Source organism: Leuresthes tenuis, unplaced genomic scaffold, assembly GCF_036924035.1.
Source record: "Leuresthes tenuis unplaced genomic scaffold, fLeuTen1.0.hap1 SCAF_4, whole genome shotgun sequence".
Taxonomy (NCBI): domain Eukaryota; kingdom Metazoa; phylum Chordata; class Actinopteri; order Atheriniformes; family Atherinopsidae; genus Leuresthes; species Leuresthes tenuis.
Window position 1 is genome coordinate 26,473,767 of NW_027325358.1, and position 102,004 is coordinate 26,575,770.

The 102,004-nt window shown below is 40.2% G+C and overlaps 2 protein-coding genes across 4 annotated transcripts; one reads left to right on the forward strand and one right to left on the reverse strand.

Moving 5' to 3' along the window:
* Positions 1-1,307: 1,307 nt before the first annotated feature.
* On the reverse strand, positions 1,308-65,678 carry ntn1a (netrin 1a). 2 transcript variants are annotated; one of them, XM_072383458.1, is made up of 6 exons: positions 64,633-65,678; positions 25,441-25,629; positions 17,122-17,271; positions 15,261-15,314; positions 7,158-7,232; positions 1,308-2,304 (listed from the first exon to the last, which is right to left on the reverse strand). In XM_072383458.1, the coding sequence occupies exons 1-6, from the start codon at positions 65,654-65,656 to the stop codon at positions 1,976-1,978; spliced, it is 1,821 nt and encodes a 606-aa protein (XP_072239559.1). In that variant the 5' UTR covers positions 65,657-65,678; the 3' UTR covers positions 1,308-1,975. The 2 variants fall into 2 exon arrangements, with proteins under 2 accessions (XP_072239559.1, XP_072239560.1); XM_072383459.1 differs by lacking the exon at positions 17,122-17,271.
* Positions 65,679-68,935: 3,257 nt separating this feature from the next.
* Positions 68,936-95,214, forward strand: pik3r5 (phosphoinositide-3-kinase, regulatory subunit 5). Of its 2 annotated transcripts, none has more exons than XM_072383460.1 (18): positions 68,936-69,180; positions 77,669-77,784; positions 84,222-84,337; positions 84,444-84,512; positions 85,673-85,811; positions 86,392-86,461; positions 86,939-87,113; positions 87,236-87,404; positions 87,526-87,594; positions 87,699-88,591; positions 89,580-89,705; positions 89,874-90,005; positions 90,197-90,290; positions 90,766-90,842; positions 92,289-92,382; positions 92,629-92,723; positions 93,176-93,291; positions 93,772-95,214. In XM_072383460.1, exons 2-18 carry the CDS (start codon positions 77,685-77,687, stop codon positions 93,920-93,922), a joined length of 2,685 nt encoding a protein of 894 aa, XP_072239561.1. In that variant the 5' UTR covers positions 68,936-69,180; positions 77,669-77,684; the 3' UTR covers positions 93,923-95,214. The 2 variants fall into 2 exon arrangements, with proteins under 2 accessions (XP_072239561.1, XP_072239562.1); XM_072383461.1 differs by having other exon boundaries at positions 92,629-92,711.
* The last annotated feature ends 6,790 nt before the right edge of the window (positions 95,215-102,004 follow it).

The window sequence follows — 102,004 nt, forward strand, 5'->3', positions numbered from 1 at the left end:
GGTTCCTTCTTATTTACTATCATTTTGGAGGCATTTCAGTTGATTAGTGAATCCCTGGAAAATGAGTTTGCTAAGTGTTTTTTTTTTGTTTTTTTGTAAAACTACTAGAATATCAGTTGATCTCTGTTTTTATTTGTTGAGTCAGAAACATGTTTCATCCCGTATTGTGAAGAAATCGCCATCTTTGTGACAAATCTGATACTACTTTGGGCTTTTTTTCCAAACCCGAGCCGTGTTTTTACCATCCGCTCCGAGAAGAATTCCAAACTGAACAGCACAAAAAATAAACCGGCAACGTGGTTCGAGTCAGGCATGCAATTCGCTCCATTTCTCCGTGGGCAAGTGCTGAGGTGAAGAGAATTAACGTGGCAGGTCAATGGCAGACTGCAGCTCCTAACTGGCCGCACAGTGTCCTTTTTAGTGCATGTACATTCATGCACTATATTTGCAGACTCCAAAGATATTTATCTGCGGTCTTATAATACTGTAGGAAGTATCTCAGTTAGCACAAGCCCATGTGAGGTGGAGTTCAAGAGCGAATTTATGTAGTACCTCTTTTTAAGGTCCAGTAAGCTTAAATTATTTGCACTAGAAGGATTTATTTCTGTGCCACAAGGTCCAAAAATAATCTTTTCGTTATTTCTATTCTTGCTGCTTTCAACAATCCTGCACGTATTACTTTAGAATTATCAGCATGTTCCATATATAGGAGCACCCTTTCAGATACAGTGGTTGGTACTAGTTATTGTTAGTAAAAGGCAGAGGTCAGTGAAAAGTATTTGTCTTCTTTATTCAAACCATTTTGAGTTTTTTTTTTAATTAAATTTTTTTCTATGAGCAGGTATCAATGAAGTCACGTCTTGGAGATAAAACATATAAACATCTGCGCTGTTGCACTTGTGAAATACTAAATGCGCTTTTTTTTTTCTTTTCTTCCTGTATCCTCTGAGAACACGTAGCACACGCACGTGCACACAGGCACTTTTACCTGCAAACTGCTTGAGATTTTCTGAATATCAACATACGCGCGAGAATGGCCTCTGATTCTCAAGTTGCTTGTTGAAAGTTTAGTTTTTTTTTCCGATATAAAGACAAAATAAATCACAGTAAGTACTGAAAGTGAAATCAGTGATTTGAAATGCACCCTTCCCCCTCAAAAAAAAAAAAATCTAAGTAAATACCATAAGCAGCACCTTAGTCAACTGAACATTTCTGTCTCAAATGAGACGCATTCATAGGCAGGTTTTTGTGGATAATTAACCAGCACATTTTAACAGAAAAATAAGGGGGAGTATACAAAATATATGTTCCATTTGCTCTTCTTCTGCCAATTACATATTTCCAATTAGTAAAAGACCTGATGGATAAAGGAAAAAATGCACAGGTCAAGTACCTTACTGACAGCCAGATGGATGCATTTCTGTGGATTAGCAACATCTCTTTAAGCATAAATCTCAGGAAACTAAATACAACTGCATGGGACAGATAAGTGAGGACTTTTTATGAAACCAGGTGGCTTCTTGGCAAAACAAACAAAATGAAAACATGCAGAGGCAACATTGCAACTGTAATTAAGTGGCTTTTTTTTTTCTTTTTCAGTTTTTGCAACCAGCATAGAATGTCCGTAAAATTTTGAACAATCAATATAGTGATTTCATACTGGTAGAAAGAAAACAAACACAAAACAATGTTATATACTGGTAATAGGTGCAAATTCGGCAAATCCACAAGAGAGACGAATCTCAAAGTAAAATAAACCACAAAACCAAATCTGCGAGGTGAGCTCCTTCAACAAAAGTTCACTAGAAAAAAACAAATCATCCTAAATAATTCTCTTCATGCTTCTACACAAAAAAGCAGCGACATAAACGGTCTCCTCTGTCCTCTGTCTCTCACCTCTTTTTTTTTTCTTTAATCCCAAATAACCTGCTCCATATCACTCGTGGACTCCTCTCCCTCTCCTCCAACTTTCCACTTATGGCTTCTTGCACTTGCCTTTCTTCTCACGCTGCTGGAACTTTCTGAGCCTGCGTGCCCACGTGTCCCTCCACTGGATAACCAGACTGCCCTTGTCAGCCACCACTCCACTCTGGCCGGGGGAGTCCTCGTCGTTCCCCAGCAGCAGATACTTCTTCCCAGGCTTGATCTTGGGACACTTGCAGGCCACATCTTTGGCGCGGACCCACAAAAACTGGTCCCCGCGGCGGATGCGGCTCTCGCCTTGCTTGTAGACAGAGATGATGTTGACGGTAAATTTCCACCACTCGCCGGCTTTGTCTGCCTTCAGGATGTGCACCTGGACGGCTGTAATGTGGCAACAAAGAAGTGAAACATTATTTGATGTACTTTTCTCATACATGTAATACAGTTGTGGTCAGATTTTAGAAATGTTCTTGCTTTCTAATCTCCTTTTGCACAGGGTAGGCCTATACCGAGCTATCTTCTTTACGAGGAAAAGAGAGAACACTTAAAGCAATGCACTGTCTGTCCAATTATTTTAGCCAATCGTGCATAACTTTAAGTTATTTTCATACATTTAACTGGGATTTATGGCATGCCAGTAAATATGAGTAGACAGCTATTCCCTTGTTTATTTCAGCTCCATCCTTAGTCATGATTTACTGGGCTGTCTGGGTTCATATATACGCTGCCTGAAAAAACATGGTGAGAACACACACGTTTAGGTTATCAAAGATACATTTTGGGTTGTTCATCCTCTAAACTTTGTCATTTTGCCTGTTAACATCTGCTGTCACGACTATGTACTCTGGTGTAGCTGTAGTCACGTTTTATCTTTCCAAAGTCCCAGTGAAACAACTGGCATGCTTTTACCTGATTTTGAATAATCTTTCCATACCAGTAAAAGATTATCCTGGCTGTCTGAATCAAAGGTTTCGCTTTTCTACTCCACAGACTGTCTGATTAATATGTCAGTAGACATTTACTGTTGCATCTGAAAAGATGATATTTCTCCTGTGCATTTTTCTGATGTGACTAAAGACCTGTCACAATGGAAGAAAAGGGGCTTTTGTGTTTACATCATCAGCGCACACTCTGTCTTCATCAACAACCACTCTAATCACACATGTTACAGTATGCTGACAGACTCTGAGAAGACAGGATGGTGACCTCAGTCAGATCATCAAGCAATGAAATACAAAACTGTATATGGTATTTGTTTTCATTAAAAAAGACAAATATTGTACAGATTAAACAGAAAATTAATGAATTAGGAAAGATTGTGCTAAATGCAGACAGCTCATCATTTTTGGCAGCAGGTTTTTATCAGCTGAGACTATGTATGGGATGTACCCAGTAAATGAAAAAGGAGAGGTAAATGGCAAAATCATGGAATACTTGGACAAAAAGAAACCTCTCAACTATGAAAAGTAAAAACATTCCTAATATCTCAACACATTTTGGTTTTTATCTTTTACTCTTGGTCTATGGTCCTGCAATCATATACAGCTCCACATGCACTTTGTCCATTACCACTGGCACAGCAGGGTGATTTGTAATGTGATTAGGAGGCAGGGTAGAGCTATTAAAGACGTTAGCTGGATAGACACTCATGAGAAGTGAACTGATGTGATCCTCAGAGCGCGAATATCCTCTCATGGATCCTCGTATGTATCAATATGTATTATATTGACCAAATCATGATAAATCTCCTGTACTTATGGTGCAGCATTTTAAAGGAACCATCTTGTAAAAGGGTCACTGGTTTCACCTTCAGGATCGAGCTAATGGAGGGGAACATTTTGCCAGTATTTAGAAGAAATCCAGTTTTCAGTGCAGGTTTTTCAGTTTATATTTAATATTATATATTAATATTTTATATTCAAATTTAATCGTTTAAATCGATTAAGTTTGCTTGCTGCTTAAACCTTTTTTTACACTAAATATAGTACGTTCTGACTTTATGATCGAATCAGACCATTTCCTTATTTTTGACAGAACCATGGACGTTAGCTTGAACCAGCAAGGGAGGTAGTAATGTGTCCATCTTGTGTGCTTACAAACATCAAGACAGCATTGCTGAACTCGCCCCTCTAACTGAGCTGTCATCACTCTGTGGATTCCGCAACGTCAGCTTGATGTGTGCAAGGACACAGCGATGCAGTGCTGAGCCTCCTCTGGTATGCGTGAATTACAAGGAGCAAGGCGTTAACAAAGACACCTTTTCCTCACCTTTAAAGTGCAACCGATTTGTGAAAGAGATTAATTGCGCTGATAGTGCAAGGGTAGATAGGATAGAGAATCAGGTTAACTCAGAAGCTAGCAGAGTGAACTCTCAGGTCACAGCAGAAATAAGGCCAAGTCAGAAGCCAAGAAACCAACCAGAAGCTCACTTGCTCCAGCCAAGACTTTGCTCCAGGAGTGCTGAACTAGCCAGGAGCTAGCAGCCTGCATTACAATTAAGCTTGAGGCCCAGCCAAGACTTCATGGCCAGCTCTCACTAAATCCAGCACTTCAAGAGTGAGCAAGCCACTAGCCGGCTGACCAAATGACGAAACATTTCGCTTGGCTTTGCTTCTGCTGTGAGCCAATAATCCCAGAAACTGGAATACACGTGGGGGTAGGGGCGAAACATTTTCAAGGTCTTTTTAAGCTCTTGGCTAGTCTTATTCTCCCAGAGTAAGGCTAGTCTTTTAATTTCTTCTTTTTTTGTCTGGGGTTTATTAAACATACGGTCATAACACATTCGATTCACTGATGTATGGCTGAATTACACCAACAGATTAATAAGCAGAAACAGGGAAGGCTTGTATCAACTGCCGGTCAGTGGAGATGTGGGCAAAGCCAGATTAGCATGATTACAGATCCCCATTCACAGAATCGAGATGAAGAGGAAGAGTCATATCCCAAGCAATTTTAAAGACATAAGAGGTTCTTTTCTTGGTAAAAATTTGAAATGTACAATGTGGAGGTAGGCAGGCAGATGAGTTCTTATAGGATTTATAACTGCCGGAGTGGGAACTGGGTTGTAGTGTATACTTGATGTGACATGGAGGTTGTGAAAGGATAATTCCCCCTCTTCCAACTGTGTGTATTGTCCTTAGATCATTTAACAGATAACAGATCGTTTTCATAAGAGCTGTATTTATGCCGTTGTGTCATAATGGCAGTAGACTGAACTACTATGACCTGATAGTGACCCCTGCAACTCCTTGCATCCACCAGCTGCCGACGTGTGCTGCTCTGTTTGTGTTTGGTCAACAATCACCATGCACACTGAAATGCCCAGGACTTTGCTGAGATGAGATTTTTCCATCCCTCCCTATGCCCTGCTCTCGCTTTTGATTCTTTATAAGTGTCTGTATAAGAACCCCAGAAGCTTGTGGCATCGTTTCCTGGCGCAGCATGGAGCCCTGCTCCCTGCTGATCTTTTCAAAACATTCCAAAGCAATGCCTTTCTTGAGCCAAATTCTGGGGATTTATGCTGTATTTGACTTTTTGATAAGCTTTGCTAATTTATGGTAAATCCTGCACAGGGTTCTTGTTCAGTTGAGTCTTGAATATGTTATTACAGACTGTATGGATATGCACTGTTAATTTTCCAACAAAAAGCCCCTAGTGAGAGCAATGCAAGAACAAAGTGGATTACACAGAGGATGATGTAGCACTTAGAACTAATGGTGGACACATGGATGAAATAAAATGATCCAATTATTTAAATAGAAAAATAACTTTGTGTTAGAATGGAGAAATTGTCTTACTGTGTGTATCAGCTGTACACCATCATAATGAGACCGTGGAAAAGAACCCTCCTTACTGTGCTTTTATTACATTACAGTGATGCTCACAGTTTGTGCTGTCTACTGTTTCAGGAGCTCACTCTGTTCAGTCATATTAATACGGCAAAAGATATCCTGCATCTGCTCAAAAATATTTGAGCTATATCTTTTTGTCTTGATATTGCTTGATATTATCTCATCTGTCAGTACCAGCATACCCTCTACACTCCACACTCACAGCACATACCAAATCAGCTTGGAGGCTCTCCCGAATTCACATTTTTGCCTTGGGATATGTACATGGATAAGGGCACTCAGTCTAGTGTTGAATGAAGGTTTTTAACAACACATCCTGATGCCTCTTTTTACTCACATCATCACACCCTGCTGCTATCATGGAGGTTTATATAGCTGTTAACATTTATGTCCTGTTGATAAAATTATCACTGTTTTTTTTTTAATCTGTTAAAAATCTGTTTTTAGATTTAAGATAGAATGTGTCTTTCTGTAAAAATTTCCTGCCCTATAGCTGACATTTTTCCGCAGGGACTGGAACGTATTGCAGAGACCACGCTTTTCTCATGACATCAACGACAAGGTAGAAGAGTTGGAAGAGGAGGTGTCTATAAGCTGACCCCTTAACTCCTCCAAATCCCTGCAGAACAAAGCCTGGACCTGTCTGTCAAGCTGCCGAGGTATGCTTCAGGATGCCCCTGCTTGGTTGACCAGCTCTGTAGTCTGACTTCAATCAGGGGAGGGGACACAGGGGCGGGAAGAGGGGAGAGGTCATACGACTTATCCACACCTTCAATGGCGTGGCAGACGGATGGTCGCAGGAATGCAGCGAGAGACGCGCTGGTTGAGGGGGAAGTGGGCTGCCATAATGAGGATCTCTTAGAGAGAAACCCACTGTCTGTCTCACTGACTTTGCTTTATCCGCTGGGATCTTAAATGCCTCCACAAAGATCACCTGCCCCCCTGCGCACACACACACACACACACACACCTCTGTCTAATTCTATATCCTGCCTTTTCCCTCAAGCTCCCTTTCTGTCTTCCTGTTTGTGTTTTCCTCTTTTCTTCCTTGAAGATCTGTTGTCTTTTGTTTGATCCTTTGTCTCTCCCCTGAGAAAGTTGGAGTAAGACTCAACTAAAATGCGTCCCCTGTAAACTATAGGGAGTTGCTCTGGATGTATGGGATGGAAGGTATCTTAAGTCTTAGAATAAATTTACGTGTATCACAAAAAAGTTTTTTTTGTTGTTTTGTTTTTTCAGAGCATTTTGGTTGTGAAAAAAAAGTTTCACATGGATTCTTCTTCTTCTATTTCTCCCAGCATACTGACAAACTCGTTTGTATGCTGAGGTAATGTGGGTTTCTTCCATTACATCGAATGGCCAGTGTGTGGTCTGTTGACTCACCATAATCTTTCTTGCAGTACTTCTTCATGTTGATTTTCAGTTTGCCTTTTGACGCCTTGCAGTAAGAGTCGCAGTCTGCAAGAATGGAGGAGAAAAGGTCAGGAGGTTACTGGGAAAAAGAATCGCCACAGTGAGCCTTATGGTTTTTTAAATCAAGGTGTGAGGTTGTCTTGTGAATTAAAAATGTGATTATTCCTTAGGAATTCATTGTGGAATAATCTCTTTCTCAAAGCGTTTTGAAAACATGAAAAAGAAAAAAATTCACGGCTTTTGTCAGAATTGCTGGTTTTATTTTGTTCCAAGTGCTTAATCAAAAGACGTTTTGGTTAACGCAATAATTAAATCAGAAATATAATTTCTACTCTAAATGAGAAAATGCAAATGATTTTTCATTCATACTATTATCTGTGTCTAATTCCTGGGCTTCTTGTTCTATATTAATAAATTAACATTTAAATGTTCAATTTCTTTTAAAGCTCCACATCTTTTCACATTTAACACAAGTTAGCAGTCTGTCACAAACAGAAAAAGTGACAAAACCCAAGAAGAAAAAAAAGCCTTTATTCAAAGAATATTCAAAGAAAACAGGCTACACTTATAAAAGGTAAGTTGGGGGAAAAAACTATATGAGAGTTGTGAGTTGAATTTAAATGTATTGAAATGATCAGAAATTTCAATGAAACAAACATATATTTCAAAATCTGTGAATCGTAAATCTGTGTGTATATATATATATTCATAGATATATATATTTGTATAGTGAAACAGAAAAAGATCATGTATGTTTTTATTCATTTTTAGTAAGAGAAGAGGAAAGAAGCATGAACAAAACAAAATCTGCTGTAAGCACCTGCCACTTACGATCACAACTAAAACTTCCTGTAAAACAATAAGTGGTTTGGCTTTCTGCTTTAACCGTGTTATGTAACATGACTGGTGCAGCACCACTGCCGGAATAATTGTGTGTTTGTCGGTCGTGGTGGAAGATACCACAGCGTCGCCCAACTACAGCGTCACCCAGTGAGATGGGCAGCAGACGGCGGCAGCAGCAGTGACTACAGACAACTATAAATTACTGTTTCTTATTGTCAGACTGTGGGAATGAAAGACCACCCCACACCCATCACACCCCCCCACTTCTGTGCAAATCTCACCTCGTTCGTCACCTCACTGCCCTGACCCCCTGGTTTAAAAAAAAAAAAAAGAAGGAAAAAAAAAATAGGATCACATCAAGACCCTACAGAAGACCATGTGAGGATTTTGCATTTATTTCAGAGTGGATGGGGGGGTGGTTATTCAGCTATTTGAGGGATTGGAAGGTGGGGGAGTGACGGGGGTCAATGCCACACAAAGGAAGGTCAGGAAGGGAAAATTAACCATCCATAAAGCGTCGGGCAGAGGACCCTTAGGAGGGGAGGGAGAGGGGTATGTCCACTCTGGGACCGCGAACAAATAAATACCTCACGCAGGCAGAGAGCTTACCCAAATCGACTCACAGCTCTGTGCTGCGGGGAGGCTGTCAAACACATGGCTCTGTGTGTACTGGGCAAGTGAGTGGTTCGAGTTTGTCATCTGGATAACAATCTTAAAAGAAAGCATATTTGGGAGAGACATCTGGAGAAAGTGCTCAGGAGAGCAAAGAGCCTTGATCAAAATTTGTATATTTAGTGAGGGTTTGGGAAGTGTGTAACCTGCCGGTTGCAAATAAAGAAAAGATGACTCTCATACTCTGAGCACGATACGTGGACTGAAATTGAAGTCTGTATTGAAGATAAGCACATACACAAGAGACGTAGTTCCTCGAAGTTAGGTATACTTCAGTGACTCAGCACAGTCTTGAAACTGTGTTCCGTATCTCTGCGTATGTACCATATCTGTATTCAAGATGTGTGAGCACATCTATTGCAAACAACAGCTGACCTTGCTCCATGCCTAAATAAATATGCTAGTTTCCACCTCTCTAGTTTATGATTGTACACTGATGGAGACAATTTATCCCGTCATCCACTTTTCTGGCCCCAACAATCAAGAAACCTCACAGATTCATTGATGACCTCATACAGCTTAATGAGGCTGCTATCCACTTACAGTGAGGGACACAATAATGTGATGTTAGGCCATATTAGAGGGGGAAAAAAATCCAATTTTCTTTTACAACAGAGAAAAAAAAGTTCAGCTGGCTTTATTAATTTTACAGTTACTTTCTGGGAGTTGTAATAAGTGTAGTAACAAAGGAGAAAGAATTGGATGGATTACAAGTTGTAGTATGGTGATGGGATGGATGAAGAAGGATTGGAGCTTTCAGATAACCTGAATATGACCAAACATCAATGATGTGAGCAGATCTTTCGTCCCCTTTATACTGAATTTCAACTAGGTTGCCTGGGGAACGCCTCAACAAGAAAAAATGCACTAAAAGAAGGGAAGGAGGTGGGAGAATGGATACTGGTGCAGCGCAAAGGGGTGGAGAGGATGACAACAAAAAAAGAAGAAGAAGAAGATGAGGGAAAGTTAACAGCAGGGTGGGATGTGGACAAGGTTATGTAAAACCTCCAAATCAGCAAAATCCCCAAAGCTGGTAGCCTTACATTCTAGTGAGAAGGGGCACAATGCTGGTGCTAGTAAATAGAGTAAGAAACAAAAATAGGCAAAGCAAATGAACAGAGGAGTCTATATGAGCTGGACCTGATTACCATGTAAATGATCGAAATGGGGGCTGAGGAAAGGAACCTTTGTTTTCTCATAACCCCCCCTTGATGCCATCATGATACTTCCCTTTGATAGCCTTTCGTTCCCCATTAGTGTACCCCTGAGACACAGCTCCGGGCCCCGCTGAGAGCACCCCGAGATCCCCATTTAGGGCCAGGCAGTCCCCTACCGTGAGGACAAATGTTCCCTTTGTGCGTGCGTTACAAGCAGGAGAAGTGGAAGCAGCCTTGTCGTACTGAGCAAAAATGTGCTTTGCGTGTTCAGAGTAGATGTAGTTACTACAGCGCTTTGTGTCCTGCCTTTCAGAGCACTGGCAAGTTTGTAACTGAGAGGTGGACCTTTGCCCCCTCTATCAAAGTACCCTACGGCCCTTTAAACTAATCGTTTTCACTGATGCTGCTTCGAGGCAGTTTATAATACGGGATAGCTCTAAGTGCGTGAGCCAACACTTTACAGTGCTGCAGACAGAAGCAACACCAACACTGTCATCACAGTCAACAACCGACATTATGTGGCCTAACTTCAAGGTTCTTTTTTGGACACTAGATGCCTGAAATTAAATGCTTCATCAGTTTGTTAAAGTGACGGCATTCAGTCATGCAAACAGGTCACTTCTTTGTTATTGTTCTCCACATCTTCATTCTGACAAACAATGACACATATGTTGCCAGGACAATTCATAAAAAGCTGACGCTGTGTGAGTGCGCTGTGGTTGCCGAGAACACACCAGCAGGGGATTAGAGCAGCTAAAAATATCACTTTTCTAAATGAAAAGGTGCTGTAATGAAGGACTCTGACTTGCAAAGGTTTTATTTCACATAATGTAACAAAGTTAAAGTTAAAAATTTCCATCATATCTTCTGTTTTCACCGTCTCTAAACATTTGCTGTCAGCTCTGTGGTTTGTTTTTCTTAAGAGAAGAAAGGCTGCACCATGACCACAAGTAAAACCTAAGTGTGGCGGACCACTTCCTGACCATTCCATGTACCAAGCAATCATCACTGTTAGTTTTACATATGTCATGCCATGATCTGCAATAGGAGTAGTGAATGCAAGATTATTAAATTCTGAATTTCTTAGTTGTGTTTCGGAAACCCAAGTCATTTGCTGTAGATGGTTAAAGATAATCATATATATGTATATATATATATACATACATATATATGAAAAGTTTTTGTCAGTCTAATTTTAAAAACTACAACCACTGAATTAAAAAAAAAATGAATGCATGCCTAGTGACTCTAAATATAAGATACAAAGTGAGAACATGGCCAGGGAGGCAGGGCAGTATCAGCAGTACAGAAGTGGTGAATTAAGGAGGTGTAAATGATGGTCCCGGGAGGAGGGCTTTCTCTTTCAAACAGACTGATTGAGAAACAAATTGTGGCAAATAAAGCATGTAATTAGATTATAGAGCCCAGTGTGCTGCCCTGCAGTGCTCTCCTCTGCTCCTCACTGGGCTGCTCACATTAGAGCTGAGGTTGGATCCCGTCCAGCAACGACAGAAAGAGAAAAGAGGACAGAAAAAGAAGCCCCCTCCTCCCTCTTTTCTCACTGTATTATCACAGAGTAAAAGGTGGTTTGTTTACAGCAGGCAACAGGCTGCGAAGAGGCTGCTCCTCTTTCTTGACCTGATTTGAGATTATACTTTGGGGTGGCGAGCAATCAGTCCTGATGAGGTACATGGGTCATATTCTTTTACGGTAATTCAAGAGTATTGGATAACGCCTGTTGATTATCAAGATTAAACACATAGGGAGAAAATACCCTGCCAGAAGGATTTTAAGAAAAAAAATAAATAATGACAATTTAGCAATGTGTTCTTCCATTTTTGTCTGTGCTTATTGCATATCATGTCTGATAGTATTTTTCTCTACAACTTTAACACAACTTAGTGGTGTAATGACATCCCACATCAAAGAGTCGAAGAAACAGAAAGCACAGGGTGTGTGAAGCAAGACTCATGTCCTAAAAATCCAAGGAGGGGTCCGTTACAGATCCTGATTGCTTCCAGCCTTAGACACAACCCAGTTATCCATGAACACCATCATCATCATTCCAATTCTCCAACTCCTCATCATTATTAGTTAGTTTCACATCCTGTCTATTCTGACAGGCCCGAGCGGCCACCGCAGGTCATCAGCGGTTAATCTCCTCCACATTTTGTTGCTATGCAGACGTCTCTGTCATGACCCGTGGGAGTGGCGACTCACACCATCCATGACCTACCACCACAATGTGTGTTTTGTCTGGGCCACACCATCGGCGCTATTCTCCATGCATTCCAGCCCTCCGTGTGGTCGACAAGAGGAGAGCCCTGCTGCAGGAGACAAATTAATATCCACTCCATCTTCCCCCATAACCTCCTTTCACCCTCTCCGCCAGATCTCCCTCCACCAGCCCAACAGTCCCACTCCCCCACCTCAAGCGAGGCGCAACAAGACACCTGCCTCACAGCTGTTAGCCTCAGACTTTCCTTTCCATTTTTTCCATAGTTTTGTCTTCTTAAAATCTCTGTTTCATCCATCATTTCCTCAGTGTCTCTCAGTGCCAGCTCATCACTGCACTTCTTAATGTTTTACGACTTCTTTGTCTTGTTCTCTCCACATCCTTGGCGCTGTTTCATTCCACAGTGTACATAAATAGCGCTTCCTATCCCCTGTTCCCTGCTCAGAGAATGTGAGCAAAGGGTTCCTCCCTCCACAACACTTTTCTATTCTATTCTATTTCTGTAACGTCTCCAACAAAGATCGTACTTTTTCTATCACCTAAAATAGTGCTACTATAGTACTTTTAGCACAGGAAACTAACATAAGCACCTAGATCCCTAAACTAAGCTAGCAAAACCAAACTAGCCTATTAGCTTGCTAGTTTTAATGTCAAAGTTTTAATGTTATTATTATTATTTTTTAATTTCCTAATGCTAATTTTCATAGTTTTTAACACTGTTGTTCTGAGGTAACTTCACCTCTTAAATCACATCAATAGTAACAGTAATTAGTAATAACCTTTAAGATACATATGTAAACAGTTAAGCAAACTCTTGTTTTTAGTTTGGAATTCAAATGAGTCACACAAACTGATGGGTAATCTTGCTATTGAACCCACTGTGAAGTAATGAACTGTTATTCAGTTCTTTTTTGCACAGTTCACAGTGTGCTCCCTAAAACATCTTTCACTTATATTGTAAATGTGTTTATGTAAAATTCTTTGCAGAGCCTATAATAAAAATCTAATGTTGTCCACTTCTTTGAATTATTTATGGCTCGGTTGTGTTTTTCTTGTAAATTCATTATGCATGCTAAAAGCCTTTTTATCAATAGTATCTAACATTGCTTTTGTTAAAAACAACTTTAATACTCCACACACTCATACCACATATGTTTTCAATCATAAACTAGGTGATATCATAGCTTTTGGAATACCAGGATAAGCAGAGGTGGATTTGTTAATAGACTTTCTGAAGAGGCTATGGGGAAAGGACCCTTGATTATGCAGAATGTCCAACAGGGTGCTGCACCTTACAGTCGACATTACTTCTGTCTCTAAACAATGGCTAAACAGACTCATGCTTACTATGTATAAGAGATTCTCAGAACTCAGAACAGCATGATTAGATTACCTGCAGCATCATAGCCCAAATCAATCAATTAGTATTTGTTCAGTGAAACAGTGCAACAAATGGATCACAGAAATAGTTTTAGCCTTAAACTAGATTTTAATTACAGGTAAAGATTATAGTTTATATATAAAGACAACAAAAAAACTGTAAAATAAAAAAAAAAGTTTACGTAATAAAATTCTTCTCTGACTTTACCGTTACTCCCTTACTGATGTGAAAAATCTCTACTGCACCCCAAAACTAGACAGATTCCTGATGAGAGGGGCCCAGAGAAACCCCACATATTCCAGCTCCGCACCACCCACAGTGTTATTTGAAGACAAAGCGTGAAACAGAGGGAGACGAAGGAGGTCGAAAAGAGTGAAAAGAGACTTAAAGAGAAAAGAAAAGCGGTGGAGGAGGGTTGGAGACTGGCAATATCCCGACTGTGCTGTCAGTCAAGGCTGTGCAGGGAACTTTCGGGACCTCAGAGGGCCTAACAACAGCTGCAGGACACACTGGCACACACTCACGCATAACACGTATGTTTGGCCTCCTGCAACTTCACAGGGGAGACAGGAAGCACAGTACGAGCCAGATGACTCAACTTTTTCCATTGAGATATTTAGAAGAAAAAAAAAATTGGAAACTTCTCTGAGGTTTCTTTTCAGGTAAAGCAATTTGGTAAACAAAAACCATAAATCTCTTACTTGTTTTCCATAAATACACAAATTTCCCTTCATTTTCACAAAATACACAAAGAAGACTAAGTCCAACAAAATTCAACAAACATAAGCAGAAATTCTACTGATTAATAAGCTTACATTCCACTCCACAAATACAGAATCTCTAAGTGGAAGCAATGTTCTGGGCCCTAAATCTACCCCTATAATAGATAATTAGTTACATTTGCTATAATTCATCTCATCATTATTCAAAAAGAAATATCTTATGAATCTTGTAGTGATTGCCTCTTCCAAGGAGATTTTGTGGTGGGTATATTTTATCTGCATAAAATAAAAAAAATTTGAACTGATTGGGGCATGGCACATTTTAGAAAAGATTAACTTTTGATGTCGATCTGGGTCTGGATCCAGATCAAAAACGTTTTTAATCAGCCAAGGCAGAGGTATGTGTTCTTGGACCCCTCTGGTTCTCTAATGCAGTTAGACTGCTGCCATAGTATCTAATGTATTGCGGTAAATCGCGGTGCCACATTCCCTCAGTAAATAAATGTTAAACCCACAAATGCATGTGATGTGCAAATGAGAAAAGTTGTGGTATCTTTTGCTAAATTACAAGACTTAGGTCCATATATCAGTCCCTCACAGCGCTCAAGAAAGCAGACTGGAAACGATTCAGTCTAAAAAGATGAAATATCATCAAATCAAACAAACTGAAAGGTCCAAGTCCCATACATTATACCAACACCCCACTGTGCCACAGTTAGCCTGATTAATTGTGAAAGTGCGAGAGATTAAAGGAGGTATATCCCAGAGTTGCTGCTAATGCATTTAATATTTATGAACCCCCTAATAAGGAAGGGAAAGACTAGTGGGATCCAATTTATCCTGCAGTCTGTTTTTACACGAGTGGAAAAATATTGCAATGAGGGGTGGAACTGAAGTGGTGAAAAAATCCCATATCCATTAATTTACATTTCCACAACATTCTTAACATATTTCCCTAAAGGATGAACGTTCTCACTATATATAGCTGTGTGGATGTGTGGCAGCTTCAAGATGAATGCAAACAGAAGAAACATTCGATGTTTGGTTCTCAGCTGTACTCACCTGATGGCTCCTCTGTGCTGCTAGATGGAGTTGTAGGAGGAGAAACTGGGATCTCTACTCCAAGAGACAACAAGAAACACAAAGAAAGATCAGTTTCATTGATGTGCGCATCTTTACTTGTGTACATCTAAACATGTGTACATCTATAAAAGGTCACGTCTATTTGTCTTAGTGTGCATATATGTTTGTACAATATGCGGATGTGATGTGTGTGTGTTGGTGTTGAAAGTATAAGCTGTTCATAATTCTGATTTCATTTTTCAACAGACAAGATGTTTGTCATTATTTTCAATCGTTCTACTGAACAATAAGTCTAAAATTTACTCAATATATTATCTACAGGGAGCCCCTAAATAATTTTCTATCCTCCTAATGACTGCTTGACATGTATAAAATATTAAATCCTAATGACAATGAACTGTGTCTCTGTAACTCAGGGGTTGAACAGGGACCTTTGTTGTCTATTATCTTTTCTTTACAGCAATCGTATACAGAGAAATCCATGGCAACGTCATTGCAACCGTTTATATAAAGTGGGGATAGAAGTTACAAGAAAATTACAGTTTAAGCTTCTGTGAAGTTCAAAAGGGAAGGCAAACTTTCCACTTTCATTAATCTTCTGTTAACATTTTATTTTAGTCCTCCTGAATATTCTTTTGCAAATTCATGAAAAACCTCCTCTGACACTGGTCGGGTTTCAGTTGCCGAGTTTGATTCACATTCAGAAGATGAGAATAAGAAAGGGTGAATGGAAGATGTAAAAATCGTAAAAAGTTCCACTAATGCACAAAAATTTTTATTGATAGGTCTTTGGTGCTTGCTCTTCCCAGAATTCTCTGCACCCTAATTTTATCACGTTTTACCTGCTGGCTCCTTCACTTCCTACTCGCTTTAATCCAGAATTCCAAGCAACTAACATTTAAAAGTTGAGTGGACATTTCAGCCTCCATCCGTGTGTCCCACTGCAACCACAACAGAACTGCTGAAGATTTTGGACGTCCAAAGACTTGATTCTCTCAGCCCTCCTTCGTTCTCTGCTGTACTCAAAGGTGGGCAGAAAGTTGACTCACTCCAAAAGGAGCGGGATGGCAACAGAAGATGTAACACACGCAAGATGGCTTTTTAGCTCATCAAAAAGCAGGGGTTAGACAAAGGGGACAATAGTCCAAACCACAGAGAAGTATCAAAGAAACATGCAGAGACACATGGAGGTAAGAGATGTGCGAGAAGTGGTGGTTTTGTGCATGAGGGGGGGAAGAAAGAATCAAGTCTTTTGATCATGTAAAATAGGATTTTCATAGCTGGGACTGAGGAAACCTGCCTCCAACATTCAACTTTTTTACGCGCATATGAGACTCTGCGGAATGATGTTGCTCACCATTGTTGACCATTTGATGACAGGCAAACAATTGCTGCCAAAAAAACTGGCGCCGAAAGCCCTGAGGTGCTGATGGTGTTGTTGATCAGCTACCCTCTATGAGTATTCAGCTGTCATGCCATATTCAAATGATGAGCCTGATTCTCATAATTGCCTTGTGTAGATTTATGGCTGACATCATTGGAAAGATAAGCAAACTCAAAGGTATAACAGAGCTATAACTAACAGAGGGATGTAAAAAATTACAAGCAATATTGTTGCAGTGACAACTATGTGTTTAACACATCATTTTGGACCCCAGTATATGGCGGGAGAACCAATAGTTGGTCATGACGAGCACTTGTCTGAAGAAAAAAATGTCACGGTTTGCAGGAGTGTATGTTGGGTTAGTGTTGGTTTTACTGAGTGTGTTGCATATGTGTATGGGGTCAGGCAAGACTGCCCTTCAGTTAGGCAGACATGGTAAAGACTGGTTCCACGTACTTATGCAGGGGGCAATGGGCGAGCGGCTCTGCTGGTAGCCTTTAGCACAGCGGTTGCACGTGATACCAGTCACGCCGTCTTTACAGGGACATTGTCCTGTGGTTTGGTTACAGGTTTTGCCAGCAGCACCCACGGGATGGCAATCACATGCTGTGAGGAAACAGAGGAAGAAAGAGAGGCACAGTGAGTGGTGTCACACGCACACACACCCAAACACACACATGTGGGGAGATACAAACATACACTGAAGAGAGTGTAGGTGGATACACAGCAGCAGTGTGGCAACAATAATAGAGTGGTGAGAGACAGGTGGTGGCGTGCACACAGAGAAAAAAACAATACAACGCTTGTTCTGAAGCAGCTTCATGAGCGAAAGAGCAACATGTCTACCAACATTTGGGTGCAGGTTTTAGTAAAACCTACCAGTCTTTGAGTGGTTGAGCCTCCGAATGGGGTTAGGGTTATGGACTGTTTGAGATTGGCATGTATTTTAGTTTTTGGAGCCCAGTGGGACTGTGGTTGGTATGTGTGAGGTAAAGAGAAAGGCTTGTGCATGTTTAGCAAATGATAAAATAATGGAGGATAATCCTAATGGCCTGTTTCTGATTAATGTCAGGCTTTGAACATGAGCCCAAAAATGTCTTTCACACTTCCTCTGAAACTGGGGGGTCTATCAAACACATGTGCCTCAGGAATGTAATAATTTTTCAATTGCTCACACTTACCCAAATGCTTAATCTATTTCACAGCCAAAGCTGCCAAGTTAAAAATAAGTGTTGAATAATACTTGTCTAAAAGTTGTCTCTTTTCTTCTTTTTTGGGAAATAAATTATTCTTAGTCTTAGTCTAACTCAATGTCTGTAATGTAAATTCACAGCACAGCAGAGTTGTAAATCTGTCAGCAACCTAAAAAGCCAAACAGCAAACACGCTCCTAGTCACCCTGTAGATGCTTTTTTTTTCTGTTTATTTCCCGGAAAGCCTGTGATGGTCCAACTTTCAGCCATACGGTCTGTTCATCCACTGCCCCCAACCCCATCAGATTTTCTTCTGTGTTGTGTCACATGTCATTCTGAAAGCCTTCAAAGGCACAGCTAAATTAACGTGTTTTTTTTTTTGGGGGGGGGGGGGGGGGGTTTCCCTGTTTTTCGCTTTCAACCACAAGACTGTTCAGCCCACATACTGAATTACGGCTTCAAAAACGATGTGTACATTCCATCCCATTGTATTTGTTTATTGTGTTTATTATGTTTTTTTTTTTCCAAAAATAAATTGTGTAATCTGACTGAGAGTTTCAGTCATATAATTGCTTCTGCATGATTTCAATAAACAAAAACTGTGGTGTCAGTTAGAATGCAGCGTGTTCTTTGTCTTTAACTCCACTTTAACCCAAAGAGGTGATACGACTGTAATTTGATCAGGCTGTCGAAGAGACAAGCTTACGGGGAGATCGACATTACAGCGAGCCTCAGGGAAAAGAGATATTCTGACAAGTGAGGTCCTACAACCTAACTCCATCCTCCTGATGAAGATTTGTTGAACTGACTGTTCCAACAGTCCACCTCCTCTCTATCAAACTCTTTCTTTTTTTATCTCTATTGCCTGTTTCCTGTGTTTCAGCTTCTGTTGCTGCGCTTATCAGCCCTCGCTGTGTGTGTGTGTGTGTTTGTGCTGTTCTTATCAGACTCAGAAAGCCTCCCTAAGAGTGTGTGCCTACTAGTACTTACATAAAACCAATCTGTCACTGCTTTCTTTGCATTTAGTTAAAGGAACAGCACACACACACCAAGCCACAGTCATCCTCTCAGGATGCCCACTAAACAGCGTGGAGGAGGTTGAGCACGTCTTCAACCTGTAAATTTAGGTGGATGTCAGAGGAGTTTGAGGCACGGAGGGGGAGGGAGTTTGTGGTTAAAGCTTCAGAGAACTCAGATTATGTTTTTAAGAGCATGTGCCTTCAACTGTGGAGCACAGCCTCCAGCCTGCCAGTAAATCAAGGTGCAGCGCACATGGTATACAGGTGGGGAACACTCCTCTTCCTCCTCTTTCTTCACATTCGGTCCCCCTCATTGACTCAGAACCTAACTGACTTGCTGTCCTGTTGGATGACAAATTGGTTGACTCTCTGGCTGGATGACACACCTGTTGACTTAAGGACTGACTCACTCCAGAGGTGTGAGAGGTGTCCACTTAAACGGTTAAGTGGCTCTGTGCTGTGCTTCATGGCTACTCCAGATGGCTCAGGGAGATATACGGGGACCAGAGAGCAAGAGGCCCTCTCTGTCTCAACACTTCCAGCAAGAAAAACTGTGGGATGATTATGATAAGAAGCTGGTTTGTGCCCACAGTGGAACCTGACACAAATCTGTGTTACCCATTGTGCATTTCCAACTAAAAAAGCTCTTGCTGTCAGGAGTTGCATATAAAAGCATGAAAAATGCTGTCATTTAATAGAAAGATGATAGGGAGGAGAGGGAGATGAAAATGTTTCCAAGGGCAGGCAGTCGGGTATGAGATTGCACAATGTGAGAATTTTGAACTCTGCCTATCGTTTACCATAAAACTGGTGTTTGAAGTCTGAACTCCGCTCCTTCTTTTGGTCTGTGCCAGTAAGAATAATTTGTTGGCCCTGGAGTGCAGCCAATCTACCCAAGTCTGTGTTCTATTATAATTAGATTTCTGTTCCCGCTCAAGTATCTTTGGGTTGCATGGAAAAAAAAAGGATCTGTGTTACTGTACTATACATAAACAGCTCTTGAAATGACACATTTGCCAAACGGATAGTGTTTTCTTTTGATAAGAATGATGAGCTACAAGATTCTTGTTGGCCACTGAGAGAGCTTGAAATATTGGACAAGAGCTTTTCTTGTTAGTAATGTTTACGAGGCACAACACGTTACGTGTGTTCTCTTAATTGAAAACATGTCGATACAGCACAGCACACACACTCCCACTGAAAATTAAAAGCTGAAAGTGAAGTTATGAGAGACAATAGTTTTCAAATGCCAAGTAAAATAACATTATTGTGTTCATCGAAAATAAAAAAGTATCTACATCAATCAAAGACGTGCTGAGGAGAGGGGAGGAGGGTTACAGTATGCTATTGAAACAGACCATCTCTCAATCAAACCCTAATTGTCATCTGTATGCAAAGTATGTTCCTCATCATCTGACTGAACGTTATAATTAAATGACTGTTGGTGTTTGAATTTGAAGGCTGCGAAAATTTGAATTCAGTCCATGAGTCACAGAACCAACGCCAACCTGATCAAGCTACATGTAGATGTTATTAACTTTGGACAGTCCTCTGAGAAGGACTAATCAAGACTAGGGCTCATTGTTTGATGTAGACTCCTAATTGCCAGGACCGTAGTCGACATATCCACAGAGATTCTTGGGAAAATCCCCAACTTTTTAACTTTTAAAATCAAGATAAGGCTGACTTTTGAATCAGTACCAGAGAAACAAACAGCTGATTACACTTTCCATCGGCTTGTTAGTGTTGAAGGACAGGTGTGACCTCGATTATAAGCCAGAGGTGTTCAAAGACCACACAAGGTGGGGTATCTCTTGGTGATTTCAAATCCGATAATCATCTTTTTCACCCAAACTTTGTTATTTCTGTGTCAAATACCCCCGGTATGTTTAAGTCAGAGGTGCCAAACAGTCAAAGATACAAACAAGAGCTGACTGAAAAGTGCTACGGGTTTATACTCTTACTCAATGACGGGTGAAGTTATAACTTTTGGCGTGTAAATGTAGCCACCGGGCTGGGCTCACTCTGCAGCGGATAAGCCTCTGCTCTCTTTTGCTCGTAATGGCCTCCGATGGAAATGAGCTGCTTTCTGAGAGGGATTGGGTTACACATATAAAAGCAAACTGTTGTGCTCCTCGACATGCCCGCGCTCCTGCAGCCCTCACTGGCTTCCAAAACGCAGCACGGCAAAGGGCTCGCTCTTTCTGAGTTCAATAAATAACCAAACCTCTTAATTGCTGTCACTTAGGTGCAGCGCCCACGCTGCTTGAGGGGCGGACAGAAATTAGTTCTGCGGTTTGGGTTTCATTGAGTTATCTTGAGTTATGGTGTGGTTAAACTGGGAGAATTTGGCAGCGCAGGACTTTGTCAGCACATAAAGGTGCCTGACGCAGGGAAAAAGCAGTGTGTGGTAACTTTGTTCATAAGCAAAGAGACCATGTAACACAGTGACACACATCTTTAAATTCTTCATCAGTAACTTTCCAGATATAGTTTGCAAAAAATGTTTTAACTGGCAAAGGAAGCCGTCCATGCTCCGTATCATTTGTCAGCTTGGGGTAATTACCACAGATCCTTTATTATAAGTCTATTTTGATGTAACTGAATACCTCAGTAGAACTTGGACAGTGTTTTCTTATAATTACACAGAGCTGAGAGAGGTGGGAGGTGCATACACTCTGGCAAATTTCACGGATTAAATTGAACAAAACCGTTTGGGTGAGCCGACAATTTTTTAAACAATGATGAAATCTGTTTATACTTGCCTTCGGTGAGAGGACGCAGTGAACGTGCAGGAGTCGAGGAGAAATAAATCTCCAGTCTGGGTGAGATGATTTAACTATTACTGGGATGGGAACTCTGACGTAATGAGTGTATGAACCACACTCCAGGTACGAACCTACGGGGACTATCTTTATCTGAGCACAAAAAACAACATTCCAGGTCAAATCAGAGAATTATGTTGAGATTCTACAAGAAGCTGATTTAACGGTGCTGTACTTGTCATGAACTAAGTGTATGGCACTGAGATGGTTCATGGTGGTGCTGATGTTCAGTTAGCATTTGACAATAATGTTTATCACAATAAACAGCAACTGATAAGATTTTTTTTGTTTACTAAATGTTTTTGTAATCTTTTCAGTGGCTGTGAATCCTTGAGAGACTGAGAGCAAAGAATGCCATTAGAGAAAAAAAAGTAGTCATCAAAATTAGTATTGATTGCCTCCTCTGTTTAAATGTTTCAGCTTTAGAAATAAGGAAAATGTTCACATTACTTCCACCATAAATGCAAATCCCATCATATATGCAAACCCCCAGATCCAGTTCCAGTAAAAAAAAAAAACGTAAATCTTACAGTCCGTGGTCATCATTGTCTGACTCTCCTCTTCATGAGGCTTCAGATATTTTCAACAGGAGACAGATCTGGAATCCTGGGAATAGATGTCACCTTGATGTAGCGTATGTCTCTCCAAAATTTTAACATACCACTCTGGATCAATGGCATCTTCACACACATATGCAGGCACCCCCTTACCATCCCAAAGGTGAGCTTTTGCACCTTTCAGTGATAACAACCTGGATGTTTTTTCTCATCTCAGCTGAAACCTGGCCAGCTGACTCATCTGACCACAGAACACGCGTCCACTGTCTTTCTGTCCATCCTAGATGAGCTTGTGCTTCTGGTGTTTCTGCACAGAGTTAATATCTGGCTTACTTCTTGTGTGATACAGTTTCAGGTTACATTTCTAAATGTAGCAGCAGACTGTGTTGAGTGAAAATGCCTTTCCAACGTACTCCTGAGTCAATAGTCACAGAGGCATGACAGTTTCTTATGCAGTGTTGGCTGAAGACTTGAAGGTCAGGTGCATTTAACAGTGGTTTCATTAATTGGCCTTTACACACTGATAATTCCACAGATTCACTGAATTTTTTTCAGCTAATTGATGATTCTCTGACCAAATTTGGCACAAACCATCCTTCCTGAAAAAGGCTAATCAGTTGGCGGATGCTCCTTTTATACCCAATCCTGGCACCCGTGCCTGTCATCAATTAATCTGATGATTGTAAATTCTTCCAGAATGATGTTACTTGTTTATTTTATTAACTTTTGTCTTTCTTTGTCTCTCTTCCAACAATTTTTTTCTTTGGTATGTTGCGGCATAAAGTTCTGTTTATGTTGTATAGATATAAAGAAGTTTGACAGTGAAGACATTAAAAATCCTTTCTTTGGATTTGTGTCTGCCTACAAAGGTTGATACGAATGAACAAACACAGGTTTAAGTTTTACTGCATTTCTAAAAATAAGGCACCTGAGTCGCTGTAGTTATCAAAAACTTAAAAGGATACACAAAGGCAGCCCCTCGGATAAAAAATCACGTAGTATACATCACTTTACTCCAGATGCCAGAGGTTCATACCAGGTGCATTTTTCACAGCTTTTGACTTGCTGTTTTGACTTCACGTCATGAGTCATTCATCCAAATTCTCCTAACATCAACTCAGTCAACAGAGTCGAGTGAGAGCACATTTCCATGTCAGGTTTTTTTTTAGGCAGATGTGGTTAAAGCATTTTCATTGTAACACGAACTGAGGTTTCCATTCTTGTTCCGTGGTGTTAATTTGGTCTGTCAGCTTCAGACTTGGAAATAAAACAAAGCCATAAATGAGCACTGTACACTTTCTTTCTTTTTCATATAGAAATGTTGCCTGTTTCCCTGTATGGCTTCTCATTTCTGTGGCTTTAAAAAGAATGAGAAACTCACCAGTGCAGCTGATACAAATTTCATTAAAATCTAAATGAATATGATACAAAGTGAAATATGCCAGGATTTTGCTAGATTATTGTATTTTTAGTGAGCTGGATATCTTAAAGATTTATCATATGTTCATAGATTTATTATTACTTAGGTGCTTGATGAAATGCACAGCAAGACCACAAAGAATTTCAAATTTGAGGAATAAACCCCTACAAATGTTACTGATGAGATGCTGAAAGAATCAAGCCTTAGGCACATGAGAAGGGATGTAAAAAAAAAAAAAGAGGTTAAATCTCTACAACAAGCACGCCTGCACAGCAGAGAATGGGGGTTAACACTACACAACGTCTCGTCATGATGAATGTGTGTTTGCATTCCTGGCCACCAGGAGAATGGGCCCAAAGCCATGGAAGGTGTTAAAGTCACTTTGGGAAAATGGCTTGTTTGTGACTGGGGGGGGGGAATCTGTCCAGAGATGTGTTATCAAATCAGATTCATGCAGAGAAAAAAGTGTGCTCGATATGGTTACTGTATGTGAGGAATTTAGAGAGTTTGAGTGCAACACGTGTGCTGTTCTCTTTCTTTAGTTTGATAAATGTTCTCGTCACAGAGGCATGAAGCATGTCAGCATGGAAAAATGCAGTTTTTTTGCAAAGGAAAAAGATGAAAATCAAAAACTAAACATTGACAGGGAGGACAGATAATTTCCATCAGAGGCATGAGTTGGATTAGTGATGAGTACAGCTGAATAAAACACATCCTGACAAACTATTCTGTCATCTAAACAAACACCACATTCTTCATCTTGTTTTATAGATGTTTTAAGGCACGATGTCTGTCAAACTGACTGATGGGTCAGTTTATTTATTTACTTCCTGCTGAATGATAAAAGAAAAGTCAGGCTCAACCTGTCAACAGGCAGCTAATATTTCTTCATAGACTGCCTTTAGAGGTGACTGTTCAGAAATCCTCAAACAGGTATGCGTGTTTTTCTGTGTTCTGTCTGTACAGAGCTGTTCTGTGGTGTCTCTTTGCTTGTTTGCACAGGGATTGGACTCCTGTTATCATTCCCTGCAGCTCTAAGAGAGGTGAGAAAACATTCTCTCCCTCTTTTCAGTCACCCTTACCTCTTCCTCCTCCACCACCTCTTTTTCTTTGACCCTTATTAGCTACGGTGAGGGCTGATAGCAGGCGATTCATCGAGCGGTGAGTAGTGAGCACACCTGCGTAGGGGTGTGTTCCTCTCTTCCTCCTCCTCCCCATTATTCCTCCATCCCATCTTTCATGCTCTTGCCACCCTTCCAATCCTGACTCTTTCTTTGTTTCCCCCCTTTTCTTCTCTCTCCGTCTTCCAGCCCTTCCACCGATCTACCCGGGATCTCATTCGTCTTTGACCCGCACCGGGGATCACTTCGCAGCTTAGCTCTGTTTGTTTTGCTTGTCCTGTCATCCCCTCACCCCACCTCAAACTAAGCCAAACAACTCAGTGCCAAGAAGGGAACACCCAGCCTGACCCCGCCCAAAACACCCCGACCTCCACAATCCCAGAAGACCCCAAACTCATCTCTGCTGACAGAGGGGGGTGAGGGTGAGAATGGCTCAGGAATGTAACCCCCCTCCCAAAAAAACTTCCACTAATTTTCCAAACTATTTCATTTTAGATTGGAATATTTATCATTCTGCATTGTCTTAAATATCCAGCAATTACAAGTACTTTTGTAACATTTTGAAAAGCAGTTGTGTTACTGGCCTGATTTCTATGAGAGCATACACTGCTCACTGAAATGGACAAGAGCGAGCTCTGTACCTTTGCAGGCTTTCCTGTGTGAGATGGGTTTTGACAGGTCTCTGTAGTAGCCCTCCTTGCAGTAATGGCAGTGACGGCCCGCTGTATTGTGCCGACAGTTGAGGCAGACTCCTCCACTCTTTCTCCCCGACAGTTTGTAGAGCTCCATGTTGAAACGGCACCGTCTGGCATGAAGGTTACAGTTGCAGGCTGTTGAGGAAACACAGCAGGGCGCATACATGTTATAAGCGGTTTTGCAAATTTGTTTTGAGTTTGCACTGAAATTAATAGATTTCAAACAGGACTTGTCAGTAAAACTGTTTTTTTTTTTTGCTAAGGGTTGGTAAGGCTCCCTTCAGACCAGCTTTTTTTTTTCTTAAACGAAATCCTGAAATCATTTTATTTTGAGAATCAGCGATTATTTTTTTCTTCATCACTTTATTTACTCCTATTGAAAGCAAAAAGAGGAGAATCATTTTTAACTGTTGTTTTTCTTGAATGGGACCCTGTATGTAGAATGTAAAATAAACCAGAAATGTTTTGTTCACAGGAGAGCATTGAAAAATTTGAATTTGATGGCAGCAACTTGTCACAAAATAATTAGGACAGGGGCAGCAAAAGACTGGAAAATGAGGCGATACTAAAAAGAAACAGCTGGAGAAATATGCTGCAGCTAATTAGGTTTTTTCAAAACAAATCAGTGACATGATTGGGTATAAAACAGCACCTCAGAGAGGCAGAGTCTCTCAGAAGAAAAGATGGCAATGGTGCATCTGTAGAAAACTGCATCTACAAACCATGGAGAAAGGGCGCACAACAAGGTAGGACCGCAACTGTGACTATGTCATGGAAATCAGTGCACGGGCTCAGGAACACTTCCAGAAATCACTGCCTGTGAACGCAGTTCACCATACCATCCACAAACACAGGTTAAAGCTCCAGCGTGCAAAGAAGAAAAATAAGAAAAAGGACTGATCCAGGACCCTTTCCCAAAGGTCTCCTTAATTCCCAGATGTTTATGGACTGATGTTAAAAGAAAACGGAATGTCATGGACCTTACAAAACCTTTTTGAGACATGTTGCTGCCATCAAACTCAATTTTTCTGGGTTTTTTTTTCATGAAACTTTAAAATCTTTACTTTCAGTATTTGAGGTGTTTTCTATGTTATTTTGTGAATAAAATCTTGGTTTATGAATCATTGAATTATCTTTTTGAACATTCCACACAGTGTGACAGCTTCTTTTGAAATCGGGATTGTATTGTTACAGTTTAATCACTTATGGCCAAAATGTTCTTGCTTTGGAGCGGCTTCAATAGGAGAGTTGAGCTCTAATTGATTCTTGAAAATCACCCCAAAACACAGTCACCTGCTTTAACCCTTAAGTAAAAAATCTTACCTACAGACAAATGAGTTTTAAAAGCTAACAGGTGTGAAAATTCATAGAAATTAATTGATTTCTCATTGATGTCAGTGGAGGCAACGTGCACACTTGATTAGTTATTTCCCCAAACAAAAGACACAAAATAAATGTACATATAAGACTGCAGCCTGTGTGTGGACTTTATACAGTCTACTATCTTGTATTCAGTCTAGAAAATATCCTTTTTTTAAAAAAAGCAGAAAATACTCAGGAGAATTCAAGGTGAGCAAGTTTTTTGCTGGCTTGTAATGCAGATACTTCCAAATATTTCCACAAGGTATTGATATGAACACAAAACACTCATTGGATAAGTTAGGAGCTTATTTTGCCATCCTTGACATGCTTTGAACATGACATTACAATTCCACAGCACACCCTTTGCACCTCTATTGATTTCCATTTGTGAGGACGCCTCTCACATAAAGGATCTCCTGCTGTGTAGTCTAAGTCCAGACCTAAATCTCTACTCAGTCTTTGGTGTTTGTGTGTTAAAATAACTTAAGATTCAGCTTTGGTTATATTTAAAACATTTCTATTGTGGAATGAATCATTATTGATATTTATTTATGCTTGAATTTAGCCTGCAGAGGAGCCACAGGATGTAGTGTGTGATACCTACTACTGTTCAGACAAAACCTATGGCAATAATAATGCAGCCCAGCAGGTTTGTGATGTATGGCATAATGAGATGCAGAAAAGATGGGATCTAGAGCAGTTAAAAAAGCATAAATGAATAATAAAAAAAAAAGATTGATTAGAAAAATGGAGAACTATGTCTTTTAGGGTTGCCTCTCGTGTTACAGTTTTGATGAACATTTCCTAGTACATCAGAAATTAGACCTTAGTTATTAAAAACTGTTGTTTTCCCAATGTTTTGTTTGCATTTACATGACTGAAATATGTCTTCAGAGCCATGATAGAGCAGATTCCGAGGAAACGCTAATGAGTTTAATTATCTCTGAAATTGAGGTCAAAGGCTTTATCTTCTTCTTAACTCTTTCTTTACCTCTCTCCTCCCTCTTTTTTTTTCCTTTCCTCAAAGTCCTCTCCTGCTCTCCAGAGTACAGACTGTACTAAACAGAAAGCGAAGGCCTGGTCCTACCATTCCTACATTCCCTTCAAATCCCTGTGAGCGTGTGCGAGATGCCTCTCTTCCACTTGTTTACTGGTGAGTACAGTTGCCAGAGCTGAGTTTAATTAGCCGGCTGATGTTTATTCATGACTTTTTGGCAGCGGAGAGCAGCAGACGTGCCTAACTTCATTAGGGCCAGCCGTCCAAGACACCGATCCCCCTGCCACTAGCACCACAGACACATTCATGCATTATTAACAGCAGAACTTCTGATACAGTTTGTGGCTCTACTATGTGTGGTTACACACTGTGTGCTATGAGTTTACTTATAAATAGGGTTATCTGGGTCTTACTGCTGCTGTTCCCTGGTTGGTTCATCCTCCCTTGTTTTTCAGCTCCACCTCTTCACACAACTCTATCATCATAATGGAAGAAGTCTGAGGGCTCCCTCAGCATGCTTCAAACTGTGATAGTGCATGTGTTTACTTTCTGTACATTTCTGACTGTTTTTTTCTTTTCTGAATATGTGTGCCTGTTTTTAACCCCTGAGACTCCTTATTTCCACTCCAAGGAGCTAATTACAATATCTAAAATGTACATACAGTCAACACACACACAGAAGCTCTGTGTCTTGTCAGTAGTGACTTGACCTGACTGTCTTTCTTGTAGGATAGCGGGAGTTTAATTAATGGTGCTACTCTGCTTGTCGTTCCTCTCTGGCTTAGACAAATGTATGTAAAACTTGCAATATTTGTATGTGTATGCAATATTTACAAATCTATAAACAAGATTTTTTTTTTATGCCTTGAGAGGACACGATCATAACACTCTGCTATGAATAAACCTAAAATTAAACTGATATCATAACTCCTGCCTTCTGTGGTCTCACCTGCCTGGATTTACAACTATCTTTGTGACAAATCTGATGTTTTATTGTTGTCTTAAGCTAGGAGGTGACTCATATTGTTCAGCATTTCAGACACCGGTGCTTCCTGGCTCCACTGGAAACCCCCTCAAGCCAAATGATAGCCTCAACCTGATACTGTGCCCCGATGCATACGACCTCAGAGGGGCTGAGGGATAAAAGTGCATAAAACTTCCTTTTACTCATAGATATTTTGTGACAATATTGCCTCTCATTCTTGCCACGGAAGCGCCTATGATATCACAATGGGTTAAATTATTCCCTGTTTAGACAGCCCTCAAGTGATTTGAGTCTCTGCTGACTATCAATCCATCCTGGGAAAGCCATGGGGCAGGCTCAGTCTTTTCAGAGACTCACGCTTTAGGTCGCAGTTGGTGAAAGCTATCTTTGAGCATGCCTGCAGGTAACAGGGATCATTGTAGAGAGGTGTAAGGTGGGTGGAAGATAAGTGCACAGCCCTGAGACCTGCACACATGTCTCTGTTACACTACAAAGATAGTTTCACACCCTGTTTGAACGGCGAGTGCTGCTGCACTGGAGTCCCTCCCTGGAGGGCATGTTGGTTATAGTAGAAACAGCACATAAGCTAGTTCTGAAGGTGTGAAACTGAAGTTCACATTGTCTTTCAACATATTATGTCTCATGATGGCGACAAGTGAGAATCACTTTATCTAAACTCAGTGACACAGGAAGTGATGAAAGCTTGTTCACAAACAAAGCCTGTAGAATATCTCTCAGCTTTGACAAAAAAAGAAATTGAAAAGGAGAGACGCTAAAAAGATTGTTACAGTTGTTCAATCATTCCTATAGCACAGACTGTTTCCTTCTATGGGTTTCTATTGGAAAAAAAAAAAAATTCATGGAAAAGCAAAACTTCTTCATATAAAAAACGAGGATGGGATTCCTCAACCTAGGGATGCATTCCTGCAACCCCTGAAAGGCTAAAAACTTAAATGTAAAAACAGAGAAGAGCATTCACGGCCCGATCTAATGAAAAATTGTGCAACAGCTATGTTGGTTTACAATTTAAACGACGTTCAGTGTTTAACCATGAAGTGATATGTCACTCCGTTCGGCATTTAGAGGCGTGTAGACACTAATATAACTTTTGCTTATATGGGCAAAGTGGAGTGAAGGTGAAGATTTGATGTAATCCTTTGGCTTCCTTAACAGGGCTATTTTTTATGAACTGGTAATATATGAATACAATCATAATGAATTCAATTGAATTGGACAGTAATTGAATTTATAACAAACTTCTTTATTTAGTGTTTCGAAGTGCCTTAAGATGAGATAGATGCTGTGAACTGGTGCACAACAGAGCTGAACTGAATTAAAAGTTTAATCAATAATTGTTTGTGTATTAGTGGAATGATGTTCCATTCAATGACAAATGGAAAAATCCAAATTTCCAACAACTGAGAAAAAAAATTGAAAGAATGCCAATTAAAAGTCAGATTCCATAGTTGGAATATAATATGTTCGACAAAGTACTGCTTGATATATCTCATTATAGACTAACTTCTTTCTGAAGTTAAGTGCAAAATATAACTGCTGAAGAGATAGCCAGGATTGTGTTATTTCAGGATTTTTGAGTTGGTTGTGACTCCAGATGCATAAATCCATGCTTCCAAGCACAAAAAGGGTGATTATTTTTTATATGTCCTCTTTAATTATAATTCATGAGCATGGATGTTCTAAAAGGCAATAAAACAAGTTCACAATAAACACTTCAGAAATTGCTTCCGGATGGCAAATGTCAAACACTGCCATTGCTGCACAGACATGCACATTATGTTTTGTAAATGTGATGTTATTCAGTTTCAGTAGCTTTGTAGATGATAAGAATTGTTTTTTTTTTATCATCAGCGTCTTCAAAGATGTTCTTTGCTTCGCTTGTTCTGCTTTCAATCAATTCAACTGCATCAGTCTGCACAGAGAGTCTCTGATTGACTGTTACTGCCCCCAGGGAATCTGTACGAGGTGGGAAGTGACACCTTCAAAATGAAGGTAACTAACTAGCTGGAACTATTTCAGATAACAAAAAGCTCCGTTTAAATCTTGCAGGGATTTTTTTTTTCAAATCTCAAGCTGCAGCATTCAACAGGAAACTTATTTGTTTATGGGTTGTTGCCGCTTCCTGCACATCCTCAGAAACACGGGCCTCCTCACAGTGTCTGACTGTGTTTTGGAAAGTTGGCTAATTAGTTTCTTTAAGTGTTTCCCAGCCTCCATCAACTGACCTCAGTCTGTAGCAGAGCAGAGGCAACCTAATTAGAGAGAAAATTCAGCTGCAGGGCTGGAGGTTGAGGTTAAGCTCATCGTACTTACGATAAGCCTGGTAATTGAGCGATGTTGGTCGGAGGCTTAATTTGTTGTAAAGAGACACTCAAGCAAGTGATCTCTGCCACTTTCGCTCAAAATCTACAGGCTGGATTGGTTGTAGCTGCTGTAACCACAAATATAAAGACAAATGATTCCTCGCACGCAAAATTTCGCTTTCAGTCTATTGAAAGGTGTGCGGAGGTCCCATGTTCAAACAGAAGAGTCATATTTCCAGAGCTTTCAGAGGATGTGAGCCTCCCTGCTGCCGTCACCTGCCCTGCTCACCCAAACAGGACAGCAACCCAAAACCAATGCCTGTGAGCAGGAGGTCAGTCACAGGCAAGATTTTACCGGGGCCCTGTTATTCTGAGCCCCGCTTTCAAACAAACACCAAAGGGAGTCCCCATATGAACAGTTTACTTTTAATCCCATAGTTGGCCAGAAAAATAATCAGATTAACTTCTAAACCTCCCTCAGTGAGAAGTGATAAATATTGAGTGTCTTTGGCCCATCACACTTTTTGAGGCTGATAATGTTTCAGGTCAAGGTTTACGTAATTAAAAAGCACCTTTAAAGTGTTTCACACACAATATTAAAATGCACTATGACATTTATATAAAATGAAAACTTGACCTCGGTTAGACCTGAACTCTTGCCCTGCAGAATAAAAAGCTTGGAAGGAAAGACTTCAATCTCATTGGAACATTCATATCTATCGATAGATAGATAGATAGATAGATAGATAGATAGATAGATAGATAGATAGATAGATAGATAGATAGATAGATAGATAGATAGATAGATATATTTAGATACATTTATCTCTATACAAATACATCTATCTATATATATATATATATAATTGAGTAGTTTAATCCGTAAAAATGCATCATATTTTATAAATTCATTATATATTTCTGTAAGAAAAATCTATATTTGTGAAATACTGTAACTAACAGCTATTGGAAATTTACAAAAAAAAAAGTACAAAATTCCTCTCTAAATTGTAAAGATGAAATTTGGATTTCCATCAGAAGGAATTACTCAATTAAATGTTGGAAAGGTTTAAAGGTTAAAAGTGGCAAAAGAGTTAAAAGTGATAATCAACTGACTACAAACAGAAAGCTGCCAGAAGATAATTCCTGAGAGATGAAAGAAGAAGACACATTGTGATTAAAAAGAAAAAAGAAACAATGCTGCAAATTATCCCATAATGTATGTATTCTCCAGTGCAGACAACCCACACAATCATCCTGTGGCCAAAATTATTTCCTTGTTGATATTTTCTCAGGAGTAATTAAAAGACACGTTGACAGGTTAGTCTGACAGCGCCCTGTGTTGGAAAGTCACGATGAGCCATCTCTGACAACCACTGTTTCTTCCAAAACATTAGAACAATTTCACTTCTCTTAGGAGAAAAAAAATACAATAATAATCCCTTCATAATAATGGAAAACCAAAACAACGATTTAATATGATTTATTTGACGTGTTCATTCTGGAATCAAAATGTATTTAATTTTACCCTGAGATACATATCACTTTACAAATCTTTCTTAATTGCTGCAATTATTGAAATTGTATCCTGTCTCCAGGCTCTGCAGCTACTGTTTATTTAGCCTCTTATAAATGAGGGAAATACTCTCCATCATATTGTGTTTGTTGATTCACTAACATGACAAAGGAAGGAAAAACTGCAAACTGCTGATATTTATTGAGTCGAGATGACAGATGCACTGTGCAGGAAGGTCTTTTCAGATTTTATAATTGCATTAGATATATGATAGTTATCATTTGAAATGTTGCCACATAAAAAAGAAAATCCCTTATAACTGTAAATTCTTCATGTAATCAGATCCTCATCCTAAAATGCTGCCAAACATGGCCACAGCTTGCTGTCGGCAATAACCATAAAAATAAATTCCTCATAAAGCTTTTAAATAAGAGGAATACTGGCAATGTGATGGATGTGTGAAGTATGTGGGTGAATTGAGGGTTTTGGGTGTGTGGATCTGTCTGTGTAGTGAGAGGCACCCTGGGAATGCCTTAAAACTCTGGGGTGAAAGAGCTGGGGCGAGTGGGAAGAGTGGGGCGCCCACTGCAGAGATTATATCAGGCTAATGTAATTCCTTTATTACAGCCAATTAGCCACAGCACTTCAGCACCCTGGGAGCCCTCTGGCCTTGTTCACAAACTGGATTTCCAGCACCCCATAAGAAAGCCATGTTTTCGCTATTTTCTAATCAAACTCCTCATCTTTGTACCAAAGGTGAAAACGAGTGGGAGAATCTATAGATCCCAGGAGAGAAAGAGGGGAAAAAATGAGGGAAAGAGGAGAAGGACAGAGATTAATCTGCTGCTGCTTGGAGGCCTGACTTGAGGAGACTTGGCTAATTGAGATCAAGTCTTACAGAATATTCATCAGTCCAGCAGGATTATGAAAGGCAGATTAAATATGCAGCCAGGACTGATTTCCAGTGGATGCATTCCATTTGCTGTCACTCATTACTAACTCTCACTCATCAGACCCCCCCTCTTTTTAGTGAGTCCAGTTGCTCATTTATTTCTCCCTTCTTTATTTCATAATTCAACATTCTGATGTTTTCTCAAATTCGGGCAAAATTTGCAATTCCCAGAGCAAGCGGGTAGAGCCTACAGTGCATGTTCTGTCAGTGGGTGATAAAATGTAGCTTGATTACCCAGCTGACGCAACTAAAGAGCTGTGAGAACTGCCTCGCTGCAGTGCAGGCAGGGATCCCTCATGAAGCTTTTAGCTTGAGAGTGAAGGTTAATGTTAAGCTGTGGATTTATATTAAATACCTGCAGAGAAGGGTCCTCATCCGAACCTCCCCTGAGCACCAATCAGCACACAAAAAAATGGTGTGAAGAGATTCTATCAGTATATCAAATAACAAGGAAACTGAAATTTTGTTTTACAAATGAAAAATAAATTTAAAAAAACTGAAGAACTTTAATTTAATTTATAAGTGAGCAGCAATCAGACTTATTTATTTTCATGTCATTCAACTGACTATATTGACACAATTGATCTTGTACTGTAAAGCAATTCCTGCTCTATGCAATTTAAGATTTCTTTGATTTGCAGTGGCACATCATACAAATTAGAAGTGAATTTTAAAATGTATTACTATCTTTAAATAGGTTTTTACAGATTTTTTTCTTTCTTGCGCTGTTATTCATTTTCTTCAACTTCATAGGGGTTTTATTGAAAAGCACTGACATACAAAAGCAGCATACTCGGATACATTTGAACTAAAACAAATAGAAACTTAATTTTCAAAGTTATAACATTTTCTACAATAAAAACATAAATCTGTAATCTGTTTGAAATTCTGTTTAACAGACACAAGTTCAAAGAAATGATTTTCGCTGTCTTCACTGACCAACTTCATTGTATTTATAATATATCAAATTAAGACACAACACAGTAAAATGAATAAATAATTAAAAAAAATAGGAGAGAGGCAAAGAATGTTTCATTACAGCCTTCTGGAAGATTCCAAAGTCATCAGATTAACTGGTGACAAACACTGACCTATGGCTCTGCGCGCCAAAGATGAGAAAGACCATCCAGGCTGTCATCAGGAAAAGGTGCAAAAGCCAGAGTATGTGACAGATTAAGAGAGCTTCAGTGTTCATGGCATGGGTATTATGCTTGTGTGTGAAGCTGCCAGTGATACAGAGTGATGTATTGGAATTTTTAAGAAACAAAAGCTACCATCAAGATGAAATTTTTCTGGGAAGTAAGTGGCTATTTCAATTGGACAACGTAAAACCTAATTCTGCACATCTTACAACAGCATGGCTTCATAGACACAGAGTGGGTGTGCTTGACTGGCCTGCCAGCAGTCCAGTTCTGTCTCTGACTGTAAGAAAATCAAGAAGAGGATCACGGACTGTTGAGCAGCTGAAAGCAGAATGAACGGATTCCTCCAGTCATCAATATCCTTAGTTCACAAATGATTAAAAAGAGTAAAACAATGGTAAACATGTGTCTATCTCAATTTTTTTGAGCATCAAATTTGTTTGTATTTTCTGAATACTAGCTGGTCACTGACACTGAAAATATTTTCTTTTTTGGGGGAATTAGGTTTGCTGTATCAAAGTGCAATTTTTCTGTCTTTAAACTCAACCAATATGATCAGAAAGCAGTACATTGCACGTGTGTACATGGAGCTTTTCACTTTGGAGCAGCCTCCAGCAGCAGAGCAGCCCGCTTCATGTTGAGCTAAATGGCCCATATATTCACTCTACGTCTGCATGTGGGGGCTAATAAGGCCTTTCCTTTTTCAAGAGTCTAACTAACCACACAGAGCCACAACAACAAAGAAAGGCCTAATGGCCTCCAATTTCCCGCATTAGTGCCCATTTAATGGCTGACCTGCCCTCTCGTTAGGCAGCGCAGCATGGGAGCACTTCTCAGCCTGGATGTGTGTGCACACACTCTCCCTCTCTCTCTGTCTCTCACACACACACACACACACACTTTCAGCTCTCCAAAGCCACATTGCCTCAGGCCCCTGCAACACTTCCACCCCACGCTGAGACTGCATAATAGACCAGTTTGTAAAAGGGCTGCCCTGTGATCAGTGGTGCATCCATTTGCTGAGTAATCAAGGGTCTTTTGTCTGAGTGGTGAGTGTAGAGCAAGAAAGTGTGTGTGCATGTGTGAGCGAGAGCGTGGACGCTTGCACGAGGTAGATTCTCTTCCCGAGTCTGTCTCTATTTATGCGTCCATCGCCGTTAACGTGTGTATCTCCGTGTGACTGTTTGTGTGAGTAATTCCAAGATAAAGTGGCTGCCTGGAAAATATCTCCTTCGGTTCATGTTTATGGAAAAACACCAGCTGACATACAGTGCGAGAATAAAGGGGGCCTGGCCTGAGCCACGGAGCGGCTGACGAGAGTGCGTTGTGTGTATGTCAGCTATGCCATAAAAATGCCATGGGTGGAGGATGACATTGGCAGGTCCTATTCAGCACTATAGCACTGAAAGGCCCTTTAGGATGAATAAAGATTCTTTGGCCTGTCAGGTCTCCATAGCTCCCCACTGAACAATACCCACTAAGAGCAGCTGTCTTAATAGGCGGAGGGACTGACAGTTTTAGGAGTGACGCGATACTAAGAGCAGCATCAACACAAACTGAGTCCAAACAACCGTCTGCTGTGTGATAATAATCTCAACTGTTTCCCCGAGAGTTTGAGCTGCGAATGCTTTCCTGTATGTTTCCTTGACACTTCAGTCTTTAAGGAACCTGAGCTGACAGTGTTGGCAGAGCCATATCACCTCCATATTCAGGAGCCTCATGTGTGAACGGATGTTGTGGCACGCTGCAAAAAGATTTTTCCTGAGCGTGAAGATAATTGGAACTAACTGGATTTACATTTCCTGCATCAGGAAGACCCAAAAATCTCTGTGCTCACTTTACTGTAAAAGAGCTGTTGAGTTTTTAGGGAAGGGCCTCAAGTGGGAACTGTGTATAAATGTATTGTGTTTGACTGATGGAGCAAAGTTTCTTTTTGGATCTAAAGATGGGCGACCAAAATAAGTGCCTTAAGTTTCTTTCTGCCATTAGTGTCAGATCTGACAATCACAATGTGAACTATTTAAGTCTTTGTTCCTCTTCAAGCTTTAGCTGTAAATCAGCTGTGCAATGGTTTGCAACCTCCTTGCCACTTCGCTGTCAAAGACAAGTCTGCTCTCTGTTGTATTACATCCAGCCATTACCTTCCTCTGTCTCCTCTGCTACAAGCATCACACATCCACAATCTCTATTCGGGCTTTGGCAGAAAGGATATGCATCTGAAACAGGTGAGGCAGATCTCCAAATCTCTCCAAAACAAGGACTCTCCCTTCTCTTGTCAAACATCACCTCCAGTCTGTTTACTTTGTGAGTTTGGTTTCTATGGGATTCGCAGATCCATAATGTTTTGGGTTCACATAACTCCTGGCAGATTGTCTTGTGCGTTGCTGGCCCTGAGGCTGACAGGGACGGGCTGGTGCTGTCAGAGTGAGACAATGAGGCAGGGCTCACACAAGGCTAACTCATGCTGCTCCTCCATAACTGTGGTTCCCGCTAATCCCTCCGCCTCTGCAATTAAGGCCATCACTCTGCTCCAACAAAGTTAGCTAAAAGATTTTGAATCCAAGGTATTAAAACAGAACGCAGTTTGCTAACGCTGACTGGCAGCTGTGAGCTGAGAAAATAAACAGTGTTTAGAAGATTAGATGAGTTAGTCTGGGCCTTTAGACAAAAGGGCATTTCTTTCCCTGGGATTCTGAGACATGAGGATGGAATACTTGGTACATCTTTGTCAGTACTTACAGTTGCTCCTCTCCTCCTCCTTTTTTTTTTCTTTTCCAAACATATTTTACACCTACAGTTTGTGAAGAAGAGCTCCAAGGCAAGTGGGCGTTCACTACCTTTCTGTGGTAAGTGTTCCCATGATGTATTGACTCAGCCTCGAGGATAAACAGATGAATTGGATTAGGGATAAGATAAAAAGGCTCTTTTGGATTTCTTTCTAACAAACGGTTAAAAACTTTCAGGGAATTATCACCACAAGTGGTTTTCTAGATATAGAAAATCGCTTGTAAAGTTCATTATTGACCCTGTCTTGAACACTAATTAAAACAAACACCACAACAGTAGTGGCTCCAGATATTTCATGTGATTACTTTAAGGAGTTGTAGAGTGCTGGATTTATAGTTGCTTAAAAATGTGTTTGATTTATGCCAACATGCACAGGAGGTTCTTAAAATATTTAGAATACTGAAAAATTCAGTCATTTGTATCTATCTATCTGTCTATCTCTAAATCGATCTGTTGATCACATGAGAATAAACAGCTACTGACTCACTGACATTGATTTTCTAAAATCACTTTTTGTGTTCTTTTCCAAGAAGCTATGGATATATACTGTGTAAGTAAATTTTAGCCCAGAATCTCTCCAACTCTGTCACATTACACTTTGTGAGAATCATGCAGGGGTTTTCACGGACTCTGATGTTAATGTTATATATTTTTTAACATTGGATGTCAGCTATTGGTAATCCCTTTCCCAGACTTCATAGCTGCTAACAGCAGTCAGCAGCCTGCTAACACCAGACATGTTTATTTTGAACTTATATGTATTTATGTTGATTCATGTATATTTTCCTAAATTCAAATAAATCATCTCTATTTGTATCTTATGCCAAACCATGTTTTCCCCATGATCTTTTGTACATGTTGCCTGCATGCTTGCATGGTGAATGCATATGAATAACACCACAGACATCCATCCATCCATTTTCTATACCGTCAATCCGTTAATCGGGTAGCGGGTGGGCTGGAGCCTATCCCAGCAGTCACACCACAGACATACAGATTTCAAATCTATCTTTATAGATACATTTCATATAATATACTTATGCACTTTAAGTTAAGGTTAAGATCAATGTAGCGTCTTAGTCAGTTAGCTAGATGAGGCTTAAAAAGCAAAAACTATACAGTGACAACACTGAATGACTGATTGTGATATTTTTACACCATTTTATGACACCAAACTGCTTAAAGCTTCCGAGTGTCAATCATTTCTAAAGGCTGAAAAAAAAGGGCTGTCACAATATCTGACTGCTACACAATTATTGTTGCCAACACATTATTGACATGGAACTATTCAATATCACATTTATCATTAATAGCAGTATATCACCCCAAGGAAATAATGTATTCTCTGGCATTGGACCTCTACAGTGGACCAAACAGAAACAAAAACCATGATCACAGATACACACTTGATAGGAACTTAATTAAGGTTATTTTTCAAAAATGTGACCAAGAAAAGCTGGAAGAAAAACTTTGACTATTCTTGTCAAGTTCCCATCACAAAACTACCTCTCCTCCGAGCTACACCACGACTCTTCTCTTCCTCTTGCTTCCTCTCTCCTCTGGGGAAATTGAGGCATTCCCTGCTGCAGATGTCATTAGTGAGAGGCACTCTGACAAGTGTCTCCATAAAGTTTATAAGTCATGAAAATACCTTCAGTTGAGCAGTCAAACAGGGGAGAGGAGAGGAAATATAAGTTGATGTAGTGACAAAGGGGAGTGGAGGGGAGGAGAGATGGAATGTATAAGAAATAAATCTTATCCAAACACTTCTCTCCTCCTGCTCCCCATTCCTCTCATCACTTCGTGTCTGTCTCTCTTGCTGAACCTCACAATGAATTTAAGTTCCACTACTTGGCTGCCTGACCTCTTTCACAACCTGCCAGTTACTAACATTTAGCACTGTAAGAAGGCAGGTCTGACTCAAGACCAGGTTGCAACAAAAAACAAAACTGTCTGAACAGCCCTGATAACTGCAAGCACAAATATGTATGCTAGTTAGTATAGTTACTAAATCCACTGAAATTCCTCTTCTTTTGAATGATACATTTCTCTGAAGAGCACATGATGAATACTTGCCATCTGAACTCACATGGAACCAGTAACTAAATCCAGAAATGATTTCACTATAAAGCTGATATGGGAAAAACTGTACTAAGAATCTACAATTACAGCTGACAGAAAATTGAATTGTTCACTGCAAGAATGCCGTGAGAAAAAGTATGCCCTCACAAACCGTGAACCTGTCATAGTGTCCAAAAACTCTTAGCCAAGATGAATTAGAAGTTAGGGTCTCTAATCATCTTGGCACTTAGTGCATGTCTTTACTGTGTCTGGACTTAAAATAAGACTTTACGCAGACAGCAGGATGATAAGAGAAGCACAGCTGAAGAGTTCTACGTGTGTCCCTTTGGATGAGTGTGTATGTGTGGAATTTTGAGTTCTTGCCACCACGCAGAGCACAGCCTCCTATTCAAAGGAGGGAGAGAGCAGGAAGCCACTGAAAGCCAGCTCCTACTTCTGTGACACATTTATTGTCATCAGCTCGCATCCATCTTCGGAACAGCACACTCTTAAACTTTAACCTGAATTCCTTAACATCCTGCTCTCTTTTTTTAACCCCTCACTGTGTACCTTAGAGCGAAGGAAAAACTAATTTGCTGCTGTAGCAGTCAGTGTTTTCTTTACCCATATTCTGGGCTTGGTCCACAGTGGGTCACAAATGGACTGTGACGCCAACAGCTAGAGCTGCCTTTTGCCAAAACTCAAGCATTTTTCTTGAAGGAGGCAGCAGAGAGTGGGGCTGAATGTGAAGAGATGAGCTTAAAGAAAATGGATTTTAAAGTTTGGATTAAAAATACAGAATCAACATGGACATAATGGAGAAGGAAAGTCTGACAAGATGAATTTAAAGTTACCTGGACTCCCTACAATGTGTTTAATACAAATATGATCTCTTTATGAAACTATGAAACTAAATGAGTGCATAAATTCATGGGGGCAAGAAGGCCACATTATGTTGAACATTTCAAAGAGAAAAAGAACATCAGTGTGAGAAGAGAGTGTGCATGCATATGCATCAATTTTATGGCACATGTTGTCTTTGGGCTCCGAAAAGAAATCAGATCTATGCTTGAAACTCAGCTATCGTGACCGATAATAATGCAAGAACATCAGGAATATGATGATATAAATATAAATCAAACGCAGTTGCTAATATTTTCCAGAGTAGCTCACACTCATTATAGATTCTCGAAGACATGCTCTCAAGTTTAAGCCCCTTAAATTATTCATGTGCAGCCAAAGTGATGTGGATATCAGTTGTATTTACAGTTAAATTTCAGTCAATATGAACGATATGAAGTAGGTGAAGGGCAAGTTAAACTGGTTGTATTAATGGATGGAAAAATGTTGAAAAACTAGAAAAATATTATTTAAAAAATATTATTGTTATTTTCTTTTCATTATAGTATTTAATAATATATATATAGATATATGTATTTGTATAGAGATAAATGTATCTTTCTATATATATATCTTTCTATATATATAGATAGATAGATAGATAGATAGATAGATAGATAGATAGATAGATAGATAGATAGATAGATAGATAGATAGATAGATAGATAGATAGATAGATAGATAGATAGATAGATAGATAGATAGATAGATAGATAGATAGATAGATAGATAGATAGATAGATTTCTTTGCTTTATGTTAAACAACTCTGGATCAGCGTGGAAAGGATCACTTTGGATGCATAATAAAAGCCCAACTAACAACAGGTACGTTCTCTATCCAAAATTTATTTAAAGGGGATTTTAATTGTAAAAGTATGTAATAGTTTGTTTGCCTGTTAGCAACTTAAATTGTTCAACTTATAGACACGGTCTCCTTTCACGAGCCACCACAAAAGTTCAATTTTTTCAAAGTATTCTAAGCCAGTTCTAAAGGGGAAAAAAATTAACAGCAGTGTTTTGCACACTCGTTTTCAGTCACTGGCATCTGGAAACGACACATGCACCGCTCCAGATTATATGTTATGTTTTTATTTTATGTGATTGCTTTATGGCATTTAAATAAGGCATTAGGCAAAGAAAAAATATGACAGAGCGTACCAATAACAATGAGAATATGGAAAAAAAGGCCTGCCTCTAGGCCAGATACCCTAAACTGTTGAAGTAAATAAAGGCATCAGCCTCTTTTTGAGGAAACACTATAATTTGTTTAGTTAAAGTAAAGCAGAAATTAATCTATGTTTTGAGTTTGTCACATCACGGACAAAGGTAATTTATTAACCACCCAGCCCAGTAACTCAAGCGCTTGCACATATAGACCAAAACAATCATAGAATGAGATGGTTAACTTGACCCCTCACTCCACTGAGCATAAATCTGATTCTCTGAGCTGGAAGTTGGCTTCTAAACTGGTGTTTTGCCAGCTCTGCGGTGGTGCTGCATTTCAGCTTCACTCTTCAGAAACTTTATACAGTTTCTCTTGTTCTCATTATTCCTTTTCAATCTAATTAGACAGCCCAAGCTCTGTAAATTTTGGCATCCAAGAACACAATTACTGTGATGAAGGCAGAAAAGTTAGCTAGCTAGTTGCTAGTCTGAGGCTAATGCATCATAACAAATCTGTTTAAACATTCCAGTGACGGTAAGGTCGCTTTTTTGTTCGCCTTACATTCTAAACGCCTTTGCGTAATTTAATTTTATGAACTTTTTAGAATTTTATTTCATGCAATGATTTTAGATCTGTTCTAATACTCCTAAAGAAATTGACAAAATAATAACTTCACAATTCAGTAAGAGTTACTTGTCTTGAAATATGTTTTAAGCTACTACTCTCGAACACATATCATTTCCACTTGAGTCTCTGAATTTGGTCATGTACTGACTGATTTTGAAAAATTGCGAGCACCTTTATTTTCATACCAACCATAACATCAATAATAAAAGATGAATATTGTCAGTCAGCTATGTGTCTTAATATACATGATCTCACATGTACAAAGATATCTTCTAAAGTGAAAAAACTCCTTTCAGAAAATGTAATTTCTCTTTTTCTTTTACATGTCCTTAGGTAGATCAAATACCAAACTGGAAGAATCACCCAATGAAAACATCAACTGCCAAAAACCTTGCTCCTAGGGAACCACAATTTCAAAACAGCGTCACCTGGGACAGAGCTATTTAAAGGTTTTAAGTAAGTGACCTAAAATGTTGTGTGAATAAGAAAGGAAGACAAAGAAAGCATACCAAATGCTACGATCTCTTAACAATACTATGACCGTTTTTACAATCCAATTAAAAAAGGAATGTACTGCAATCTGGCAGCATCTAGAGGAGACAGGGCTCTGCATATTCAAGTGCTGTGGCAGCTGGTTTGGTACATGCCGATTGTTTCTGACACTGATGGTGCAAAGATATTTTTACTGTACTGGCTCCAGAACCACAGTCATTGAAACCCTCAGCTGTGGCATCATACCTACTGTTCAGTGAGAAACAGACCCTGGTGCGTTCGAGCAAGCATATGTGGTGGTGCACACACATATTTACTTACACTCACTGCTCTAATTGCAATAATGGAACAGTAGCCATTCAAAGTCTTTTCTTGGGCAGTTTTGTTCCCCAGCAAAACTTGCAGCATTTCAGGTCTTCCGTAACTAAATGTGACACCTCTGGCTCAGGCAGGAAGGATACATTTGGGAAGTGGAGATGGAGAAAAAGAGACCTCTGATCCAGAAACCCAAAACCTCATTGTAATTAAGTCATCGGTAGAAGGCAATTAGTGAGGGACTGGTCTTTGCCAGAACAAGCAAACGAATGACACACACAGAGTAAACTCAGAGTTTCGCAATGATAGCAACAGTTTTTCTGGGCCAACAATCTGGCGATATTAAATGGTTGCAATAGTGAACACACATTAAAAGAAAAAGAATGTTTCGTTTTGTTTAAAAATACATTTTTTTAAAAATCAAAAGATTTTTCAGAGACGAAAGATTGTGTTGCCTGTGTAACGGGGAGGCGAATGGCCTGCGGATTTATTAATGCTATCACTCACCCAGACAACCTGCTCTCTCTTTAAACTCAACTTTTGGCATTACTTTTCAAGACCTCAATACAAGACCTTTGACATTGCAACTGATATCGTAAAATGTAGTTTTTTTGTTGGTAAAGTCACAGCCGTGGGTTGGGTTGCCAAGGCAACCACAAAATGGAGGACATGCTTGTTGCTGAAGGGAAAAGTGTGTCTTCTATTTATCTTTGATATTCTCAAAGGATGTATTTTAACCCAAACAATCATAATTTCCTACACCTTATCAAGAGGTTTTTATGGTTAGAGACTACAAAGTAGCAATCGAAAAAACGAACCAAAATACAACAAAATTACATAATAGTGACACTCCCTTGCATGGCATAAAATCCAGACATGGAGCTCAAACTTGTGTCTCATTTAAGAGGAACATTTGTTCAGACCAGGATAGCATTAAAATAGGAACTTCAACAGTCTACACTCTGAGCATCTTTTGGTCCAACTGATTAATACTGCACACCGGCTACGTTTACATGCACAGCAATATTCTAATGTTAACCTGACTAAGATCTTATTTTGAAAAAGATACCGCCATGTAAACAGCATTTTCAGATTAACTTAACCCAAATAAGGTCATATTTAGAGTAAACAATAATAGAATAGGCAATATGAAGTATGAAGATCTTTCTCCCATTATCTACAGACATGTACACACCTTAATCACAATATTATTCTAACAGGTGTTTTGATGTCTGGCGACACACACTGTTTTACAGTGTATGCTCCAGAGTTGCCAGGTCCACGCTTTATGAGCAACTTGGGCTCGTTTTTCAAGAGCGCCTTTATATTGGATAGATTGGATTGCTGGTTTCTTTCACAAGATCTGACAACGCCAGCTCTGGGGGAGTTCAGGAAGGCTATGATAAAAGAAGACGCTTTTGGGATGAGGGAGAAACAAGAGTTAGCTAATGGTATAACAATGAAGGATTTGGATGGGTGCAAATATTTTATTAACGTAGTAGAATGTAATGTAGGTGTAATACATAAATTGGAGTATGCGTTGTCACATGTCAATTTGGATGGATTATTATACTATCTGCAACATATTTAATATCAGAATCTGAATATTTTCTTTTTTATATTTAGGTCATTGGTCAGATTAATCTTGCCCATGCACAAATAGGGAGGATAACTGAATGATTATTTACACAGTCTGGGAAAAAAGTGCTGAGCGGGCAGAATGAGCAGAAGAGAAGGAACTAGTGTCAGGATGACAAATTGGAAACACATTCCTCCTTGACACACATTCACAAAACAAAATGACAGCAAATTATAGTCAAGAGTAATGAAAATAATCAAAAATAGAAACTGGAGAGACCATTTAATATTTCAGAACATTTAGTATGTTAGTGCACATTCTGTGCACATTCAGGCCCCTCCTTGCCCGACATAACAAATTTTGAATATGTTGAATAGCAACAAGTCAGTGATTTTGAATCTCACTTTTTCTACAGTGTCCACATGTCGGGTATATGGTACAATTAATGTTCATTTGGAGGAGGCAGGTTTCAATATGCTGTCAGTATAATTGCAATCACCACAAGATTTTTTCTCCCTGAAGATTTAAGTCTAAAGACCATTGTAAAAAGCTTTACACTGAGATGTTCAGTAAGTGCTTGTGAAATTGTGTCAACAGTGATATTACCCCCAATGTGTTGTTGATCCTGTAGATACTTCCTCTCTATTTGCTCTGGCAGGACGTCAACTCTTACTTACAAGATAATTGTGTGGCTCGGTGGGCCAGGAAAATTCATGATAATTATTAAATAGCCCACTTAAACTTAATCTAATTAAAATGGCTTGAGAAAATACTTTGACCTGAAAGTGCAGGTTTTTGACTTGGCATAAAACAGCTGATTAATGAAGCCGTGAAAACTAAACAGAAGACTGTTTGAAGACATTTAATACAGATCAACTTGATCATACCATGATTTACATTCATAGTATGATCAATGAACACATTTCTAACTTGCCTATTGTGCTGTAATCAAGATTGTGTAAAACAAAATCCGCAGACTCGCAAGATAGGTGTCATTTCCAAAGAGGTCACTGGCCATGGCAGCAGCCTGAACACTAGCCACTGTTATCCTCTCCCTAAATCTAACTAGTCTGATCTTTTTTCTTTCTATCTCTGTTTATAATGGCCTCACTCTTTATTTTCTCACTGACCTTGTTTGTTATTAGGACTCTCGGATAATTAAATTTACCTCCCACTGTTAAAGAAACCTCTCATAGAAATTCAATCCCGTCTTTCTTTCTAAAAGTGAAAACCTGCTGCTCAGAGCTCTTTCACAATGAAACAGTGGAAGTCATGGGAGGCAGAGCATGCCAGAGGTTTTAATGAAGAACTGTCAAAGTGTTTTTTCTTCTCTTGTAAAAATCTTTTTTGATAGGACTAAGATACAAAATGAAAAGCATAACAAATTTCCAGTTGGTTAACCATTACCTGTTTATCAGTCTGAATCTGGAAGTCCAACAGGACCCTAGCTCTACCTCCACCACCTTTGGAGGTATCTCCTATTTTGACTTTGAGACCAGATGTTACTGTCCACTATTCCCATCATTTGATTATGGCATTCCATGTATGCCATACCTGCCAGCATCTTACACCCTGCTACTATCTGCTGGACTGTCTCAGAGGCTTCTATGCACAGCCTGCACCTGGGGTCCTGTCTGGTATAGTAGACCCTGACCTGTATTGCTCCTGTGCTCTGGGCCTGTTCTTGAGCTGCTATAATTAGTGCCTCTGTACTGTCTTTCAGACCAGCCTTTTCTAGCCACTGACAGGCCTTTTCAATATCAGCCTTTTCAATATCAGGCTTATCCTTCCGTTCTAGTTCCTCCTCTCCCCTACCCCAGGTTTCAGCTGCCTGAGACACTCATTTCACAGTTCATCATTGAGGGTCTTCTTCCTGATGTATTCCTGGTTCTTTGTTGTTTCATCCTGGATAGTGGCTGTGATGCTCATTAGCCCCCGCCTCCCTCTTTTACCGCAGTGTATCACAGACTGCTGGACTTCAGGTGAAACCCTCCATGCATTCTGAGGAGCTTTCTAATCTTGACATCAGCGGTTTTCTATATCCTCCTTAGGCCAGGTTGTCATACCAGCAGGGCATCTGATGGCAGGACATACGTGTTGATGGCTCAAACTTTCTTGTTCCATTCAGCTGACTTATCAGGACCTGCCTCACTCTTTATAAGTACTTAGTTATGACTGACTTCCTTGCAGCCTCTTTGTGGTTGCCATTTGCCTGTGGAATCCCAACGTATTTGTAGCTTTCCCAAATGTTTGCTATAGTGCCATCTGGTAGTTCAGCCCCTTCAGTTGTGATTATCTTGCCTCTCTTAGGTATAATTCGGCCATATATATCTATCTGAACGATGTCTCGATGTCCTTGCCGTATATTCTGGTCAGGTGTATCAGTGAGTCGATGTCTCGCTCAGTCTTGGCATACAGCTCGATGTCCAAGTTGAGGAGGTGGCTGATGGTTGCTCCACTTCAGGACCAGTATTCATAGCCACTCTCCATAATGATGTGGCTGAGGGGGTTCAGGCCTGTGCAGAACAGCAGCGGGCACAGAGCATCTCCTTGGTAGATATGGTAGATATCGCACCTGATGACTGACTGAATTAGATTTGTGTTAAAAAATATTTCAGAGCAAGAGAATTTTGCCATTCTGCATTCACTTATGCATTTCAGTCAGTCTGTTATGCCGGTGGACTGAAAAAAACAGCGTTTACTGAGGAATAATCAGCTGTACAGGCAGTTTCCCCATGGATAGATGGACAATGACACCTCTTCTATTCATAAATGTCTTCAGTCAGGCATCTCACAAACAATATAGTTAAGAGTCGCAGAGTTAGGTCAATAAAAAGGCCACTTAGACATTTCTCTCAAACACCACACACCTCAAATCTTCCCAAGAAATGGCAGGTACATCATAAATCTAAGGCTTCCGAGACAAGAGTAAACATCACTAGAGTAAACATCCTCACTTTGCTCTCTTTTTCCCCCTTTAATTTTTAAGATGATATTATGTACATGTGACATTATTGTGGTTATCAACTTGTGTTTCCCTGTTCCAACAGGTATCCTTTGAATGGTGTTACGGTGTTTGTTGTCCCCTCTTTTCTGTCTTCTCAAACCCCAGCTGTTTGAGGCAGATGGCCACCCTTCCTGAGCCTGGTTCTGCCAGAGGTTTCTTCCTGTTAAAAGGGAGTCGTTCCTTTCCACAGTCGCCTCAGGCACGCTCAGGACGGGAGATTGGACTGAAGACAACTTTCGGTGCAATCTGTTGGTTTCCTTAGCTAGCATATTATTTTTTTAATTGGCTCTATATGAATTAACTGGATTATGATTACAATGAATTGAATTCCAATTGGGTTGAATTGGACTATATTATTTAAGTGCCTTGAGATGACAATTATTGTAATTTGGCGCTATATAAATAAAATTGAATTGAATTGAATCACTAGGGAACAAAGTCCACACTGCAATTATGATTCCCCGCTAAACATAACCGGTGAACACAATAATAAAAAATTAAAAAGAGAATGCGGAGAGAAAATGATGTATTTAACAGTGACAGGAACAGAGACTGTGCTGCTGGCGATAAAATTTCTGAAATTGGAAAGATGAGGCAGAGGAAGACCATTCTCCATCGATTCCTCTGTCCATCTGCCTTTTAACGTCACCCCAGGCCTTTCTATCTCTCCTGGGAGATGGCACAATATCTTCCACTGGCTATTCCTCCTGTTCCAACTCAACTTGTCCTGGCTGTGCAAGGGAGAACAAAAAAAGATAAAATTTTAATTTCTTTTTTTTTCAAGTGGACATCTGATGTCTATAGAGACTTGCTACATAATCATTTAAGATCTGTACGTGTCTCTAGAGCCAAGACAGCAAGAGGCAGACAGAAATAGTGAGATTGAGGCCACATTTTTCTCCTTGAGTCAAACATATCCAGGATTTAGCTTCAGAAAAAAAAAACAAAGGGGCCCCCTTGTGGAAATTAATTTTTACCACGTACAATCATCTCATAACACAAATATTACCATTAATGACTCAATTTCCTTATAATTTCCTTATCAACCGTATAATTAGGCCCATTTGTTTGCTTTGTCATTCTCCAGTGATATGGGCCCTTTGTTATTAGAAGCACTGAGGGGACTCACACAGAAACCTGATGACTTAGTCAGCTGGGGGAGGGGCCCCTACAGCGGCTGAGTAACCGCCTGCCACCAACACATCCCACATTACCGCTATTCTTACTCTGCAACCGCAAAGCTCAGCAGCAGTGGAAGCTATTTAAACAGCACATGCTGGGAGCACACTCAGTCAAGAGCCTCTTTCTGTCTTTATGCATTTCCCCCTCTCTTTTTCTTTTACTCACACAAGGGCACCCCTAAAGTCTCTCTTTCTCTCTTCTGTCTCCATAATGGGCCTCACGGAAGAGCTAAATCAGCTGAGGCCAGTGCTTTCAAGGCTTCCCTCTGCTTTCAGTTGGACACTAACCTTAATTAATTGACTCTATTGTCCCAGAGGCAGCAGGGCCAGCATGTGGAGAAAAAAGTGTAGAGAAAAGGAGGCAAGACCATAAAATAGTCAAGCAAAATTCAAGCAAACAAGCTTAAAAAGAGGTGATTTAGGATTCTAAGCCACATGTGAAACTGAATTTTTTGATAAATGTGCAGACATTTTGGCCTGGACTTTTTCCAAGTTGGACATAGTTGCTATTCATACATCTTCCCAGCAGCTGATTTGGTGCTGTAGATGCACTCTCACAGCTCGAAATGCAAGGGTAAGGAAAGGTTAAGGTGATTGGCTGTCGCACAGAAGACAGGATATAATGCAAAATGAATGCTGTGGAACTCTTTTTTTCTCTCATCATGTCCAGCGTGGTTGATAAGGCTCCTTGATGGGTGTTTTTATGTTTATGTCAATATCACATGTATTTAAAGTGAGTGGGGTAGAAAAGAGTATGCTCTTTACAACATGTACACTCAAAGCAATTGCTCTGTAAGATTAACTGTTACAATAATATATTTTTTTCTGTCAGGGATCTTCCAGATATTTAATTTTTGTTTACTCAAAAAATTACCTTTTTTGGGTTAAAAAATATTTCAGAGCAAGTGTCACTTATGCATTTCAGTCAGTCTGTTATGCCGGTGGACTGAGAAAAAAACAGCGTTTACTGAGGAATAATCAGCTGGAAAATCTCCAAAAGTCTGGAATGAATGCTGTGGACATTAGCCTTCTAACATGACACTCTACCAGTGCATTTTAGCAAATTTTACAAGGGAGTGCATGTGTGAAAATGGCTTTAGTGTAACAGTAAAAGCCGACATATGTGCAGCTGTCACAAACAGCGAGTGTATCACAAAATCTTACTTGTGTAGTGCAGGATATTTTCACAGATTAATATTGTCTCAAATGGAAGTTCCAAAGTTACGTGCTTACTGGAAATGACGACTGAAAAACTTTTTTGCAGTTCTGTTGTGCTAGCTTCTGCTTCATGTGAACATTTACACACTTCTTGAACATCTAACCACACACCTAATTCTGCAAGCTGGCAAGTAAATACACAAAGAACAAACAATGCCACAAAAGATCTAACCTCAGTGCCTTAAGAAAAACAACTTCTGTTAGTTATCTGGCTACTGTTAGCATTGCCATCTGTGCTATCCTCTTACAGCGGGATAATGGTGGTCATTCGCCCTTTGCTATGAAGCCAAGATTGCTAGCATTGAGAATGAGACAGATACAGCTATTCACCCATATAAGCGAGTAATATCCATATCTCTTCTCTAGAGTGACTAGAGTTAAAATTTCTATGTTGGAGCTAAATCAGAAAGTGTTCCCTTACCCTAGTAACTTTCTAAACCCTAGTCAAGTTTTTAAAATTTTTTCACTTATAATTCTATTTAACTTTTTGTCTATATACATATAAATATATATATTTTTATATAAGTAATATATTGGAGTTTCTACTAGCTTAATGAAAAATATATCATTGCTTTTTACTACAAAATCGGATCATTAGCATGTGAAAGACAGAGAAGAGAGAGAGTCTGAGACAGAAAGAAAGAAAAGAAGAGAAAGTGTGGACTCACAGCCCCTCACCCCACTTTGTCCCTTATCTGTAAGAGCTAATGTGTGATGGATTAACCTGGGATCACCCCTGGCAAATTGAGATGACCCTTAAAACTTTCCCCCAAGCACCCTCTCAAAAACTCTGCATTCCACTTAACACAACCAAACAAATGGACACATGTATAAGTTGTGCTGGGTGTTATTTTCTGTCAAGAAAAACCTCAACGTTGTAAATGTACAGGCCTGTGATATGATGAATTTTCTCCAAACCTAAAACTCTGCACCTGTAATGAGGATGTGGGATTATTTTTTGGAAAACAGGTGTTTTCCTTCCTGCTTTTTCAGCAAACATTGCACTGCAAAAATGATGTCATACTGCAAAATATGATTAAAGATGACAAGCAACGGCCTCGTCAACTTTGACTTGTAAACCATGCACATCAAGAGAACACACTGCATGCACAATTGTAAATCTTTCTACTTTGTGCTGACCTCTGCTGACTGTGATCTCTTTGTGCAACCATGTCAACCTACTGCATTCAACAGCAGCTTTATTTACCAGCTTGTTGTACACCGGCTACTATCCTTAAAGAACAAGATACTAAAGTTGTTGCATGAGTTGTTGCTGGACACATTACTGTCAGTGAAACAGACATTTATAGGCAAGCACACACCAAAACACATATACGCACACAACGATGATTTAAAGGCATCCATGAAAACCAAGTGCTGCAAACCTCTGGTGACCTGCTCGCTGCCATGAACACACATACACACACACACACACACACACACACACACACACACACACACACAGAGATACACACCGCCTGCGCCATGACTTATATGGGAAAGACAAAAACATAGTTGATAAATCACTGTCAGCTAGTCACCAACAACACACATAACACACACACGCTCACACCAGAGGAGCTAAAGGGAAGGTTTTTCTTTTTTTCTGGCAGCATGTGCGCATGTTTGACGCACAATGAAATTGTTTAACTCTGCTTGATCTGTCACAGGTGCTTTCTCAAACTGTGTGTGTGTGTGCCTGTGTGTGTGGAAAAAGAATGGAGGAAAAAAAAAAGGTGGGATATATGTGATTCTGTGAAAAAAAACAATTGTTATCCACATATGTTCAATTTTTCTATTTACTATTCTATGTAATATCTTTAACTGGCTACCAAACCCTTTAAACATCATCGACACAACTGTCCAAAAGTCCTGAGCGACCCCTCATTTCTTAATATTTGCTTCCAACAAGCCAGACTTTTTTGTTATATTTTAAAGTGGTTTTGAGCAATAGTTCTCTGAGGTTTTCTTTTGAAGTCTCTTTCATTTTCACTCATTTTCAGTCCAGTTCCTTTTACCTGGCTATCTGCAGAAGAATGTATTGTTGTAAAGACACTTAATCCTGACATATCATTCATGAAAGCATAAAAAAGTCACCAAAGTCAGATGAATCAGTGTCTTGTCTACACTTAACAAACAGCTTAGCAAAGAACCTTTTTAAAATTGTGTCTTTGGGTATTTTTACTAGCAACATGTTGCAAAGACCTAATTAGTTACAACTACTTTAGTTGCAAAAGGAATTTTTGTGATGTTTGAGAAAAAGGCCAAAGACAACACAGTTTGGCAAACACGAAACATTTTTGTACTAACAAGGTTCTACAGAGATATTAGTCCAAAACTTGGAATATCTTGGCATTATGTGCAGTTTGTCCTTAAGACTAGTTGGGGAAACTGGCCAAGTGAAGGACAAAAGAAGAATCTACAGCAGAAGAAAAATATCTGAAAGCGATGTCCTTAAGTAATAGCAAAAAAATCAACAAAGACCTTACACAGGACCTGACAGATGCATCTGGACCTTCAGTTGATCCATCTGCTGTTCGCTGAAGCCTCATCAGAAATGGTCTCCATGGAAGGGTGGCTGTCAAGAAGCCATTTTTCAGGCATGCCAAATTACATGAGAACTGGACCGAAAATCAGTGGCAACAGGTTTTATGAAGTGATGAATCCTCCCCAGAGCCTGGAGCTTGACATAATTGAAACAGTGTGGGATCACCTTGACAGAGAGTGGAACAAAAGGCAGCTAACATCCAAAAAAGGGCTTTGGAATGGCTTCAAAAAGCCTGGAGAACTATTTCTGAAGAATTCCTGAAGAAATTACAAAAAACAAAGCTTGCTTATGAGGGTTCAGGCTGTGTTGAGGAATAAACGTGGTCAAACTGAATATGGATGTTCATGCTAATTAGGATTTTACACACTCTGTTACTTCTCTTCTTTTCTGTAATTTATTCATGTTTGCACATGTTTCACTAAATTCCTACATCTATTTCCACCTTTCTTAGCAGTCTTCTACAGACTTCTACATGGTGCAGTACATCTATGTTACAAACTCTGACTAAAGAGTTCACAACATAGTTAACCACCCCACACACATTGCTCCTCAAGTTCCAGCTGGTTACAGTTCACTCAGATGAAGACAGCACAGAAACAGTGGGGGGCGCTCTAATCGGCCCAACAGCCTGCTGCATGGAGGTGTAACTTCATCGAGCCATTAATCATCTGTAGCTGTGAGTCTTAAGGACCTGTGCTCTGAGCTCACTGTGCTCATGCTCGTGCTTGGTGGTCCTGTCGGCGAGCAGTGCGAATGTTGCCAGAGAAGTTTTTGCCAGGACTTTCACCTTGAATCGAATGCTGAGCTGCTGCATGTACAAAAGACTCCTTCTCTTTTATTTCTCTCTCTTTCACACACACACACACACACACACAACAGAGTATCTTTTTTTTCTCCTTCCATTGTTGTTGATGCTGTTACAACCCTATCAGCTACAAGGAGATTTGGAGGTGCTGTAACAAACTGTGCCAGGGCTTTCATTTTTAAGTGTGAGCAGATTTGGGTAATTGCAGTGTAATGTAACAACACATGCTACACTAGCTTCAGTACTTGTTGCGATGTGTTTCTTTCTATCTGGAAGGACAAAGAAGAAAGCAATATGTGAGGATTTTCTATCTAACACCCAAACCAGGGCACAGCGCAGGAGATTAATGTTTTTTCCTTTTGTTTTCCACACCTTCTCTTAAAATCACTTCCCTTTATTGCTTTCTTTTTTTCTTACACTCGCAGTTCACATTATATATATGTTTGCTCTGGGGGCACACTCGCACCCCTTTCTTGGTAACCTGCTGCCACACAGAGGTGCTGAGGTCATCAGCCCTGATCTTCACCAGCATCACTCGGGATCAGGTCTCACATAAACACACCCTCCCTGCCGTTAACTCAGAAAAGCTGCCAATGCCTTCACATGCAGACACTCTATTTCTCTATCACAGACAAAGTTTCATTGCACTGTTTACTTTTCCCCTTGTAAGTCTTGTTAACAAGAAAGACCACTCCGCTCAATATATTGAAGCAATGAATCAGGATTGCGCTTACACCGTGTTTCAGGCTGATGACTGGATGACTGTGTGACGTCAGCCTGTGCACAGTCTTGAGCTTGAAAGGGATATTCAGATATTCTATAGATAGTGTCTATTTAAAGGTTTTTTTTCATCATCATCTTTTTTTTCCTTTTTTTTTTACTCTATTGTTATCTTTATTTGAAGTTGTTCATGGCCTCTTGGGGCTACCAGCCATTACTCAGTGTGTCTCTTCAGGTCTGAAGATGTCATGTCCAGCCAAACTGTGAGCTGTTAAAATGTACTGTGAGTATTGTAGGCACCAGGTTCTGATAAAAGATACAACAGAAACAAGATGAAGAAACTAAGTGGAATAGAAAAGTTTATAAAGTACTGTGCAAAAATCTTAAGCTACCCCTCAGTAATTCATAGTTTGCTCCAAACAGGCTTGACCTTTGGAATTTAGTGTAGTCTTGATCAATAGTTGTTCAGGCTTTCTGAAAGTCTTTCAAAGTTTTTATTTGGACATTGGCTACTTTTTCACTCTTTTCAGTCCAGCTCTTCTACTGACAAATTACTTTTTGTTTTTTTTAAGCCACTTAGCACTGACTTATGAATCATTCAAGCATTAAAAAGGAGCATAACTCAAGAGATGAACTAGTGTTTTGTCTTCACATAACAAATAGCTTAGCAAAGAACCAGTTTTACTTTGTGTCTTTTGGCACTTTGTTACTAGCAGCCTGTCACAAAGACAAATTTGTTCCCAATTCTTTAGTTACATTGACAGAGAAAGCCAAAAATATCACAGTTTAACAGACATAAATTTGTATTTCTGTACCAAGAAGGTGATTCCCAAAGAGTTATTAGTTTAAAACTTGGCATATTTCAGCATAGTGTATAATGTGGCTTTAAAACAATTTGAGCAACTTAAACAAGCGTAGGACAACAAAAGATGTGGCTGGCCAAAAAGGTGAACAAAATCGGATGTCCTTAAGAAATAGGAAGAAATCCAGCAAAGACCTGACACAGGACCTGAGAGATACATCTGGACCTTCAGTTGCTCCATCTACTGTTCACTGAAGCCTCATCAGAAATGGTCTCCATGGAAGGGAGACTGTCAAGAAGCCATTCTTAAGGAAGGGAAACAGGGAGAAAAGGCTGAGCTATGCCAAATGACACAAGAACTGGACTAGAAATCAGTGGCAGTAGGTTTTATGGAGTGATGAATCCTCCCCAGAGGCCAGACCTCAACATTATTAAAGCAGTGTGGGATCATCTCGACAGAGAATGGAACAAAAGACAGCCGAGATCCAGAGAAAGTCTTTGAGATGTCCTTCAAGAAGCCTGCAGAACTATTCCTGAAGACTACTTAAAAAAATGACAAAATAAAGAAATAAATCTATCGAAGAGGGTTCCCGCTGAAGATTGATCAAACTAGTAACTAGAGTTTCAAGCTTGTTAAAATTGCACATCTCTCTTTTTGCCATATATACTCTGTCCAGTTGCCTTTGCATGTTTCTACACATTGTTTCACCTATTTCCAACTTTCTTCTAGGATGAAAATGAGGGGCTGCTAATGACTTCTGCACAATACAGTATCTGCGTTTCTGCTGTCCTTCGTTTGACTATAAGAAATGAAACAGCTACAGCCAAATAAACAGCTGATTGCCAACGTGTCCGTGAGGAATTACAGACGATATCTCAATTTTCCAAACAGTTTCTCTGGGAACTCAATGTGATATCGGCTGTGTAGGAAGGTGGAGTGTTATTTTTCCTTCTTGCCTTATTAGAAGCAATGAGTAAAATTGTGTGGGAACATTTCCAGGCAGACAATGTCCTGCTTGATTAGTGTCTGTCGCCTCTGTGTTACAGCATTTATCCAGTGGTGTCAATCACAATACATAGGAGAGACAAGCTTGGTGTGATTCATCCAGCTCACGAGCAAAGCACCGGAGTGTCTTCTGTCTTATGTGTGAACACAGGCTCATTTTGTCTGGGTACGTTTTAATTACCCCTAATCATTTGGTTCCCTCAAACTAAACCTTTCCATTGCACACAGACTCCCCCCTCTCACTCTCTCTTTTTCAAACACACTGACACACACACACGCGCTTCAGCTGCAACTCATGCCAAACCCACAATACACACAGATCCTCCCTTGGCTAAGACAAGCTTTCACTACGGCATCAAGTCACCAATTAATTCATTAACAGACGTCTCCACAGGCGCTGAGAAGCTGCTCTCATCCAGGACAGAATTACTGTTTGCATAAACACCCACTGGCACACAACGCAGACTAAGAGACAACGCTCCGGTAACAAATCCACTGTGTAACTGCAACTCGTAATGTTAGAGAAGAAACACGCAGGCAAACACAAGAATATAAACAGGTAAAAGGCAGGCAACAAAGGCAGGTATCAACAGAGACCGAGAGGAGCATCTTGTGTCTGTCTGTCACTCGGAGCAAACATTGTCAGCAACCCGCTGAAGATTGTGTGTGTTCTTTGAGTGTAAGGCTACCTTCTTTTCTTTAATTCAACAACTAAAAGCACTTTTACAGATGTTTGGGAGGCGTCCTAGTCATGTTTGAACACTCTTTTGGTAAATGTGTAGTGCATTTAACTTTTTGCACCGAAGGCGACCTGCCATGATCGAGTTCCAGTGAAAATAATGAAACAGCTGTTATTGACAGCTGTACAGAAAGCCTACTTCATGCTTGTGCTTTCAAAAACATTCATCTGATGGCTGAAACTCTTTAGTGAGCATGTGCAGGATGTCCAGGTCTCTTTTAAGAGAATAACTGACAGCATTGAGAACATAGTGCAGAAGAGTGTGTGTATGTGTGAGTTACAGCTTGTGTTGAGTGAGAGGAGTGCTGTTTTCTCCCACAGATATGCAGCAGTGATAATTCTGATCATAATGAATAATCTGATGATAATGATAATGACGACTAAGTTCCTGGCTTGATTGGATGTTGTTATAAAGCAGCCACAGTCCACCGTAAGTCCAAGATCCACTGAGGGTGACGAGAGGAAGTGAGTGCAGGCCCGAAGCCAACAGAGTAATGCAATATGGCTATTGTTCAGAGGCAATATGGCTTTTTACCAAACTGGTTTTAGAAAACAAGACTGAGGCCACATTTCTCGTACGAGCAGTGAGACCTGCGTGCACATGTGCACAGAGACACTGGCTGGAAATGCGGGCTCACACTTCAAGCAGGATCTGTGTTGAATTATGTGCTGTAGCCAGAGCAATGAAACACAACTACAGCCACAGATCTGCTCATTTTGCCCAAAGGACACTGAACTGAGCAACAGATACACAGGCTGCAAAACGTCTCAATGGATTGTTGCCTGTTCTGACAATCAAAAGCATTCCATCATCTCAAGCAGTGTGACCTGAGCCTCGTCAAAGGCGGAGAAAAAAATCTTTTGTAATGAAAATAACCATTTTCCACTTGACTAATATCAGACAACATGCAGAAAACTCTGGAAAAACACAGATGCAGATGTAAGTGCAGATGTATAGTGGCAGCCTTTCTTGCGTTTCTCTCCCAGCACAAATACACACACAAACACACATTCTATCAGAGTTTTTATATATAAACTAATTTCCACCCTTCAAAGGGCTGTCAGAATTTATTATCTGTGCAAAACTGGAACTCCATCAAAATTGAACGGCTTCTTGAATAGACCGCATGACAAGCAACAACAAGCTCCAAAATTCCAGCTCCAAAGGGCTGCTGCCAAGCTCTGACATTAATAGCTTCAAGATCTCCCATGCTTTGACATACTCAACAGTATCTACATTATTTGTCACAGTTATGGCTCCCATTTGACGCAAAATGATTGTTGGTAGGAATGATCTCACTCCTGGCTTTTGTGTTGTCCCTGGATGCAGAAATGCACAAAGTAGTAGTTTAACATGTAACAGTTTTTTACTCTTATTTCATACTGATACTTTGATATCCTTCTGAGGACAAAATGTAGGAATTTCACTTTAATGGGGTTTTCTTTCCTTTTTCCTTTGTTTTTATGTGGGATTATGTGAATTACATATGAGTCAGTGCCATCCCTGCACTAGGAAGTGGTCAGCGTGCTCTTGGTTTGGAAAATCATGGAGTAATTCACTTTTTGCATCATACAGTTTTTTACTTGCTAACTATAACTGTATCTCAACTAAAGGTTGTTTGTGTTGCTCTGCATCACTGCATGCGAGGCAGCTGTGCTATGTTTTCTATAGCTGACCAACTGAGTCTGCCAGGAGCTGTGTCAGATTTGTTGGAATGCTTGCTGCTGGACATGAATTTTTTGCATTGACTTAAAAGATGCTGTTCCTGCTTTTCCAGGCTTTTCACTTATTTTTACTGTCTCATGGTTGTTATTTTAGGATCAGACTTCTGGACTTTTGAGTCCCAGCTGATCAGCAGCAAGATATGTTGGGCAGCCACCTTGCATGCAATGACGTAGACCAACACAGACGTTCTTCGGTCGAGAAACTGTCTGATGCAGAAGTGAAAAAGTCCCAGCATAAAGTGTTTGTTCAAGTTGTTTTCTATGGAGAAAATGTACTTTTCGGCAGCCCTGGTGTGAGTATGTCTCAACTCCCTAATTTTCCAAACCTAAAGAATTCTGATTGGATTGATCCCTTTAAATCCAAAATAGATTTTTTTTTAAATCTATGTGACCTTGTTGACTATTGATCCAAAAGCTCAAGCCTTGAACCAGGCACAGAATTTACCTCCTATCATGAGGCAAGGCGTTCGGTCTATTTTCAGTTCATTTTATAAGGTGAAAATCATCCCTTAAACCTATTTGTGGTTTGAAAGAACCATCTGAAATCATCTAACAACAGATAGGACACTGCATGTCCACCTACAACCATTTTTTTTAAAACACTCTATTATCAAATTAAAAACTTAAAGATTTATCAATAGATCTAATGATAGATGCGTTTTCTATTGTTTGTTTATACAATTCTTATAGTTTGGGACTCCAACACTGTGACAACACTTAACAGCTGTGATTATTGACCCAGGGTAAAAGTTCACACATTCAAGTCCTTAGATTTTAGATGCAGCTCGCTTTTAAATGCCTCACATAGTTTCCCAGTAAAATTAGCCAAGAGCTGTTTGACAAGCCTCTCAACCTTATGGTCCCACACACGCACACACACACACATACACTTCCAGTTGACAGCAAGACTATTGGTACCATGTGGGCCATTCAACACACATTTGCAGACCTATGCTGCAGGAGGGTTTTCATTATTACTACCCTTCCACTGCATATGAGTGTGTCTGTGTGGATCCCTTCAGGCTGCCTTTTTTTGGTGTTTAGTTACAGCACTTGATATACCGTACCATCAGCCTTGCTTACAATATACGCTGGCTTGGCGACCGTGTTTCTGTCTGCTTTAGAGATACAGCAGGTCTCTGAATCTAAAACAGAAGGCTGAGCCAGTTGCCTGGACCATGCGCAACTTATTTCTGCGCTAGTTTACAAAACCAGTCATAAACACTGATAAGAAGTCATGGAAAGAGGTTCTTGAAGCAAGAGAGAGGCCATTCCCCCCTATTTGAACTTACAGCTGAAGACCTGAAGATGTGTGCATGTGATTGTGTGTGTGCAAGGCCACAGGAGGTGAGCGAAGGAGCGAAGGCGAGGAATAGTCAGACGGTGCAAAGTGCAAAGCTGCTCAGTCAGTTTATTCCCAGCTTTGTTTGCTGTGACTGAGTCTAACAATGCATCCTGCCGCAACCTTTGAAGATGAAGGATGCCGCTTCATAAAAGTGCACAACAGTGAGCTAAACATCAACCAGGCCTTCAGTGTGAAAGGTACCAAACAAACAAAACAGCAAGGAAACATCTGAAGAAAGCTGGGTACAACATGTCCGTTGTCCAAATGTCAGACTTATTTTCTTATATAAAAACTTATGGAACTGTACATAAATTTCCACAGAGAAACCTGTAAGGAAGAAATACAGCATCTTCACCTGCAACCGTGTCTCCATTAAGAGAAATCACCAGTGCGTGATGTTTGATCACTTCAGATAAAAGTTATCAACACCTGATAGAGAACACATAACCTGCCCTCAATCAAAAGCATCTGGATACAAATGTCTTTATTTAGGTCACAATTCCTATTTCTGAACTATGGTGGAATCTGTGCTGAATTTCAACTTGAACTGGTGTGGAAAATGGACAAATCACCATTTTGACTTTTTTTTTTCAAATAAATCACTGCCTGTACCGTCACTGGAAAGTGCCTCGGCTATCACAAACCCAGTTGTTGCTCTGGAAAGATCTTAAACCTCATTAAGATTTGGGCATCCATCCATGAAAATAATAAAACATAAAATACCTCAGAAAAGGATGGAAGCAGCTGTTTTTAAGCATTAACATGTGTGTGCTTGAACCTAAGGAAACCTTTTTAGCTCTTTTTGTTTTTACTCAAGTAAAGTGTAAAAACAAGTCAAATATATATATATATATATATATATTTTCCCCTCTTCCAGTGGCTGAGGCTTAATAACTCAGTTATTTTTACGGATGTCAAATCAACTGCGCTAACCCCTCTGCATGGCTTATTTGCTTCTGTCAGTCAGATGCCACAAAACAGCACCTGGGAACAATTGACTGTACTTTCTGCAGTTTAGAGTCCAATAAAAGCGAGAAAAAAGAAGCAGTAGATATGTTAAGATTGTGCAGATGATATTCAGATAAAGGAAAGGCTATAATTATCCAATCAGTATATAGGATTGGATGTCTCTCTTACTTTTCAAATTTCTGTTTTTGTCGAGTTCACTATTGTGTGGCAGTTTCAAGTTGACTTTCTAACAGTAATCGCTGAAAATGTTTTGGTTACTTTCCAGCCACTATGACAGAAAACAGCAGTTCGTACAGTTTGCTGCACCTCGTTGGAGAGTTTGTATGAAGCCCGAGAGGCACACAGAGAGCCTGCAGACACTACGCAGGGCTCAGAAAAGCCACTACGAATGCATGGCTTTCATTAAACAAATGAAAAAAAACAAAAGGTATGTTTTTACTTACAGTTAATATTTTCCTGCACTGTAATAAGATAGAGATTGATGAGACAGTAATGCTTAATATGACATATTTCATATTTAAAGTTTCATTACTTATGAGCAGTTTTATCGTAATCTGCCTAACCTGGCACCAACCCTTGCCCCACCCTTGGCTCTTGGTTTGAAAAGGGCTCATCGTGTGCAAAAACACATATGGGAAATTACAGAAATAAGATTGGGAGGAAATCTACAGCCAACTGAGAGAATCTCCTCCATGTCAAAACTATGAGGGGAAAAAAACATAATATCGTTGTGCAAATAAGACTTTACGGTTTGGAATAGAAGAAAACGTTTTTTTCCCCTCAAAACACCCATTACATTGCAGTTGGAATGGCCTTTAAAAAAAAAAAAAGAGAGACATTCGTCAGACTTCTCGGCTGAACCCAACAGGTCATGGCTGTATCATTCTCCAGCCTGTTTTTTCTCACTGTGTGAGTGAGAGTGAGTTACACTCTCACACATTTTCTTCAGCACAGCGTTCATTCTCTCGCTTACGTCCATCTCTTTCATTTTCACTCCTGTCGCCTCGCTCCATCCTCAGCCCCTCCCCTCTGCCCTGCTGCAGTGTGCGGTGCAGTGCTGGTCCCCTCATTCTACATGCCTTCAAGCAGCCTTTCTGGTCTTCCTTAATTATTCAAGATACCCCCTCGTAATTATATATTTTTTTCTTTCAACCAAAAACACCAAGTTTAGTGCAGAAATATCCCATTTAAAGTTGATCTACATTGAAAGAAATATTCCTCTAAGGTCTCTGGCTGCAGATTCTGATAAAAAGCTAAAACACTGTCACCTCTCTTGGCTTGGAGAGCTGAGAAGGATTTCTGTGAAAAAACTCCACATTTAGCCGGCAGAGCTTAGAGAAGTGTTCCGACAGCGACAGGACCGTATGGCACGGGCATAATTTTTCCGCAGCCTCACTTAACACCTCTAAAGTGAGACTGAAACAGGCCTCTGATGGTGTTGCTTGTTGAACGCATTGCATTAGAAGCATTTCCTTTGCTGCAGAGTCAATAAGCCAAATGGATCGTGATGCACACAGAAGAGCACATGAGTAACCTTTAAGATCCCAATGAAAGCAATCAGCAAAGTGCACTAAAACAGAGGCAGACCTGCATGTTTGAAAGTGCTTTGTAGGACTCTTTTTTTCTGCATTTGGTAGAAAATCAAGTGTCAGGGTATGTTGGGCTCACCGCAGATTTGCACATCACCAGCCCTTTCACTAAACACAGATGCACTTTTCCTATAAACGCATCCTGTTGAAAGGCCAGTGACAGTCTCAACTGTCAGATGTCAGTGTGATCACTAAATTTCTCCCACAAAATAAACCCCTCCATCTTTCCACACCATTATTCCCTGCACCTATAGAGGCGCGATTTCTTCAAAACCTTTCTGTTACTTTGCAGAAAACGTGAAGGATGCAGTAAGTGACAGGCTTTTGGGGCTCAGATAAGGTAAAAAAATAATAATTGTAATTTGATTTTTCAGTGAATGCAATGGCTCACTCAAGGCTCATGTGATTGTTTTTACAGAAGATTATGTTTATGTGAACAGCTGTAAAAGCTCCACATAAATACTTCAACCAGGCTGTGAAATATTTGGATAATCTTAGTGCTAGCCTGTAATAATTATTCTATTGCTTAGAATACCACACAAAGTTTTGATAGCACCCTTGAATGTAAAGTGCTTAAAAATGACTCTCTACCTCCCCTGGCAGGGCATGCGGGCTGGAACTGGTTACACTAACTGAACTTTAAAGAGCAAAAACCTCTTTAACCCTGCTTTCTTTAACTCAATGTGACTCACAGTTTGTACAGTAAGCCGACATTTCAACAAAACTGCCCGTGTTGATTTAACGGCATGTTCACATCTGCCACCAATACCGGCTTCAGGAATGGATGACACCAGCAAATAGAAACCTTTCTAAGTGTCAAAGTGGTTGACGTGTGCTTCTGGTGTCGAACCGTCTGCAGCGCCGTTCCTCTGCAGGCCTGCGGCTGAATGGAAAATGTAGAGCTTCGGATGGGCTTGGTGTGGCTTTGTCTCTCTGTGATTGTAGGAGTCACACAGAACCTTTGGTGTCTGCCTCTATTATCAGACGTCTCTCTGCTCATCCTTTTCATTCACTGGCTGTCTCTCGTCCTCCTTCTTGCTCTACACCTCATCAAACATCAGATTACAGCAACTCTCTGCTCTTTTGTATTCTCCTGTTTTTAACACTCTAACATCCAATAGCTCAAATGGAAATGAAGTAATGGGGAAAAAAGGATTTGATAGTCATGTAATACACAGAATAGGATTGGTTGGTGAATACAGATAGAATAAAATTCCATACAGAAGCACTGAAAGCAGGTTTTTTTTTCCCCAGAAACGTGACCACTTCAGGGATGCAAATCATAATCTAAATAATCGTCTCAAGCTGTTACTTTTCACATATTTGAAGCTTTTCTTACCTGCATCTCATATTCAGAGCTGAAAGTGACACAAGCCAAAGATGGATTGAGAATTATCTGCCCTGTACCGGCTCACCTATCTGTGGCAGGTTGAATCATAACTACTTTAACTTTGATCACTCAGCAGCTGATAAAACAGGGTGGCTCTCAGACTCAAAGAGCAGGAAATCACAGAGAGCTGCTTTTTGCCCTCTTCTTTTCTGGTTCAAACGCAATCAGTTGTGTGCGAGACACGCTTAAAGCCATAGCCATCCGGCTCATTTGGTCATTGCTCAAGTTGTCTCCCAGTTATCTTGTTTTGCTTCGATAAAGCGAATATTGCTGAACTCAAATACTCTGCAGGGATGCTCATCATCATTTGATATCCCGTTAAAGCAAAACCAACTGTCACGAAATCGAGTTACTCCATTTTTCAACTCTGATTTTCTTTTTAATTAACAATCGGTCACACTAAATGTGATGTGATTTTTTTTAAATTGTATTTTAAAACGTTATTTCGCGATTGATTTTTGTGTAAAAGAAAAAAAAGCTTCGAGACAAATATAATGAAATTTAAAAAATAAGATAGATGAAGCTCTGTGTTCAATTATAGCTGTGGTGAGTTTTCTGCGGGATTCATCGACTAAATTAAAAGGCATCGCTTTGCAGCAGCGGTGGGGTCGGGCTGTGGGAAATGCCGCTGTGGGTGATTAGGCTCTGTGGTGGCGTTTGAGGTGGTTTGAAAGCCTCCATTACGGCCTGCAACGAGCCAAATGGACCTTCAAATTGCATTTTCTTGTTGAGTGAGACTCTATCCCTGTTCGATCCCGCCTCAAGCGTTTTTATTCAGACTCACATTCGCTGCAAATTACTATAGATTTTCACTTATTATTATTATTATTGTTGTTAATTTCAATCCTAATGTTCCATCACTCGCTCAGCATCACACACTCGCTGTGACTTACCGACACACTCATTGGCCTCCCTGGCTGTGGCTCTCTGCCACGGTCTGTCGTAGTGAAAAGGTTTGCACCTGTCGCACTCCGGCCCGGCGGTGTTGTGCTTGCAGTCGCACACCAGGCTCCCATCCCGGTCCTTCACGCACCGGGACGCGTGTCCGTTGCATTTGCATCTCCCTCCGACCTGCAGGTCCGACACGGCGTAGAAGTAAGAGTCCCGGGCCAGCTCCGAGTCGTCCTCGTTCTCGTCGCCGAACGTGTGCAGCCGGCTGAAGACGACCTTAATGTCCGTGGCCGTCACCCAGTCCTGCAGCACCGGGGAGTTGTCAAAGTCGTGAGCAGACGGTCTGCCGTCCAGCGTGCTGAAGGCGATGAGGCCGCCGGTCAGAGGGTACATGTCGGTGTGGGAGTCCGTGCAGACGGCCTCCTGCTCGTTCTGCTTCGTGATAACGGCCCTGTTGGGCTTGTTGTACATCTTCCTGCACTGGGCAGAGTAAAACTGAAAGGGGACCCATGTTTTCCCGTAGTCCATGGACTTGTAAATAGCCATGGACTCAGGACGCGGGGAGCAGAACTGGAGGCTCACGTATGTGACTTCAAACTTCTTACCGAGGGACAGAGTGAGCGTGACATTTTGTGGGAACTGGATAAAGTTCTCGGACTGCCAGCAGGTGAGGTTGTGAGGGTTGTTGAGATCCGTTAGATACGCCGGTGGGTGATACTTCTTGGGGTCGGACGCGTCGCAAGTGTGGCAGTTCCTGGTCCGCTCGTCTCCCTTCTCCGCAGATGTCACCACACAGTAGCGGCTCGGCGTCTTGCCGCAGGTGCTGGACACTCTCACTTCCTTTCCGAAGGCGGAGTTGACGAAGTCCGGGATGCAGCGCCGCGGGTTGCCGTGCTCGTCGTAGCAGGGGTCCGGGGGAGAGGTTTGAGCTGCGAACAGGCTCATCCCGTAGCCGCCGAGTGCGCTCGGGCAAGATATGGACACGGCGAGCAGCACAGGCACGACAACATCCGCAGCCCTTATCATGGTAGGTCCACAAGTGTGCCCGGAGCTGGAGGGGAGAGGGGGATGCAGCATGAGAGAGAAATAAAGAAAGAAAAATAGGAGAGGGGAAGTTATTTTAATATAATTTAGGTGCTTTCCAAAACACGCAAAAAGGACATAATCACGTGCAAGTCAGGTTATGTTAAAAAAAAAATATATAAAGGTTATCTTACCTGAGAATAATTTAAAGTGATTACAAAATAAATGTCGGCGAGGGTAGACTTCTTTTCTTAATCAAGCGCACACAGCTCCTCTTGTTTTTGTTGTTTTGTTTCTTCCAAGATTATGCGTAAAAACAGAGGAGCGGCTGGACTTTAGAGTCGCTTGTGTCCTTATAGCAAGTCCCACTCCTCCTGCCGCTCTTTTCAAAAATCCCTTTCTCTCCCCCTGCCGCTCTTTCACTCGGAGATCTTGCTTGGCACTGCTTTAGGTCAGCTCATCCTGCGGGGTGACACCACGCGGAACAACGACGTCCACTGGTGGCGCATCAGAAGACTGACGCGCGGATAGGCGCCAGATTTACCGCAGGAGCAAAAACAGATCATTCCCACAAGTCCGTCTGAGCGACACCTGATATATACGACCATGGTCTGCTGTAAATCAAATTAGGAAGATTAATATAAAATGACTAGGAAAAGGCAAAATAAAAAATGCCTCGTGTTGAGCTCAGGTTTCTCTAAATCCACAGTGCAGCAGCCACTGAGGTCATCCAATAAATTAAGGGATCACATCAAAATAGAATAAGTTCTTGGCAATAAGTGGTGAAACTGTGGAGTCAAACTTGTGCTCAGCGGCTTCAGAAGAGCAGACGCCTCCTATCAGGAGTCATTTGGGATATAGAATTACTTTTTTTTAATCGTCTGATGACTAGCTCTTGAAAAATAGAACATTTACAGAGCAGATTTAACGTTGTCGTTTAGCACTTTACATCCCTCCTGAATCAGGGCTTTCGCAGCTGTTCCAACAGACCTGTTGCCTGTGAACTCTAAAAAGTTACTGCGTCATCTTGTGACCAAAGAGGAGAACAGCAGCTCAGCGCACATCAAAAAGGTGCCTTCTGCTTGCTCCAGGCGGGGGAGGCATAGCACCGCTTATTCAAAACTAATCAAGTACTGTTTTATTGCTGGAAGCCAGAAATCACTAAGTCGTTGTGAGGTAAGTCTTCCCCTGTGAGAAAGAGCATTTTAAAAATCTTTTTTAAGACATTTTTGCCCAGGTCAGCGATTAAATGTAATCCAGTGCTTTTTTGACGCATTTGGTTGATTCTGAGTAAACATAGATCAAAATTGGTCAAATCCTACCTAACATGTGTTGTGCCAGCTCCACTTTTAGCCTTTCATGCCTAAATCCTAAAATAAACACCAACTAATCTGATATGGAGTGGTTGGTGCTTGTGTCTTGTTCATCATTTCTTTAGTTACTCCTGAATGAGTCTTTTTGTTACAGCGGATTTCAGCTGTGTCATTACATCATAGAAGCTTGTCATAGAACTCAACCAGCTTCCTCCACCATTTTGCAAACTGTTTTTGAAGCAGACCTGATATCTACTGAGGTTGTGGACAAAAGAACTTGTGCACCTCCCATAGAGCATTCACCGTGTTGGTGTGCATTCACAAAAATAGCTTTTGACACTGCAAATAATGTCCTGCTCATCCACAACACTTGAGTACATTATGGTCTTCCTGATCCTAAACATTTTCTAGTTTTCCTGTGCTCTCTCTCTCTCTCTCTCTCTCTCTCTCTCTCTTTTAAGCATGAAAAGTTGATTTCAGCAAACCAAATGCCTTTTACATGTTAAGGGTTAGGTCCAAATGCCCAAAATACAAATGACAAACAGAGTGCTGCTTACAGTATGTTTATTTATGTAAACCTGCTGAAGCTGAAGCTTTACTTTTAACTCAACCTCAACGTCTTTACTTCTCTGTTTTATTTTGAACGTCACTTCTTAATTTCACAAGAAAAATAAATTCACTGGAAAACCCTGCGTGGTATTTCTGAGCGTGTATTTAACATGTAACATAATGTAAAATCCCACACATGGATCCTGCCCTTGTAAGAAAACTACCCTTAAAAACCATGTTTTCACAATGAAGCAAGATATCCCTGATCTTTTTCTTTTTTATTTGACTTCTAAACATTTGCCTCAGTCAGCTGCTTTCTTTAGTCTTTTCTTAGTTTCGTCTCGGTTCTTCTCACAGTCCATTTACTGTATTTTGTGACATGAAATGTCTTGCACAAAGGCCGTGTCAGTTACCCAGGAGGTTTAGTGATCACAAACGAGGTGTCGTGCGCTATATTCAATGGCTCACGAAGCCGTGATCATTGTGACACGGCCCTATTCATCATCAAACTTTGTATTTCTACATGTTGTTTAAGTAATAGAAATTAGTCATGATATGATCAAATGGTGACCAAGAAAAAGGGGACATGAAACGTTTTACTGTAATGCTCTGGAGAGTTTTTCATTGCATTTTGCAAGTTCAAATATTTGCTAGTATGAAGAGCATAACGTTCTAAGCATGAAGTGATTGTCTATCAACTTTCCCCTTTTTTTTAACTGGAATGAAAACACCCTTTTTTACGATGTGCTGTCAATAGGCTTTGTGTTCAGAGTCGCAATTTAGGGGCTTTAAGAGCTGAACCATTGTTCATGTTTACTGCTGCTGTTTTATATGGCTTGTCACCACATTTGGATCCCTAATAAGAAAAGGGGAATTCACAGTCACATATCTACATATTATGTAAATAACAGGCAAATCAGGAGGTTGGCGTAGCGTTTCCCTGGTAGAGAGGGATGCAGAGAGAGGATGAACTCCAAAAACTCTGTTTACCTGATCGTTTAAAGCAGCCATTAAGCACAATAAACCTTTTGCTGTTTCATTCTGTTAAAAGCGAAGGTCGCAGTGCAATATTTTACAATAGACAACAGCATGTACTTTCTTTTCGTTGCAAAATGTAATCCACGTTCAGTAAAAATAACGAACAAAGCCATTCAAACAAACACACTTCTCTCACATGTGTGAAAATAGCGTGAAAACAAGCTCATGGAACAGATGACTTCCTTTTGGGGGCCAACACATCCCTTCAACACGGGATTCAACATCCCCAGCCTCTTAAACACGCATGTACAGACACACACACACACACAAGCACTTCCCATCTTTGCACACACACAACGGTACGAGCAGCCTCCCTCATTGTGCTCATGTGCACCACACTCATACAATTTCCTGTTTGCTATTTGCGAGCCGCAGAGTGTGTGTGTGTGTGTGTTTGAAGCGCAGAGCTCTGTGAACGCAGCAGAGCAACAATCAGCCGGCAGCCGCCGATTCCACTCCTGTTTGACTTAACCTCTCTGCCTTGCCCAGGATGTGTCTTTGTCTGTTCAGTCGCGATGCGTGTCGTGAATGAATGGCACTGACACTGAGCAGGAGACGTTGGCCGTGGAGTTTTTGGATTTGTTAAACTTCCCACAGAGGCAATGGAGCCCGGGCAGTAAACTGCAGGTAAGACTATGAGGGCTGAAACAGGTGTTTGTTTTGAATGGCGCATTGTCCCTGCTCTGTGAGCTTGGAAGGAGACGCCGGTCGTAGACTCACTGCTTCATGAGTTCATGGAGCATTTATTCGACAGATTTCATTCATTTGATGTATTCAATATTCACTTAGAATCTGTGACAGTTGGTGATTTGCAACATGTGAAGCTGGTTCTGTCAGAGTCGTCTGTTGCCATCTTGTCGTAAGTCATAAATACTTTTTGAAATTGTCAGAACTCATTTCCTGACTCATGTAAAACTGTTGGGAGTTATGTTTTCTGTCAGAGGAGCTGAAGGGGATGTGGGCATCACAGTGATGGGAACAGCAGAGCTATCATTTTTGACAGGCCTCCTCCATGAGCTCATAGAACCCCACTGTCATATCATTTTGGGCACTTCCGCTGAGAGCTCTGTACTGTACGATTCATCTTTTTAATAAACAGTGAGGAAGTAGACCTGCAGGAGCACGTGCAAACTGCATGGAGGATAATCTTGTGTATTTCCCTGTAAATGGGAACAACAATCTGAGCAAGTGATGGCTTGTTATCTTAAATTGCGTGAGACATTTAAAATGATTCCTCTTCCTGGGCATTTTCAGTTGGTGGTTTGTTTTAGAAAGCAGGGGAAGGCTGTTTGATTTGAAACATTTTTTGGGGGGGTTGCTAAGAATCTGATAAATGTCCTGAGGGTTCAGAGTCAGAAGAAAGAGAGAACCAGTTAAGTCCTTAAGGGTCTTTAGGGGCTTCACTCCAGAGAAACATTACCACACCAATGCCTGCTTGATAAGGGTTCCCATACCTTTTTCTTCACTAAACCAAGGCCTTGTAAACAACTGAGATTAGATGGTAATTGAAGGACTTTTTGCCAAAAGACATTTTTGGAAAATCTCTGCTGGTAATTCAGAGAGTTACAGCCAGCAGATAATGACGGAGCTGGGATGTTCATTGATCTTGATAGGAAAAGATACTATCAGTATAAAATAAAAACTCTTTTCGTTTTTTATCAGTCCAGTTAACTTCCCATTGATTTATTGTTGCATTCCAGTAGCAGTGTCACACTTACCATGGACAGTTTTAAATTAGTTTAAAAACTGATGCAGCAGAACCAAATAATTTTTTCATCATTTTTCATCTACACATTGTCCAACAACAACTCAAATACTAATATTATGGCAACAAGTAGTTTTTTTGTGTGTTGTGTGCTTATTCGGAATTTTACTGACCTGTAGACTAGTAGCAGTTAAACCTAAGATCTGTTACTCTGACTGAAGTCGATATTTTCAAATCTGTGCAGCTTTCTTCATTTCAGTTTATCCTCTTCTAAGAGATTTTGTCCTCAAATTAGTCAACAGTACTACACAGTTAGGAGATTTATAGAAAATTTGAGGGGATTTACAGATGTTTGATTCATGTCAGGTGAAATATTAGTACATAGATATGAGTATATATTAATATATATTTGAGAATGCAATATTACAAATGGTTAACCCAACACAGGGTCATTCCCAGCTCGTCACATCCTGGCGTTTGGTTGGGAGCCCTTGTGTTTAATCATCAACGATCAGGACACCACTTTATTTCTATGTGGTGACTATGACAGCGAAACATTGCCTTGGTAACCTCGGAAAAGGTGGAATCTTTATGCACTACAATTACCTATGCTATCGTTCAACCATGATGTTTTCCTAACCACAACCCAGTAGATTTGTTGTCGAAGTCTGACCAAGTGCTTTGAATGCCAAAACCTAACCAACTAGTCTTAATGCCTAAAACAAGTAATGACTGAAACCAAAACTTAGGAGATGACTGAATCTTTTTAGGAAGTGAAAAGTAGTTGTCCTACAGTTAGCAGCAAACAGAAATGAGCACTGTAGAAGGATGCTTGCATCATGTACTGCGTTTGCTAACACTGACACAGCCAGTGTGTCACTTACTGACGCAAAAGGATGCCTGGTATAATGCAGCTCTAGATTAGTTCCCTAAATGCAGGAAAAATTATGGCAACGGGGCACCTAGTCCATAGATAATTGACAGCAATTTCGCCTTAACTATATGTATTTTAATATTACCTATAACTTCAAGACAGACTACTTCTGTCTCATAACGGTAATCTAATACATAATGGATCTCAATTATTTTCATTAAAAATAAGTTATGAACACCTTCTTATTCCTTCGTGTAAGTCTTCCTGTGCAACCACAGGAATTGAATTACACAAATGGGTATAATACAAGCATCTCCTTTGGTAAGGAAATAAAAACTGATGGAGTTGCACTCATGCCTTGAATTGAACTCAAATGATGAAACATAAATCCTCTCTGTAGGTAGAAGATTTGACACATTTTGCCGCTTGCCACAGATATCAGATATGAAGAGTGGAGGCTGTCATACGTATATAGCGGAAGTGATGGTGCTATCCCAGTGCAGCACTGTGTAATTCACAGAATTGCTTCCTGTTTATCTCTTGGTGACTGTGGTATCAGTGAAATCTTCATCTTCCCATTTACAACACATACTTTTGAGGTCGCCACCTCCGTGTGAGTAAACATGTGCATCTGTGCACATATACTCTACACCTTTCATGCAAAAAAAGCAGTGATACGAGCACAAAAAAATATTTCTCCATATCACTGTCAAACAAACAGCACGAAGCTTTCTACAGAAAGTGGATATCTGTGTCTCCCTCTTACAGCGCTTCATATTTGCATTTTAAATTTCATTTATCAGCGTTTATTGAGGAAGTGAAGACAGAAGTCAGAAGGTTATACAGATAGGCTTTCTGTTCTCCAGGAGACAAACTCTCTGTGTTTTCATGCCATCCCATTGTAACTATAAAAGCAGGTAGCTCTCTCCAGTTGTGCATCCTTGAGTGATCACAGAGTACGTTTGTCAAAGATGTGGCAATAATGCACAGCTATTCTGTGAAAAAAGAAATGCTAACAGAAAAAGGCTTAAAAGTCTAGTTTATCCTGCATCCTACCCTTTTCTTCTCTGGAAATTAACAGTTGGTTGAACAATTCCACCTCAAAGTCAATGGAAGCAAGATTCTTTTTTGGGGGAGGGGGGATGAAGTGTCAAACAACAACCTTAGAAATATAATAGTAATATTCACTGGACCAGCTCTAACTCCAGTTTAGTTGATCAAAATTCCCACCGGTGGCATTTGTTTGAACTAAAGGGAAGCACTTAATTACAATAGAGCTTTGGAGTTATTTCCTAAAGCTGTAAGAGGCCAGTTCACATCCAGGGGTTCAGCTGAGAGAGGACGGTGTTTAAGAGCATTGTGGGCTGCCAGAGGAAGGCTGGATGTGATTATCAGGAAAAAAAAAAAAAAGAAGACAGGCACGCTTACTGTACAGAGATCTCCTTCATGGTCTGTGGGAGCATATCTAAGAGTGCGATCACACTGCAACAATAGAGAGGCACCTGCTTCCACAGCAAAGCAGGGAAGCTGTCTTCCTGTTAGGAAGCAGTTGGTAATGGGATCAGTGGGAGAGATGGGAAGCAGCCTGCGACGAGATGGAAGCAGAGGAAAAAGTAGACAGCATGAGAAAAAAGACGAACGCCGGAGGAGGGGCCGCGTTCTAAGGGTCTGTTCGTCTGGGAAATGTTGATATGTGTAATGCTCAGAGACAAAACAGAGGGGGGCTGAGAAGGTGAAAGCAGCGTGACAGTAAATAAGAGGCAGGAAAGAACGGTAGTAGGGTCTCTGATGTGATGTTAGAACTAGAACATAAAAACAGAGAGGGATCATTCTGTGTTAATAGCTGCTATTTACAGCTGTATCAACTTGAATTAATTAGTTATTTTATAAGATTTTCTTTGAATATGGGCTCCATTTGTCAACTTGGGGGTGGATAGGATGGAGAGGGGAAAGACTGGAAGGTAACTGTCATCAAGTTTTGTCATTAACTGGGTTGTTTGGGAAGCAATTATTGACCCCAATCCCAATTCCTCCTCTTGGCCCTAACACAGTCAAAGCCATGTTTTTCAGGAGTAAGGTGCTCCTCTCTTTGGGGATCGAGGAGTATTGGTCCTAAGGACCTTCACCCTAGACATCCATTTGGATGGTGGTGGATGGCACTCCTTGATCCCTAAAAGAAAAGGTCAACCTTACCTCTGCTAAACAGAAGGGTAGAGTTAAGTGGCAGAGAAATTGGGACCTTTGCTTGTCAATATAGCTCCTGAGTGCTTTTGGAGTTTAAACTGTTATTTTATATCAGCACTCTGTAATTCAGCCAAGATATTAACATATGTTTGATATTATTACATGGAAGGTCCTAAGGTTCCTGAGGTCCGCTCTTGTTTTCTGACTCTGGAAAGGGGGGATAAACACTGTACAATTTCCCACTAAACTTTCCTAATGTAGGTCTAGCACTATATGAGATTTTCACTATTTTCGCTAGTATTCCATTTTCCGTATCATGGTTGTCACAGCATGTACAACTTTGTTGCGACATTTCAGAGTTAGTTCACTGTAAATCTTGTTCCGCACCACCGAAACACTGCTTGTTTTTGACTGCCTGCTGCAAGATGTAACCCATGAAAAAGTGGAAGTGACCTTGTTGACTCTCAGGGATGTACTGCATACATCCTCTTATGAAACACCACAGACTCATGTATTTGCAACACGACAAGCAGCTCTACGTAAACAACCCTGTGATGACACTCGCGACAAGTGGCTGATATTTGACATGAAAATCCTTGTCTTTGACTACTGTAGAAACATGTCATGTTCAAGAGGAGGAGTGTTTTTAGTGGTAAACCTGGTTTATGTAACCAATAAAAAGAATTACACTATTCTTAGTTCGAACAAGTGCTTGACAAGGCTCGCTCTACAAAAGAGATTACCTGGTCAGACCTATCACTGTTGGATAACATGCTCACTGACTTATGTTAGATGACTTCATCTCTCATTATTACTATTATGTGTCCTCATTGAACCCGATCCGGGATGCAGGAGTCACCACAACTCTAACTTATTAGTTCCTTCCACTCTCACCGGGCTTTCATCCAGCTCTGTCCAACGCTGACAATGACCGGAGCCCTTTGCCGGAGTGTCCACTGTGCTCGGCTCTAAAGACCCTGCTCTGTGCCATCTGGAAAACCTCTTGGATACAATACAAGCCTGGGAAGGAGGGACTGCAGGGAGAAAGGGCTACATGGTTGTGTTGTTTACATCTGGAGAGGATGGTATTGTTGCTGAATGTTAACTCTGAGGAAAAAAAAGTGAAGTGCTGTGGGATAATTGAGTTTCATTCTTGTGGCCCTCCTGAACTTGGACTTCCTGCCCCATTTCTGTGATGAAGTCGGTGGCTCGGATGTTTGCACAGTGCCTGAGTGTCGAAACTTCATTGTACAGTATATGTGTTTAGGCATGTGAAAGTGTGGACGATTTAGTACAACAAAAATATGTGTCTTAGGTGTGATTGAGTGTTGTATTACAGGACTGTGCAAAAGTCATGATCTACCCCTTATTTCCTTATATTTTGACTTTCTTGTAATCTTTTACAGCTGGGATAGGCTCCAGCCTGAATTGGATTAAGCAGTAATAGAAAATAGCTGGATTGATGGATGAATATAATCTTTTAAAGTGGTTTTGAGCAATAGTTCTCCAGACTTCACTGGTTTTAAGTTCAGTCTTTCCCTAAACTTGACCAGAATGTGTTTTTTTTCTTTTTCTTTTTCTTTTTGATGAAGCTGCATATCAAAGTATTTAACTTAGGGAAATAAACAATTTTATATTATATCTTTAGGGAATTCATTGCTAGCAGCTTGTCACAAAAACAAAATTTGTTTCCCATTTCTCCTGATAGATCTACAAAAAATATCAAAGATGATATCGTTTAACTGGTAAAAGATAGGTAATTCCAAAAGAGATATTAGTTGAAAACTTGGCATTTCTCAGCATGGTGGCCAGTGAGCCAATGAGAAAAACTGTGAGGAGGACAAAAAAGTTAAGGACAAAAAAACAAGAGGTAGGCCTAAAGAATGTCTACAGCAGATGAACAACAACCTAAAGTGATGTCCTTAAGAAATAGGAAAAAAAATCCAGCAAAGACCTGAGAGAAGCATCTAGACTTTCAGTTGATCCATCTACTCTTTGCCAAAGCTTCTTCAGAAATGTCTTCATGGAAGGGTGGCTGTCATTTCTGTATATGTGTGTGTATATATATATATATATACAGAAATGAGGGGTGGCTCAAGACTTTCTTACTGTGAGTAAACCTTTTTACATCCTAGTCTGTGTTTTTTTTTCAGACATACACTGATATTTTCCCCAGATTTATTGATAAGTGCTGGATAATTCCTAAGGAGAGAAAAACAGGTGTAAAGGTGCAGATTTTTTTAAAATATATCATTTGTGGGTTATCAGCTGGGACTGTCTTATCAGATACCCTGTGGTTGCAAGTCCCATATGTATTCAGTATATTTTGTGTTGATAAAAATTTAATTTCTGGTGAGAATTTGGTGAGAAGATGAGCTGGCTGGGTGTTGTTGACAGCCTGGTAGGTGTCTTCTTTCTCTGTTTTAATACTTGACCCAACGACATGCTCAGGATTCCCCCAAAGCCTGTTTGCCTTAAAGCATACTGTGTTTGTGTCAGTTTTCATTATTATCTGAGTGGGTTTGTAAAGAACAAGTGAATGACTGATTGATACTTTTCATTCCCCAGCCATCGTTTATGTCTGAGTTTCACGTCAAATGGGGAATTTGTCACACTCTCAGGGGAAATTTTGAGAACATTTCAAGCCAAAGTTGTTTTTGATGTTCTCAGTTACTCATTTCTGTATCTGTACATCTTCACACTGTAATCACTGCTGGTGCAGATTTTGCTAATGATTTATTTTAACAAACAGTTTCGACATTGGAGTTTTTCAAGAATGAGACTTTCTCGGTCTCTGGATTTACGATCCATCACCAAACGTTGAGTTTTTCTTCCATAAGCAAAATTCTTCATTTACTGTTTGTGTAAGAAAAGAAACCCAAAAACAATAACTGTTGAACAGCAAATCTTTAAAAAGCTTTGCTTCTTTTTTCATCTTTTTCAAGGAAGTTTTAGTTCTGCTTCTCCAATGTAGACATTTTCCAGTATTTGCAAATACTAAAACTTGTCCTGCCTTACCATGGTAAAACTCTCAGATGAGTCAAGAAAAGTGTTTAAAAATAAATCCAGTGGTTACACAGCGCATCATCAGCAACATTACATCCGACCTTATAACACCGAACACTCTTTAACTGTTTGAATTCTGGTATTTGTCAAACAGAATTTTGTCAGAAACTCCAAAAACATGCAGACAAAGATAAGGGAACTCCAAGGAGGAAAAGATGAGCAAATACAATTTGCTCACGTGACTTAAAAAGCCACTTATGTTAGATTTTCAATCTCACTGTTGAGCCGTCAACTTGTATGTCTTTTAACCAGTCCAGTGCATCTGTCTCTTTCTTCACACAGACACTATTCGACTAGTCGAGTCATTGAATATGAATATAAGAGGTGCTTCTTGCTTGAAAAAAAAAAAAAGAATTTGACAGTTCATTATTCAGTTCAGTTCATTATTATCCCCTCAGTTTGATGCTCCGTCTTCTGAGGCACTAATTTGAGGTAAACAGTCTCCCACAGAGACACCTGTGCAATTTTCAGGGGAATTTGCAGATCATTAAATGCTTTTGCTATTAGTAAGGTGGTCACTGGACCATTTTAGACAGAATAACTTCTGTTTTTACTGACCCGCTTTCTTTGCCTAAGATAGCATCTTCATTTGGTTTGTTTAAGGTCACGGCTTTCAAGCTGCATCATCAAACATCTTTTACTGATCCTTGATCCTACACCAAAGATGAGCAAGATTTATATATCACTTAAGCACGTATCTGATGATGATACACATTCATAACAGAACTGAAACAGCTTGCCACACCTGGGTTTGTACTCAGTTGCTGCATGAAAAACAGCCAAATGCACTGATAAACTGAAAGTTGGAAAAAAAAAGGTGTAGTTCAACACATCCTCGTGAGTCAGTGGCGAAAAAAACATAATGTTGTCATACTGGAATTTTCAAGCCCGATTTAAACTTTGTGTGTGCTCTATGAAACGATTAGGCTGATTTTGGTGCCGGTGTACAGTCATTTGTTTTGCACCGAACATGACTTCAGCAGCTACAGCAACCAAACAACAAGACAAATAAACCTACATCTGCTTATCCTCTCATTTCCCTTTATGGTTTGTGTATCCTCTTAGTCTCATTTTCATGCTTAGCGGGCGATCTGCCTTCATGCAAAACAGATGCGATAACCCCATGTCCACGAAAATAGAAGAGCGTGTGTGTTAGTGCAGGCTTATGTTGACACGATTGGTAAAAGCAACAGCGTTGAACTATAAGACTCCATAGAATACGTGAGTGGGTGCGATGTCATAAATTTGATGATTGACATCAGCTATATTTTCTGCCTCCTCTTCAGAGCCTGAGCGGTGAAGATGCAGCACACCTCGTGCACAGAGGACCGGATCCAGCATGCTCTGGACAGGTGCCTGGACGGGTTGAGACAAAGCCCCACAGCTGCACACCACTGGAATGGTAAGACTCCAAAGGCTACACTGTATTTTTAGGCAGGTGTTAGACAAGGCTTTAAAGAGGAACTTTCCAGCGCTGCTACAATAGTGATGATGATATTTTTGTTGGAAGAAAGGTGTGCTGTATATTTTCATTGATAACCAGTGTCAGTGCAATACATTTTTTTTAACACTGGCTGATGTGGTCAGACAATGTTTTCATTTAATGTGCTTTTTTTTAAATACTTGCTCATAAGGGGAAACAGGCTGTCGCATAATGTGAAACGTCAAACATGTGCACCCTCTGGCTTTATTAGTGACAAAACAGCAACATATATTAATGTTTATCTTGGTGCAAATATACTGACATTTTTGCATTTTTATACACACCATATTAAACAACATTTAATAATGATCGGAGTCTGACTTTAGAATCTGATCTAGAAATGAACCATTAAATTAATATAACCAGCACATATGGTGATGATAAACACAGTTAGTAATGTGATGATTTTTTAAAGTTTGTGATGTCACTCAAGTGGAACAACAGAAATATCAAATTTTTGTAATTGTAGGGAAATCACATCCCTGCTAGAAAACTCTCCAGAGATGAAAACATTCTTCTCGAATTCATCTTAAATGACAGATGCTGAAGACTAAATTTGTCTTTGTTGGGCTTGTCGTGTTATAGATGTTGAGTGCTGTTGATATCCTATGGTAGCCCACTTGCAAATGATTGTTTGGCTTTTCAAAAGAATCTGTGCAAATTAAGAGACGCTTTGTTAAACCAGACCTACTATGGTAAAGTAGTTTTAAATGTTACACTTCTCTATCTGCCACAGTCCAAATAAAACTTACGAAACTCCAACATTTCTTTGTTTGCGGGAACATCTGGACCATTAAGAAACAACTCGATTTCTTCTTTGTATGTCTTCTTATATTGTGGTGTCACCAAAAGGAAAAGGCACAGCGAAAGGGATTGATTGAAAATGTATACTTTTCCAATACTTGTCTGATATAGTGACAACATACAGTAATTGTGTTGTTGTTTGTGTGAGTGCTGTAAAATAATGGAAGTAAAACTTACGATGGACAGAATAACCACTGTTGAGGTCTCTCTCTAACCAAGGGTTTACATTTTGAGCCTTTCAACTTCCATCCTTGAATTGCTTGAAAGGGGTTTAAATATTGAGGAGGTTGATCTTGCAAGCCATAGGGCGAAGTGAACAAATAAACCAGGTGCTAATGAAGAAATTAGTCTTGTGTCATGTTTGTAGAGAAGATAACTCGGATTTTGAGAAAACAAACAGCAGAAATTTCCTTCAGAAATGCAAACAGTAGAAAAAGGCAACTTTCAAACTTCATAAAAAAATAGCAAACATAAATTTCTCCTGAAATTAAATTTTTATTTTTTATATTTGATAACAGAAAATTCAATTAAATTCAGTAATACTTCATTAATCCCTCAAAAGGAAATTATATTGCTTCAGTATAAATTATTTTGAAAGTTGTGCTATTGTCATAATAGGATAGCAAAACTAGATTTTAAAGGAGCAGTGTGTAATAATTATGTTGATTTATTAACAGAAATGGAATATAATACATATAACTATGTAACGAGTCATTACGTTTTTATTACTATAGATTTTGCCTTTTTATTTACATATACTGTGGTCCGCTCTACACAAAGGCTTACTTGGAAGGACACCACTTACGTCGCCATATTGATTATAGTGGCCTAGAGGGGACAAATGGTGGCGCAAGCGCGATTCGCCACTACTTTGCAGACAATCAGCTGATCTGATTAAACAAACGTAACGTTTTCTCTGTGTCTCTGTTGAAAATTGTTGATTCATGTGAGTTTATGCACCAAAGCTACTAAGTAGCTTTGTTAGCTGCACAGAAATTACTCGGTGTTATGTTAGTTCAGCTGATTTCAATCAAAGTGTGACATGATACTAAGAGGCTTTGAAGATAATTTCAACCAGATACAACGTGTTGCCTGCTAATGCTATCCCTCTATCAGACTAAATACAAACAGCCTTTAGCCTTACGTAGCTAATATTAGCTTTTATTACCACGCAGGTAGCTACCTGGGGTCCACAAAACACTAAGATAAAGCAGAACAACTAACAGTGACATTCACTATAAGTTATCTTTTCACAGAAAATCTAACCAAATGTAACATATATTTATAATTCATATCTCTAAAAGTAACCTCAGAACTTGAGAATGTGGTTTCAATTGATGGAGAAGACATCATGACACATTTGAGTGATGGATGTGTTGGGTAGTGTGTGATCGGAAATTGCAAGATCTAGTGAAATCTACAGCAGACGATGACGCAACGCTCGTTTAAATAAATTGGCAGACAGCTTTAGAAAGTAGAGAGGTGTTGTAGAAATCTTCAAAGATCACCATGAATGTTTTGCAGTGTTGTTTTTGTAGCTTGGGAACATCTTAGTTATTATTATCACACACAGAGTTAGCGGATAACGCAGGACAACCTTTTTTGTCTGCAGTCTGTCTGCCCATATAGTCAAAGCTCCAAGCTTGTCCATTGTTTTTGCTAAGGATCTCACACTTTCCATAATGATCAAGGGAAAAAATTATTTAAACTTCCTCGTCATTTTTCTCTGTTTTGTTCCTGCTTTTGTTCCCGGACATCTTCATTTCAGCTCATCTGAATTTGGGGTCTTATTCCAGGTATTATTTGGGCTTTGGAGAGCTCAATCAGCTGCTCCCACATGCAAACAACTTTCCAGTTGGAGATGTTACATCTTATGTAAAAAAATTCCAGAGATACTGGCTGAAATCATTCCAGCATCCAAACCAACAATGAAAAAAGTTTCAACAATCGTTTTTTCACAGACAAAAGCTCAACAGAAAATCTCAAGGAGGTGCAAAGAAAGATGAAAGAAGTCTACCGAACTCCTGCAGCAGGACCATTGTAGAACATGTCAGAAATGCAGTCGACCAGTGATGGCAGCAGCTGAGGCCTTTGGATTGTGCACACTGGTTCACTGGGCTTGTTTCTTCGTAAGATTAAAGAAACTGAACCATCAGTGATGTCATCTGGTGAGATCTGATGAAATCTATGGAAAGCAAGCCAAGTCCATAAAGACCCCACAACCCACAGGGCCCAAAGGGATCTGTTGTTAACATAACACCAGGACACCCTCAGATGTTCTATGTCCACACCCTGACTGGTCAGAGCTGTTTTGGGACCATAAAGAAGATCAACTCAATATTAGGCAGGCGGTTCTAATGTTATGGCGTAACCTGTTTTTCACAGTTAGTTGCTGACATGCTGCATGAAGTGACTTTTTAAAAGGTTTTGTGGCCATTGTGTGGGATGAAAATTATGTTTTGCGGATGGTGAAAAGCAACCCAATTTCCCAGAATTATCTACACCAGTACAGAGATTTGAATGCACTACGTGCTGTTCAGAATAATAACTAACAGAAAGCAGTTGTTTGTTCGCACTTTCTTTGCACCAGAAAAGTGTGTGACAGTGACAGCAGTACGTGGTGCTTATGAGCAGATAGGTGTCTGAGCTTGTTGTTGGTGTCATTGTTGCTTTCAGATCACCAGGGGAGCGTATTATTGGGTGTTGGAGGAAGTTGTGTGAATAGCAGCTGGGAGGAAGTGGTGGCACAAACCGCAGCGTGTGAGTGAGACATCATGAGGCAGGAGTTACTGTGGTGCAGGGTGTAAAAACAAGGCGGAGGATCAGGTTGACATCCACGTCAGCCAGTGCTCTACAGAATGACGCACAAATGCAGAAGTGTGCTCTAGGTTTTGTATTGAGATAGACCTTAATGACATGATTTACATGCAAGCTTAGTTTGTTTTCTGATTTCATGCTTTCTAATGGCATTGCTTTTCGACTAAGATTCAAGGAGAATGTGTGACTTTTATCCTTTCACAAATGCTGAAATGATACATTTTACATCTTAACAGGATCATTTGAAACTTCCAGTATTATTTCTAAAGATCTAAGAGATCTTGGGAAAATATACCTGTAAAGCTCCCCAGTGAATAGCACACTGCTTTAGGATATGTTAGATAGTGCTCCTGAGTACAAAGAACCTTTTGTGGGGAGAAAAAAACAAGAAAAACCAACAACCTGCAACAAGCTTATTTCTACAAAAACATTTTGATGCAACTTGAATAACTACTGATTTGTTGCTTTCTTGGGGACTGAGTGGGGATGCACTCTTGGAGAGTTATTCACATGAAAAGTAAGGCACTCTCACTTGTTTTTGTGAGAGTGGCACACTGGTTTGAGATACTGTATTCATGGTTCCCCTATGTTATTTTCTATTTCACACTGTTAAAAAGAAAACAAACGTCTTTGAACAACACATCTACCACATTTTAACCAAACACCGGCAGTGACACTGAGTGCTCAACGATTATGTCTTGCATCAGGAAATGCATCCTGTCATGTCTTGAAAATTTCTTTAATGAAACACTAAGAAAAAGGTGGCAAAACACACCCTTGAAGTGCGTCAGTACTTCCAGCTACATTAACGTTTATTTTGTATGTTGTGGACAATGAAAGTTTAATTTCGAATTACTTTATCTATTAATGTAAATTAGCCATAATACGCTTAATCAAATATCACCAGCAGGTGTTTTTTTTATACATCATCAATTTATTATTTACAATTTAATATATAAATTTACTTCCTTTCAGGCCAAAAATATGCAATTTAGGTATGCAATAAAGGTATGATTTACAAGTGTTATGCCAATAATATTCACCTTAACCTGGATTTGTTTAAAAATAGAGATTCTGATTTCTGTCCCATTTCTGTAGTGTCTTCTGTTAAACATGTCCTTGAAAATCTAAACGTTGAATCATTCTCTTTTCACCCAGCTCAAGCACAGTTAACATTGTGCAAATTTTACCATCTTATGGTCATTGCAAGCCAGATGTGACATAATGTTTTGATGTTACCAGTCTGTACCATGAATATTGTTTGTTACGATATGTGTTGTTAATATGTTTCCTGGTTTGCTGCTCAACCAGAACGCTGCAATGCTTCATCGGTTTCATTTCGGACTGTGTCCTTTTTGGCACGGTCATGGTATGAGCTGAAGGACCCCTCATACGGACAATGTTTCTTCTACTGCTGATATGCTTTGTTGTTTGTATTTCACAAGATGTGTTTATCTTGTTTGGTTTCCATCTAAATTGCTTTGGGTTGTAGTAAATATCTTTCCCTGTTACATTCCTTTTGGTTGGTTGGTAAATGTAGGTTGTAGCAGTAGACACTGACAGAAATTTGTCCCACCCTATGTTTGATTGCAAGACAAGGATTATGGTGATACACCCAATGTAGATTAGTGGCACAGTGGTGTGGTGGTTTGCACTGTTGCTTTACAGCAAGAAGGTTCTCTGCTCATATTTCAGCAGGGTCCCTTTTATGTGCAGTTTGCACGCTTTCTCTGTAGCTGGTTTTCTCTGGATACTCTGACTTCCTCTCACAGTTGTTCCCACAGTCCTAAAGCATCCATGTTAGGTTAACTGGTTACTCTAAATTGAACTCAAGTGTGTGTGAGTGTGCATGGCTGTTTGTCTTTGTGATGGACTCGCGAGCTGTTCAGACTGTACCTCCTTCTTGCCAGATAACAGATGAGATGCACCCTCAGCCCTCCTGAAAACCTAAAAAGGGTAAAATAGAGATCAAAAATTGATGGCACCTAATTCTTACAGGCCTCTGCGCCATCTGGGCCATAAAATGCTAACAGAGCAAAGGGATTCAAGGGGATGTTGAATGGTGATTAATTTACTGTAAAGCTTTGAATACAGTTGCTCCTAACTGCGGTTACACATGTTTATCATGGCTGCCTCACATATCTTGTATTCGTTTGGTGCATTGGTTGTGCACGTCCTTGAGACTGCTCTCAAGTGATAGCAAAGAGCCACAACAGGTAGACGTGTTTGAAAGGAAAAAAAACATAAAGTGGACAAACAAACATGATGACACCCTCGCCAGTACATGGTTAACTTAAAAGAGGTTGATAATGCTGTTGCTAATACTTTGAATAGATCATCCAGGGGGTCTCATGAATCGCCTTTTCTGCTGTCACAGCCATTTGATACTAGTATGAGTCAGCAGATGGGGCATCTGATTGGGATTTGTTGGTAGTTGCTCACTCTAGGCTCAAGACTGTCAAAGACTGTCCTTTTGAGGCCATAGCTTGTAAACTTTAGAACTCTCTTTTGTTTTTCTCAAGATCTGTGTATACTGGGGACACTTTGATAATGCAGATTAACACCGTATGTTTGGACTTAAGTTTTTATGTGTATTTTCAATTGGTATATGTTTTTAACTGGTTGTCAAATTTGGGGGCCCTACCTTCCAAGTGCTCTATTTGTTCTGTATTGAGGATATCTGTCCATAGAGTTTGTGCATGTATTTTTCTGAAAGCACCTATGCTGTTTTTCAGTGTTGATGTGCTCAGCGGGTCAGTCGATGAACCGCTGGAGTTTGGAGGAGCTGGTGAAGAGAGACCCTGAGAACTTCCTCATCCTTTTGCAACAGATCATTCAGAAGACAAGACAGGTAAGAGGATTGTCAAAGAGAATATCTCGTAGTATATTATTTACACAACAGTAAAATAATGACTAAATATCTGTTTGCATCTCTTTTTTTCACTTTGTGAGTTCAGGTTCAGGAGCAGTGTCAGTATGAGCTAGTGGCTCCCCTTGCCATCATGTTCAACTCCACACTTCTGCAGGTACAGACTGTTCGCACCCAGAGATATGTCGACCACACATTTAACCTTGAGTGACCTCACTGACCCATTCAGTGCATTTGCTTCCACAAACGAGAATTCAAAAGGTCATTTATTGTTGTTCCTCAATTTTAACAGCTATGATGGTTGCTTGAGGTGTTACAAAAACGCTAACGCACTTATAAAAAATACTTTCAAGAACAAAATGTACTGTTCTGACCAGAATTCCTCATTAATCCAGCTTCTGTATTTCAGACTTGCTGTCACGCTCTAGTATCAAATGGTATTCGTGACAATTTGCAAAAACATGCCTTCATAAAGCCTCAGAGAAAAAAGCATCATCACTGACGTAAAAAATGTTTTACAACAATTTTTTCAGTAGGAAGTTAGAACACCACAGGAGTGGCTTTGTCTAACAGCCAATAACGTAACAGCCTACTTTAGGTTATCTGTCATAAAGCCTGTGATCAAGAAACTACAGTAAAGAAATAACAGTCACATTATTGCACTAAACTGTGTTAATTACAGCAACATTAGTAGGAAAGATTAGTCCATTAATATAAAAAACTTAATTGTCATTTAAAACAATGCTGTTAGTCAGTGTTGTTATTGCATCGTTAGGTATCTCACAAACCCACTAATGCCACTTAATGTAATAGAAAGGTGTAATCTACCACATTTGCTTCCTACAACAGCTTGTCTATGCAAATTTAGAGATAGTAAGTCAGCTATCTAATTCTTGACAAAGAGGTTGTGGAGTCTGCCCTCTATCTAAATACGTCTCCATGGGGCATTTGTTTGTGAAGGCTAAAACAGCCAATATTTTTGTTTGGAGAATATGAGAGGAACTGCATGTGAAGTATAAAAATGACTTCCATGAAGGCATAGTCATGATGTAAAAAGAATGTTATTTAATCCTACCTATGATTGATTTCTTACCAATACCAAGTAGTTCTGATGTAATTATACCGCAAAGTTTTAAAAAAGCAGCTGTTTGTAATTTTGTGTAACTAGTGTTCTGAGGGCTCAAAGCATCTAACAATATACACTTACCTAATTTGACATTAATAAGTAAACTTATGGAAAAACAGTATCATACTCAAACCTCAACGGTTCTTTAACTTTCCTTAAATCAAAATAACTTGTTTGTGCTTTCCTTGCAGACACCATACTGTCCTCCAGATACAGAACTCCTGGAGGAGGCTATTGAGGTGTTTTGCTGCTTCCTCACATGGCCTGAGCCTTACAGCAGTGTATGCAGAGAGCTCCTCTCCACATTACATCTGGAGATCAAGGCCCCTGGTAAATATGATTAATATTCTTAGTTTAAAGGTCCTTTAACTGTCGAACAACAATGTCTCTTTTATACCTTGTTTAACAGCAGTGTGTTTCCGGATGCTCTCCCCAGATAGCACTCCCCCTAGTGACACATTAATGAATGCATTTAGGATCTGCTGAAACAATCTCTCATGGTGGCATCAATGACAGTGACAGAATAATGTTAAGGCTTCAGATTTTATTGACACTTCTTCATTCCATCATGATGTTGTCGGAAAGCGGATCTAACTGTTGCACTCACAAAACAAAAAGCGGGAACTACACTCAAATTTTACAAAGATATTTACAGGAATAGGTAAAGGAAGTGTCAGTTGAATAAACTGACTGAATGTGTGTTTGTTAGCAAGTGGCCAGGTTTTATAGGCAGCATACATATACTCATATTTTTTATTCAGTTCAGTTCACTTTTATTATCTGGTTTTTGTAGTTATGATAAAGGCGTCATGGATATTTTAGGAACTGTCAAGCCTTTGTCTCAGTGCAGATGCTCCAGCACAACATTGGTCACGATTGTGTTCTTTAAAAAGTTTTTCTTTTGTCACAGGGATTTCCTTTCAGAGACTAGTGAGACAAGAGCAGGGCCTGAGCATCTCTGATGAATGTTCAAAAACCATGTAAGTCTACATTCTAGAACTACTCACTGTATCTTCACATGCAAAACTTTCCATGTAGTTGCTATTGATATTCAGATTTCTTTGCATTATAAAGGACCTTGGTTGCATAAAGCATCTTTCCACCTGCTGAGAGCTATTCAAATTTATTTTCAGTCCAGAATATGATATCTTTTTATCTTGTACCTTCTGCTTCCTTGTTAAAATCAGCCCTTGCATCATATTTGTCCCTGGTTTACCATAAGTTTATCTGACCTGATAACATTTTAAAGTCAAAAGAGAACATACTGTATAGCTGTCATATCAGAATCACCAGAACAACATGTATATGTGGTTTGGTGCTTAGTCAAAGTGAAAAAAAAATCTCTTTTCATACTCTTCTTTACACATCCAACCACAATACTTCAGCATCCTGCCTGAGTCCTCTCCCATGTGATGCCGTGCACTCATTTAGACATTATGCCTGTCTGCTGCCTGCAGGACTGTGTTGCTGATGAACCCAGCTGAGGTTCCTGCAGACTTTCTCCTGGTGGCTGAGCAGCTCAGTCACATTCAGCACTCACAGAAAGAAACCTATATCACCTTGATTAAACACGCCTACCAGTCCACACTAGGCACCAAGTACCCTCTGCATAGCATCCACAAGGCCCTGCAGGTATGTACTGAAAACCTGACACTCTTTTTTTTTTATACTCACTATATATTGAGGGGAAAAAAAGGAAATCAAACCAGCAACTTTTAAAAGTGCTCTTCAATGTGGCATCATTCATTTTGAAGGCAAAAACTGTGAATGACTTGGAGGAGATCTTCTCTTCTGTGAGTGACATCTTGGAGACGGCTGCTGTTATGGGTGAGCCACAGAAGGCGCGGAGTCATGTCATTCAGGGACTGGAGAAACTGAGGGAGAGGCTGAGAATCCCTGCATCCAATGGGAGGAAGTCTGATGGTAAGAGGGCCACTTTTATTCACTGGCAGGTTTGCTGTTTAGTATATGATGAATGATTCTATTTCTATTTGAGTTGGGTTGCCCAGCCTTCTATTTTGTCCTTTTCTGTCGTCCCTTTTAGGAATGCTACAGACGTTGCCGTTGCCCACAGCCAAATGTCACATGTTTCACTGGGAAAAAGATAACTTTGGTAATGTATACATATGTATTGTTTTATTTTATGTGAATTCTATTTTTGATAGCTGTTGAATAGTCTTATTTTCTTTTTGTTTATTAGTATTTTTACTGTTTCAGATGTCCTGAACACCCTTTTGGAGCATGACCTTAATGACTTAGCAACTAATGGGCACTCTGCGGAGGTTGATTTTGATGATGATGACCATGATGTGACAGAAACTGACGTAGAGGAAGAGGAGGAAGAGGAGGAAGACAAAGATGAGGAAAGACATGGAGTGGAATCAACTTCAATATCGATCGTCCCCAATGATTACAGCGGCAGCCATCGGGCCTCTACCTTCTCCACCATGTCCACCACCTCCAAAGACTCCATGTTCTCCACGTTATCGGTCGCCTCCGAGTCCTACACTCCCTCACTCTTCTCGGTCACTTCTGGAGCTGATAGCGACTACTTTGAAGATTCTGATGAATACATCTGCTCTTCTCCCGTTGCTGAAAAATGTTCACCAAAGTTGAACAAAGCTTCAGCCCGTCTCAGCCAGCACTTCTACAGGCTCTTTATTAAACCCAAAAACCCTCGGTTGCTTTCCCGAGCCAAGAGCTTAGGAAACAGTGAATCAAAAGACCTTTTAGCAGTTCGGGAAACGCGCTCCAATTCTCTACCCCAGCAGGTCAAGTTATTTGGTCCTGAGCCCTTACTTAAGCCACAAAGTCAAACTCTCAGACACATTTGCTTTCGAAGGAGGCCTATTCTGAGCAGCGATGAGGACAACAAGAATATTACGCTTAGGGTGGTTGTGTTTGGTGCTGATCATGTGGCAGGGAAGGTGGCCCGAGCCTACAGTAGCCTGAGGAAGAAGGAAAGTGCTTGTCCACGTCTCAGCAGAGCCTTCAAACTTAAGTTTTACTTTGTGCCTGTGAAAAGGGACTCGGCAGGAGACTTAGGATGTCGAAGGTCCTCTGGTCCACTGCTACAGTTCGGATCTCCAAAAGGAACAGCACTGTCTTGTGTAAGTGGAAGAATAGTCCAACCAAAACTTTAAAGTCATCATGAAACAGATAGAACAGTGCTATTTGCCTCTGCCTATTTAAAGATATGGATATAGATTTTTTTTTTCTCAAAATAAAACCTAGTCTGCTCTGCTTAGTCAGCTCTAGTTTCCTGCCCACCATTTAACACCCACTATCAGCTCTGTTATAAGAAAAAAACTCTTCAATTCCATGGAAATTTTAGTATACGCCCCCAAGAGCAAGATGAATCATGAACATTATGAAATAGTTTTTTCAGGTAAACATTCAAAACTATTAAGAATAGTTGCAAAATAGCTTCGTGTGAAATTCAACTTCTCAAAACCAGGTTAACACACTCGGATACTGCGGTTAAGGTTTGAGTCACTTTTTTGTGTATAGACTTAACAAGACTAAAATGTGACTCAGGCCTCCACACACGCTCCATAGAGTGTGTAAGTGTATATTAATACAGCTGAATTCACAAAAAACTGCTCTCATTCACTTGTTTTGCCAGAAATATTGAAAATCAGCCCATTAAGATGACATGCCAACTCACAGTTGCTTAAAGCATTTTCAGATTATTTTGCTCTAATAACATCCTGATTTTATCACTGCAGTATCATCTGATAAAATCCACTTTCGAGTAACCTAAAGACAACGTCTGTGTAGTGAATTCAGCCAAACTTACATTTAGGATTGAACTGAAAATAGTGGTAAATATGCATGTCACGGTGCCGGCTGTGTCATAGAGTCTTGTAAAAGTTAATTGTAGAGTCAGTCAGATCGCATACAAACATTTTAACTTTTAATATGATTCTTATGGAACTTTAAAAACTAAACAAAAAGCTTATTTTTTTTTTATTTAACATCATAAGGTCAAATAAAAATGTCAGGATTGTGGCAAGGATGTAACGTAAAAGTGAGACATATATTTTGTGTTGGTGTTTCTCCACTATTTGGCTCTAAGTGTTGCTTTTGCTCAAACAGGATCCTAACCACATAGGCACAGGCGACAGCACTAATGACATTGCACATCTCCTTGGCATGTTGGACCCCTGGTATGAAAGGAACACCCTCAGCCTGCTCAAGCTGCCTGCCAGCGTCGTCTGCCAGGTACACCTGGAATGTAACTTAGCTGAGAACATTGCTGACCTCCAGTGTTTGTTGTCTGTTACTGTCAGAACACTGGTTGAGATGTGTTTATGCAAACTGACATAATTCAGAAAAACCCTGAAGCACAAATACCTTTCATCCATGTCTAAATTATAAATGTTGTTGCAGCAAACCTCAAAAACAGAGTCAGAGTCCTATGATAGTTCATACGAGCAGCGTCTACCCATCCTGGCCGACTTGGTGCTTTACTACTGCCGCTATGCTGTTCGGCCAGCTCTAATCCAACTTTATCAGGCTGAGGTCAGACGTGACACAAAATACACACAGTTATGAAATGTGTCCATTCATTACAGCTCTCTTATTGAACTCTTTTCCTACTCTTGTATCCAGATTTTACCAAGGCATTGTGAATAGAAAACAGGACCCACAGTTTATCTGTATCTTAATAACTGTCAGATCGGGGAAGTGATGCAAAGTGTTTGGTTTTGCAGCTCACGTTGGCTTGTGGAGAGAGGAGGACTGAGGTGTTCGTCCACTCCCTGGAGTTGGGTCACACAGCGGGAACACGAGCCATCAAGGCCATGGGTGAGCGCAGGCCAAACAGATATCCCTATTAACCTTCGCACATTTCCGTGCAATGCAGCGCATCATCAGTTATTGCAGAGACTGGACTAAATTTTATAGAAGAGGAACATTGGCTTTTTCTATAACATGATTTATATCACTTCTGCGTTTCTGGTTTCACTCGTCACCACTGCTTGAACTTCAGATTTTTAATTCCCTTTAATTACCTCAGAACCAAAAGTCTGTTTACGACTTGTGTCCAGTAGTTACTGTGGAAACGACTTTCCTGTTTTTCCATTATTTCACTGTATTCTCACATAATTTGCAACACTGACTACTTTAAATGAAAAAAACAAACATTTTCCTGTAGCAGGTAGTAAATCTAAATGCTGTGGAGGTATTTTTTTGCATTTCTTTGCTTTGCTGCATGACAGAACTGCTACTCTGAGGTGGATCACGACAGTGTGCATGTGTGTGTGTGTCCTGTTTTATTTAGGTGCTGCCAGTAAGCGGTTTGGCATTGACGGTGATCGAGAAGCGGTGCCTCTAACACTGGAGGTGGTGTACAACAAGGTAAGACCACCTTTGAGTTTGTGCCTGGAAGCTGCATTTGATCATAATTCTGTTCAGAAATATGGAAACTTATAACAGAAAAAAAAAACTTTGTAAAAATTTGCAGAGTCTCTAGTTTCTATGGAATTAAGCGTGTTTCAGTTGTGGTTGCTTCTCAATCCTGACACAACAAAATTTTGTGTCAAAATGCAAAGTCTGCTAACAAACATATGTGGCCTGTCCTGACGAAGCTTTTGCCTCTGTGGTCCATGTGGTATGAAAGATTAGAAATGGCTAAACAAAGGGTTCCTCTTTCCAGATGGCCTAACAGCATAGACTCTTTTATCTGTTCTTTATTTCTAGTTTTCAGTATAGTGCTCAATTTAAATCCTTGCAGTAGTCGGTCTACAGTTTTAATCTTGATGTTTTGTCACGACACAGGAAGTTGCTGTTTGGGAGCTCATGAAATTTGGCACACTGTTCAGGAGTGGTGGATACTGATATCTCATGAGTCTCAAAATGAGCTTTATTGGATCTGTAACATCCTTCTGTTACTGACCTGTACAAATTTAGTACATGTATAAAACAGGCCAAGATGTCCAAAAAAAGTCTCTTTTAACACCTTAAACCAAGCAGGAAGTCAGCCATTTTTTTAATGAACTTTTCAATTTCAGTCCATATTTAGCTATTTTTCAGGCATTGTACTACATCTAATAAACTCCTCCTGTACATTTGCCCAGATTGACTAAACATTTAAAGTCTAAACCAGACTCCCTGGAGATGCTAAAATTGTGAAGGTTTTGATTTTTTTGTTGCATGTCTGTGGCAGCCGAGGGAAATACTATGTTTCGCCACAAAAGAGGAAGTTGTTGTATTCATCTGATAAGCACCCTCACCTGACACATTTGTTAACTGATCAAACTTCATTCATGCAGCAGCTTTCAAACAAATTCAATATCATAAACAGAAACACACCAAATCCTAGACTGATTTTTAGAGCAACAAACTCTTAACCCCATAAACCAACCCCAAGTTTGAGTTTCCATGTTCTGCCAGTTGAGGTGGTTTAGTCATCTGTCAGGAATCCTCAGAGGGAAGGTGACATTTCATCAGAGGAAGGCCTGATACCCACTTAGGGAGTCTGCCTGCACGCTCTGACTGCTGTTTCCCCCGACCCACGTCAGGATAAGTTGTAGAAAATGGGTAGACAAAATTAGAAATGATTCAGTCAGGTTTTAGGGCACATCTTGTGGACAGTATATACACATACAGTCACAGTGTCACCTTGTGGTTAAAGCACACATTGTTTAGGAGTTCTATTTGTTTGAGAAATAATTCCTCATGATAAAACCTCTGGACTGTCTGATAGCACTTCCAGAAGCTATAATTAATCTTTCTCTCGGTTCCAAGCATTCTTCTTTTTTTTTTCTAAACAGTGATGATCTTATCTCTTCTCTTCTCATTCAGGTGGTAATTAGTGGGAGAAGCCAGTGGAAACGAGAAACCAAAGTCTGTACTTCAGTAAACTTAATCAAAGCATGCAAGAACCCAGAGGAACTAGGTGTGCTACCACTCGTTATTGTTATCTTTTTAAAACACAAAACCTTTTGTGATTGTCTAGGTTGATGTATATTATTCCTGTATTATTATCTCTGGCAGAATTTGCTATTTTTTTAATTTCACAGTTTTTTATCCAGTAAAATAAATGTTATTTAGTTACCTCAGTTAAATACAGCCAGTGTTTCATACATATTATTTGAGTTGTGAACCTCTTGTTTTAAAGTTTGACCTAAACAATCTCTGTCAGACTCAAAGATGGAGTGCCTGCAGCTCACCATGACTGAGGTCCTGAAGAGGCAGAACGGTAAAAGCAAGAAGGGCTACAACCAGGTAAAATGTGACGTCAGTCTGTCTCATGGTTGATGGTTTAAACAGTGCTGTGGCAGTATGCTTTCACAAACAACACGCAACACGTTATCTATTCAAAGATGCAGACCTCAGTACATCCTCAGCTTCAACTCTCACATGGAAGTCTCATCACACAAATGTACATATGTGTGAGAGCAGTTTCTCACACTGATGGCTGATGGAACAACAAAGCAAAACACACAGGGAGATTTTGTATCTGTCTATATATATATATATATATATATATACATATATACATATATACATATATATATGTATATATAGGCCTATTTAAATGGCATAATATTAGACAAGCTGCAGCAACACTGTATGTCATATGAGACGTTTAATTTTGGAACAAATACTCCACCATCAAACCTTTTTTTGTTTTTTTTTCTTTGCAAAACATCCATTTGTGAGGTGCAATTTATTTAATTTTGCTTTAGCAACTGACCATGACTGAGGTGAAGGTGGACAAGGTGCAGGTCTGTGGGGCTGGAAACACAACATTTGCAGTGTGCCTGGACCAGGATGAGAAGAAGATTCTACAAAGTGTCACCAGGTGTGGAATCAGAAACAACATGTGCAGAAATTGAAGGAGAGAAATGTGTTTCTTGAAAAAAAGTTTGACAGAACTAGCAGCAGGTTTGTAAAGTAGATTTACTTTAGTGCCTCCTCCAGTGGTAAATGGAGTACTGGTACTTATAAGGCACTTTTTCTAGTCCAGCTGACCACTCAAAGCGCTTTTACACTACATGCCACATACACCCATTCACTCACACTCTTAGTTTTACAGGCTACATGGGTTTTTTTCTCTAACACACATCAATATAGAGATGAACAAGGCAATGTGGGCGTGTGAGCACAGTCATAAGACGCCAGCTCTTAGGAGTTTTATTTGTGAGAGAAAATTCTGTTATTTCTTGTTTTATTTGACACCTTCTTGCTCACCTACCTTAAATGACTTGGCCTCAAATTTCACCCAAATGACCACTCTCAAGTATTCTTCGCTAACTCACGATTTTCCCTCTGTCTCATTAAGGTGCGAAATATCTGTGTGCTACAAACCTGACAGCTCTGCCGACTGGAGGCTTAGAAAATCCCGGAACTCGGCTCAAATCCAGCCTCTCAACCCCACCTTCTGCTCCCTCCTTTGTCTGCCCATAGTCACCTTCAGTGGGGCTCTTCCCTGAGACTGCTGAACACTGGTTTTGGTGGACTAGAAGGAAAGATTCTCTGCACTGTGCTTCGTATGCTGTGAATAGCTCACAAACTGCAGAAAAAAGCATATGGGACTTTTAATCTTTTAAGCCGTTGTGGTGGAATTCACATGGTTAACATTGGTGCAATGCGACATTAGGAAACAGGAGGTCTTGCACAGAGCAAGGTCTTCTAAGAACTCCAAGCCTGGCTGACCTGTGATCAGGGATAGTAACAGTGCAAAGAAGACCTGTGAAACCAAGAAAAACTGGAGACAGATTTGCCGTGGTGATGCTGTTCAGCACTCTCTGTAAAAAAGCAGTCTTTCATTGTTTTTGGGGGAACCTTTTAAGTTTCACTCTTCAGGTTACACTTCCTCTTTTCTGTGTTGGCAGGCAAAACTGAGGTTTAGCACAGTAACATCAGAATGTATAATGGTCGATCAGGGTGAAAATGTAGAATCTCAGGTAAAATGGAATCACGACTGGATAAAGTAATCCAGTATGTTGTGGTAAATCAGAATCCTACAGAGACAGGCAGAAAAATGTCTCTTTATATTCTGTTTTGCAACTTTTCTCTGGATCAAGTCAGTCAATGTGGCAACGTGAACCACGTACTGAACTATGTAAAAGCTCCATTTGGAGTGATTGGCCAATTGATCATATCTGAGAATGGACACTATTGATGTACAATATGTAAATGTTGTAAAACATTGTTTAGTGTACAATCATTTTAACACATCGTCATTATCCTGTTTTTTTTAAGTATATTGAGTTTGAATTTCGTACCAAAGTGTTGTTGCAAGTCACAGTTTTAACAGCAGTTATGATTATTGACCAGCAGGAGGCTCTGTTGACTTTTCGTTGTATTTTTACTTGAAGTGTAGATGAAGACAATCTTGACTTGGTGGAGCTTGACTTTGAGTGTCAGTGTATTTGCTGTTATATAGCTTACTGAGAAATATCATATAACTTTAAGGACTGTTTATCAGCTCATCAACGACACAGATGGAAAACATGGTGCTATAAAAAGCATTCTGATGTACATCTTCATGTGTAACTGATTAATTGCACTTTCCACGATGTAAACAGTGACATTAAAAAAAATCTTCTAGTTTTGTGGTTGCTTGACTGGTAATGAAGTGGAAGGAGCATTATATGTTAGAAGCTTCATTCATGGAAATGACTTACCTGCACGTTGAATGTGGTACTTTTGAACGTTTTCATTTTTTCCTTTCTTCCTGTCTTTTTTTCAAAATAAATGACTGACACCACTGGCTTCCCCATACATTTCTCCTCTGATTAAAGTATATATGTGTGTGTGTGTGTATCGTTTTCATGTTTTGATATTATACCATATTAAAACGTACATAACATATTCAGCGTAACGCGACTGAAATGCAGGTTTCTGCATGCATTACCAACATGTTATGTGCGTGCGAAACACTAGCTCGCCTACAGTCTTGGACGGTAACCGTGTACATTTAATGAGTAGATGTACTCGATGACTTCAGCACATTTTTGACGGACTTCCTTCTTTAAAGGAAATTTTACTTTTTGTAAGAGTTCACTACCTTTCAAAGGCAAAAACTGTACTTTTGACTGCCACTTTCACCTGACGGCTTATCATTTAGCAAGAATATTACATTAACTCCCTTTCTCTGTCTTAAAAATAAAACGTGAATATGTAGCTATACACACACACTCATTTACTTGTGTATTGAGGTATTAATAACGGTTTATATAGGTAAGGAATCTGATTGGTTCCCGTTCTGCTGGCGGTTACAGAAGTGGGCGTGGTCAGAAGATCGGCCTCACTGTCGTGCGAAACTCTGACTGAGACACAGATGAGCGGAATCAAGTGTCACCGGTGGAGACGTTCTGCAGTAATTTAAGCGAAGCGGATTTAACTGTTCGAGCAACCTCAGGTAGGTTTTCTCAAGCCCAAAAATATCTCCCATGAGACTAATTTACAACTTTACATGAAAGTTAGACTGTTCACGTATTCGGGGAATGTCGTGGAATGTGTAAATTGTAGCGACCTGATGATAAAATGTACGCCAGCCGTTTGTGTGCCTGCAGATTCGCACTGTGGTTTCTTTTCTGCTGCTGTGCACCGATGAGCCACAGGCTAGTATCTGATGTCGGTAGCGGCTTTGCTGATAAGATAGGACACTGGTTCGCGACAAGGCACCTGCATGACTGCAGGACCTCAGCAGAGATTCCGGAGCTGCAGCTCATGACAGCTGCACGGCCGCCGTCTCACCTTTTTCAGAATGAACTTATTGTCAGACTTGGCAAAAATAAACCGAAGGAAAAATAAAAATAAATAAAAAATCCCCAGCATCATGGCCTTTGACATGAAGAAGAACCCCCCCACAGGGATAACAATAGTTTGATAACGGTGCGTGATCTAACTGAAACTCTGGCTTTCTGTTGTGTCTGTTGGAGTCAGAAAGCACCGTTGTTTTCCCTCCAGCTTCCTTGTTTTAGATTTGAGCTTCCTGGTACCCCTTTAAGATTAAGAGGGATGCAGGGTGGATTCAGAGTGCGGCTGATCTTTGTGTTCACGAAATAAGCAAGCGACCCTGCTGGCAGCAAACATACAGTATGGATAAACTGCCCTACACAACGTGAATCTTTTAAGGTAGTGTGTTGGGAATCTTAAACATTTTAAAAATGAAGTTTTTGAAAACTTTTTTATACTGTTATAAATGCATCGTTGCCTTGTGATAAATCACCTCTCTAATCTGGTTAAGAATCTGATAAGTGACGTCAGCTTTTGGGAGAGGCTCTCTCTCAATCAGAGATTAGACAACAATGACATGACTGCTTAAAACCTTTAGAAGCTCAGTGCCGGAAATCTGCTCTTGTAAAGGGTCGTGCATTTCAGTAGAATTTTAAATTAATGTAGCACCTAATATGCATACCAGGGTTTCTCACTGCGCTGAAGCCTGAATGTTGTTTCCTCTCTTGTACACCAGTTCGGATGAAAGCATTCTCTGAATGGTTGGATGTAAAGGTCATGCAAAAAGTAAAGGAAAAGTTGTGTGTGCAAAGCGCAGATTACACACAAGCTATTTGGTGTCAGAGGAGCCTGCACTCCGATGCGCTTTATTATTGCTGCTTTATCCTGGTCAGGGTTGGAGCTTATCCTGACTGTCAGTGAGTAACAGAGCGCTGGTCTATTGCAGCACATTGAAACAGAGACAGGTCACCTTTCAATCCTTCATGTCATCACACATGTTCAAGACCGATGTTTGGCTTGTGGCTTTTTCACTTTTCACAAGTTATTCTCAGTTAATAACACAGCAGCACTTTCCTAAAATACCTCTGTCACTTTCTGGTTGGGTTTAGACAATAAGATTACTTTCTACAGGTTAGAAAGAAATCATGGTGAAAAGTCACCTCCACAGCTGCCATTTTGCTGTTTGCCTTGTTCACATGCAGACACATCATGTTACAATGAAACTTTGTTACTTCCTGATTAGGTTAGCCAATAATTTCACTTGGTTAGGGTTAGAAAGCTGTCATGGTCAGGACAACTTCTCAGAAGACGTTTTGGCACGCACATGCACCTGCACGTGGGGTTGTATTCCAGAGAATGATTTTTAAACACTGCTACTTCACTGATTCTTCAACATGTAAATATATCAGCAGTTTTGGGACACTAAAACCCGGCTGGAGTTTTTAACCAATCCTTTTCCTGTCAATTTGTTCTGTTATTATAATTTTTTTCACCTTCAGACAGAAATCTAGTGAGCACTTCAACTCGTGCGTGCCATACTGTCTTTGTAATTTTAGACTTATTTGTATATCCCCAGAGACTCATTGCTCCTGTTAGTTAACCGCGGCTTGATTTTTAATGCTAACTAGTCAGGAATCAGTACGGATTTAGCACTGATTTCACATTCAGGGACAGTCTTTACTTCCCTGCTTTGGTTGAATTAAGTCCGTTGTTACACAGAAGCATTCAAGCAGACACTCCTGCACAGGTTTTATGATGCCCATCCTAAGTAGACACATGATTTCTGTGTGGGCCTAAGCAGAAACTCTAAGACTCTGTTATTAACTAGAGCAAACTGAGCTCAACTGTCATCATCATGATTCCGAGCTTTGTACATTAAGAACTGACAATTCGTTTAGTACCTTTTTTAACCCACTGCAGGAAAAACAACTTAATATAGTATGTAAGCTTATCTCCCCCATGTACAGAAGCTGTGGTAGATCATAGATTTGCATGATCTGTTTGTCTCATGTGAACCATTTGACCTTTGTCAGATAAGCCAACAATTTATTTAAACTACCCCTGAGTAACTAGCTGACAAGCTGCCTTATAACCATAGTGTTCTGCCTCAATGATATTGTGCACACATAACCCAGCAATCACAGTGAACTCTGTCACTTGTGTTTTGTTTTTAACAAAACCACATGTGGAGCAACAAAGGAAAAAGTTGTGATCACTCGCTGCTGCATCTTAATTCACATCCGTCGGGTTTTAGGGTGGATCAGCTGTTTCTTTCTTCATACTTTCAAAAATTTTCAGACCAAGTAAACGGTTGAAAAGAAAATAGATATTTTGCACGCGCAAATCATGACTTCCACTGGGAAAGCTTTGTTTTGAATCTCCTCCGCTGTGCTCGCCACGTCATGCAGGTGTTTTGTCCTTGACCTCCCTGGCCATTTTTTCCACGTTTTCTCAGAAAACCTGCCCCGATTGTCACGTTTTACTGCAGATACTAAGAAAGCAGGCTGTGGCAGACTTCCCTCAGCTTGAAACGCCACCCTTTTTGCTTGTCTTGATCGGAATGTAAAACACAGCAGCAACACTTCTTGGCAGAGTCATGTGCCCGTGAGCTCTTTGGAAAGCAGTGGCCTTATTGTGGCCATGTGGGTGAAGATCTGTTTTTTGCTGATTATGACTTTGTGCCACACTTTGTAGATCCGGTTCCATAACCCGTTTGAGCCCTTCATTGTCACTGACCTTCTGTGAAACTTATTGCTGTGATACACCCAGGGGAAGCTGGTGATCCACAGGGATGATGGCTTTTGCAGTCTTCTGCACACATTCAGCTTTTTCCACATAAATTCCAGTTTAAGATTATCGTTTTGTTAGAGGGCTTCTGAATAATAACAGACATCCTGGGGTTGTTTTTAAGGAAAAGCTACACTTAGTACCTTAGATATTCGGAATGAATTAGATGCATTTCATTAAGTGGTCAAATTGACAGGAGGATTACCACAAAAGCAGATTTGAATCCATTTTATGTAGTTAAAGGGCATGTTTGCGCAATATCTTGGAAAACCTAAAAGGGACTCACAAAGCAAACCTAAATGGAGCTGTCCGCCAAGCCCACAAGAAAAGCCTGAATAGCTGATATTGTGGCATCTGTGGACAGTAACAAAGACTGCTTGTAACTGAAAAGAGTTTGAGTTAAAACATAGATTTGTCCTTTTTTTTCTCCTAAATTTTTTATTTATCCACTAAAGTGCTGCCAGGGGCCACAGTGGCGTCTCTAATAACAATGCTGTCTATGTTTCGAGCTGTTTAGGAGTCCAGGAGTACTGTCATGTGAAAAAGAATGTGCACCCTCTTTCATTCGAAGGTTTTATAGAAACATGTCGTCACTACCAGCTCTTAGAATTAAGTTAACAGAGAGACATATAACAGCACGACATTTTACACTGCATGATTATGATTTTAACAAAAAAAGACGCAAAAATGAAGAAATAATTTGCAGAAAACTAAGTGCACCTGTAAGTAGCAGCCAGGTCCTGCTCATGAAATGCACATGATTAGTTGATTTTTAGCGGATGTGAGCAGCTCTACAAAAGCAGACATTTGGGCAGTTTGCTGGTCTGGAGCATTCTGGTGTGTGTTAACACAATGCCAAGGAGGAAAGACATCAGTCATGATATCAGAGAAGCAAATTGTATTCTACCCATCCATCTTGGAAGGGTTACAAGCCCATTGCTAAAGAATCCATCATTCTACCATTCTACATCCATCATTCTACAGTGTGAATACATTTGAGACAGTTGTCAGTCCTCCCAGGAGTGGACTTCCAAGGTCAGTGCTCAGAGACTTTCTAAGAAACCCAAGAGCTACATCTCAGACTCTACAGGCCTCAGTTAGCGTGTTAAATGTTAAAGTTCATGACAGTACAATGAGAAAAAGACTGAACTAGTATGGCTACTTTTGAAGGGTTTCCACTTGAAAGCATCTTCTCTAAAAAGAACATGTCAGCACAGCTTAGGTTTACAAAGTGTCCTTTGGAAAGACAAGACCAGAGTTAGGAGGTTTGCACAGCACTGCACCACGTTTGGTGAAAACTAAACACAGTATATCAGCACAAGGACTTCATACCAAATGTTAAGCACAGTGGAGGATTAGTGATGATTTAGGCTGGTTTCGCAGCCACAGGACCTGGACATCTTACTGTCATAGACTCAACCTTGAACTCCTCTTTATGCCAAAGTAGAGTAGAATTCGATGTCAAAGTCCAGACTTCAACCTGATAGAAATGTTGTGGAGTCAAATAAAAATACTTTACATACATAAGTACATAACCTTCCCAAATGTGAAGAATTAAACATTAACCTGAGAGCTACAAATCATTCAACTGCATGTGGAGAGGGTGAAAAAAAAGCTTTCAAGGTTTGCAGCTCATGTTAAACCCTCGGATGGAGCAGTTCAAACAAACAACTGCAAAGCATTACCCAGAACTCTGAGGATTCACATCTATATTGTGTCCTCAATGCAGCTTAAATCCACTCACACCTGCACCCAGTGCTGTTTACTTGTGATCCAATGAGCCGGGATGCATTAACACATTTAACACCGAGCGTAAACACCGTCTGTGTGTCTACTTACACCTGCATCCAAGGTGTAACCCAGTCCACGTCCTCAGCTGACTCCTAAAGGACCAGTTCTCACCGCTGTAGGCCCCACAGAAAGGGAGCATACCACACACACACACACAGGCATGCACACACACACATCTTTTTGGGAAACCCCTTTGTATACGTCTTCCTCTTGCCTGATGGATCTAGCATACTAGCTCAAGCTGTATAAATGATCACCTTTTACATGCAGACTTGTGACCAGAGATTAAATTCACACTCACTCCTCCTATCTTGTCATCTTTGTGTTGTATTTGCCCATTTACTGCTGACTTGGAGCATAATTCTGAAAATGTTTGCAGGTCCTGAACCTATCCCCGGTCAATCAGGGCAGGCGGGTTTACACACACACACACACACACACTCAAACACACTGACGGTCTCTGGTCCAAGACAACTTCCTCATATTGTCCAGTATGTTGATACAGGATATCACTTTGATTTATATCCCCCACTGCTCATACTGCATAGATGTTGTCTATTTTTGGGATTTCTGCAACTCCCGCTTGCATGCATGCGCACATCTGTATGTCTTTGCATGCTTATTTTCACAAATGATCACTTTTTGCACTGTACTGTCCAGCTTAATGACAGGCTGCTAGTTCTAAATGAGATGCACCTCGCAGCAACGAAGAGCGTATTACTTCTCTCCATGGCAACGTGATGTGTTATTTGTTTTTTTCAAGCAGTGACAAAAAGCCATGAGGGATCTAGTTCATTCTTTCAGGGTCAGTGCAATGACAAACAATTCCGCCTTTGGATTTTTCTTGTTGAGAAATTCAAGGGGCTCCTCTCCGAAGTTGTTTGTTCAGGTATTACCGGGCAGCTACAAAAGGTTGAAACCTCAAAGGTGCTTTCCTCATTACTCTGCTTTGTCCAGGCGTATATGTGAGAGACGACGAAGCCAATTGGTGTGAAAAGGCCTTCCGTGATCCTAGATTGGGGATTTCCAATCAAACACACATACATGCAGCACCACCCCTCCGTTGCGTCACCCAGACCCCACTTCTCTCTTGCTCTATGAACGCACTTCCACTCAGCGCTGTTAGGTCTTTCCTGTTTTCTGAGATGTCTGCAGTGTGCCTGAGCGGAAATGAATGCCTCAGTTTGCTGTTTGGTCTCATTGTTTGAGCTGACCGATATTGAGCGTGGCAACAGCCCCTTGTGTGGTGA

Excerpts from the sequence above, each read along its gene's own strand:
- ntn1a (XM_072383458.1), bottom strand. The coding sequence starts at position 65,656 with ATGATAAGGGCTGCGGATGTTGTCGTGCCTGTGCTGCTCGCCGTGTCC. Across the intron at positions 17,272-25,440 it reads ACACAGGAAAGCCTGCAAAG|CATGTGATTGCCATCCCGTG; the intron begins GTACAGAGCTCG and ends GTTTCCTCACAG. Across the intron at positions 2,305-7,157 it reads GTACTGCAAGAAAGATTATG|CCGTCCAGGTGCACATCCTG; the intron begins GTGAGTCAACAG and ends GCCACATTACAG.
- pik3r5 (XM_072383460.1), top strand. The coding sequence starts at position 77,685 with ATGCAGCACACCTCGTGCACAGAGGACCGGATCCAGCATGCTCTGGAC. Across the intron at positions 84,338-84,443 it reads TCATTCAGAAGACAAGACAG|GTTCAGGAGCAGTGTCAGTA; the intron begins GTAAGAGGATTG and ends TTGTGAGTTCAG. Across the intron at positions 90,843-92,288 it reads TGGAGGTGGTGTACAACAAG|GTGGTAATTAGTGGGAGAAG; the intron begins GTAAGACCACCT and ends CTTCTCATTCAG.